Source organism: Coregonus clupeaformis, unplaced genomic scaffold (genome assembly GCF_020615455.1).
Source record: "Coregonus clupeaformis isolate EN_2021a unplaced genomic scaffold, ASM2061545v1 scaf1388, whole genome shotgun sequence".
NCBI lineage: Eukaryota > Metazoa > Chordata > Actinopteri > Salmoniformes > Salmonidae > Coregonus > Coregonus clupeaformis.
This window is the reverse complement of record NW_025534842.1, coordinates 1-127,500: the sequence shown is the minus strand read 5'-3', so window position 1 is coordinate 127,500 and position 127,500 is coordinate 1. Positions and strand designations below refer to the sequence as shown.

The window sequence follows — 127,500 nt, the reverse complement described above, 5'->3', positions numbered from 1 at the left end:
ATTATGGGGTGGTTTAGAGGGGGAACAAGCCCCATGTCCTAGAGAGAGGGAAACCCACAGTAGTCTGTCATAGCGCTTATTCATTGTTTTCATTGTGAATTATGCTACTGTGTGTGTAGGTAGCACTGCTATTAAAGCTAGAATCCTTCATTGAAACAATATCAAAGCGGTCACCCCTCTTCTGCTTTGGAAAAAGGTTGAGGGGTGGGCCTGAAGAAATTTAACCACATTCAAATTCATGGACAGAGCGACGGATGCAAGGATTGACCATACATGAAATCAACATGATAGTTTTAACCGTGTGTTGAGGTTATGCAGTGTGTGTTTACATTGTTTACAAACATTGGGGTAAATCAAGCTTCTATTTTGGGTTCTGATGGGGTGCGACAGTTGAACTAAGCTCATGAGGCATTTATAAGTTATATTCTTCAAGAATCAATGGGTATATATCATTAATTTATGAAACCAAAAATGGATGTAGCAACTAAGGATTCTATCTTTAAATACACTATGCTACTTATGATGACTGGAGTTCTATCTGCAGAACATTGCAATCTATGGCGCTAATGATGGTGGAGATAGTTAACCTGCACATTCTGTATAAAGACCGTACGGCACAATGAAACAAAACCAGAACCAGAACTGCCTCTCTTGTTATTCATGTATTCATTCTACTCTTTTTCAGGATTACCTGCCTTAGTGGTTGCCATCTCAATGGGATTCACGAAAGCAAAAGGCTATGGGACACCCCAATAGTATGTTTTATCTCACTTCTGTCTACCTATGTGTCACCTTGGTAGTTCTGATATTTTGGTAATGATTATAATTTCTAACGTGTGGTGTTTGCTAATGGTAATCACTCTCTATATCCCAAAATGTAATTGTTTCAATTTGTAAAACCTCATACTAATTATGTCAATGGTCATTTAAATCTGAAGAGTTTCATTTTCAGAAATGTTGGTAAATTAGCTTTTATTGTTTAAAGAACTTATGAAAGAGATTGGTGTGTTTCTTCACTATATAATCATGGCATGGGGTTGTTCAATGACACATGTATTTGTTTCAAATCTATCACTTAATGGTTTCATTTCAGAGAGACAAATAATAATGTTTTTTTTGCAAAACACTGTACTGTATATCTGCCTCCCTCTCAGAGAAATCAGTAGTACTGCTAGGTTTTACACAGCAAAAATAACAAATAACTACATTTATAATAAAGAACTGTACAAATGATACATTTGTGGCATCAGTATTAAAAAAATGTTAATATATATATATATATATATATATACACTACTAGTCCAAAGTTTGGACATACCTACTCATTCAAGGGTTGAGAGAATGCCAAGAGTGTGCAAAGGTGTCATCAAGGCAAAGGGTGGCTATTTGAAGAATCTCAAATATAAAATATATTTTGATTTGTTTAAGACTTTTTATTTTCATAGTTTTGATGTCTTCACTATTATTCTACAATGTAGAAAATAGTAAAAATAAAGAAAAACCCTTGAATGAGTAGATGTGTCCAAACTTTTGACTGGTACTGTATATATAGATATACAGTAATATGACATCTATATGTAAAACATTTACATTTTATATTTTAGTCATTTCAGATGCTCTTATCCAGAGCGACTTACAGGTAGTGCCTTCATCTTAAGATAGCTAGGTGAGACAACCACATATCACAGTCAAATATACAGGATACCAACATTCCATTCCAGCTAAACAATGAATATATAGCGTTTTGCAAAATAATTAAATTTTAATTCACATCTAAAATATATAAATAAAAAATCTGAGAGCAGTAATATTTTACACACACATGAAGGTACCCATAAGCAATCATTTCTGATGGAAAAACACACGTGGATATACTGTAGCGTTTTGGAAATAAACTCTTCATCTTCTTCAAACCCCTCAGTAAAACCTTCAGAATCCCTATTATCATGCTGTGTCCCCTTCAAATGTTGGTGTGAACTAAATCCAGTTGGAAAAAGCATACCTAGTCTCTTATGAGCAGTCCTGCAAGGCGACAGCCAACCAAATCTTTAACTTATATTAAGTCTCTTCTTGGGTTTCCTAACCCAGACTAGGGTGAACCCTACAAACCTGACAAAACCCCCAAGACAATCCCAGAGGGCATTTTAAAAGATTCTGACAATACCCCATTTGCTCCTAAGTTGTGTCCCAGCTGAATACTAGTACATAAACAATGTTTTAAAACTCTCTTTAGCATTTTATTCTCCAGTAAAACTTTCTGAAGTAGAACCACAGCATATGCTAGCTAGTACTCCATTCACACTGGAGGATAATACAACTGTATGCAGCTGTGCACCATTCATTTGATGTGATTCTGGGTGTTAATTTCTTTGTGGGAGTTGGTTCGCTAGCTGATATCTCCTCTTCTCCTCTCCTCTCCTCTCCTCTCCTCTCCTCTCCTCTCCTCTCCTCTCCTCTCCTCTCCCTCTCCTCTCCTCTCCTCTCCTCTCCTCTCTTCTCTCTACTCCTCCTCTCCTCTCCTCTCCTCCTCTCCTCTTTCTACAGCTGCTGGCTATCTCTAGAAGGTGGTCTCCTGTATGCCTTTGTTGGACCAGCAGCAGCAGTGGTTCTGGTATGTATTATAGTATTACAGTATTGCTGATTAAAGTACATATTATAGTATTACAGTACTGCTGATTAAAGTACATATTATATAGTATTACAGTACTGCTGATTAAAGTACACATTATAGTATTACAGTACTGCTGATTAAAGTACATATTATATAGTATTACAGTACTGCTGATTAACGTACATATTATAGTATTACAATACTGCTGATTAAAGTACATATTATGCTATTACAGTACTGCTGATTAAAGTATGTATTATAGTATTACAGTACTGCTGATTAAAGCACATATTATAGTATTACAGTCCTGCTGATTAAAATACATATTATAGTATTACAGTACCCCTGATTAAAGTATGTATTATAGTATTACAGTACTGCTGATTAAAGTACATATTATAGTATTACAGTACTGCTGATTAAAGTATGTATTATAGTATTACAGTACTGCTGATTAAAGTATGTATTATAGTATTACAGTACTGCTGATTAAAGTACATATTATAGTATTACAGTGCTTATCTACTCATTAAAAGGGAGAAGGCTTGCAGTATCACTGTATGTTTAGGTTAAGTACTATTCAAGGTTCAAGATGTCTTAATGATCCCATACAGAATATTGGTTTGCAGGCGAGATGAGCATGCATACTATCAAATATAAAACATAGACACTAACATAGGCTACTCATTCATTGCATTGTTGGTTATTCATCCATTTAGTACAACTGTGACTATTTGCTGAAAGAAACGTCAATTCTTAGTAATTATTACAATCACTGTCTACACTCTTAGAAAAACAAGGTGCTATCTGTAACCCAAAAGGGTTCTTCGACTGTCCCCATAGGATAACCCTTTAACCCTTTTGGGTTCCATTGAAAAAACCTTTCCGCAGAAGGTTCTACATTGAACTCAAAAGGGTTCTCCTATGGGGACAGCTGAAGAACCCTTTTGGAACCCTTTTTTCTGTTTTGGAACCCTTTTTTCTCTTTTGGAACCCTTTTTTCTAAGACTGTAGCCTCCTTCCAAAATCTTGCAGTTTTTTAATCAAAGCAGTAAGCACTGATTCAATTAAATTCAGAATACTTGATATATCCCACAAGGGGCAATTATTACAATACTGTTGGTACAGTGCTGGAGTTACTGTTTGTCTAAGGAGTTGCCTTTGCTTTAGAAAATAACAGAATCTGCTGTCAGACAGACAAAGCCTCCCTGAAGCCTCTTATGTTGGCTTGAGGGGAGCATAGAGGTCAGGTCTGTCGAGTTAGTAAATGTCAACGCCATGAGTAAGCCATGCAACCCTAGAGGTCACATGACAACACAGCAACAGCAGCAGGGACTGGAAATAGAGGAGAGGAAGAATGGAGGAAATAAATCATGTCTACGGTACACTAATGATGTCAATCACCTTTTTGTATTTCACAAGGATAATAACATCATATTGAGATACTGATGCAGCTAACTGTCCTGAAGTACACAAGTGTCTTTAGATATGACATTGTTCCCTCACCTTATTACAGGGCTGGGGTCCATTTCATTAGAAAAATTGGAGTTGGAATCCAAATTTCAGTTTACTTCCTGTATTGAAATGGAATTGACCCCAAACCTGCCTTGTTTCCCCTCAATGAAAATGTAAATGTCACCCTTCGGACCTTGACAGTGTCCTCTTAGTCTAATGGAGTTGGGTTGGTGAGAGCCAGGTTTGATTCCCACCAGTTACACCTATTTTCTCTATAAACAGGTGAACATGAGAGAGTGTACCTACAGTGGGGAAAAAAAGTATTTAGTCAGCCACCAATTGTGCAAGTTCTCCCACTTAAAAAGATGAGAGAGGCCTGTAATTTTCATCATAGGTACACGTCAACTATGACAGACAAATTCAGAAAAAGAAATCAAGAAAATCACATTGTAGGATTTTTAATGAATTTATTTGCAAATTATGGTGGAAAATAAGTATTTGGTCACCTACAAACAAGCAAGATTTCTGGCTCTCACAGACCTGTAACTTCTTCTTTAAGAGGCTCCTCTGTCCTCCACTCGTTACCTGTATTAATGGCACCTGTTTGAACTTGTTATCAGTATAAAAGACACCTGTCCACAACCTCAAACAGTCACACTCCAAACTCCACTATGGCCAAGACCAAAGAGCTGTCAAAGGACACCAGAAACAAAATTGTAGACCTGCACCAGGCTGGGAAGACTGAATCTGCAATAGGTAAGCAGCTTGGTTTGAAGAAATCAACTGTGGGAGCAATTATTAGGAAATGGAAGACATACAAGACCACTGATAATCTCCCTCAATCTGGGGCTCCACGCAAGATCTCACCCCGTGGGGTCAAAATGATCACAAGAACGGTGAGCAAAAATCCCAGAACCACACGGGGGGACCTAGTGAATGACCTGCAGAGAGCTGGGACCAAAGTAACAAAGCCTACCATCAGTAACACACTACGCCGCCAGGGACTCAAATCCTGCAGTGCCAGACGTGTCCCCCCTGCTTAAGTCAGTACATGTCCAGGCCCGTCTGAAGTTTGCTAGAGTGCATTTGGATGATCCAGAAGAGGATTGGGAGAATGTCATATGGTCAGATGAAACCAAAATATAACTTTTTGGTAAAAACTCAACTCGTCGTGTTTGGAGGACAAAGAATGCTGAGTTGCATCCAAAGAACACCATACCTACTGTGAAGCATGGGGGTGGAAAAATCATGCTTTGGGGCTGTTTTTTCTGCAAAGGGACCAGGACGACTGATCCGTGTAAAGGAAAGAATGAATGGGGCCATGTATCGTGAGATTTTGAGTGAAAACCTCCTTCCATCAGCAAGGGCATTGAAGATGAAACGTGGCTGGGTCTTTCAGCATGACAATGATCCCAAACACACCGCCCGGGCAACGAAGGAGTGGCTTCGTAAGAAGCATTTCAAGGTCCTGGAGTGGCCTAGCCAGTCTCCAGATCTCAACCCCATAGAAAATCTTTGGAGGGAGTTGAAAGTCTGTGTTGCCCAGCGACAGCCCCAAAACATCACTGCTCTAGAGGAGATCTGCATGGAGGAATGGGCCAAAATACCAGCAACAGTGTGTGAAAACCTTGTGAAGACTTACAGAAAACGTTTGACCTGTGTCATTGCCAACAAAGGGTATATAACAAAGTATTGAGAAACTTTTGTTATTGACCAAATACTTATTTTTCCACCATAATTTGCAAATAAATTCATTAAAAATCCTACAATGTGATTTTCTGGATTTTTTTTCTTATTTTGTCTGTCATAGTTGACGTGTACCTATGATGAAAATTACAGGCCTCTCTCATCTTTTTAAGTGGGAGAACTTGCACAATTGGTGGCTGACCAAATACTTTTTTCCCCCACTGTAACTAGTTAAATATTTTCAGTCATCTCTGGGATTCAAAACAGCGACCTTTCAGTTACTAGCCTAACGCTCTTAACTGCTAGGCTACCTGCCGCCCAATACGACTAGATATATTCAGGTTTCCCTCAGGTATATGACTAGATATATTCAGGTTTCCCTCAGGTATATGACTAGATATATTCAGGTTTCCCTCAGGTATATGACTAGATATATTCAGGTTTCCCTCAGGTATATGACTAGATATATTCAGGTTTCCCTCAGGTATATGACTAGATATATTCAGGTTTCCCTCAGGTATATGACTAGATATATTCAGGTTTCATTCAGGTATATTACAGTTTTTTTCAATTGCTTACACACAAAAATTAAAACTTTCCCACAATTAGCAAAACCTTACACTCAAGGAGCAAAACACCGGCCTAGATTTGCACAACTGTAAGCACATTGTCAGCTTCACACTTTTCGCAAAACATTACACACAGTGATTTGCAAAACACTAAACACACTTGTATGCATTTGACACAGAAATGTATCATGATGTCATTTCCTTGCAATTTCAAAGCAAAGGCTTTCAAATGAACACACCCATGAACCAATTAGTTAAACACAGCCACCAGGTGTGCACACACACTGGAGCTTAATTGTAGGTTTAAGCACTATAAAAAGGCAACAGGTAAGTTCACCTGTCTTTAAAAAAAATGGACGGTGTCAGAGGAAGAGGAAGAGGAAGAGGAAGAGGAAGAGGGAGAGGGAGAGGGAGAGGGAGAGGGAGAGGAAGAGGAAGAGGAAGAGGAAGACCTGGAGGAGGGGTAGGACATGCACAAAGAAGAAGACAACCAAATCTGTGTAACGAAATTCGTGCTACAATTGTGGACCATGTAATAAACCACGGACTAACACTGAGGGAGGCTGGACTGAGAGTACAGCCTAACCTAAGCAGGTACACGGTGGCATCAATAGTTCAGACATTTCGTCAAGAGCACAGGTGAGAAACGTATCTTCTGTCAACAGAAAATCCATAGCTTACTGCATGTACTATATCAACAGTTTGGTATCTATTCCTGTATCATTTTACAGTAAACTACATGTATTTTGTTTGGCCAACATAGGATTGAACGTCGAGAACACCAAGGAGGGAGGGGCCCCATATTTACACAGGAGCAAGCGAGAGACATCATAAACCTTGTTTTGGCCAATAATGCAATCGAGGAGTTCTTCTCAGCATGGCGGTGGAAGGTTTATGATCTCCGACCCTATGTCCAGATGGCCCTCATTCAAGCTATAGTGGAAGCATGTGATCAAATTGAAGCAGCATCCATACAAGAGTGGATTCGTCACTCCAAAAGATTCTTCCCACGTTGCCTTGCAAATGAAAATATAGCCTGTGATGTTGACGAGGCCCTGTGGCCAGATCCAGCTAGGCGGAGAGATGTTTAGGTTATTTTTATTTTTTATTCGGTACTGAACTGGATATGTAATTTATGTTACAGTATTATTGTAAGCTTATGGTACGTTCAGAAATACTGTATGAAAACTGGAAAATGTTTTGTTATGAATGTTTTGTTGAAATGTTCAGTATTGACTGACTTGAGTACATGAAAATAAAGAAATATTTTCATTAGTCTGCACAATTGTTGTCATGTGGTGTTGGTGAATTTATTTTGACACTTTCTCTGTGTAAATGCTGAAAGTGTTTTAGGTTGAGCACAGGAGTGTTTAACTGATTCAAACAGAATCAGACCATATGATGGTTGTGGTTCTCTGTAGCTCAACTGGTAGAGCACGGCGCTTGTAACGCCAGGGTAGTGGGTTCGATCCCCGGGACCACCCATACACAGAAAATGTATGCACGCATGACTGTAAGTCGCTTTGGATAAAAGCGTCTGCTAAATGGCTTATTATGGTTGGGTTTATGTTATGACAACAAAATAAGGTTTTTATAAGACATTGTATAGTTTTGACAAAAGTGTTCAATTTTGCAAATGATCTGAGGTGTTGTGCTACTTTGGTGTAGTGTTGTGCTAATTGTGTGAAGGGGTTTGAAAAACCGGGCCCTGTTTTTCAAAATTGTGCTTAAGCAATTGAAAAAAACTGTAATAGATATATAAAGGTATTCCTTCTCTATAAACAGGTCAACATGGTGATTGGCATCCTGGTGTTCAACAAGCTGGTCTCCAGAGACGGGATTCTGGAGAAGAAGCCGAAGCATCGAGCTGGGTAAGAAACCACCTACAGCAAAGAGAAGCTCTATTTTATTATATTTCTATGACCTGAAGTATGTCTGAAGCAGCTGGGTAAGAAACCACCTACTTACAAAATACATTGTGATACACGACAAAGACAGACAGTAACTGGTTATACTTACGTCTATGGACATTGAAGTGCTTGTTGTTTACCTGCAGGTTGGCTGGACTGTTGACTGTGTAGCTCTCTTAAGATCTGCAGCGGCCTACTTCTCTAGTCCTTTAGTTGACATAATAGTCTGACTCCTCCTCACTACACATTCACCCACACCTTCTGGATGTCTTCATTTTCCACATGGAGATAAGACCTCGTTCTTTACTCTGGCTGATGGGAGAACATCAACATAAAGAGGTCACATCTCTCTGGGGGAGACGACGTGTGTTTGTGTGTGTGTGTGTGTGTGTGTGTGTGTGTAGACGTGGCAGAATCAGTCCATGATGAAAATCCTTTAAAACGCCCACCGCCTACACACATCCCCAGATTGGCCCTGACTACTACTAACATGATACAGAGAGTTGGAATGTGTTCTTTTCTGTTGTCTTCTTGTTGGTTGGTACACCAGAATCCCTCTAAAAAAGCACCACGTAAAGACTGGTTTATACTTGGTCTAACAACATGCCTGTAGCCCACTAGAATGTGCCAACTGTCCACAGACAGTCCATAGACCAGCCTTATGTCATCTTGTAATGCGTTGTTAAAACCCTTTGGCCCTGCCTGACTACTACTTGTGTGATAGAGAAAGTTGGGATGCCATTCCTAGTGATGTTTTTTTTCTTCACAAACGTTATGTTATGTCGTCCTCTTGATGCGTGTTAATCCTAAAGCCCTCTACAACACCCACGCTAACACACGTCTGTCTGGCTAATACTATATGAAAAGTTGTGGGTGCTACTGTTTTTCCTTAAAAACACTGACAAATTGGCCCTGGTTACTACTAACATGATAGAGAACGTTGGGATGGTGTAGTGCTGCTTCTTCACTACTATCATCACTAGTGTCCACATCTTGTATGATAGAACAGTTGGAATGCTATGCTAGTCCTAGTGCTGCTTCTTCACTACTATCATCACTAGTGTCCACATCTTGTATGATAGAACAGTTGGAATGCTATGCTAGTCCTAGCGCTGCTTCTTCACTAACACTATTTCCTGTTGTTTTCTTGTTGTTTGTTGTCCCACAGACCGATGAACGAGCCCCATACAGGGTTAACTCTGAAATGTGCCAAATGTGGTGTGGTGTCCACAACTGCTCTCTCTGCAACTACAGCCAGCAATGCCATGTAAGTGCTGTCTTACAGTACATCGATACCTGGCAGGGGGAATTAATAAGATTAGCTGTGTGTGTGTGTGTGTGTGTGTGTGTGTGTATGACTCGTCTGATGGTCTGTGTGTCTGGACCAAGACCTTGGTAGCGCTACAGAGAATAAACAGGGCAGCATATGTGTCCTTGCATAGATAGCTGTATTCCTTCCTCAACTGAGACTGCTATGGTCTGATGGTCTGGAGAAATACCTTGTTAGACCTATAGTAGAGTATTGGGCAGTCAGACAGTAATGTTAGACCTATAGTAGAGTACTGGGCAGTCAGACAGTAATGTTAGACCTATAGTAGAGTACTGGGCAGTCAGACAGTAATGTTAGACCTATAGTAGAGTAATGGGCAGTCAGACAGTAATGTTAGACCTATAGTAGAGTACTGGGCAGTCAGACAGTAATGTTAGACCTATAGTAGAGTACTGGGCAGTCAGACAGTAATGTTAGACCTATAGTAGAGTACTGGGCAGTCAGACAGTAATGTTAGACCTATAGTAGAGTACTGGGCAGTCAGACAGTAATGTTAGACCTATAGTAGAGTAATGGGCAGTCAGACAGTAATGTTAGACCTATAGTAGAGTACTGGGCAGTCAGACAGTAATGTTAGACCTATAGTAGAGTATTGGGCAGTCAGACAGTAATGTTAGACCTATAGTAGAGTACTGGGCAGTCAGACAGTAATGTTAGACCCATAGTAGAGTACTGGGCAGTCAGACAGTAATGTTAGACCTATAGTAGAGTACTGGGCAGTCAGACAGTAATGTTAGACCTATAGTAGAGTACTGGGCAGTCAGACAGTAATGTCTTGTATGTCAGAGAGACAACAGAACACTAGCTGGTAACAGAGTATGTGTTCATAAACAGTAGATGGTGTTTCTGGTGCTTCTGTATGTCTTCCTAGACTGAGTTGCTGGCAATGTGAATCATTAGTCTGGCCAGGCAGTAATGTCTTCTATCAACAAGAGAGACCGCTGTAGTAGTCTGGCCAGGCAGTAATGTCTTCTATGATCTGATGTGTGTCAGGTGGTAATGCAGACACTTACCTTACCCTCTATCCCCTGTCTCCCTCCCTCTCCCTCCCCCTCCCTCCCTCCCTCTCCTGCCTCTCCCTCCCTCCTTCAGGGCCTCTCTGTGGAGTTCCTGTGTGGTTCTGCCTCTGCTGGCTCTGACCTGGATGTCTGCAGTGCTGGCCATGACAGACAAGCGCTCCATCCTATTTCAGATCCTCTTCTCTGTCTTCGACTCGTTGCAGGGCTTCGTCATCGTCATGGTGCACTGTATCCTGAGGAAAGAGGTAAGGAAGAGGGAGAGAGGAGGGAGAGAGGAGGGGAGAGAGGAGGGGAGAGAGGAGGGGAGGGGGATGGAGGAGGTAGATAGGAGGGAGAGGAGGGAGAGGAGGAGGTATTGGGGAAGTGAGGGAAGGAGAGGGGGAGGGAAGGAGGGAGAGGGAGGTATGGGTTAGGGAGAAGGGGATACTCTTTTAGTAGGATTCTGTTCATAGTGCACACCATAGAAAAATTATTTTCAAAAATACTTTCCAACAGGATATAAAAATTAAGGTTTCTTATTAGACCAATTCAGATAGAACCTCCCCATTTGATCTATTTTACGTTCGGTGCCAAATGAACATGCCCCAGGTCACACCCTGTGTCACTACGTTTTGTTGACCCTTATACATGTTTAATCCCTCTTATCTCGTGTTGCCCCACACACACTCACACTTCCTGTTTCCCGTTTGGCCCTAACTACAGTATTTATTAGGAGATGATTAGGAGATTAGTGATCTGGACCAGATTAACTCCAGATCACTTTCCTGTTAACTTGCCCCTCCCCTTTGGAAAGTAGCTGTAATTACTGTGAGCAAGGTCAAGGTTACAGCAGGAACAATAGAGCATGGTTTTTTCTTTACTCTCTAGAGTCATGGCCATAGCATGTCAGAAACTAAAATACACATTATATATCATGTTATACTAATGTGCTCTAATACTACTTATAATAATAATAATACTACTTCTATGGTGCCTCACTTTCCCCAGGTCCAAGATGCTTTCAGATGTCGTCTCAGAAACTGTCAGGACCCCAGAAACTGTCAAGACCCCCTCAATGCTGACAACACTGGAACTTTCCCCAACGGTCATGCTCAGATTATGGTAAGCAACACCAGTATAACCCTCAACCTAGTGGTGTCTGGTGGCATTTCCAATGGGGAGGACGGGCTCGTGGTAATGGATGGAACGGAATAAATGGAATGGTCTCAAACACATCAAACACCTGGTTTCCATGTGTTTGATACCATTCCATTCACTTCATTCCATCCATTATTATGAGCTGTCCTCCCCTCACCAGCCTCCTCTGCGCTCAACCAAAGCCTATACCTGCCTTTATATTTGAGACAAAGGAGCAAATCCACATTTTCACGAGTAAAATGTTTAATTGATGTCAATGAGACTACGTCTGAAATTGCACCCTATTCCCTATATAGTGCACTACTTTTGACCAGGTAATAGGGTGCCATTTGGGACATACACCAAGTGAAAATTCCACTTAAGTGGAGGTTAGGATTTGCCCCTAACAGCTGATTCACACTATAGGACTGAACTGAACCGTACTGTGCTGGCTCTGGCTAGGATACATTCTTTTCACATTGTCCTTTCCAGTATGTTTCCAGCAACTGTGGTGGATGCGTAACCAGGCCAGTGCAGTACGGCTCGGCAGGGATCGCCTTGGCTCAGCTCAGTGTGAAAAGGGTATAGTATTATATACCCTCAAGACAAGCCTTCATAGCAGGGTTGGGGTCCATTCCATTTCAGCCAATTAAGGAAGTAAACTGAAATTCCAATTCTGCTGGTTCGGCTGGATGAGGCATTGTTACCCATCGTTTTACAAATAGCTGCTTTAGTTCAACTGTAGTTACACACAGTGTACAGCCGCATGTGGCCCTCGCCCCTGTAATACATTACACACAGTGTACAGCCGCATGTGGCCCTGGCCCCTGTAATACATTACACACACACACACACGCACATGCACACACACATTAATAAATTAGATCCATTTTCCGTTTCCCTACTTCCTGTCACTTTCGTCAAGCGTCTTTTTCATTTACAGAGCCCCCTCTCCAGCCCCCCCCAACACACATAATAAAGCACCAGTTCTTTGAATGACCTTTGTAACGCCACACCAAATCTCTTGATCCAGCAGAACGCCAACTGCCAACGGCCTTCGCTCATCATATCTATCGTCTGATCTTCCCATCGTTTGCATTCTAATATCCTAATATCCTCCTACTCAGATTGAATTAATTTCCACCGTTGTAGAATGGTGTGTTGGCTGTCGGGGTGCCCCCGGTTCAATAGTATAATTTGCAGAGAACAAACAGTGATTGCTTCCCGACTGCTGTTTTAGTGCTATAAAATCCCTTTTACATGCGTATTGCCATATTGTTAGGAATGGAGCAGTGAAGAATAGGACCTTTAACTTGACAGTATCTGACCCAAACAGGGAAAGGCAATAGATAGATGCAATGAAACTACTCCTATATAATGATGACATGTTTAATCAGATATCAAAGGATAGGCAAAATATTTTTCTATTGACTTAATCTCAACAATGCATGTAGCTGGAGTTTCTCTAGGTTTCATTTATGATATCATATTGTAACAATCAACTTGGATCTCAAACCATGCTACAATATTAAAGTTCAAAGAAATACTATATATATATATATATGAAGGTGACTAAAACAAGACAGACTAAATGAATACAGTGAGAAACATCAACACATTGTCATAGAATGTGTATCATTTCACAAAACCAATTCAAATAGACCCAAAATAAAGTTCAGGAAGAAAAAAATCCCAAATAGAATCCTAACAGAAAATAGTCCCAAAGTCAATCAAAAAGTAAAAATTAGCAATCCCCCTTCAAAATGCAAAAATACAATTAATTCAAATAAAAATACAATCACCGGGATAGATCTCACCGGATGGTTGAGGGAGAGGGAAATCCGGCCTGGGGGAGATTTTCTCACAACAGCTAAATTTCATCCTCCAAGTAGGAGTAAAAATCAACAATAATAAACAAAAATAATTCCCTGGAGTTGTTAAATCTAAGTTGCTTAAAAGCACAGGTGGCCGGTGACACCTTAATTGGGGAGGACGGGCTCATAGTAATGGATGGAACGGGAGTTAATGGATTGGTATCCAACACATCAAACACATGGTTTCCATGTGTTTGATGCCATTCCATTTACTCCATTCCAGCCATTATTATGAGCTGTACTCCCCTCAGCAGCCTCCTGTGCTTAAAAAGTTTTCCACACAAATAGAACCTCAGCCAGGTACAAGCCAAACATTTCCCCAAACAGCTACTTTTTTCTTAAAGGGACATGCACCGTTAAAGGGATAGTCTACCAAAATGACAATGGCAGCCATCTTAGCTTTGCCAGTGCAAATAATGCAGTCAGAACTGGCAGATTCATAATATAACAGTCAGAACTGGCAAATTCATAATATAACAGTCAGAACTGGCAGATTCATAACATAGCAGTCAGAACTGGCAAATTCATAACATAACAGTCAGAACTGGCAGATTCATAACATAACAGTCAGAACTGGCAGATTCATAACATAACAGTTAGAACTGGCAGATTCATAATATAACAGTCAGAACTGGCAGATTCATAACATAACAGTCAGAACTGGCAGATTCATAACATAACAGTCAGAACTGGCAGATTCATAACATAACAGTCAGAACTGGCAGATTCATAACATAACAGTCAGAACTGGCAGATTCATAACATAACAGTCAGAACTGGCAGATTCATAACATAACAGTCAGAACTGGCAGATTCATAACATAACAGTCAGAACTGGCAGATTCATAACATAACAGTCAGAACTGGCAGATTCATAACATAACAATCAGAACTGGCAGATTCATAATATAACAGTCAGAACTGGCAGATTCATAATATAACAGTCAGAACTGGCAGATTCATAACATAACAGTCAGAACTGGCAGATTCATAACATAACAGTCAGAACTGGCAGATTCATAACATAACAGTCAGAACTGGCAGATTCATAACATAACAATCAGAACTGGCAGATTCATAACATAACAGTCAGAACTGGCAGATTCATAACATAACAGCATGAAAAGGAAAATACACATAAAGGTTTAACTTTGCTAGGTTTTTAAAACTTTAAACCAGACATGTGCATGTGTATGTGCCTGTCACTTCACATCTGTGGCAGCGTCACATTATATGACATATTCTGTTGTGTCAAAGCTGAAATATAAATCTGTCTGACCGTATTTTCACCACTTTTGTATTTTCTCCCCCAACAGACGGACTTTGAGAAAGACGTGGACATCGCCTGTCGATCAGGTAAACAACCAGATGGTGTCATATTAAATTAATGAGCTCCTGATTACTTTGCCTATTGAAATGAAAGCCCTAAAAAGGAGTTAGACACAGTATAAAATAATATCCCAGGTTGTGTAACAGCCCACTATCCACATTGGACGCCTGCTGGCTTAATGATCAAAACAGACCCATTTGATTTGCGAAGAGGATGCATCCCAAATGGCACACTATTCCCCTATACAATGCACTACTTTTTGACCAAAGCCCTATTGACCCTGGTCAAAGGTAGTGCACTATAAAGGAATAGGGGTGCCATTTGGGACGCAACAGAGGAGTGAGAAGAGGAGGCTTTAGTGAAAGAAGAGAATTTGTTAGGTGTCAGAAAGCCGGCTAGCTTTCTGTGTGGGATGAAACGCATTGCTTGGAATCAAAAGGAAGGGTAAGATAGAGTGGGAGAGTCGTGAATCTGAATAATAATGACAGCGCTTATCGTTTCCTTTGTGCCTGTTGTTCATTAACAAAATGGACGATGGGAAAGCGTTGCACTGTAGCCCTGGTTTCGTTGGTTTTGTTGATGACTCATGTTGAAAGTATTGCGTTTTTTAACGGTACGCTGTCTTTTCATGTAAACGTTGTGTTTTTAAGAGTATCCAATCAAAAACACATATTTTGACCAATGGCTAAAATAATATGTTAATGTCTCTATCATAATCTGTTCAAAATGTATTGGAGTTTTTACCCTTGTAGGATGGTCAGAATTAGGGTGACAAAATCAATGGTCATAAATCAGGAGAATATCATGGAGTCAGCTAGGCTGGATGCTGTGAGAGAATTAAGGCTCCCAGACAGGCTTACCATTGAACTCTACAGACAGGCTTACCATTGAACTCTACAGACAGGCTCACCATTGAACTCTACAGACAGGCTCACCATTGAACTCTACAGACAGGTTTACCATTGAACTCTACAGACAGGCTCACCATTGAACTCTACAGACAGGCTTACCATTGAACTCTACAGACAGGCTTACCATTGAACTCTACAGACAGGATTACCATTGAACTCTACAGACAGGCTTACCATTGAACTCTACAGACAGGCTTACCATTGAACTCTACAGACAGGCTTACCATTGAACTCTACAGACAGGATTACCATTGAACTCTACAGACAGGCTTACCATTGAACTCTACAGACAGGCTTACCATTGAACTCTACAGACAGGCTCACCATTGAACTCTACAGACAGGCTCACCATTGAACTCTACAGACAGGCTTACCATTGAACTCTACAGACAGGCTTACCATTGAACTCTACAGACAGGTTTACCATTGAACTCTACAGACAGGTTTACCATTGAACTCTACAGACAGGATTACCATTGAACTCTACAGACAGGATTACCGTTGAACTCTACAGACAGGCTTACCATTGAACTCTACAGACAGGCTTACCATTGAACTCTACAGACAGGATTACCATTGAACTCTACAGACAGGCTTACCATTGAACTCTACAGACAGGATTACCATTGAACTCTACAGACAGGATTACCGTTGAATTTGTCATCTTTCTTCTAAAATCCGGAGGACATAAAACAATATGGAGGTAAGATAGATATCGATTTTGAGACATGACATGTAGTATTTTCATATTTTACTATACGCTGTTCATATTAATGTGAAGTTACTGTTCTTTTTCGAAGACTTCTCACAAAAACAAGCATATCTCTGGGAAATGTCAGTGGAGCACTGAGCGAACCGCACGTTTTTTATTTTCAATGTTTTTTACATTTAATTCAGCTCGTGTCATGTTAACTTAGCTATTTGCGACCGGCGGAAACAACTTGGAAGACGACGACCACAAAATATAAAAATCCTCAAAAGTTTCATTGAGAAAGCTGCACCGCTCTGTCAACAGAGCTCGGTGCTTATTATCGGATGTATTAGGTTATTAAATCCGACTTGTTGGATATAATATTAATGATATGTTAGAGAAAGACCCCACTGAATAATTCAAAACAAGAAAAATCATATTTGTCTAGGTAAAATGTATTTTATAACATAAGGAAGTGAAATGTCATCTCCAAAGCGCGTTTTCTCCCACTCTGGGCCGAGTGGGTGGACACCCTAGGCCTAGAGTGTTCTGTCTTTTGATGTAAAAGTCTAGGCTGGTTTATTGCGATTCCGCCCTCTTATTGAAAACTTTTTACAAGGTAAACTGAACTTAATGATTTGCAATTTGGGCTCCTTTCACGCTGCCACACACTGCGACAACCTTTTTATATAAATGCGTGAAACTTGGTACTGTAGAAGCCCACGTCTAGTTCATAAATAATTCATTGCAGTAGACCTAGTCCTAGACTGAGCTGCCAGCCTGCAGACCTACTGCAGACACACTAGAAATGCATTACGTTTCTAGTCAACACAGTAAGTACGAGTTACTATAGGAAGGTGGGGTTTTCGGTCAATCAAAGCGAACACAGCGGTTGTCAGCTACCAGGCTTGGGCAAGTGGTCTTAGCATGTTGTTGTTACAGGGTATTGAGGTGGATGTGTTTGTTGTGTGAATGAGTCATGCAAATGATTGCAGTGGGTTATAAGTGATTTTACTGACAGTGAATGAACACGACAATACTAGCCGTCACAGACATTGTAGCAGCTGCATAGGTTTTGCTACGTAATACCCTGCCGTTGTTCCATGCAGACACACATGCTGTATAAAAGACGAAAAGTATGTTTATAAATTAGGCTAGATTAACGGTATGTTATGAAGCATACGTTACATATATAATATTTTTAACATGAAATGATTAGCTACATAGAGCATTATTAACACTTATTAACTGTAAAAGTCTAAGCTGTTGGGGGGAACATATGGAATTGTTTTAAGATGGTCATACCATGGATCATTTAGCTATTTGATTTGGAATTTAAGGACTCCTTTAGGGTTAAACAAATATATATATACAAAAATGATTTGATAAAATATTGAATTTGGCCTTTACTACTATAGCCCATAGAAACGCATTGAATAACACATTCATAAATGGCAAAAAAGACTAAATAAATCATAAGGAATAAGGTTTTGAAGTGTCTGTCCTATATCTAGGAGATGCACTATATATACAAAAGTATTTGGACACCCCTTCAAATTAGTGGATTCGGCTAGTTCAGCCACACCAGTTGCTGACAGGTGTATAAAATCGAGCAAACAGCCATGCAATCTCCATAGACAACATTGGCAGTAGAATGGCCTTACTGAAGAGCTCAGTGACTTTCAATATGGCACTGTCATAGGATGCCACCTTTCCAACAAGTCAGTTCGTAAAATTTCTGCCCTGCTAGAGCTGCCCCGGTCAACTGTAAGTGCTGTTATTGTGAAGTGGAAACGTCTAGGAGCAACAATGGCTCAGACGCGAAGTGGTAGGCCACACAAGGTCACAGAACGGGACCGCCGAGTGCTGAAGCGTGCAGCGCATAAAAAATATTCTGTCCTCGGTTGCAACACTCACTACCGAGTTCCAAACTGCCTCTGGAAACAATGTCAGCAGAAGAACTGTTCATCTGGAGCTTCATGAGCTCCATGGGTTTCCATGGCCGAGCAGCCTAAGATCACCATGCACAATGCCAAGCGTCGGCTAGAGCGCTGCGTCAATAGACTCTTAACAATAGAACCGCTGGTCCTCGACTGCAACATTCTAACAGTGTAATTAATATATTTAATATATGCTATCACAAAAAATAATCATTTGGTTGTGTTTATGAAGGCCTTGGGTGACATTAGAATACGATTTGTGTATTTTATTTGAAATAACACAGTAGCATTTTCATTAGTTAAATGAAACACCACGAAATTAAAGCGTTCAATCCATTTTATTCGAGGAGTGCCTTTGTTACAACTGTGAAACAGAAAGCATATACGTTGGAACATGGTAACAGTTAATTTTTATAAGGACAAAATAAAATAAAAAATACCCCAACCACCAAGACACATGGTCAAAAGACACGCAGTCAAATGAGGAAAACATCAGTAGCCTAAACATCATTATAAATAGTGAAACTCGGCACAAAAGCAATAAAGGCATTATAATGAATATGAGTGTAGATGTGACAGCAGTCAAAAATAGTCCATTCTTGTCAGCTCCTGCTTCTGTGCGTCTTCACACAACGGCATCAGTTGGATTTAATTTAGCTGTTATTCCTTGTCCTAACAGTTAACACAATTTTAGTACCTTTTCACTTGCTTGACACACTTTGACGTACCTTTGTCTGGTTGTAGTGTGCAATAGTCTCCAGTTTTCTCTTTATTGTGTCCAGTTGTCTTGTCATTCTCACTTTGTTCATGGTGCCGGCCAGACTTGTTTTCTTTGCAAGCAACTTGTTCACCAATGACAGTGAAGTGAAGAAATTGTCCATTGTGACATTTCTCCCCTTACCAACCTAAGGTTCAACAAGCCTTACCACCACATTCTCCCACACTGGCGTCTGCTGCCCAATGTGGATATTTTCCCAGATATTTTCAGCCTTTCAGCATATATAATTACACACGCTCTCACTGTGAAGCCTACCCCCCAGTAGGCCAGAGTAGACTGATACGACTGCTTTGATTTGGGTGAACTGATATAGGGTAAATACCATTTCAAGATTAGACCTATAATTAGAATGGATCAATACAATAGAATGTCCCACCCTGTTCTTCATTCACCATTGGTGATTACATAATTATGCATTGTTCGCTTGCCATTGCTCATCAATTCACCCACTCTCCCCCATTCTCCCCCTTTCTCCCCCTTTCTCCCCCATTCTCCCCATCATACTTTACTTTTATTTCATCTGTTGTTATAGTTTAGGTTCAGTTTGTCGGGGTGATTATCAGCTGGGCACTGGAGTGAAGCAGGCCCTACTGTTGTGAGAAGGAGGGGCAACGGGGGGAAAACCATTCAAAAAAATGACATGCCTTCTTAAAACTGGTTCTAATATTAAGATTGTAACAAGGACAGTGTGTGATATAGACTTCATTAGAAAAAAGTAAAGGACAGAGTGGCATGACTTAAAACATGGCAGAGTAATGCAACATTTTATGAATAATGAGCAGTCAAAATGACTGCTTTAGCAGATCTAGTGTTAAGGATTAAAGTAAAATCCAAATTATTTTATCTATCAGGAACACTATCTGGAATAACACCAGGAATATATACCAGGAAATATACCAACAATAATAACTTGCTGTGCCAAGAATATATACCAGGAATAATCCCTCGCCTGCCTGCCCATCCCTCATGCCATGGAGTCATACCACCTCCACCACCCTCTACCCCTACCCCCTACCCCTCGACCACCTCCACCACCCTCTACCCCTACCCCCCTACCCCTCGACCACCTCCACCACCCTCTACCCCTACCCCCTACCCCTCGACCACCTCCACCACCCTCTACCCCTACCCCCCTACCCCTCGACCACCTCCACCACCCTCTACCCCTACCCCCCTACCCCTCGACCACCTCCACCACCCTCTACCCCTACCCCCCTACCCCTCGACCACCTCCACCACCCTCTACCCCTACCCCCTACCCCTCGACCACCTCCACCACCCTCTACCCCTACCCCCTACCCTCGACCACCTCCACCACCCTCTACCCCTACCCCCCTACCCCTCGATCACCTCCACCATTCTCTACCCCTACCCCTCGACCACCTCCACCACCCTCTACCCCTACCCCACTACCCCTCGACCACCTCCACCACCCTCTACCCCTACCCCCCTTCCCCTCGTCCACCTCCATCACTACCCCTACCTCCCTACCACTCGACCCCCTCCACCACCCTCTACCCCTACCCCCCTACCACCTCCACCCCCTCCTTCCTTTCTCTCTCTGCACCACTGTTTATCTCCCTGTTCCACTCTGTGGTGATTCAGGCTGAAAACAAAAAGGAATTGTTAGGTTTTCTGTTTCTGGCTGTGCTGCGCTGCTCTGCTCTGCTCTGCTCTGCTCTGCTCTGCTCTGGGCTGGGCTGGGCTGGACACACACAGACACATACACACACACACACAAACACACACTGCTGACCTTGTTGTCTCCTTGCAGCCTGTTGGTTTTCGAACAGGCAATTCCCCTGTGGAGGATTCAGAAGGCGAAGATTAAAATGGCCCCAAAACACCTCTGTCCTGCATCCCAAATGGCACCCTATTACCTTCATAGCTCTACTGTTGACCAGGGCCCATAGGGACCAGGGCCAAAAGTAGCGCACTATGTAGGAATATGCTACCATTTGGGACGCAACTCATCAGCTCTGCAGCGCTGGAGAGAAGCACAGAGCGCGGCAGTACAGGCTGTTCTGTTCCTCCAAAAGGGTATTTCTGACTTCTGACAAGGCAGCTTTAGAACTAAAAGCTAGCCTCTCCTGGTTATGTGTCTGGAGTTTGGGGGGTTTTCCAAGGTGAACCAAACCTTAATAAGATAAAAAAGGTGTCGTAGGTATCAGGGATTTCGGGTCGGATTTGAGAAAGGTTCTCCTGACCTGCTGTTATTTGATGGTAAAGTCCTCCTCAGAGGTTTGTCGGCTTGTCTCGGCTTGTCAGCTCTGTACTTAGTTACGTCAGGAACATCTAATGCCCTATATTGGCTCCTTTGAAGTAGTGTCCCTGTGTCCTGTTTGAAGAGATCGGTAGCCAAGTTTTGTCTATTTCATCCCACCTGTGTGAGGAAATAGTCATTAAAGTGTAATACCAGACACATCTGGTTCATTGTTTCAAGTGTCCTGGCATTATAATTTCAATTATTTGTTTTGACACACATTCAGAAAAAGGAAATGCAACATTAGGTTCTGAAATCTGCAACAATGGTCTGAAATCGGAATTATTTAAAATAAGCATAAAATGAGAAATAAACAGATCATTAAAAACAGACTGACATTAGTTCTCGGTGTGGTGCATTCATTCCACTATCTCCTCTGTCTGTCAGTATGGTGCATTCATTCCACTATCTCCCGTCTGTCAGTATGGTGCATTCATTCCACTATCTCCCCTGTCTGTCAGTATGGTGCATTCATTCCACTATCTCCCCCGTCTGTCAGTATGGTGCATTCATTCCACTATCTCCCCCGTCTGTCAGTATGGTGCATTCATTCCACTATCTCCCCCGTCTGTCAGTATGGTGCATTCATTCCACTATCTCCCCTGTCTGTCAGTATGGTGCATTCATTCCACTATCTCCCCTGTCTGTCAGTATGGTGCATTCATTCCACTATCTCCCCTGTCTGTCAGTATGGTGCATTCATTCCACTATCTCCCCTGTCTCTCCTCTCCACAGCTCTCCACAAAGACATGGGCTCTTGCCGCGCGGCCACCATCACCGGCACCCTATCCCGCATCTCTCTGAACGACGAGGAGGATGAGAAGGGGCACGAGGGGCTCAACTACTCCACCTTACCCGGCAACATCATGTCCAAGGTGATGATCCAGCAGCCCGGCATGCACATGGGCCCCATGGGCGACATGGGAGAGGGCTGCTTGGGCGACAGCGTGTCCGACATGCGCCGCACCGTCTACCTATGCACCGATGATGCTCTTCGTCAGTCCGACCAGGATATGGGCGGGCACGGGCACGGCGGGATGGGCAGTGGCCACGACATGGGCAATATGGGCGGTATGGGCAGCGTGGGCGGGCATTCACCCCAAGGCCAGATGATGGAGACGGACTACATCGTGATGCCACGGGCTTCGGCGGCGGCCGGATCTGGGAACTGTAACACACTTCCCACTCTCCTGAAGGACGATAGCTCCACCAAGATGAACGTGGGCATGGGCATGGGCGATACGCTGCCCCACGAGAGAATGATGCAACACTACAAGATGGCACCGGACTTCAACATGAGCCCGACGGGGATGGGCGTGATGGGGGGCATGGAGCACATGAACATGGATCAGAACCTGCAGCAGCAGTACGGGTCAGGAGGAGGACAGGAACACATGCAGCAGAACCTTCCCTTTGAACCCCGCACTGCCGTCAAGAACTTCCTGGCTGAGATGGAAGAGACTGGAGGGCTGTCGAGGAGCGAGACGGGATCCACCATATCCATGAGCTCTTTAGAGGTAGGTTGGATTGGAGAAGACTGTTGAAGTGTTGGTTTAACCTTAGAGGTAGGCTGGAGTGGAGAAAACTGTTGAAGTGTTGGTTTAACCTTAGAGGTAGGCTGGAGTGGAGAAGACTGTTGAAGTGTTGGTTTAAGTAAATAAAGCCATTGTTTGTAGTAATGTTCAAATTAGAAATAGCTGCAGAAGTAAATACATAATTAATTTGCAGCTGTGTTCAAGTGAGAAGATTGTCACATTGTTGCCGTAAAGGAAAATGTGTTTATTTTGTCACGCTTAGAATGTTAATTAGTGTTCATTAATACTGAGTTATAATTGCTATAGTATTTAGAAGGTCATAACCCCCTCATTTTAACATACTGTATGTTGTCTAATTATCTGCAATATGTTTTTCTTGTCTTCAGAGAAGAAAATCGCGCTACCAAGACCTGGACTTTGAAGTAAGTAAACTTACTGGTTGGCAAAGTGCATGCTTCAGGCTTTCGTTGTTACACTGAGCATTCGTGTTTGCCCTACCCTTTAATTTACTATCGTTGTTACACTGAGCATTCGTGTTTGCCCTACCCTTTAATTTACTATCGTTGTTACACTGAGCATTCGTGTTTGCCCTACCCTTTAATTTACTACTACTTTTTTGTAGCACTTAAGCTTATTGGAGTAACATGGTCTTGACACAACACAGATGTATTGATGTGTGGCGTAGTTAAGGTAAAACAATCCTGTCAAACTAAAGCCGTACAAAGGTCAGCCAGCAAATCTCACCCACTCTCATTTGGTTCCTCCTCCATCGCTTACGTACATCCATTGGCTATGAGTTGATTTTAAAACTGTTATGCTTTATAAAGTGACATGCACATTTCACACCTGACTTTTGTGCTTTTCGATGGAAAATATTACATTGGCTGACAGCCCAAGACACAAAGGTCTCAAACCACTTTTGTGGGTTTATTCCATTTCTCCATCAAATTATTGTATTCTGACTTTTCTGTATAAATGTGAAAGGTAGATTTGATAATAAAATTGGCCATAAATGATATGTAATTACTCAACTGGCTTACATTATATGCAAAATCCTTAAAAGACATTGGCCCCTGTAATATGTCTTAGCCTTGCCATAATACCAGTGACAGATGAAATGCTATTCAGAAAGGTGTAGGGGGGTAGAGAGGAAAGCACATTGCATTATAATCTCCATCCTATTATTGGCTTTGATTTCCAAACCAAAACGAACCCCTTGCCATTGCAGAAAGTCATGCACACCAGGAAAAGACACATGGAGCTGTTCCAAGAACTGAATCAGAAATTTCAAACCCTGGATCGATTTCAAGACATACCAAATATGGGCAGCATGGTGAGTAATAATACCAGGAACAGGAACAGGAAATCAGCAGTAACAGGAAATGGTGAAGGGCAGGGGGAGATGATTGGTCAGCGGTCGGCTGTTGTAGACCAATTACAGAGCTGGAGAAAATCCAGATGGGGTGATTGGTCGAAGCTGGTGGTTGTCGACCGATTAGAGTACAAAGCAAGATAGATAGCCTTTTTTAGATGTCCATCCGCTCAGCAGCACCACGTACTGAGTCATTGAGCAAATGAACAGATCCGGTGACATGGCTCTATACCTAGCAGGCCTGCCAGCTGCTGGTGGTGAGGGGGGATGACTAGTCGCTAAACGAGAGACTCTGTCTGAGAGAGGGCAGGCATTATCTCATCACAGGCAGTCTGAAGACTCATTGGCTCTTTCTCAATTCATCTTTCCACAATTCCTTGTATCCCATCTCCTCGCCTCCTTCTCAACCATATTGAATGAGAAGGTCTAAGGTCCCTCCACTCGGACATGGATGCAAGGAATCGAGGAAAAGGATCCTGCTTTGGCGCTCTTTACCACCCCCCAGGTGAATTGGGGGTTGGAAAGGTTCAATCAGACTATATATCTTAGATGTGTTGAAAAGGAGCCCCTGTGAGAAGGCTTTCTGTCGTGGTATTCCATCTCAATTTGAGTACATCCATTCAAATGCAAGGAGCTGTATCAGTCCTGACATATCACCGGACATGGTCAGTTCTGAGTGAATGATTTCTGCATTGCTTTCTGCACTGTATCCTGGGAATAGTTTACAGACAGAAATTGGCCTGTTGACCAAAACACACTCAGGCCTATTGTTGTGTGAGAATAGAGTCAGCTCTGCGGCATGCAAGCAGGCAGGCAGTTAGCCCCTCGGCCTGCCATGTCATGTAATCCTCTCTCTCTTCTCTCACATTTCAATCAACCCCACTGCACAGCGTAATTCGCTGCTTGTTGCTTAGTAACCACCACAAGGACATTTATATAGAAAACGACTTCTTTTTTTTTCACTTACATTTTGTTTTTTTTTGGGGGGGGGAATAAATGTACTGCAGTGCTGGCTGGGCTGGCTGAATAGCTGGCAGGCTCCAGAGCTACAGACAACATTAGTAACCATTGTGTATTCCCTGACTGCATAGTAACAGCTCCGATAGCTCGCTGCGCTATTTGCCTCCCTACTAGTCTCTTTGTGAGTGTCAGTGAGAGTACATCCAGATTATGGGAACAGAACAGCACACAGTCAGACACAGTGGAAGCTCATCCTCTAGTCCCTCGTCACCGTTATTCAGCTACAAGGGAAAGCGCACTATTCATTTGAATTCTTCCATGATATAGCCTAACCACATTATTCACATTTGAGATACTTTTCATTACCTTTTGTTACTTACGCTTCTCATAGAACCATTACACCATTAATGTGCTCTACCAGAACATTAGTTGAGGTGATCAATGCATAGAGGCAGTACATCGTAATTCAAAGTCTCTGTATAATCCATTGTTTGGCTAAACTTTATAATAACTTTCTTGAATAATCCATTATAGCTTTCATATGAATGTTTATAAATGTTTTAAAGTGATGAAATACAAATGTATTTATAAAACAGTTTATTCATGCTTATTCATGGAAGTTATTATTAACCAATGTTACCCAATGTTTAAGAAAAAGAAGAACCGTGAACTGTGACTAGTGACAGTGAGGCATGCTCCCTTCTAAGTAATAACCCTCACATATCCCTGTGTATATATATATATCCCTGCCCCTTTCCTATATATAACATATAAAGTGCATAGGGTATAACATATAGTAACAGTGTATAGTGAACCATGTCTAGTGACTATAAGGCATGCTACCTCCTATGTCCTGCTATGACCCTGTCCATATCTGCTGCTAACCTGTCCCTGTCCTCCCAAGGACAAGGCCATGCCCAACAAGAACCCCTGGGAGAGCTACAACCCAGCCTGTGAGTACCAGAACTACAGCAGTATGAATGTACTAGACCCTGACACCAAGGACTCTCTGGAGATGACCGCAGCGGAGTGGGAGAAGTGTGTCAATCTCCCCTTAGACGTCCAGGAAGGAGACTTCCAGACAGAGGTCTGATCTGATCTGATCTAAACAAACCACGAAATAGGCCCCGATGGAGCACACTACTTTTGACCAGGTCCTATAGGCTTCTTTTTGACCAGTACCCATAGGGCTCTTTTGAACAGGACTCATAAGGCTCTGGTCAAAAGTAGTGCACTATATTAGGGAATAGGGTGACATTTTGGGTGCACTCCAGGAAGGAGACTTCCAGGAAGTAGAAACCAGGAAGAGGACAACCAGGAGAAGAACGATAACCAGGACATGGAGGAAAGGGGAAAGGATGTATTTTGCACTGAAAAAATGGACAGACTGTCCTAACAGCCTTGGCCTACTACATATCTGGATTATAAAGGAGTATGACAAGGACATGATGTGCCAATACGATTTACGAGGAAACGACAGCGGACAGGAGGAAAAAATAAAACAAAAAATACAACAAAAAACATCAGTGTTACTTTTTGTATTCTCACTAGTGTACTTAGTGCAGCAGGCCAGCCAGGTGGGTGTACAATATTTACCATCATGTGTTTCAGAGTACCCGTGGTAAGAAGAATTGGTTCAAAAAGGTGAAAATCTTTCTAGATGAATAAACCTCAAAAAGCTAAATGAAGACATAATACCATGTCGATCCCAGCTTCGTTGGGTCCAGTTTTATATTTCTCAAAACTGGACCCTGGAAGCACAATGTATATATTTATGCAGGTTTTTAAAAAGTTTATAACAAGTCTGTTTGGCCATTACTACACTTTTTACTTTATAATATAAAACATATATGAGCGAGAGTGGCAGGCAAAGAGGATTTTTCTGTCATATAAAAATGAATGTTTGTCAAAGCTACATTCTTCATTGCTTTAAATGCAATAAAGGTAATACTCACTTTTATATGAATAATATATTTCACAAACTTTAATACTGCAGAATCTTGCTTGAAGACTCTCGGCAAAAACTCTCATCTGCAGCCCTGTATAAAATATTTAAAAAACGAAAAATGTTGTATGGTGTAAATAAACTTTTGTCTACATATGTTTTACTTGTGCCAATTTATTTTAATGAGAAAAAAATGCCAACTTGATCAAGCGTTATAGCGTTATAAAATGTTAACATTTGAACAAGGAATGTAAATAAAAGAGGAAATATGTTCGTACTGCTTCAGAGAACGTGTCAAGTCTATCTGGTGGTCATGCCTTTGTCAGATGTATTGAGCTTTAAACCAACAGGTTCTCCTCAGAAGCCCCATTTATACATTTTAGTCATTTAGCAGATGCTCTTATCCAGCGCGACTTACAGTTAGTGAGTGCATACATTTTTCATACTGGCCCCCTGTGGCAAACGAACCCACAACCCTGGCGTTGCAAACGCCACGCTCTACCAACTGAGCTACACCTGGTGCTAACATGCGTCCTTTGTCCTGATATTTTCCACATTCTGATTGTGCCCACATTTTTAGACAGGTGTACACGATTAAAAGACCCATTGTGATCTTATTGTGATCAGATCTCCCTGACCACTTCCAGAGGTAGTCGGGGTGCATTGTCTCTGCATATCTTACAAGTGTAAACAGATCTAAAATAATTGACAATTGACTTATGGCATCAATATGTCTTAAAACAAATATCTGTGAAATAATTTACTAATCTGTTTACAATGCAGACACTGTGGATGGATCAGAGACCTTTTAATACCATGTGTAGACGCGACAAACTTTGATCAGATAGTGATTGTATCATATTTGATCAGATCACAAAACCTACATGCTAGTGCAAGGTGTAAACAAGGCTTATTACGATGTATTCCATCTGGTTCTGCCACCTTTGCTTTGCTTTTCACCTTGTATTAACAAACCCACATTATGGCTGACAGAACGAACACTACAGTTCATGTGAAATTAAACAGGTTAGGGTTACACTTTACACACACATTATTCAATCCGTATTTCGGAAGTTAAGCATTAAAGCGTGATTGGAATTTAAAGGCAATGTTCCCGCGTTAGCGGAGACTGCATTCACGGTGAAGGCTGCATATGACGACTCAATCGTAAATGACCTTTACATTTCTATCAAGTAATCTGTAACGCTTCAGCGATCCAGATTGAATAGAGTCCTAAGTTTCTCTGATACCTCTGTAATAGTACTGTATTACACTACTTACACTCATAGCAACATTGGATTAATGTTGTTAGCGTGTCAACGACATGAGTGAAGACATTATACTGTACATTGATATACAGTGGTGTAAGCCTATGGAAAGAACAGAACATTGATATAAGGTAATGGAGACCTATAGTTATTATTAGGAACAGTCAGAGAGATACTGAACAGAACATTGATATAAGGTAATGGAGACCTATAGTTGTTATTAGGAACAGTCAGAGAGATACTGAACAGAACATTGATATAAGGTAGTGGAGACCTATAGTTATTATTAGGAACAGTCAGAGAGATACTGAACAGAACATTACTATAAGGTAATGGAGACCTATAGTTATTATTAGGAACAGTCAGAGAGATACTGAACAGAACATTGATATAAGGTAATGGAGACCTATAGTTATTATTAGGAACAGTCAGAGAGATACTGAACAGAACATTGATATAAGGTAATGGAGACATATAGTTATTATTAGGAACAGTCAGAGAGATACTGAACAGAACATTGATATAAGGTAATGGAGACCTATAGTTATTAAAAGGAACAGTCAGAGAGATACTGAACAGAACATTGATATAAGGTAATGGAGACCTATAGTTATTATTAGGAACAGTCAGAGAGATACTGAACAGAACATTGATATAAGGTAATGGAGACCTATAGTTATTATTAGGAACAGTCAGAGAGATACTGAACAGAACATTGATATAAGGTAATGGAGACCTGTAGTTGTTATTAGGAACAGTCAGAGAGATACTGAACAGAACATTGATATAAGGTAATGGAGACCTATAGTTATTATTAGGAACAGTCAGAGAGATACTGAACAGAACATTGATATAAGGTAATGGAGACCTAAAGTTATTATTAGGAACAGTCAGAGAGATACTGAACAGAACATTGATATAAGGTAATGGAGACCTATAGTTATTATTAGGAACAGTCAGAGAGATACTGAACAGAACACTGATATAAGGTAATGGAGACCTATAGTTATTATTAGGAACAGTCAGAGAGATACTGATAAGAACATTGATATAAGGTAACAGAGACCTATAGTTATTATTAGGAACAGTCAGAGAGATACTGAACAGAACATTGATATAAGGTAATGGAGACCTATAGTTATTATGAGGAACAGTCAGAGAGATGCTGAACAGAACATTGATATAAGGTAATAGAGACCTATAGTTATTATGAGGAACAGTCAGAGAGATGCTGAACAGAACATTGATATAAGGTAATGGAGACCTATAGTTATTATGAGGAACAGTCAGAGAGATACAGAACAGAACATTGATATAAGGTAATGGAGACCTATAGTTATTACTAGGAACAGTCAGAGAGATACCGAACAGAACATTGATTTAAGGTAATGGAGACCTATAGTTATTATTAGGAACAGTCAGAGAGATACTGAACAGAACATTGATATAAGGTAATGGAGACCTATAGTTATTATGAGGAACAGTCAGAGAGATACTGAATCAACATTAATATAAGGTAATGGAGACCTATAGTTATTATTAGGAACAGTCAGAGAGATACTGAACAGAACATTGATATAAGGTAGTAGAGACCTATAGTTATTATTAGGAACAGTCAGAGAGATACTGAATAGAACATTGATATAAGGTAATGGAGACCTATAGTTATTATTAGGAACAGTCAGAGAGATACTGAACAGAACATTGATATAAGGTAGTAGAGACCTATAGTTATTATTAGGAACAGTCAGAGAGATACTGAATAGAACATTGATATAAGGTAATGGAGACCTATAGTTATTATTAGGAACAGTCAGAGAGATACTGAACAGAACATTGATATAAGGTAATGGAGACCTATAGTTATTATTAGGAACAGTCAGAGAGATACTGAACAGAACATTAATATAAGGTAATGGAGACCTATAGTTATTATTAGGAACAATCAGAGTGATACTGAACAGAACATTGATATAAGGTAATGGAGACCTATAGTTATTATTAGGAACAATCAGAGTGATACTGAACAGAACATTGATATAAGGTAATGGAGACCTATAGTTATTATTAGGAACAGTCAGAGAGATACTGAACAGAACATTGACATAAGGTAATGGAGACCTATAGTTATTATTAGGAACAGTCAGAGAGATACTGAACAGAACATTGATATAAGGTAATGGAGACCTATAGTTTATTACTGGGATCAGACAGAGAGATACTGAACAGAACATTGATATAAGGTAATGGAGACCTATAGTTTATTACTGGGATCAGACAGAGAGTTATAAACCATATATATACAGTACCAGTCAAAAGTTTGGACACACCTACTCATTCAAGGGTTTTGCTTTATTTTTACTATTTTCTATGAAATAACACATATGGAATCATGTAGTAAGAAAAAAGTGTTAAACAACTGAAAATATATTTAATGTTTGAGATTCTTCAAATAGCCACCCTTTGCCTTGATGACCGCTTTGCACACGCTTGTCATTCTCTCAACCAGCGTCACCTGGAATGCTTTTCCAACAGTCTTGAAGGAGTTCCCACATATGGTGAGCAATTGTTGGCTGCTTTTCCTTCACTCTGCCATCCGACTCATCCCAAACCATCTCAATTGGGTTGAGGTCGGGGGATTGTGGAGGCCAGGTTATCTGATGCAGCACTCCATCACTCTCCTTCTTGGTAAAATATCCCTTACACAGCCTGGAGGTGTGTTGGGTGATTGTCCTGTTGAAAAACAAATAATAGTCCCACTAAGCCCAAACCAGATGGGATGGAGTATCGCTGCAGAATGATGTGGTAGCCATGCTGGTTAAGTGTGCCTTGAATTCTAAATAAATCACAGACAGTGTCACCAGCAAAGCACCCCCACACCAAAACACCTCCTCCTCCATGCTTTACGGTGGGAACTACACATGCAGAGATCATCCGTTCACCCACACCGCATCTCACAAAGACACTGCGTTTGGAACCAAAAATCTCCAATTTGGACTCCAGACCAAAAGACAAATTTCCACCAGTCTAATGTCCATTGCTCGTGTTTCTTGGCCCAAGCAAGTCTCTTCTTCTTATTGGTGTCCTTTAGTAGTGGTTTCTTTGCAGCAATTCAACCATGAAGGCCTGATTCACACAGTCTCCTCTGAACAGTTGATGTTGAGATGTGTCTGTCACTTGAACTCTGTGAAGCATTTATTTGGGCTGCAATTTCTGAGGCTGGTAACTCTAATGAACTTATCCTCTGCAGCAGAGGTAACTCTGGGTCTTCCGTTCCTGTGGCGGTCCTCATGAGAGCCAGTTTCATTTTTTACATTACATTTTAGTCATTTAGCAGACGCTCTTATCCAGAGCGACTTACAGGAGCAATTAGGGTTAAGTGCCTTGCTCAAGGGCACATTTACGTCATTTAGCAGACGCTCTTATCCAGAGCGACTTACAAATTGGTGCATTCACCCTATAGCCAGTGGGAAAACCACTTTACACTTTTTTTTTTTTTGGGGGTAGAAGGATTACTTTATCCTATCCCAGGTATTCCTTAAAGAGGTGGGGTTTCAAATGTCTCCGGAAGGTGGTGAGTGACTCCGCTGTCCTGGCGTCGTGAGGGAGCTTGTTCCACCATTGGGGTGCCAGAGCAGCGAACAGTTTTGACTGGGCTGAGCGGGAACTATGCTTCCGCAGAGGAAGGGGAGCCAGCAGGCCAGAGGTGGATGAACGCAATGCCCTCGTTTGGGTGTAGGGACTGATCAGAGCCCGAAGGTACGGAGGTGCCGTTCCCCTCACTGCTCCATAGGCAAGCACCATGGTCTTGTAACGGATGCGAGCTTCAACTGACGTGAGAGAACTTGGGAAGGTTGAACACCAGACGGGCTGCTGCATTCTGGATGAGTTGTAGGGGTTTAATGGCACAGGCAGGGAGGCCAGCCAACAGCGAGTTGCAGTAATCCAGACGGGAGATGACAAGTGCCTGGATTAGGACCTGTGCCGCTTCCTGTGTAAGGCAGGGTCGTACTCTCCGAATGTTGTAGAGCATGAACCTGCAGGATCGGGTCACCGCCTTGATGTTAGCGGAGAACGACAGGGTGTTGTCCAGGGTCACGCCAAGGCTCTTCGCACTCTGGGAGGAGGACACAACGGAGTTGTCAACCGTGATGGCGAGATCATGGAACGGGCAGTCCTTCCCCGGGAGGAAGAGCAGCTCCGTCTTGCCAGGGTTCAGCTTGAGGTGGTGATCTGTCATCCATACTGATATGTCTGCCAGACATGCAGAGATGCGATTCGCCACCTGGTTATCAGAAGGGGGAAAGGAGAAGATTAGTTGTGTATCGTCAGCGTAGCAATGATAGGAGAGGCCATGTGAGGATATGACAGAGCCAAGTGACTTGGTGTATAGGGAGAATAGGAGAGGGCCTAGAACTGAGCCCTGGGGGACACCAGTGGTGAGAGCACGTGGTGCGGAGACAGCTTCTCGCCACGCCACTTGGTAGGAGCGACCGGTCAGGTAGGACGCAATCCAGGAGTGAGCCGCGCCGGAGATGCCCAGCTCGGAGAGGGTGGAGAGGAGGATCTGATGGTTCACAGTATCAAAGGCAGCAGACAGGTCTAGAAGGACAAGAGCAGAGGAGAGAGAGTTAGCTTTAGCAGTGCGGAGAGCCTCCGTGACACAGAGAAGAGCAGTCTCAGTTGAATGACCAGTCCTGAAACCTGACTGGTTTGGATCAAGAAGGTCATTCTGAGAGAGATAGCAAGAGAGTTGGCTAAAGACGGCACGCTCAATAGTTTTGGAAAGAAAAGAAAGAAGGGATACTGGTCTGTAGTTGTTGACATCAGTGGGATCGAGTGTTGGTTTTTTTGAGAAGGGGTGCAACTCTCGCTCTCTTGAAGACGGAAGGGACATGGCCAGCGGTCAAGGATGAGTTGATCAGCGAGGTGAGGTAGGGGAGAAGGTCACCGGAGATGGTCTGGAGAAGAGAGGAGGGGATGGGGTCAAGCGGGCAGGTTGTTGGGCGGCCTGCAGTCACAAGTCGCAGGATTTTATCTGGAGAGAGAGGGGAGAAAGAAGTCAAAGCATAGGGTAGGGCAGTGTGAGTAGGACCAGCAGTGTCATTAGACTTAACAAACGAGGATCGGATGTCGTCAACCTTCTTTTCAAAGTGGAAAGTTTCATCATAGCGCTTGATGGTTTTTGCGACTGCACTTGAAGAAACTTTCAAAGTTCTTGAAATGTTCCGTACTGACTGACCTTTGTGTCTTAAAGTAATGATGGACTGTCGTTTCTCTTTTCTTATTTGAGCTGTTCTTGCCATAATATGGACTTGGTCTTTTACCAAATAGGGCTATATTCTGTATACCCCCCTACCTTCTCACAACACAACTGATTGTCTCAAACACATTAAGAAGGAAATAAATTCCACAAATTAACTTTTAAGAAGGCACACCTGTTAATTGAAATGCATTCCAGGTGACTATCTCAGGAAGCTGGTTGAGAGAATGCCAAGAGTGTGCAAAGCTGTCATCAAGGCAAAGGGTGGATATTTGATGTATCTCAAATATAAAATATATTTTGATTTGTTTAATACTTTTTTGGTTACTACATGATTCCATATGTGTTACTTCATAGTTTTGATGTCTTCACTATTATTCTACAATGTAAAAAATAGTAAAAATTATACTTTATATCCAGTAATGGTTTTGATGAGGTGTTGAAAAATTGTGTATAGTTAGGGGTCAAATCAAATCAGTTATGTATAGTTTCTTTAGGAATCAATTTTGAAGTAGCAAATAAAAAATGACTAGCAGATTTTATTCTAAATACAGGAAGACAGGCAACGTAGGGCAGCTATGAATTGCAGTGCAGAAGTAGATGTCCCCATATGTTTTAAATGACTGGTCCCAGAGCTCTTCCTGATGGACTCTGTCCTCGCTGTCACTGTCCTCTGAAATAAATGTCAGAGGTTGTAGATTAGTAGTCACCGCTGCCCTCCTTTAATCTGTCACCTCACCTCTTATTCTCCCTGTGTGTCATTCTAGCAGCCTGCATCCCCCCTCTCTCTCTCTCTCTCTCTCTCTCTCTCGCTCTCTCTCTCTCTCTCTCTCTCTCTCTCTCTCTCTCTCTCTCTCTCTCTCTCTCCCTCTCCCTCTCCCTCTCTCTCTCTCTCTCACACCTCTTCAATACACTGTATGTGATTTCTGACTTTGGCAGCCGGCTAACTTTCACACTCTAATAGGTTTTATGTGCACTGTGCCTCCAGAAGGTTAACCAGATAAGATCAGGCAGATTTGGCTCAGGGACTGATGTGGAGACAGAGGGAAGGTTGTGTGTGTGTCTCTTTGTGTGTGTGGGGGATCTTGTTTGTTCTGTCTGGTGGGCCCAGTCTGGCCTAGCCTGCATTACAACAGCAGACACTGAAGGAGCTGAAAGAGCATCAGTGTTACCTCTCAGGGGAACAGCCATCCGCCCGCCAGCAGGAGAAGGAGACAGAGGAAGAAAAGGGGGAGGAGAAGGTGAGCCTACATCACTGAAAGCCTGCCAATCTGATGGAGAAAGGAGGAGGAAGAGGAGGAGGAGCGAGAGAAGGAGGAGGAGGAGGAGGGGGAGGAGGAGGAGGAGGAGGAAGAGGAGGAGGAGGAGGAGGAGGAAGGGAAGAGAGGAGGAGGGAGAGGAGGAGGGGGAGATGATGAGGGAGAGAATAGGAGGGAGAGATGAGGAGGAGGAGGAGGAGGAGGGGGAGAGGAGGAGGAGGAGGAGGAGGGAGAGGAGGAGGGGGAGATGATGAGGGAGAGATGAGGAGGGAGAGATGAGGAGGAGGAGGAGGAGGGAGAGGAGGAGGAGGAGGGAGAGGAGGGGGGGGAGATGATGAGGGGAGAGATGAGGAGGGAGAGATGAGGAGGAGGAGGAGGAGGGAGAGGAGGAGGGAGAGGAGGAGGGGGGAGAGGAGGAGGAGGAGGAGGGAGAGGAGGAGGGGGGAGATGATGAGGGAGAGATGAGGAGGAGGAGGAGGAGGAGGGAGATGAGGAGGGAGAGATAAGGAGGGGGAGGAGGAGGAGGAGGAGGAGGAGGAGGAGGGAGAGGGAGAAGAGGAGGAGGAGGAGGAGGAGGAGGAGGAGGGGGGAGTGGAGGTGAGCCATGCACCACTGAGAGTCTGCCCATTTGACGGAGAGAGGAGACTAGAGGGAAGGAGGACAGAAGAGTAAAGGAGAATTGATTCTCTACTCTCTCTCTCTCCCTCCTCTCTAGTTTCTTCACATGAGAGTATTGTATGCGTGGTAGCTGAATGTCATGACAGAGAGTATTGAGCCTGGGTTGATTTGACATAATTCCCATACATGTTTATATGTCTACACAGGGAAGCCACAGGGAAGCCCTTCTCTTCCCCCTGCATCGTATGAGAAACGTCTCTGTGGTAAATTTGTAAGGGCTGGCCGGCCAGTGAGATGCTCCCTCGTAATTGGCTGAAATTCAAGCCCAGGCTTTGCTGACTCATGTGTGGTTGGCTAGTTACTTAATTACCTACCTGGGGCCTAGTACACAGGATTATACAAGCAAAAGCAGTCTTGTGTTAAACTGACAATCTTTCTCAATTCCCCTTCCCCATTTAACCACATACACATGTACTGTAGGATCTTAATTTGATCACCCTGTTGCAGGAGAGCTTTCCACATTTAAAACGTGTAGTGATTTGACTGAGGTTTAAAAAGGCTTTTGAAGTTTGTAATTTCCACTTTGAAATTTCAGACTTGGTTTTCCCTTACGAAAAATGTATCAACCCCTACAAAAATGTCCATTCATTATAATCCACATTATAATTCACATTTACTGTTGCTGCAGGATTATTTTCCTACACCTGTATGTTGTGTAATATTGACGTTCGGTGGAGATTCACATCAGATTATATTTGACTTCTGATACTATGTATTAATAAGGAGACGGGACACCATAGCGTTAGCTTTATAAACGTCTTTAGTAAGATAAAACCAGATATAGTTACAGAGCATTATGGGAACTGTAGTACATCCTGCTACAATAAGTGAAAACTATTTGTAATACCTGTGTTGTCCTTTAAAGAAGATGGTCAAAATGAAGCCTTATAATAAGTCATACAGTGAGGGAAAAAAGTATTTGATCCCCTGCTGATTTTGTACATTTGCCCACTGACAAAGACATGATCAGTCTATAATTTTAATGGTAGGTTTATTTGAACAGTGAGAGACAGAATAACAACAAAAAAATCCAGAAGAACGAATGTCAAAAATGTTATGAATTGATTTGTATTTTAATGAGGGAAATAAGTATTTGACCCCTCTGCAAAACATGATTTAGTACTTGGTGGCAAAACCCTTGTTGGCAATCACAGAGGTCAGACGTTTCTTGTAGTTGGCCACCAGGTTTGCACACATCTCAGGAGGGATTTTGTTCCACTCCTCTTTGCAGATCTTCTCCAAGTCATTAAGGTTTCGAGGCTGACGTTTGGCAACTCGAACCTTCAGCTCCCTCCACAGATGTTCTATGGGATTAAGGTCTGGAGACTGGCTAGGCCACTCCAGGACCTTAATGTGCTTCTTCTTGAGCCACTCCTTTGTTGCCTTGGCCGTGTGTTTTGGGTCATTGTCATGCTGGAATACCCATCCACGACCCATTTTCAATGCCCTGGCTGAGGGAAGGAGGTTCTCACCCAAGATTTGATGGTACATAGCCCCGTCCATCGTCCCTTTGATGCGGTGAAGTTGTCCTGTCCCCTTAGCAGAAAAACACCCCCAAAGCATAATGTTTCCACCTCCATGTTTGATGGTGGAGATGGTGTTCTTGGGGTCATAGGCAGCATTCCTCCTCCTCCAAACACGGCGAGTTGAGTTGATGCCAAAGAGCTCGATTTTGGTCTCATCTGACCACAACACTTTCACCCAGTTCTCCTCTGAATCATTCAGATGTTCATTGGCAAACTTCAGACGGGCATGTATATGTGCTTTCTTGCGGGTGCTGCAGGATTTCAGTCCTTCACGGCATAGTGTGTTACCAATTGTTTTCTTGGTGACTATGGTCCCAGCTGCCTTGAGATCATTGACAAGATCATCCTGTGTAGTTCTGGGCTGATTCCTCACTGTTCTCATGATCATTGCAACTCCACGAGGATGAGATCTTGCATGGAGCCCCAGGCCGAGGGAGATTGACAGTTATTTTGTGTTTCTTCCATTTGCGAATAATCACACCAACTGTTGTCACCTTATCACCAAGCTGCTTGGCGATGGTCTTGTAGCCCATTCCAGCCTTGTGTAGGTCTATAATCTTGTCCCTGACATCCTTGGAGAGCTCTTTGGTCTTGGCCATGGTGGAGAGTTTGGAATCTGATTGATTGATTGCTTCTGTGGACAGGTGTCTTTTATACAGGTAACAAGCTGAGATTAGGCGCACTCCCTTTAAGAGTGTGCTCCTAATCTCAGCTCGTTACCTGTATAAAAGACACCTGGGAGCCAGAAATCTTTCTGATTGAGAGGGGGTCAAATACTTATTTCCCTCATTAAAATGCAAATCAATTTATAACATTTTTGACATGCGTTTTTCTGGATTTTTTGTTGTTGTTATTCTGTCTCTCACTGTTCAAATAAACCTACCATTAAAATTATAGACTGATCATTTCTTTGTCAGTGGGCAAACGTACAAAATCAGCAGGGGATCAAATACTTTTTTCCCTCACTGTATATCTCCTCCTGTGGCTGTACCTGACAGCGCTTCGACCTCCTCAGGCCCCACTGGAGAGGCTAAATTAAAGTCACCTCCCTTTGTCCCCCACCACAGTGATCTCCAGCAGCCGGCCTCCCATTTAAAAGGGTGATCCAAAGCTCACCCCACTGTCGTCGATATATACCCCGGTGTCCAAAGCCCTCAAAGCTTTTCTGCCCAGCCTACAAGTCCCCAACTTGTGATTGACAGGCATTAGTATGCATTAAAGTCCAGTGGGAGTTCTCTATGTAATGACCAGATCACAGGAAACGTGAAGTGTCTGTTCATTCTGCCCTACCTGGGCTTATTCTATGTCACTTGGTAGTCCACTCTTTTCAGTATCACCTGAGTTGGGTTCAATCTTTGAAATAACATTTTTTTAAAATGTCTTATTTCGGTGTTCAGAATAACCATGGTTTCACAATCCTTTTAGAAGGGATTGTACAGGTAGTGTACCGGTTGACATATTCATCATAATTATACACCTTTTCCGCCTAATTCAACAATCTGCCATGGCCACTGGACCAGTAGGTTTTCTTGGGAAGAGGATAAATTATTCAGAGTAGCTTCGATATTCTACTTTCTGTCAGATTGGGTGCTAGTAGAGACAACACTTTTTTTTACCAGAGTGGCATGTATTCTTCAAAGAAGCCTCAATGTCATGGGCTATTTTCTGTCAGAATGGGTGCCACTTCAGCCAATACTTTTTATCCTGAAATCAACAAGGACGTTTCACTGCACATTTGGATCCCAGATGAAACATGTTATTTAATACACTCCATTAATTCATCACTGTTCACTGGCCTAGTTTTATACCAGTCATCTGCTGCTGTTAAACACTCACACACGCGCACACACACACACACACACACACACACACACACACACACACACACACACACACACACACACACACACACACACATACACACACACACATACATACATACACAAACACACACACACACACACATACACACACATACACACACACACACACACACACACACACACACACACGCACCCACGCACGTGCGCACACACACACACAAACACCCACCCACCAATGCACGCACACATACATACACACGTACACATACACACACGCATGCAAGCACCCACGCACGCACTTGCACACACAAACGCATGCGTACGCACAAACACGTTTGTGTTCACAGACTGAAGTGAGCATCTGCTCAGTAAAATACCCATACATTCTACCAAACACTCCCCCTCCATCCCTCCTCTGTGTCCTCGTATGACCAGACCACTTCTATCTCTTCTCTAGACCCCCGTCCATCCCTCCTCTGTGTCCTCGTATGACCAGACCACTTCTATCTCTTCTCTAGACCCCCGTCCATCCCTCCTCTGTGTCCTCGTATGACCAGACCACTTCTATCTCTTCTCTAGACCCCCGTCCATCCAAAATAATAATACTGTCTCATCCTTTGCTTCTCAATACAGTATGTGCCATTGGGAGAAAGGTGGGTGACAGGAACCTAAACCTCCCCCTCCAAGCCTCCTCTGTGTCCTCATGTGACCAGAAACCTCTGCTTCCTTTCCCCTAAAGCCATAATCCATCAACGAATGTCATCCTTATAGTAAAGTCATCCTTATAATAATGTCATCCATCAACCTAATGTCATACATATAATTATGTCATCCATTAACTTAATGTCATCCTTATAATAATGTCATCCATCAACATAATGTCATCCTTATAATAATGTCATACATATAATTATGTCAACCATTAACATAATGTCATCCTTATAATAATGTCATCCTTATAATAATGTCATCCATCAACCTAATGTCATACATATAAATATGTCAGCCATTAACATAATGTCATCCTTATAATAATGTCATCCATCAACATAATGTCATCCTTATAAAAATGTCATATATATAATTATGTCATCCATTAACATAATGTCATCCTTATAATAATGTCATCCATCAACATAATGTCATACATATAATTATGTCATCCATGAACATATAATGTCATCCTTATAATAATGTCATCCATCAACATAATGTCATCCTTATAATGTCATCCATCAACATAATGTCATCCATATAATAATGTCATCCATCAACATAATGTCATCCATCAACATAATGTCATCCTTATAATAATGTCATCCTTATAATAATGTCATCCTTATAATAATGTCATCCTTATAATAATGTAATCCATCAACATAATGTCATCCATCAACATAATGTCATCCTTATAATAATGTCATCCATATAATAATGTCATCCTTATAATAATGTCATCCTTATAATAATGTCACCCATCAACATAATGTCATCCTTATAATAATGTTATCCATATACTAATGTCATCCTTATAATAATGTCATCCTTATAATAATGTAATCCATCAACATAATGTCATCCATATAATTATGTAATCCATCAACATAATTTCATCCATATAATAATGTCATCCATCAACATAATGTCATCCTTATAATAATGTTATCCTTATAATAATGTCATCCTTATAATAATGTCATCCATATAATAATGTCATCCATCAACCTAATGTCATCCTTATAATAATGTCATCCTTATAATAATGTCATCCATCAACCTAATGTCATCCTTATAATAATGTCATCCATATAATAATGTCATCCATCAACCTAATGTCATCCTTATAATAATGTCATCCATATAATAATGTCATCCATCAACCTAATGTCATCCTTATAATAATGTCATCCTTATAATAATGTCATCCATCAACCTAATGTCATCCTTATAATAATGTCATCCATCAACATAATGTCATCCTTATAATAATGTCATCCATCAACATAATGTCATCCATATAATAATGTCATCCATCAACCTAATATCATCCATATAATAATGTCATTCATCAACCTAATGTCATCCATCAACATAATGTCATCCATATAATAATGTCATCCATCAACCTAATGTCATCCTTATAATAATGTCATCCATCAACCTAATATCATCCATATAATAATGTCATCCATCAACATAATGTCATCCATATAATAATGTCATCCTTATTTTAATGTCATCCATATAATAATGTCATCCTTATTTTAAGGTCATCCATATAATAATGTCATCCATATTTTAAGGTCATCCATATAATAATGTCATCCATATTTTAATGTCATCCATATAATAATGTCCTTATTTGTCCTTATATTAATGTCATCAACCTCTCCTTTACTGCAAAAGTCCAATTTGACCCTCCAGCCCCGGCCAGCACTCCTGTAGACACCCCTGTAGATTTGAAAGGATTGGATAGGTATAATATATAATAGTTATATATATACAGTGGGGAAAAAAAGTATTTAGTCAGCCACCAATTGTGCAAGTTCTCCCACTTAAAAAGATGACAGAGGCCTGTAATTTCCATCATAGGTACACGTCAACTATGACAGACAAATTGAGATTTTTTTTCTCCAGAAAATCACATTGTAGAATTTTTTATGAATTTATTTGCAAATTATGGTGGAAAATAAGTATTTGGTAACCTACAAACAAGCAAGATTTCTGGCTCTCACAGACCTGTAACTTCTTCTTTAAGAGGCTCTTCTGTCCTCCACTCGTTACCTGTATTAATGGCACCTGTTTGACCTTGTTATCAGTATAAAAGACACCTGTCCACAACCTCAAACAGTCACACTCCAAACTCCACTATGGCCAACACCAAAGAGCTGTCAAAGGACACCAGAAACAAAATTGTAGACCTGCACCAGGCTGGGAAGACTGAATCTGCAATAGGTAAGCAGCTTGGTTTGAAGAAATCAACTGTGGGAGCAATTATTAGGAAATGGAAGACATACAAGACCACTGATAATCTCCCTCGATCTGGGGCTCCACGCAAGATCTCACCCCGTGGGGTCAAAATGATCACAAGAACGGTGAGCAAAAATCCCAGAACCACACGGGGGGACCTAGTGAATGACCTGCAGAGAGCTGGGACCAAAGTAACAAAGCCTACCATCAGTAACACTACGCCGCCAGGGACTCAAATTCTGCAGTGCCAGACGTGTCCCCCTGCTTAAGCCAGTACATGTCCAGGCACGTCTGAAGTTTGCTAGAGTGCATTTGGATGATCCAGAAGAGGATTGGGAGAATGTCATATGGTCAGATGAAACCAAAATATAACTTTTTGGTAAAAACTCAACTCGTTGTGTTTGGAGGACAAAGAATGCTGAGTTGCATCCAAAGAACACCATACCTACTGTGAAGCATGGGGGTGGAAACATCATGCTTTGGGGCTGTTTTTCTGCAAAGGGACCAGGACGACTGATCCGTGTAAAGGAAAGAATGAATGGGGCCATGTATCGTGAGATTTTGAGTGAAAACCTCCTTCCATCAGCAAGGGCATTGAAGATGAAACGTGGCTGGGTCTTTCAGCATGACAATGATCCCAAACACACCGCCCGGGCAACGAAGGAGTGGCTTCGTAAGAAGCATTTCAAGGTCCTGGAGTGGCCTAGCTAGTCTCCAGATCTCAACCCCATAGAAAATCTTTGGAGGGAGTTGAAAGTTCGTGTTGCCCAGCGACAGCCCCAAAACATCACTGCTCTAGAGGAGATCTGCATGGAGGAATGGGCCAAAATACCAGCAACAGTGTGTGAAAACCTTGTGAAGACTTACAGAAAACGTTTGACCTGTGTCATTGCCAACAAAGGGTATATAACAAAGTATTGAGAAACTTTTGTTCTTGACCAAATATTTATTTTCCACCATAATTTGCAAATAAATTCATAAAAAATCCTACAATGTGATTTTTTCTCATTTTGTCTGTCATAGTTGACGTGTACCTATGATGAAAATTACAGGCCTCTCTCATCTTTTTAAGTGGGAGAACTTGCACAATTGGTGGCTGACTTAATACTTTTTTCCCCCACTGTATATATTATAATTGTATATACAGTATTATATATTATATATTATTATATATTATTTTAAATATATAAATACAGTTATTCTATTATAATATAGTTCCGTAGGGCCTCACATTACAGAGTGTTGAAGTACTTCTACGGAATATGAATTATTTAATTAATTAAGCACAATGCTTGAACACATTTAATTGCTTCGAGACCATATACAGTAATTGATGTCTGGCTGAGAAACACTTAATTCTGTATTGGATGCATGAATTCTGTGATTCCATTCATTACAACGTACTAGACGCCATAAGACTCCTGAACAGCTAATCATGGCTACCCAAACTATTTGCATTCCCCCCCTCTTTTACGTTGCTGCCACTCTGTTTATTATCTATGCATAGTCACTTTAACTCTACCCACATGTACATATTACCTCAATTACCTTGACTAACCTTTGCCCCCGCACATTGGCTCTTTACCGGTACCCCCTGTATATAGCCTCCCTACTGTTATTTTACTGCTGCTCTTTAATGAGCAGCAGTATCTATTATTATACTTAACACTTATTTTATTTTATTAAAACTGCATTGTTGGTTAAGGGCTTGTAAGTAAGCATTTCACTGTAAGGTCTACACCTGTTGTATTCGGCACATGTGACAAATAAAATGTGATTTGATTTGATTTGATCCTTGCTTTCTCCATCCTTGTTTCCTTAATTCCTCTGAAATTTCATTGGAGGAGGAGGTCTCAGGTTCTCCTCCAATTTCCCTTTCAGAAGAATTTCAAGGACAGAGGAAGCAAGGATTTGACTGCTGGTAATGGTTCCCCACACACACACACGCATACACACACACACACACACAGGAATGGCAGAGAGAGCAAGCTGTGTTTAGGGAAGTGGTTTTCTATTTTTGTGACCTAAATCTCTCTAGCAATTATCACTGTCACCACTGCAACCATTAGGCCAACTCTCACCACAAACAGTATGTTGCAGACCTGGGTTCAAATACTATTTCAAATCAGTTAAAAAACGTTATCTATATTTGATTGAGCTTGATTGGCGAATGCCCCCTGTTGATACCAGTAAATGTACTCTTTGTGGGTGATCTCTATAGAACATGGCTCAAACCCCTTCCAATCCTACACCGTTCGTAGCTCTTTAAAGAACATGGCTCAAACCCCTTCCAATCCTACACCGTTCATAGCTCTTTAAAGAACATGGCTCAAACCCCTTCCAATCCTACACCGTTCATAGCTCTCTATAGAACATGGTTCAAACCCCTTCCAATCCTACACCGTTCGTAGATAATTTCCTCTGTCACTCTTCTGCCTGACTATAGAAGAGCAGTCTTCAGTTAATTCCAGACCATTAGTAGCATACTACTGATTTTCAGGGGAGCTTCAAAGAAACACATTACATTTCCAACCTTTCTAGTGACAGGCAGTAGCTACTGCAGGAAGCTTGGTGGGCGACCCTGTTCTAATGGATATGATTAAGGTATGGTGGTAATGCCAGGCATCTTGTGGTGGGCCACCTTTCTGCAGCTGAACAAAAATGATGATTCCAGGATGATTATTAAAATCAGTTTCAAGGCAAAGAGGTTGAATTGAGACATGTTGGTCAGTTATAATAACAAGCCTATGTCCTCCAAGTAGGCAGTGTTTTTGGCTCCTCTCTCTGTATGTGAACAAACTGATCATGACATTCTTCCATTTCATAATTGTGTTAAAATGATGTCCAGCTCTTCGGACAAACTATTGATAATTTATTCAAATGCCCATTTATATTGATTTGTGCATGGAAAAGTCCTCATCCTCCATTTTCTAATGCAGTTTGAGCAGAAAGCCCTGGAGTCAAATGCTCAAAGTATTTGAAAGATATTTAATAGTATTTGAACCAAGGTTTGATATCTTGCTGCTTTAGTCCTTCATCAACGATTCAATCAACTCATCTTTCTTTTGCTCATTGAACTAAAGAGCAAACGTCTTCTTAGATAGGAAGATGGAAATGAATACAACACTGTGGCATTGCGTGGTATTTCTGAATTGGCAATGTGCCTGAGAGGGTAGGCAGACTTCAGGCACTTAAACGTTGTTCTCACTTCCCACTATACTTGTTTCAACAGATACATCTAAAATTATTCTCCTAAAATGGCAGGGAGCTTAGCAACACTGTACTGCAGGCCCCACACTAACATACCACTTCGAATGCATCTAGGCTATTACATAAAAAATAAAAATATGTTTAGTCATTTAGCAGAAGCTCTTATCCAGAGCGACTTACAGTTAGTGCATTCATCTTAAAATAGCTAGGTGAGACAACCACATATCATAGTAAGTACACTTTTCCTCAGTAAAGTAGCTATCAGCAAGGTCAGAGCTAGTAAGGAATATAATACAAAGTCAAGTGTTAGTTATCTATGTATTGGGCTAGCATTATTATCAGTTATCTATGTATTGGGCTAGCATTGTGATTAGTTATCTATGTATTGGGCTAGCATTGTGATTAGTTATCTATGTATTGGCTAGTATTGTGATTAGTTATCTATGTATTGGGCTAGCATTATTATCAGTTATCTATGTATTGGGCTAGCATTGTGATTAGTTATCTATGTATTGGGCTAGCATTGTGATTAGTTATCTATGTATTGGCTAGTATTGTGATCAGTTATCTATGTATTGGGCTAGCATTGTGATTAGTTATCTATGTATTGGGCTAGCATTGTGATCAGTTATCTATGTATTGGGCTAGCATTGTGATCAGTTATCTATGTATTGGGCTAGCATTGTGATCAGTTATCTATGTATTGGCTAGCATTGTGATCAGTTATCTATGTATTGGCTAGTATTGTGATCAGTTATCTATGTATTGGGCTAGCATTGTGATCAGTTATCTATGTATTGGGCTAGCATTGTGATTAGTTATCTATGTATTGGGCTAGCATTGTGATCAGTTATCTATGTATTGGGCTAGTATTGTGATCAGTTATCTATGTGATCAGTTATCTATGTATTGGGCTAGCATTGTAAGGGGGTATGCTAGTGTGCACACTGAAACATACACTCAGCTACATAGTTTCTACATATCTAAAATGAGTGTCCAGCAAATACAGGCCTGTGTACTACATCCATGTTGAGTCCAGTAAACAGTATGTCCAACTATCTAGCTCTGGGAAAATATAGCTGTGGCATGTTGACCGGCTTGTTGACAGGGCCAAATAGTCTTCATTGGGGAACTGACTGTGGTAGACTGTGTCAGGTCCCAGCGGTTCTAGAGGGCAGAGAGGTTAACCAGGGGGTGTTTTACACAGCATCAACATAACCACACTGCTCCTGCTCTGCCTTGCCTGAATTCCCCCTCGTTGCCAGTGTTCAACTCTCCAGAGGCCTGCTGAAGGCTAGAGTAACACAGTGGAAATATAGTATGAACTAGAAGTCTGTCATCAGACAGCTAGGGGTCTCGGTGGAGGGACCCTACTGTAGTTCACTATGGCCTGGTGCCAGATCTGTTAGTGCTGACTGTAGGATTATTGGAAAGACAGCACTAACAGATCAAATCAAATCAACGTGTATTTGTCACATGCTTCGTAAAACAACAGGTAGACTAACAGTGAAATACTTACTTATGGGTCCCTTCCCAACAATGCAGAGTTAAAGATACAAATATATATATTTTTAAATAGAAATAGTGACACGAGGAATAAATACACAGTGAATAATGAATAACAATAATGAGTAGAAAATAACATGTCTATATACAGGGAGTACCAGTACAGAGTCGATGTGCAGAGGTAAGAGGTCATTGATGTACAGTCGTGGTCAAAAGTTTTGAGAATGACACAAGTATTGGTCTTCACAAAGTTTGCTGCTTCAGTTTTTTTTTAGATATTTTTGTCAGATGTTACTATGGTATACTGAAGTATAATTACAAGCATTCCATAAGTGTCAAAGGCTTTTATTGACAATTACATTACGTTTATGCAAAGAGTCAATATTTTCAGTGTTGACCCTTCTTTTTCAAGACCTCTGCAATCCGCCCTGGCATGCTGTCAATTAACTTCTGGGCCACATCCTGACTGATGGCAGCCCATTCTTGCATAATCAATGCTTGGAGTTTGTCAGAATTTGTGGGTTTTTGTTTGTCCACCCGCCTCTTGAGGATTGACCACAAGTTCTCAATGGGATTAAGGTCTGGGGAGTTTCCTGGCCATGGACCCAAAATCAATCAATCAATCAATCAATTTTATTTTATATAGCCCTTCTTACATCAGCTAATATCTCGAAGTGCTGTACAGAAACCCAGCCTAAAACCCCAAACAGCTAGTAATGCAGGTGTAGAAGCACGGTGGCTAGGAAAAACTCCCTAGAAAGGCAAAACCTAGGAAGAAACCTAGAGAGGAACCAGGCTATGAGGGGTGGCCAGTCCTCTTCTGGCTGTGCCGGTGGAGATTATAACAGAACCATGCCAAGATGTTCAAAAATGTTCATAAGTGACAAGCATGGTCAAATAATAATCAGGAATAAATCTCAGTTGGCTTTTCATAGCCGATCATTAGAGTTTAAAACAGCAGGTCTGGGACAGGTAGGGGTTCCATAACCGCAGGCAGAACAGTTTAAACTGGAATAGCAGCAAGGCCAGGCGGACTGGGGACAGCAAGGAGTCACCACGGCCGGTAGTCCCGACGTATGGTCCTAGGGCTCAGGTCTCTCAGTTGGCTTTTCATAGCCGATCATTTAGAGTTGAAAACAGCAGGTCTGGGACAGGTAGGGGTTTCGTAGCCGCAGGCAGAACAGTTGAAACTGGAATAGCAGCAAGGCCAGGCGGACTGGGGACAGCAAGGTGTCATCATGCCCGGTAGTCCTGACGTATGGTCCTAGGGCTCAGGTTCTCAGAGAGAAAGAGAGAACGAGAGAATTAGAGAGAGCATACTTAAATTCACACAGGACACTGGATAAGACAGGAGAAGTACTCCAGGTATAACCAACTAACCCCAGCCCCCCGACACATAAACTACTGCAGCATAAATACTGGAGGCTGAGACAGGAGCGGTCCGGAGACACTGTGGCCCCATCCGAAGAAACCCCGGACAGGGCCAAACAGGAAGGATATAACCCCACCCACTCCGCCAAAGCACAGCCCCCGCACCACTAGAGGGATATCCCCAACCACCAACTTACAATCCTGAGACAAGGCCGAGTATAGCCCACAGAGGTCTCACCACAGCACAAACCAAGGGGGAGGGCGCCAACCCAGACAGGAAGATCACGTCAGTAACTCAACCCACTCCAAGTGACGCACCCCCCAGGGACGGCATGAAAGAGCACCAGCAGGCCAGTGACTCAGCCCCTGCAACAGGGTTAGAGGCAGAGAACCCCAGTGGAGAGGGGAACCGGCCCGGCAGAGACAGCAAGGGCTGTTCGTTGCTCCAGCCTTTCCGTTCACCTTCACACTCCTGGGCCAGACTACACTCAATCATATGACCTACTGAAGAGATAAGTCTTCAGTAAAGACTTAAAGGTTGAGACCGAGTCTGCGTCTCTCACATGGGTAGGCAGACTGTTCCATAAAAATGGAGATCTATAGGAGAAAGCCCTGCCTCCCGCTGTTTGCTTAGAAATTCTAGGGACAATTAGGAGGCCTGCGTCTTGTGACCGTAGCGTACGTATTGGTATGTACGGCAGGACCAACTCGGAAAGATTGTCGATGTTTTGTTCCCCGAGTCACTTAGTTATCACTTTTGCCTTATGGCAAGGTGCTCCATCATGCTGGAAAAGGCATTGTTCGTCACCAAACTGTTCTTGGATGGTTGGGAGAAGATGCTCTCGGAGGATGTGTTGGTACCATTCTTTATTCAAGGCTGTGTTCTTAGGCAAAATTGTGAGTGAGCCCACTCCCTTGGCTGAGAAGCAACCCCACACATGAATGGTCTCAGGATGCTTTACTGTTGGCATGACACAGGACTGATGGTAGCGCTCACCTTGTCTTCTCCGGACAAGCTTCTTCCGGATGCCCCAAACAATCGGAAAGGGGATTCATCAGAGAAAACGACTTTACCCCAGTCCTCAGCAGTCCAATCCCTGTACCTTTTGCAGAATATCAGTCTGTCCCTGATGTTTTCCCTGGAGAGAAGTGGCTTCCTCGCTGCCCTTCTTGACACCAGGCCATCCTCCAAAAGTCTTCGCCTAACTGTGCGTGCAGATGCACTCACACCTGCCTGCTGCCATTCCTGAGCAAGCTCTGCACTGGTGGTGCCCCGATCCCGCAGCTGAATCAACTTTAGGAGACGGTCCTGGTGCTTGCTGGACTGTCTTGGGCGCCCTGAAGCCTTCTTCACAACAATTGAACCTCTCTCCTTGAAGTTCTTGTTGATCCGATAAATGGTTGATTTAGGTGCAATCTTACTAGCAGCAATATCCTTGACTGTGAAGCCCTTTTTGTGCAAAGCAATGATGACTGCACGTGTTTCCTTGCAGGTAACCATGGTTAACAGAGGAAGAACAATGAGTTCAAGCACCACCTTCCTTTTAAAGCTTCCAGTCTGTTATTCTAACTCAATCAGCATGACAGAGTGATCTCCAGCCTTGTCCTCGTCAACACTCTCACCTGTGTTAACGAGAGAATCACTGACATGATGTCAGCTGGTCCTTTTGTGGCAGGGCTGAAATGCAGTAGAAATGTTTTTGGGGGATTAAGTTCATTTTCATGGCAAAGAGGGACTTTCCAATTAATTGCAATTCATCTGATCACTCTTCATAACATTCTGGAGTATATGCAAATTGCCATCATAAAAACTGAGGCAGCAGACTTTGTGAAAATTAATATTTGTGACATTCTCAAAACTTTTGACCACGACTGTAGATATGCACATATAGGTAGGGATAAAGTTACTAGGCAACAGGATAATAGACTGAGCTGTAGCAGTAGCGTATGTGGTTAGTGTGAAAGTGTGTGTGTGTGTGTGTGTGTGTGTGAGTGTGTGTGTGTGTGTGAGTGTGTGTGTGTGAGTGTGTGTGTGTGTGTGTGTGAGTGTGTGTGTGAGTGTGTGTGTGAGAGAGTGTGTGTGTGTGTGTATGTATGTAGCGTGTGTGTAATGCGTGTTGGGGTGTCAGTGTAAGTATGTGTGAGTGTGTGGGTAGAGTCCAGTGTCAGTGAAAAAGAGTCTGGAACCAGGCTACAAGACAACACAAACAGATCTGGGACCTGGCTTCAAGACAACACAAAAATATTTGAGACCAGGCTACAAGACAACACAAAAAGATCTGAGATCAGGCTACAAGACAACACAAACAGATCTGGGACCAGGCTATAAGACAACACACATATCTGGGACCAGGCTACAAGACAACAAAAACAGATCTGGGACCAGGCTAGTAGGTCAATCAAGCATCATTCACAGAAACTGTCACAGGGTCTACGTTCCAATATTCACACTAGCACACTCCTTAGAATGCATTCCAGGGAAGACTGGAACAGTGCCAGTGGAAGGGAAGACTAGAACAGTGCCAGTGGAAGGGAAGACTGGAACAGTGCCAGTGTAAGGGAAGACTAGAACAGTGCCAGTGGAAGGGAAGACTGGAACAGTGCCAGTGGAAGGGAAGACTGGAACAATGCCAGTGGAAGGGAAGACTGGAACAGTGCCAGTGGAAGGGAGCTGTGGAGTACATTATATTCTATCCATTTTCAAATGCAACAATTCCACCACATCCATTTAGACATTCCTTTCTGTCTCATTGTGTCATTTCCTCCCATGAATAAATTATGTTAATGTACCTCCCAACAAGACATCACTAACACAGTATAATATACATTATGTACCATACATCTCCCAACAAGACATCACGAACACAGTATAATATACATTATGTACCATACATCTCCCAACAAGACATCACTAACACAGTATAATATACATTATGTACCATACATCTCCCAACAAGACATCACGAACACAGTATAATATACATTATGTACCATACATCTCCCAACAAGACATCACTAACACAGTATAATATACATTATGTACCATACATCTCCCAACAAGACATCACTAACACAGTATAATATACATTGTGTACGGTCAAGAAAACGTTTTATTCTCTGTAGAAAAACGTATGAAATAATGATTGAAACGGAAAGACGTTTACAAGACACCGTATACAGTACATCTTGTCAGAGCAATTGAGAATGGCAACCTATCAATTTACAACATTTTGTAAATGGCTCAGACGTTAATGTCATAATGCTTGTAGCTTTATGATTCTTTTCATGTGATATACAATAGCCTTAGACAACTAGTTTGGCTTTTGAAAGATGGGACAAAAGCTGACCCAAAAAGGCATGATGGACAATGTGATATAAGCTAATGTGAAACCAATAGCCCTCCAGCAACGTTGTGAGAGATTAGCTGTTCATCCATCCACAGTACATGTAACAGTCCATCTTTTTTCAGGTCATTGAAGTTAGAGTCCATTGCTGTGTAGAACACTAGCGATCTCTCCCTTCATCAGTTCATCAAACAATAAGGATGTTATACAATGAAGGCCAAGATGTCAAACCAAAGTTCTCGAGTTGATTTAACTGGGAGAACCACTAACCCCATGCTGGTCTCTCAAAGGAACAACACAAATTGACCTCTTTTTAAGTGCAGTGATCCCAGCCAGCCTGTTTGTGAGTACTGCAAGCTCTGGGGTCTGTAGAAACCATGAATACATTTTTTTTAAAGCATTGCCTAAAGGTCCCTCTGGTCAGGATGTCTGTTGTAGAAGATGGACTTTGACTGCCTCTCAGAGTGGGAAAGGTATTCTTCACTCTCTGTCCATCCCAAAGGACCACAACAATAGAATGGAAAACCAGACAAACAGGAATAAACAAACGTGACCTGTGCAGAACATTGCATTATTAAGTCACTTTCTAAGTGTGTTCTAAAACAGAAACAGAACCCTGACTGTGCATATATAGATTTATATTCCAGACATTGCTCATTCTGATTTCTTTAGTTTCATTATGTGTGTGTATTGTTTTGTATTGTTCAGTATTACTGCACTGTTGGAGCTAGAAACATAAGCATTTCGCGGCACCTGCGATAACATCTGCAAATATATGTGTATGGACCAATAAACTGTGATTTGATTTGAGCTGTATATTGTGTTTTCACTTCACACCACCTTTGACCCATATCACAAATGAATGATGACCTTTAGGGTCTTATGAAAAACCTTTCAAAATGGCTGTGGTAGGAATCAGCTCATTGTTCCATAACTCGAACAAAACCACACAATATTCCAGGATGACCATAGAATAGTATAGTACAGCAGGACATGTAGTTATTTATTGGACTGCCTGTGTAAACACAGCCATAGTGCTAGTTATTTCTTCTCTGGATCCTTCCCATCTGTTGTGTGTGTTTTTCATGTTCTCACCTGGAACAGATGCAGTGCATTCTTGGACCAACCTACCAACCAGATATCAGATAATTGGGCTGCTTCAGAGAATGAAGAGTGTGTATCTGTGTACAGGGGATAGTGGAGACTTAAGGTCTTTCTTAACACCAGCCTTTTTTTCTATAGTATGTAGCCCCAGGAATCACCACTGTGCTGATCCTTCATATTTTATATCTGTGTACACGCATTAGTACTAGAAGCCATTGATTAAGCTTCACCATGGTGATGACTAGAAGGTAAATAAATACTACAGCCTGCGATGAGTCAGCACTTTTTAATATCAACTGTACTAAAGCCGGCTACATGCCATCTTGTAGGTTAATAATGACCACTGTGACAGATTAAATCGATGCACTGGTATCTAGTACAGTGATGAAAAGTGCATGGTACACAAAATAAGATAGGCCAGCCTCTTTATTAACAGTTTTAAAGAGGACACAATAAATACCACTAATGTCTAGTCCTTGAGGAAAAATGGCTATGCCAACGCCAACCACAACTTGAAGGTCCAAAGCAATCCCCGAATTAACGTTAGAAAGTGATAGATTAACAATGTAAATACAGCAATAATACATTCAGAATTAATATTTTATTCCAAATTCATAAAGTAAATTGACATCGTGATCAGTAGTCAAGTGATATTATGCTCAGTTCATTTTAAGATAACTTTACAGCAAATCAACGCAATAACAGTTAGTCAAGTTAAGCCCAACCAAACATGACCAAAACCAGGGATAAGAGAATATATATTTTAACCCCGCAATGTGCATTATCCATATGGTATGAAATACATGCCCATATTTGTTGCTGTAAGTTAACATGCTGAATGTGCCAAGTAAGTGATCTTAAAAATAATACATTTGTTATAGGCTAAACATTTATCGAGCCATATATTACATAAATGCACATGACTACAAAAATGTGATGAATTAGAATAAATAAGAAACATAAAGTGAGCCTGGAATGTTTCCCCAACAACATATTCTCTTTATATTATCCAGAACTTCCAGTACCACAGGATAAAGCTTGTTTAATAATCCACCATTTTGTTATCAACCATGGATCTTTCTTAGGGTTGCAAAATGTTGGTAACTTTCCCAAAATTCCCTGTTTTTATTCCTGATTGGAAGATTCACAGAATAGTGAGGGAATAAGCAGGAAATCCGTAATCCTCCCATTTTGAAAAATATACCCGAATTTTGCAACTTTAAATCTTTCTTTTTGGAAACATAAAAACATGGAATTGGTGCAGATGACGTTTGAAACAACAGGCAAATCCCCATAGTAATACAAATAGGGTTCCATCCCAAATGGCACACTAATCCCTATATAGTGCACTACTTTTGACCAGGGTCCAATAGGGCTTTGGTCAAAAGAAGTGCACTATATACAAAATAGGTGCCATTTGGGACGCAGGCAGGGTTCACATACTGCTCTGAACAAAGACACCTGACTGAACAAAGAACTAAAAAGTTGCCCTAATACTAAAAAAGCAAGCTCACAATCACTCTCTCCCGTTATAATAAATCAGTACCAACACAACGTTGTGTGATATTAAGCAATCTCAGGCAGAAAACAGAAAACAAAAGTTCCAATTAAATTCATAGTTTCAAAGTTTTACTGCATTGTATGAACAATCCACTTGCCAAATTCTTATGTTATACCAAACCAGTTCTAACAGAAACCATCATACAAGCATCCATTTTAAGATCAATCCGGTTTAAATGTCTCCTGGTCCATGCAGGTAGCAGACCTGGGTCATATTCATTAGGGCACACCGTTTAAAATAATTTTGAATACTTAAACTGTATTTGATTAAGCTTGCAATTTGCAGGTGAACCCACAGAAAAGTCCCGAACGTGCAAACCCCGCCCACACGGCACTCCCAGGCAGGCTAAAGCAAAAGTATTTAAAATATTTCAAATAGTATTTGATTGAACCCAGGTCTGGCAGGATGTGGTATTGTCAGTGGACATATTCGTCTTCACTCATGTCAGAGTCGTCTGCCTCCACCTCTCCTTCGATCACTGATTTCTTCCCCTTACAACATGACACTACCAGGCCGATGAGGAAAACCTATAGGTGGAAAACATGGAAAGTTACAAATCAATCAATCAAACACCACCAGGCCAATGACGAGAACCTACAGGTGGAAAACATGGAAATAAGTCATAGGCCGTCTCCCAATACCCATACTAGCGTACTATATAAATAGTATGCGAAAAAAATAAGTTTTATAGTATGTGAAATTGTGAAAATAATACTCTGAATGTGTCATCTAATGCGCGATTGCACCGACTCCCGCCATTCATTCATTTTGGTACAGCCCGTCAATTTATCTGATTATCAGCTGTTGAAAAAGACGAGTCAATTCTACTAGATCAAACGCCGAAATGAGCATGCAGTTTAAGTATGTAGGACGCTAGTACGGGAGTCATCTTTAAATGTCCAATCAATTTAATAAATCAATCAATGAATCAATTGCAGCTCTAATTCTAGCAGCCTCAGCAGTACTCAGTAAATATGACCTGCCTTTACACTAGAAATTACACTTACAGTCACACCATCAGTTATATTTTGGCAAGAACATTGTCAACCAAATCTTTGAGTTTCCAACATACCCCAATAAACACCCAGTTACCAAAGTAGTAGATGGTACTGAAGAACCAGAACTTGTGGAGGAAAAGGTACGATCTTGTCACCGTGCATTCGTCTGAAAAGAGAAGACAAAAAAACAGAAAGAAAATGAATGAGTCTTTGCTAACATTAGCATTAGCATTAGCCTGACATCAGGAGATACATGTACAACTCTAACCTTAGTTCTCTAAACTTAATTTACACTTAACGTTTTGTGCGTTTGGAATGACAAATGTATATTAAATTACTCAAACATATATTTATATGTATATTTGTATGTTTCAACAGCACAACATGGCCAGCCTTGGGAGTTCACTGAAGTCACTATGGCTGCGTTTACACAGGCAGCCAAATTCTGATATTTCTTTCAATAATTGGTCTTTTGACCAATCAGATCAGGTCTTTTGACAATGATTGCGCAAACAATCAGAATTGGCCTGCCTGTGTAAACGCAGCCATTATGTCTTTAAATGTTAAAGGATCTTATTCTGGGAGCAATTAACGCCATTATAGTAAATGGTAGCGACCCATCGCCGCCGCCATTACAAGGTAGCCTCAAGAGACTGCCTCCTACATAAATTACAGGCACTGCAGCATCTGTTTGAATCATGATGATAATGTAACAGTTAATGGGATGTAAGTAGGAGCCATTATAAACCAAATGCACTAAAAAGACCAGTCAGACCAAAAGACAAAAAAAAAGATCAGAAATTGACATCCTAATGGTTGTCATTGAGATTGCTATTCTAAAATGTAATGTAAATGTAATGGTTGTAGGGTTCAGACTACCTTCTTATGATTTAGAAAGCAAAGTAACACCAAAAGGAAAGTAAGACCAGAAACCGGTGTGAATCTAACATCCTAATGCATTTATTTTAGACTACCTTCTTATGTATGAGTCAGTGTGTGAGGGGTTGGAGCACTGGCAAAGTAACAACCAACTAACAACCCTGTGTCCACGAGCGATATTCTCAATCCAAGGCGAGGCAGATAGAACAGGTTTAAGTACGTTTCACATCAAGTGTTACTGCGAGGTTAAGATGAAGCAGAGTGATTGGACCCTGTAAATTGATTTCTGGGGGGGGGCATTAATATATTTCAATATCTTTGCTTTTAATCAATGTTAATATTCTAGTTATGAGTTTACTTAAAATGAAAGAGTTCCTCACTACAGTATGTAGCAATGTATTCCATGAAGTGGGAATATGGAGGTATTCACATGTAGGTTTTGGTTTTCATGTTGAAGAAACATTGATGTAAGAACCAATAGGGTGGGTTGGAATGGGTTCGTATCAGTTTCAACGGTCAATGAACCTTAATAAGAAACGCAGAGTGGCAGTGTATGTACGATTAAGTGTGACAAAGCAATCACTTGCATGCAGTCTTATTACCCAAGCAGAGCACTTGCTGTGCAACTGTGTAAACTAACGATGGCCCTGTCCTCACTTAAGGCTACAATCTGGGATCTGAAAATCTGTTCAATGGTCATTCCAATTCTTGATATGTACCCATTGATTCTTAAAAAAATAAAACGTAGGAATTCCCCTTGCATTTGCGAGGGTTACATTTCCCTAGCCCCATCCCTCAGCTGTATACCAAAACAAGTGGCAGGGCTACAGGGGGGCGGCAGGTAGCTTAGTGGTTAAGAGCGTAGTGCCAGTAACCGAAAGGTCGCTGGTTCTAATCCCGAGCGACTAGGTGAAAAATCTGTCGATGTGCCCTTGAGCAAGGCACTTAACCCTAATTGCTCCTGTAAGTCGCTCTGGATAAGAGCGTCTGCTAAATGACTAAAATGTAAATGTGAATGGCTACCCTTTTTTTGTTTTTCAAATCCCAGAATGGAACTTTAAGTGCCCCTGTCCTGACTTCTGTGCCTTAGAGGGGCTGTTAACGCCGTAGAGGAACCCAGCCTCGGGCTAACTGTGTCACGGTAACTGAAAAAGACAACAACTCTTCTGGTAAAGTAGAAAGCTATGTCACTGTCACTGTGGATAGGGCTGAACCTTGGATAACCTCCCAGGTGAAGTCACAGTTGACAGAATCTTAGCCATAAACACAACTCATATGTCATAATGTACTGCAGACCTATACGTAATACATGGTGTTTTTATGTCATACAGTACCAGTCAAAGTTTGGAAACACCTACTCATTCAAGGGTTTTTCTTTATTTTTAAAATATTCTACATTGTAAAACAATAGTGAAGACATCAACACTATGAAATAACTCATATGGAATCATGTAGTAACCAAGAAAGTGTTAAACAAATCAAAATATATTTTAAATTTGAGATTCTTCAAATAGCCACCCTTTGCCTTGATGACAGCTTTGCACACTCTTGGCATTCTCTCAACCGGCTTCATGAGGTAGTCACCTGGAATGCATTTCAATTAACAGGTGTGCCTTCTTAAAAGTTAATTTGTGGAATTTCTTTCCTTCTTAATGCATTTTTAATTTCTTAATTAATTTAACCTTGATTTAACTAGGCAAGTCAGTTAAGAACAAATTCTTATTTACAATGACGGCCTACACTGGCCAAACCCGGACGATGCTGGGCCAATTGTGCGCTGCCCTATGGGACTCCCAATCACGGCCGGTTGTGATACAGCCTGGAATCGAACCAGGGGTCTGTAGTGACGCCTCAAGCACTGAGATGCAGTGCCTTAGTCCACTGCGCCACTCAGGAGCCCATCTGTTGTGTTGTGACAAGGTAGGGGGGGTATACAGAAGATAGCCCTATTTGGTAAAAGACCAAGTCCATATTATGGCAAGAACAGCTGAAATAAGCAAATAGAAACAACAGTTCTTCATTACTTTAAGACATGAAGGTCAGTCAATATGGAACATTTCAAGAACTTTGCAAGTTTATTCAAGTGCAGTCGCAAAAACCATTGAGTGCTATGATGAAATTGGCTCTCATGAGGACCGCCACAGGAATAGAAGACCCAGAGTTACCTCTGCTGCAGAGGATAAGTTAATTAGAGATACCAGCCTCAGAAATTGCAGCCCAAATAAATGCTTCACAGAGTTCAAGTAACAGACACATCTCAACATCAACTATTCAGAGGAGACTGTGTGAATCAGGCCTTCATGGTCGAATTGCTGCAAAGAAACCACTACTAAAGGACACCAACAACAAGAAGATACTTGCTTGGTCCAAGAAACATGGACATTAGACCGGTGGAAATTTGTCCTTTGGTCTCCACATTTTTGGTTCCAACCGTCGTGGCTTTGTGAGACACGGTGTGGGTGAACGGATGATCTCCGCATGTGTATTTCCCACCGTAAAGCATGGAGGAGGAGGTGTTATGGTGTAGGGGTGCTTTGCTGGTGACACTGTCTGTGATTTATTTAGAAATCAAGGCACACTTAACCAGCATGGCTACCACAGCATTCTGCAGTGATATGCCATCCCATCTGGTTTGGGCTTAGTGGGACTATCATTAGTTCTTCAACAGGACAATGACCCAACACTCCAGGCTGAGTAAGGGCTATTTTACCAAGAAGGAGCGTGATGGAGTGCTGCATCAGATGACCTGGCCTCCACAATGCCCCGAACTCAAACCAATTGTGATGGTTTGGGATGAGTTGGACCACAGAGTGAAGGAAAAGCAGCCAACAAGTGCTCAGCATATGTGGGAACTGCTTCAAGACTGTTGGAAAAGCATTCCAGGTGAAGCCGGTTGAGAGAGTGCCAAGAGTGTGCAAAAAAGCTGTCATCAAGGCAAAGGATGGCTACTTTGAAGAATCGCAATGTAAAATATTTGTTTAACACTTTTTGTAGAAAATAGTAAAAATAAAGAAAAAACCCTGGAATGAGTAGGTGTGTCCAAACATTTGACTGGTACTGTATGTACCGCAGGCTTGTATCTTAGCAACAACACATCTCATATTTCCATTTACATTTTAGTCATTTAGCAGACGCTCTAATCCAGAGCGATTTACATGAGCAATTAGGGTTAAGTGCCTTGCTCAAGGGCACATCGACAGATTTTTCACCTAGTCGGCTCGGGGATTAGAACCAGCGACCTTTAGGTTACTGGCACAACGCTCTTAACCACTAAGCTACCTGCCGCCCTCATATGTACTGCAGGCTTGTATCTTAGCAACAACACATCTCATATGTACTGCAGGCTTGCATCTTAGCAACAGCACATCTCATATGTTCTGCAGGCTTGTATCTTAGCAACAACACATCTCATATGTACTGTAGGTATCTACCTAATATAGGATGTTTTAGTCACAGTTGACAGAATCTTAGCAACAAACACAGTTAATGTACTGTAGGCTTAGATATATATCTAAATAATATGTTTAAAGACAGAGGTGAGGGACTGGATGGGCATGCCAGCAACTGCTGCTGTTTTCTTTAGAATTGAAAAAAATAAAATAATTACTGAACTGTAAGGAAGAAAATCAAAATTTTAGCCAAAACGATAGAGAAACAGTTTGACCATGAACTATCATATACAGTGTTGCACTAGAATCTGGCTAGGAGATTTAAGGTGACTTCAAAGCGTGTGCTAAGGAAAGAAATCCAAGTTGTCACAGAAATCCTTTCTAAGGCACACCCCAAACCAACCATGCAAACCATCTTAGACTGTCCCTACAGCTATAAATAAGGTTGTTATGTGTGTGTGTGTGTGCAGACAAGGAGAATCCTGGGTAATAGCTAAGCCGCTCTCCAGTCACCACAGTGCAACAAAAAAGAAAGACAAGAAAAAAGCCCATTTGAAAAGAAGTGGGTAAACTGTGTAATTGACTTGTCTGCAGGGCTGGAGGGCTGAGGTGTCCATGACAGGCTGAGGGTGTGTCTCAAATGGCACTCTATTCACTAGAGAGTGGCCAGTCAGTTGCTCTATTCAGCTCTAAATGGAGAGGAGGAGGAGGAGGAGGAAGAGGGGGAGGAAAGAGGAGATTGGCGGTCGACTGCCCTTAGGCTTTGGAGGCTTCCTATTCTGTCAGAGTTTGGTGAATCCCCAGTCTTACCCGTTGAGCCGTTCCCAGGAAGGGAAAGGAAGGGAGTTTACATGGATAAGAAGGAAATCAAAGGAGTTGTGATGTAATAAATAAATAGGAGCTGTACGGACAGATACTGCTGGGCAGAGGAATGGGTAGAACTAAAGAACGAGTCCAAACAATGTGATTGGACACAGGCTTTACCAGTGATTTAACCCAAAACAAAATCTGGAGAGAAAGTGTTGAGGTCCATTCTAAAGCTGGAGATGCAATATAGCAATGAGATATTTAGCTAAATATGGTGCAATATTTTTTGTGCTCAGTCCCTGACATAAAATAAAGAAAATACAATTAAGAAACCAGTGCTTGGAGCCTACTAAAGATGGCTTAGCCTGCATTGTAACAGTTAGCTACGTGTGAAGTCTTGTATTGTAGCAGTTAGCTATGTGTGAAGTCTTGTATTGTAACAGTTAGCTACGTGTGAAGTCTTGTATTGTAGGTAGCAGTTAGCTAGGTGTGAAGTCTTGTATTGTAGAAGTTAGCTACGTGTGAAGTATTGTATTGATGCAGTTAGCTACGTGTGAAGTCTTGTATTGTAGCAGTTAGTTACGTGTGAAGTATTGTATTGTAGCAGTTAGATATGTGAAGTATTGTATTGTAGCAGTTAGCTAAGTGTGAAGTATTGTATTGTAGCAGTTAGCTACGTGTGAAGTATTGTATTGTAGCAGTTAGCTACGTGTGAAGTATTGTATTGCAGCAGTTAGCTACGTGTGAAGTATTGTATTGTAGCAGTTAGCTACGTGTGAAGTCTTGTATTGTAGCAGTTAGCTACGTGTGAAGTATTGTATTGTAGCAGTTAGCTACGTGTGAAGTCTTGTATTGTTGCAGTTAGCTACGTGTGAAGTCTTGTATTGTAGCAGTTAGCTACGTGTGAAGTATTGTATTGTAGAAGTTAGCTACGTGTGAAGTCTTGTATTGTTGCAGTTAGATACGTTTGAGGTCTTGTATTGTAGCAGTTAGCTACGTGTGAAGTATTGTATTGTAGCAGTTAGCTACGTGTGAAGTCTTGTATTGTAGCAGTTAGCTACGTGTGAAGTCTTGTATTGTAGCAGTTAGCTACGTGTGAAGTATTGTATTGTAGCAGTTAGCTACGTGTGAAGTCTTGTATTGTTGCAGTTAGCTACGTGTGAAGTCTTGTATTGTAGCAGTTAGCTACGTGTGAAGTATTGTATTGTAGAAGTTAGTTACGTGTGAAGTATTGTATTGTAGCAGTTAGCTACGTGTGATGTCTTGTATTGTAGCAGTTAGCTACATGTTAAGTCTTGTATTGTAGCAGGTAGCTATGTGTGAAGTCTTGTATTGTAGCAGTTAGCTATGTGTGAAGTCTTGTAATGTAGCAGTTAGCTACGCGTGAAGTCTTGTATTGTAGCAGTTAGCTATGTGTGAAGTCTTGTATTGTAGCAGTTAGCTATGTGTGAAGTCTTGTATTGTAGCAGTTAGCTAAATGTGAAGTCTTGTATTCTAGCAGTTAGCTAAATGTGAAATATTGTATTGCAGCAGTTAGCTAGGTGTGAAGTATTGTACTTTAGCAGTTAGCTACGTGTAAAGTATTGTATTGTAGCAGTTAGCTACGTGTAAAAGTATTGTATTGTAGCAGTTAGCTACGTGTAAAAGTATTGTATTGTAGCAGTTAGCTACGTGTAAAGTATTGTACTTTAGCAGTTAGCTACGTGTAAAGTATTGTATTGTAGCAGTTAGCTACGTGTGAAGGATTGTATTGTAGCAGTTAGCTATGTGTAAAGTATTGTACTTTAGCAGTTAGCTACGTGTAAAGTATTGTATTTTAGCAGTTAGCTACGTGTAAAGTATTGTATTGTAGCAGTTAGCTACGTGTGAAGTCTTGTATTGTAGCAGTTAGCTACGTTTGAAGTATTGTATTGTAGGAGTTAGCTACGTGTTACGTATTGTATTGTAGCAGCTAGCTACGTATGAAGTCTTGTATTGTAGCAGTTAGCTACGTGTGAAGTATTGTATTGTAGCAGTTAGTTACGTGTGAAGTATTGTATTGCAGCAGTTAGCTACGTGTGAAGTATTGTATTGTAACAGTTAGCTACATGTGAAGTATTGTATTGTAGCAGTTAGCTATGTGTGAAGTCTTGTAATGTAGCAGTTAGCTATGTGTGAAGTCTTGTATTGTAGCAGTTAGCTAAATGTGAAGTCTTGTATTCTAGCAGTTAGCTAAATGTGAAATATTGTATTGCAGCAGTTAGCTAGGTGTGAAGTATTGTACTTTAGCAGTTAGCTACGTGTAAAGTATTGTATTGTAGCAGTTAGCTACGTGTAAAAGTATTGTATTGTATCAGTTAGCTACGTGTAAAGTATTGTACACTTTAGCAGTTAGCTACGTGTAAAGTATTGTATTGTAGCAGTTAGCTACGTGTAAAGTATTGTATTGTAGCAGTTAGCTATGTGTAACGTATTGTACTTTAGCAGTTAGCTACGTGTGAAGTATTGTATTGTAGCAGTTAGCTACGTGTGAAGTCTTGTATTGTAGCAGTTAGCTACGTGCGTGAAGTCTTGTATTGTAGCAGTTAGCTACGTGTGAAGTATTGTATTGTAGAAGTTAGCTACGTGTGAAGTCTTGTATTGTAGCAGTTAGCTACGTTTGAAGTCTTGTATTGTAGGAGTTAGCTACGTGTTAAGTCTTGTATTGTAGCAGTTAGCTACGTATGAAGTCTTGTATTGTAGCAGTTAGCTATGTGTGAAGTATTGTATTGTAGCAGTTAGTTACGTGTGAAGTATTGTATTGTAGCAGTTAGCTACGTGTGAAGTATTGTATTGTAACAGTTAGCTACGTCTGAAGTCTTGTATTGTAGCAGTTAGCTATGTGTGAAGTCTTGTAATGTAGCAGTTAGCTATGTGTGAAGTCTTGTATTGTAGCAGTTAGCTAAATGTGAAGTCTTGTATTCTAGCAGTTAGCTAAATGTGAAATATTGTATTGCAGCAGTTAGCTAGGTGTGAAGTATTGTACTTTAGCAGTTAGCTACGTGTAAAGTATTGTATTGTAGCAGTTAGCTACGTGTAAAAGTATTGTATTGTAGCAGTTAGCTACGTGTAAAGTATTGTACTTTAGCAGTTAGCTACGTGTAAAGTATTGTATTGTAGCAGTTAGCTACGTGTAAAGTATTGTATTGTAGCAGTTAGCTATGTGTAAAGTATTGTACTTTAGCAGTTAGCTACGTGTGAAGGATTGTATTGTAGCAGTTAGTATTGGTGTGTCTCCTTGGATATGATTTATTGGGTAAATAGCAAGTGCTGTTATCTGGACCGTAAACACATCGTCATCCCTGTGTGTGTGTGTGTGTGTGTGTGTGTGTGTGTGTGTGTGTGTGTGTGTGTGTGTGTGTGTGTGTGTGTGTGTGTGTAGACAGCCAAACACTGGAGGGAATTATAATGGTCAACCTTTGAAAGTGAAGCTCACTTTACTTAATCAGTTTGATTCTCACACTTCCCATTGATCATGGAAGCTTGTCACTTATGTAACTGGCCCAATTATTTTTGTGTGGTGATAATACAGCCTATTTACCTGAGGGAGGCCATCTACCACCACGGATATGTGATATGCTTTCCTATAGCAATATCCATAAAGAAATACTGTGCATTCATCTTCTTGACTTTAGTCAACAATTGATAATGTTATTATTATTCAACCATTTAAAAAACAGTCAGAAAATGTGTCAATCAATTAACCTAGCAAGGACAATAATTATTTAAGCGAGAAAACTACCTAATCTCTCTATATACATAATAATCTCTGCTCTCTAGCTATAAAACATGTCCTTCACCATCAGAGAGGCCCTAGATTTCCCCACTGACGTTGGTAGAGACAGTCAGGATGACCCCACTGACGTTGGTAGAGACAGTCAGGATGACCCCACTGACGTTGGTAGAGACAGTCAGGATGACCCCACTGACGTTGGTAGAGACAGTCAGGATGACCCCACCGACGTTGGTAGAGACAGTCAGGATGACCCCACTGACGTTGGTAGAGACAGTCAGGATGACCCCCACTGACGTTGGTAGAGACAGTCAGGATGACATGGAGATGGAGAGTGTTGTCTGGCTATGTTGGCTGTGTTCTAGTTGTAATCTGTATATATTTATATTATATTGTATGTTGTAAATTATGTGTTTGAAGGGATCCCTTGTGAAAGAGACCTTGGTAAAATAAGTAGAAGACGTGTTGTGTTGTCTGGCTATGGTAGAGATAGGAGACGTGTTGTGTTGTCTGGCTATGGTAGAGAGATAGGAGATGTGTTGTGTTGTCTGGCTATGGTAGAGATAGGAGATGTGTTGTGTTGTCTGGCTATGGTAGAGATAGGAGACGTGTTGTGTTGTCTGGCTATGGTAGAGAGATAGGAGACATGTTGTGTTGTCTGGCTATGGTAGAGATAGGAGATGTGTTGTGTTGGCTGGCTATGGTAGAGATAGGAGATGTGTTGTGTTGGCTGGCTATGGTAGAGATAGGAGACGTGTTGTGTTGTCTGGCTATGGTAGAGAGATAGGAGACATGTTGTGTTGTCTGGCTATGGTAGAGATAGGAGATGTGTTGTGTTGTCTGGCTATGGTAGAGATAGGAGACGTGTTGTGTTGTCTGGCTATGGTAGAGAGATAGGAGACATGTTGTGTTGTCTGGCTATGGTAGAGATAGGGAGATGTGTTGTGTTGGCTGGCTATGGTAGAGATAGGAGATGTGTTGTTTGTCTGGCTATGGTAGAGATAGGAGACGTGTTGTGTTGTCTGGCTATAGTAGAGAGATAGGAGACATGTTGTGTTGTCTGGCTATGGTAGAGATAGGAGATGTGTTGTGTTGTCTGGCTATGGTAGAGATAGGAGACGTGTTGTGTTGTCTGGCTATGGTAGAGAGATAGGAGACATGTTGTGTTGTCTGGCTATGGTAGAGATAGGCGATGTGTTGTGTTGTCTGGCTATGGTAGAGATAGGATACGTGTTGTGTTGTCTGGCTATGGTAGAGATAGGAGATGTGTTGTGTTGTCTGGCTATGGTAGAGAGATATGAGATGTGTTGTGTTGTCTGGCTATGGTAGAGATAGGAGATGTGTTGTGTTGTCTGGCTATGGTAGAGATAGGAGACGTGTTGTGTTGTCTGGCTATGGTAGAGAGATAGGAGATGTGTTGTGTTGGCTGGCTATGGTAGAGATAGGAGATGTGTTGTGTTGGCTGGCTATGGTAGAGATAGGGAGATGTGTTGTGTTGTCTGGCTATGGTAGAGATAGGAGATGTGTTGTGTTGTCTGGCTATGGTAGAGAGATAGGAGACGTGTTGTGTTGTCTGGCTATGGTAGAGAGATAGGAGATGTGTTGTGTTGTCTGGCTATGGTAGAGATAGGAGATGTGTTGTGTTGGCTGGCTATGGTAGAGATAGGAGATGTGTTGTGTTGGCTGGCTATGGTAGAGATAGGAGATGTGTTGTGTTGTCTGGCTATGGTAGAGATAGGAGATGTGTTGTGTTGTCTGGCTATGGTAGAGAGATAGGAGACGTGTTGTGTTGTCTGGCTATGGTAGAGAGATAGGAGATGTGTTGTGTTGTCTGGCTATGGTAGAGATATGAGATGTGTTGTGTTGGCTGGCTATGGTAGAGATAGGAGATGTGTTGTGTTGTCTGGCTATGGTAGAGATAGGAGATGTGTTGTGTTGGCTGGCTATGGTAGAGAGATAGGAGATGTGTTGTGTTGTCTGGCTATGGTAGAGAGATAGGAGATGTGTTGTGTTGTCTGGCTATGGTAGAGATAGGAGACGTGTTGTGTTGTCTGGCTATGGTAGAGATAGGAGACGTGTTGTGTTGTCTGGCTATGGTAGAGAGATAGGAGACGTGTTGTGTTGTCTGGCTATGGTAGAGATAGGAGATGTGTTGTGTTGGCTGGCTATGGTAGAGATAGGAGATGTGTTGTGTTGTCTGGCTATGGTAGAGAGATAGGAGATGTGTTGTGTTGTCTGGCTATGGTAGAGATAGGAGACGTGTTGTGTTGTCTGGCTATGGTAGAGATAGGAGATGTGTTGTGTTGTCTGGCTATGGTAGAGAGATAGGAGACGTGTTGTGTTGTCTGGCTATGGTAGAGAGATAGGATATGTGTTGTGTTGTCTGGCTATGGTAGAGAGAAAGGAGATGTGTTGTGTTGTCTGGCTATGGTAGAGATAGGGAGACATGTTGTATTGTCTGGCTATGGTAGAGATAGAGACGTGTTGTGTTGTCTGGCTATGGTAGAGATAGGAGATGTGTTGTGTTGTCTGGCTATGGTAGAGATAGGAGACGTGTTGTGTTGTCTGGCTATGGTAGAGAGATAGGAGACGTGTTGTGTTGTCTGGCTATGGTAGAGATAGGAGATGTGTTGTGTTGTCTGGCTTGGTAGAGATAGGAGATGTGTTGTGTTGGCTGGCTATGGTAGAGATAGGAGATGTGTTGTGTTGGCTGGCTATGGTAGAGATATGAGATGTGTTGTGTTGTCTGGCTATGGTAGAGATATGAGATGTGTTGTGTTGTCTGGCTATGGTAGAGATAGGAGATGTGTTGTGTTGGCTGGCTATGGTAGAGAGATATGAGATGTGTTGTGTTGTCTGGCTATGGTAGAGATAGGAGATGTGTTGTGTTGGCTGGCTATGGTAGAGATAGGAGATGTGTTGTGTTGTCTGGCTATGGTAGAGATAGGAGACGTGTTGTGTTGTCTGGCTATGGTAGAGATAGGAGACGTGTTGTGTTGTCTGGCTATGGTAGAGAGATAGGAGATGTGTTGTGTTGTCTGGCTATGGTAGAGATAGGAGATGTGTTGTGTTGTCTGGCTATGGTAGAGATAGGAGATGTGTTGTGTTGTCTGGCTATGGTAGAGATAGGAGATGTGTTGTGTTGTCTGGCTATGGTAGAGAGATAGGACACGTGTTGTGTTGGCTGGCTATGGTAGAGAGATAGGATACGTGTTGTGTTGTCTGGCTATGGTAGAGATAGGATACGTGTTGTGTTGTCTGGCTATGGTAGAGATAGGATACGTGTTGTGTTGTCTGGCTATGGTAGAGATAGGAGATGTGTTGTGTTGTCTGGCTATGGTAGAGATAGGAGATGTGTTGTGTTGGCTGGCTATGGTAGAGATAGGAGATGTGTTGTGTTGTCTGGCTATGGTAGAGAGATAGGACACGTGTTGTGTTGGCTGGCTATGGTAGAGAGATAGGATACGTGTTGTGTTGTCTGGCTATGGTAGAGATAGGATACGTGTTGTGTTGTCTGGCTATGGTAGAGATAGGATACGTGTTGTGTTGTCTGGCTATGGTAGAGATAGGAGATGTGTTGTGTTGTCTGGCTATGGTAGAGATAGGAGACGTGTTGTGTTGGCTGGCTATGGTAGAGAGATAGGATACGTGTTGTGTTGTCTGGCTATGGTAGAGATAGGAGATGTGTTGTGTTGTCTGGCTATGGTAGAGATAGGAGACGTGTTGTGTTGTCTGGCTATGGTAGAGAGATAGGATATGTGTTGTGTTGGCTGGCTATGGTAGAGATAGGAGATGTGTTGTGTTGTCTGGCTATGGTAGAGAGATAGGATACGTGTTGTGTTGTCTGGCTATGGTAGAGATAGGAGACGTGTTGTGTTGTCTGGCTATGGTAGAGAGATAGGATACGTGTTGTGTTGTCTGGCTATGGTAGAGATAGGAGACGTGTTGTGTTGTCTGGCTATGGTAGAGATAGGAGACGTGTTGTGTTGGCTGGCTAAGTTATGGAGCCATCTGGGGTATTGTGACCTGGCCCTGCTGAGCTGTCACACTGTTACGTCATACTGCTGCTTCACACTGATCTAGGATCAGGTCCCCCTCTTTATTCATTATGATTTAAAGACTAAACTGATCCCAGATCAGCACTCCTCCTCTCAGACACTTTGTGAATAAGGGCCCAGGCATGCTGAGCTGCTCCTATCTCAATGATCTCAGACCAGGCATGGAGTCCTGGTAGTGGCTGGGTACTGACAGTCTGACAGACACTGGGCTGACTCCATCGGGTTATGGTTTCAACCAAAACGTCCCCTATTATTGTTTCTAATTAGGGATATGACAAATGGAAAACATTTCTTAACGTTTAAACTACAACCCTTTTCTGCCATTTTTCCAACTGTTAACGACCTATTAATCAAGTAGACTCCCAAATCATTGATTCCTCGACACCTTGCACGTCGACTCCCATTTCTGAGAGTCAAGATTCGATTCCGCTAGGAATCTACTCCTAAGATACAGTATTTTTTGAACGGAGGAGACTGATTAGTTGCCGTACTTCCGAGAACCCAAACACTCACATCTTTCATAACGAGCTAGCGAGGGAGAAGGGAGGGGCACAGTATAGGCAGGTCAGCCACCAGACAGACAGTCAGAACCATGTACTAGGCCTATCTATCAGTATAGGCAGGTTGGCCACCAGGTAGACAGTCAGAACCATGTACTAGGCCTATCTATCAGTATAGGCAGGTCAGCCACCAGACAGACAGTCAGAACCATGTACTAGGCCTATCTATCAGTATAGGCAGGTCAGCCACCAGACAGACAGTCAGAACCATGTACTAGGCCTATCTATCAGTATAGGCAGGTCAGCCACCAGACAGACAGTCAGAACCATGTACTAGGCCTATCTATCAGTATAGGCAGGTCATCCACCAGACAGACAGTCAGAACCATGTACTAGGCCTATCTATCAGTATAGGCAGGTCAGCCACCAGACAGACAGTCAGAACCATGTACTAGGCCTATCTATCAGTATAGGCAGGTTGGCCACCAGGCAGACAGTCAGAACCATGTACTAGGCCTATCTATCAGTATAGGCAGGTTGGCCACCAGACAGACAGTCAGAACCATGTACTAGGCCTATCTATCAGTATAGGCAGGTCATCCACCAGACAGACAGTCAGAACCATGTACTAGGCCTATCTATCAGTATAGGCAGGTTGGCCACCAGACAGACAGTCAGAACCATGTACTAGGCCTATCTATCAGTATAGGCAGGTTGGCCACCAGACAGACAGTCAGAACCATGTACTAGGCCTATCTATCAGTATAGGCAGGTCAGCCACCAGACAGACAGTCAGAACCATGTACTAGGCCTATCTATCAGTATAGGCAGGTCAGCCACCAGACAGACAGTCAGAACCATGTACTAGGCCTATCTATCAGTATAGGCAGGTTGGCCACCAGGTAGACAGTCAGAACCATGTACTAGGCCTATCTATCAGTATAGGCAGGTCAGCCACCAGACAGACAGTCAGAACCATGTACTAGGCCTATCTATCAGTATAGGCAGGTCAGCCACCAGACAGACAGTCAGAACCATGTACTAGGCCTATCTATCAGTATAGGCAGGTTGGCCACCAGGTAGACAGTCAGAACCATGTACTAGGCCTATCTATCAGTATAGGCAGGTCAGCCACCAGACAGACAGTCAGAACCATGTACTAGGCCTATCTATCAGTATAGGCAGGTTGGCCACCAGACAGACAGTCAGAACCGTGCACTCGGTCTATCTATCAGTATAGGCAGGTTGGCCACCAGACAGACAGTCAGAACCAGGTACTAGGCCTAGCTATCGACAATCAAAAGCTGTTGAGAGCCATCCGAAACACGACCCTGCCAAGCCGCACTGCTTCTTGCTTAACCCGGAAGCCAGCTGCACCAATGTGTCGGAGGAAACACCGTACAACTATCCGCCACAAGGAGTCGCTAGAGCGCAATGGGACAAGGACATCCCGGCCGGCCAAACCCTCCCCTAACCCGGACGACGCTGGGCCAATTGTGCTCCGCTTCATGGGTCTCCCGGTCGCGGCCGGCTGCGGCACAGCCTGAGATGGATCCCGGGTCTGTAGTGACGCCTCTAGCACTGCGTTGCTGTGCCTTAGACCGCTGCGCCACTCAGGAGGCCCAATACAGGCATTTCTAATGTCAGTATACACTGAGGGACTAACTTAGACGATAGGAACGCACCCCGGCCACCCTGTCTCTCCCTTCTCCTTCCCCCTCTGTGTCCTGCACCACCTTCCCCCTCTGTGTCCTGCACCACCTTCCCCCCTCTGTGTCCTGCACCACCTTCCCCCTCTGTGTCCTGCACCACCTTCCCCCTCTGTGTCCTGCACCACCTTCCCCCTCTCTGACCTGCACCACCTTCCCCCTCTGTGTCCTGCACCACCTTCCCCCTCTCTGTGTCCTGCACCACCTTCCCCCTCTGTGTCCTGCACCACCTTCCCCCTCTGTGTCCTGCACCACCTTCCCCCTCTGTGTCCTGCACCACTTTCCCCTCTGTGTCCTGCACCACCTTCCCCTCTGTGTCCTGCACCACCTTCCCCCCTCTGTGTCCTGCACCACCTTCCCCCCTCTGTGTCCTGCACCACCTTCCCCCCTCTGTGTCCTGCACCACCTTCCCCCCTCTGTGTCCTGCACCACCTTCCCCCCTCTGTGTCCTGCACCACCTTCCCTCTCTTTGTCCTGCACCACCTTCCCCCTCTGTGTCCTGCACCACCTTCCCTCTCTCCTCCCTCTTTCATATATCCCCCCTCCTCTTCCCCCTCTTACTCCTCTCTTTCTCCACAACCACCTCTTCCCCTGGTTATTCCTCCACCACCATTTCGGCCATCTGCAGCTCCCCAGCTGCCCTGCTGAATTACAGGGCTCAGAGTCTCCGCCTCCACAGATGGCTCTCTACAGCGGTCTGCCTAAACAAATGACTGTGTAACACCCCTGACCCACTTCCCCTTGAAATACACCTCTACTGTGTGTGTGTGTAGAGAGCACTGTTACCATTCCTAGACTAGAGGAGGAACACGGGCCACTTGTGAGCATCAGGTAATTCAACCTTCAGTAAAGACGCAGAGGTGAGGGGAGTGTGTGTGTGTGTGTGTGTGTGTGAGGGGAGGTGAGAGAGGGGGAGAGTGAGCGCTGGCTGGCTTCTCTTACATGATGCATTACGTATGGTAGCTTTCATTCAAACACATAAACACACACAGCCAAGTACATCTACATTGGACCACAGTCTTTCCCACAGTACTAACAAGGACACTATTTCAGGCATTCATGTTTTTTTCCATTTTATTTCTTCCTATTTGAATTATTCTCTCCTCCATCAAAAAGTACTCTAGTCCTGGACATCTTACAGTACTCTGGTCCTGGACATCTTTCAGTACTCTACTCTCCTTCCGTTTCTGAAAGTATGTGAAGACAACAAAGAGAGCCTCTCTCCAGTCTCCTGAACTCTCACACACACTCTCTCTCTTTCTCTCTCTCTGCTTTTATAGCAACAGAAAGGTTCAACAACAACAACAAAATTGACCACGGAAGTGCTCTACTAATCTGGACCCTGAAAATGTTTGTGAAAATTGTGCGTGAGTGAAGCTTTCTGAGAAATCTCCAATGGTCATACCAAATGTGATGTTATAAATAAAAAGGGCCAGGAAGGAAGGAAAGTGATGTTTAATTAAATAATTGAAAGAAAGTGCAACATGTCTGGTCTGTTCAAGTCAAATAAGGAAGAGAGAGAGAGCGGGTGTGTGTGTGTATGTGAGCCTTTCTCACCAGTCAGTTGTAATGAATAATTAGAACTTCTCAATTCTTAGACTGATATGTGTTCAAAGGGTGAAATCTATTCCTTGAAGTACACTCCCCAGCAGACCTGGGATCACCTCAAATACTATTAGAAATCTTTCAAATAATAGTAGCGTTTGCTTTAGCCGGCCTGGAATGCCAGATGGGTGGGATTTGTATATTTGCAACTATTCTATTGGTTCCATTGCGCCAGGCAAGCTCAATCAAGCCCAGATAAAGTATCTGGAATGATTTCAAATAGTATTTTAACCCAGGTCTGATGAAAACCGCTCCACTCCAAGAGTAATTAGTGTGTGAATGGTGAGATGTATTCCATGAAGTATCCTCCCCAGTCTACCTCACCAGAACTCTGCTAGAGAAATGTCAGAGTCAGTCAGTCTGCACATCCCATCTCCATGGACTCACAACCAGACGGTGTGTTAATTGAATTATTATTTAATCCTCTACTCGGTTTTAATACTGTGTGAGGTAATTATAAAGCATTACACTGCATGCCAGGGTGTTTGTGTGTGTCAGGGCGGGATTTGGGGAGCAAGTGCAGCTGAACTCAATCAACTGAGCCAGACCAGAAGAGAGTAACCCTCCAGTCTGGATTGGGAGACAGACTGCTTCAATGAGCACATCCTCTTCTGCTCCATAGAAAATACTTCAGGGGAAGGCTTTTGAAGAACACATTAGGGCCTGTATTCACAAAGCTTCTCAGAGTAGGAGTGATGTTGTAGGATCAGGTCCCCCCCCCTGCTTTTATACAGGTACTATGAACTGTTATAAATGAGGTTCTAGAATCTAAGGCTTTTATACAGGTACTATGAACTGTCATAAATGAGGTTCCAGAATCTAAGGCTTTTATACAGGTACAATGAACTGTCATAAATGAGGTTCTAGAATCTAAGGCTTTTATACAGGTACTATGAACTGTTATAAATGAGGTTCTAGAATCTAAGGCTTTTATACAGGTACTATGAACTGTTATAAATGAGGTTCTAGAATCTAAGGCTTTTATACAGGTACTATGAACTGTCATAAATGAGGTTCTAGAATCTAATGCTTTTATACAGGTACTATGAACTGTCATAAATGAGGTTCTAGAATCTAAGGTTTTTATACAGGTACAATGAACTGTCATAAATGAGGTTCTCGAATCTAAGTATTTTATACAGGTACAATGAACTGTCATAAATGAGATTCTCGAATCTAAGGCTTTTATACAGGTACAATGAACTGTTATAAATGAGGTTCTAGAATCTAAGGCTTTTATACAGGTACTATGAACTGTCATAAATGAGGTTCTCGAATCTAAGGCTTTTATACAGGTACAATGAACTGTCATAAATGAGGTTCTCGAATCTAAGGCTTTTATACGGGTACTACGAACTGTCATAAATGAGGTTCTCGAATCAAGGCTTTTATACAGGTACAATGAACTGTTATAAATGAGGTTCTAGAATCTAAGGCTTTTATACAGGTACTATGAACTGTCATAAATGAGGTTCTAGAATCTAAGGCTTTTATACAGGTACAATGAACTGTCATAAATGAGGTTCTCGAATCTAAGGCTTTTATACAGGTACAATGAACTGTCATAAATGAGGTTCTCGAATCTAATGCTTTTATACAGGTACAATGAACTGTCAAAAATGAGGTTCTAGAATCTAATGCTTTTATACAGGTACTATGAACTGTCATAAATGAGGTTCTAGAATCTAAGGCTTTTATACAGGTACTATGAACTTTTATAAATGGGGTTCTAGAATCTAAGGCTTTGATACAGGTACTAATAACTGTCATAAATGCATATCACATGTAATTTACTACCCTACTGAATGTGTGAAGAAGAAGACAGTGCTATACATTACACTAGGCTATACACTGCACTAGTCTATACACTGCTCTAAGCTATACACTGCACTAGTCTATACACTGCACTAGTCTATACACTGCTCTAAGCTATACACTGCACTAGTCTATACACTGCACTAGGCTATACACTGCACTAGTCTATACACTGCACTAGGCTATACACTGCACTAGTCTATACACTGCACTAGTCTATACACTGCACTAGTCTATACACTGCACTAGGCTATACACTGCACTAAGCTATACACTGCACTAGGCTATACACTGCACTAGTCTATACACTGCACTAGGCTATACACTGCACTAAGCTATACACTGCACTAGGCTATACACTGCACTAGTCTATACACTGCACTAGGCTATACACTGCACTAGGCTATACACTGCACTAGTCTATACACTGCACTAGTCTATACACTGCACTAGTCTATACACTGCACTAGTCTATACACTGCACTAGTCTATACACTGCACTAGGCTATACACTGCACTAAGCTATACACTGCACTAGGCTATACACTGCACTAGTCTATACACTGCACTAGTCTATACACTGCACTAGGCTATACACTGCACTAAGCTATACACTGCACTAGGCTATACACTGCACTAGTCTATACACTGCACTAGGCTATACACTGCACTAGGCTATACACTGCACTAGTCTATACACTGCACTAGTCTATACACTGCACTAGTCTATACACTGCACTAGGCTATACACTGCACTAGGCTATACACTGCACTAGTCTATACACTGCACTAAGCTATACACTGCACTAGGCTATACACTGCACTAGTCTATACACTGCACTAGGCTATACACTGCACTAGGCTATACACTGCACTAGTCTATACACTGCACTAGTCTATACACTGCACTAGTCTATACACTGCACTAGTCTATACACTGCACTAGTCTATACACTGCACTAGTCTATACACTGCACTAGGCTATAAACTGCACTAGGCTATACACTGCACTAGGCTATACACTGCACTAGTCTATACACTGCACTAGGCTATACATTGCCGTTTAGTAAAAGAAAACAACCTAGGCATTAAGTCTGATGAGAATTATAATGATGCACAAACGTGTGTTTTTCCTATCACATCCATAGGACATCAATTGACACTGGACTCTAGCAATATAACATAAATCAATTAAATCTAAGGGGGATTTAAAAACACTGATTCAAATCGATGAATAGATCAAATAAATCAGACTATCCTATTACATATGGGAGTTTTAGTTACCATAATCCTAATAGGTTAGCAGTGAAATTGAATTCTGGGTGTGAGAACAGACCTGGGTTCAAATACTATTTGAAATCTGTCAATTACTTTGAGCAATTGCTTTAGCCTGCCTGGAGTTCCAGATTAGCAGTTTTGAGACATTTCTAATGGTTCCGTTGCAAGAGGCAAGATCAATCAAGCACAGATTTGGTATTTGACAAGATTTCAAATAGTATTTGAACCTGGGTCTAGCCTAAGAGCGAGGGGGTTTGAGGTGCTTGGCCGTAATTACATGTGAAAGATATTACTCCCTCATCCTCACCTGTCTCTCCACTTCTCATCTTTATAGCCTCAATATGTTACAGACCTTTAACTGACTCCCTGATCCTCACCTGTCCCTCCACTAGCCTCATTATGTTACAGACCTTTAACTGACTCCCTGATCCTCACCTGGCCCTCCACTAGCCTCAATATGTTACAGACCTTTAACTGACTCCCTGATACTCACCTGGCCCTCCACTAGCCTCAATACAGTGGCTTGCGAAAATATTCACCCCCCTTGGCATTTTTCCTATTTTGTTGCCATACAACCTGGAATGAAAGTGGATTTTTGGGGGGGTTTATATCATTTGATTTACACAACATGCCTACCACTTTGAAGACGCAACATATTTTTTTCTTGTGAAACAGAACATTTGAGCGTGCATAACTATTCACCCCCCAAAAGTCAATACTTTGTAGAACCACCTTTTGCAGCAATCACAGCTGGAAGTCTCTTGGGGTATGTCTGTATAAGCTTGGCACATCTAGCCACAGGGATTTTTGCCCATTCTTCAAGGCAAAACGGCTCCAGCTCCTTCAAGTTGGTTGGGTTCTGCTGGTGTACAGCAATCTTTAAGTCATACCACAGATTCTCTATTGGATTAAGGTCTGAGGTTTGACTAGGCCACTCCAAGACATTTAAATGTTTCCCCTTAAACCACTTGAGTGTTGCTTTAGCAGTATGCTTAGGGTCATTGTCCTGCTGGAAGGTGAACCTCCGTCCCAGTCTCAAATCTCTGGAAGACTGAAACAGGTTTCTCTCAAGAATTTCCCTGTATTTAGCGCCATCAATCATTCCTTAAATTCTGACCAGTTTTCCAGTCCCTGCCGATGAAAAACATCGGTCCCAGTCTCCGGTCCCAGCTTTGATGCACCTGTACTGTCTCCGCCTTCTAGATGATAGCGGGGTGAACAGGCAGTGGCTCGGGTGGTTGATCTCCTTGATGATCTTTTTGGCCTTCCTGTGACATCGGGTGCTGTAGGTGTCTTGGAGGGCGGGTAGTTTGCCCCCAGTAATGCGTTCGGCAGACCGCACCACCCTCTGGAGAGCCCCTGCGATTGCGGGCGGTGCAGTTGCCGTACCAGGCGGTGATACAGCCCGACAGGTTGCTCTCAATTTACTATCTGAGGGAATGACATTCTGTTCAGGGAACTGAGCAGGAAAGACCACTTGACTTAATAAATGGAGATTGTTGCTTGTCCAACTGCCATTTGGGGATAAAGCTCTGGGCTCTGATGGGAGAAAGGAAAGCTTAGCAGGATGAAGACCACAGACAGATAGAAGCCTAGCTGTGGTCTGAGGGATTCACACTGCTGTAGTCTACAGGCTCACAAAGACACATGAGTAGATCTAACAGAGAAGCATCTTTATAAAGGCAGATCTGATGTTTTCATGTCGGCCATTGATAAGTCTAGCTAAATCCTGTTGATGTGTGAACAGTTTTCTGAGTCCCAAATGGCACTCCTATTCCCTATTTAATGCACTACTTTTGACCAGGGCCCTATGGACTCTGGTCAAAAGTAATGCATTAAATAGGCAATAGGGTTCCATTTGGGATGCTGCCAGTGTGTCCACTGTATTGTCCAGATTAGTGTTCTTCTCTTATGGAGGCTCTGAGAATTGACTATGCTCTCTGGATGACCTCTCCTAGTGATCTCTAGACAATGACACCAAAGAAATAGAATTACTAGAACGGACATTCCCAGTCAAGTCAATATCTGTGATGGGTGGACCGGCGACCATATTGAGTGCACCCATGAGTGTATTGTCTAATTGCTATCGTCTGAGGGTTTTTTCCTGTTCTAGTAATTCTATGTCTATGAAGGAACCAATGGCATGGGTCAGTGTAGAGTTTTTTAAATAAAACATTTTGTAATGGCAGCCAGAGCCTGATCACTCCTGTTAATTTTATAAATATTTGTAATCATTAGGTGTTTTAAGTGTTGTTGTTTTTTAATGGAATTGTTTCCATTGACATTGTTTTTTTAATGAATTTACATTTTGACGATAATCCGGTCATTTTGATGATCCAAATCAGTTAGCTGGTTAAACTAGCTAGCGAGCAGGCTATCTACATCAGTTAGCTAGTTAAACTAGCTAGCGAGCAGGCTATCGACATCAGTTAGCTAGTTAAACTAGCTAGCGAGCAGGCTTTCTACAGGACTGTTTGTTTGGATTTCCATGACAACGGCTTGAGGGGGAGCGAAGAGAGAGGACTGCAATGGCTCATAGAAGCGGCAACTGAAGTGTGATAAGCTATTCTGACCTTGAACATTGTGTGCTGCGCTTCCAGCGCCTTAGTGGCTGCTTTTGAGTAGCATCACCCAAGTGGGTGCTACACGGTGTTAGTGGAGAGGAGTGGCTTTCTAGCTAATCTTCTGCAAAGCCGGAGGACGGAGAACGTGCGAGGTCGGTTGCTAAGGCTGCGGACCTCACCGTCTCTCTGACGCCGACTGACTGGCTTCCTCCGAGACCATCAACGCTTCTTCTGCTCTTGATACCATCTGAACTGCTTCAACTTCCAGAGAAACAATCCATCCTTCAGCTCCCATCCTGACTGAACTCTTTTAAAATAGTTTTTTCTGATATGTTGTACGCTCATGGATTTCAGTTTGTATTGACCGCTATATGAGTGTAATAAAAACTTGAACTTGAAAGAAAAACATTATATTCTGGCCCTTAGTATCTTAAGAGCATGGTGCTGGAAATATCAGGGTTATAGGTTTGATTCCCACATGGGCCACTGAATATATGAGTAACTGTCATTATCAACAGTTATGTAAGTGACTTAATTAGTAGGGAGTGGGTTGTCATTGTTTGCAAGAGCCAACAGTCAAAAGCTCAAAGTTAATCTTTAAAATGCATTTTTTAAATTCCTGTAGCAATGTAGACGTCAAGCAAAACACATGACTCCTCCTAATCATCATTTAATTACTCCATTGTTAAGGTCTCCGGATGTATCAATCTGTATTCATAAGCAAACAGACAAGCCTGGGAATAACAGTACTCTGTTTTGACAGGATAGAGGCATATAGGCAAGATGACACGATGGCCTCCTTTCTCTAAGAACAAAGAGAAGGGAGTCTTGACTGACACATTCTATTGTCATACAATTCAAAAGACAATCCTCTTGATACTGACACAATTATAATTGATTTGTTGGGAAGAGTGATGCAGGGAAGGAGGGATGCTCATAACGCGCTGTAGATTGGCCAGGCCCACCCGACTTCTTTGAGGCAGCAACAGATATATATATAAAAAAACATGTTACTGCAAAAACAACAGGCATCAGGCTCCTCAAGCAAAGCACAGTCAATGCAGCATTGTTTTATCCTGTTTTCTTTTCCTCCTTGTTTTCTCCTGTTTTCCTTGTCTCCTTGTTTTCTCCTGTTTTCTTTTCCTCCTTGTTTTCTCCTGTTTTATTTGTCTCCTTGTTACTCCTGTTTTCTTTGTCTCATTGTTTTCTCCTGTTTTCTTTGTCTCCTTATTTTCTCCTGTTTTCTTTTCTCCTTGTTTTCTGTGTCTCCTTGTTTTCTCCTGTTTTCTGTGTCTCCTTGTTTTCTCCTGTTTTCTTTTCCTCCTTGTTTTCTCCTGTTTTCTTTTCCTCCTTGTTTTCTCCTGTTTTCTTTTCCTCCTTGTTTTCACCTGTTTTCTTTGTCTCCTTGTATTCTCCTGTTTTCTTTGTCTCCTTGTATTCTCCTGTTTTCTTTTCTCCTTGTTTTCTCCTGTTTTCTGTGACTCCTTGTTTTCTCCTGTGTTCTTTTCCTCCTTGTTTTCTCCTGTTGTCTTTTCCTCCTTGTTTTCTCCTGTTTTCTTTTCCTTGTTTTCTCCTGTTTTCTTTTCCTCCTTGCTTTCTCCTGTTTTCTTTTCTTCCTTGTTTTCTTTGACTCCTTGTTTTCTCCTGTTTTCTGTATCTCCTTGTTTTCTCCTGTTTTCTGTATCTCCTTGTTTTCTCCTGTTTTCTTTTCCTCCTTGTTTTCTCCTGTTTTCTTTGTCTCCTTGTTTTCTCCTGTTTTCTTTGTCTCCTTGTTTTCTCCTGTGTTCTTTTCCTCCTTGTTTTCTCCTGTGTTCTTTTCCTCCTTGTTTTCACCTGTTTTCTTTGTCTCCTTGTATTCTCCTGTTTTCTTTGTCTCCTTGTTTTCTCCTGTTTTCTTTTCCTCCTTGCTTTCTCCTGTTTTCTTTTCCTCCTTGTTTTCTTTGACTCCTTGTATTCTCCTGTGTTCTTTTTCTCATTGTTTTCTCCTGTTGTCTTTTCCTCCTTGTTTTCTCCTGTTGTCTTTTCCTCCTTGTTTTCTCCTGTTGTCTTTTCCTCCTTGTTTTCTCCTGTTGTCTTTTCCTCCTTGTTTTCTCCTGTTTTCTTTTCCTCCTTGTTTTCTCCTGTTTTCTTTGGCTCCTTGTTTTCTCCTGTTTTCTTTTCGTCCTTGTTTTCTCCTGTTTTCTTTGACTCCTTGTTTTCTCCTGTTTTCTTTGACTCCTTGTTTTCTCCTGTTGTCTTTTCCTCATTGTTTTCTCCTGTTTTCTTTTCCTCCTTGTTTTCTCCTGTGTTCTTTTCCTCCTTGTTTTCTCCTGTTGTCTTTTCCTCCTTGTTTTCTCATGCTGCTTGCTCTTCTGAAAGAGCACTTTTCTTACAAAGTTATGATATACCGGTAACTGCCAAAATAAAGGAAACACCAACAATAAGTGTCTTAATAGGGCGTTGGCTCACCATGAGCCAGAATAGCTTCAATGCACCTTGGCATAGATTGTAGAAGTGTCTGGAACTCTATTGGAGGGATGTGACACCATTATTAAACGAGAACTTCTATCATTTGGTGTTTTGTTGATAGTGGTGGAAATTGCTGTCTCAGGCGCCACTCCAGAATCACCCATAAGTGTTGAGATGCGTTGACTGAGACGGCCATGGCATATGGTTTACATCATTGTCATGCTCATCAAACCATTCAGTGACGGGGGCATTGTCATCCTATGGGGGCATAGCCATGATAGCTACAATATTGGCCAAAATAACAGCCTGCCCAGCATTTTTACACATGACCCTAAGCATGATGGGATGTTAATTGCATAATTGCTTAATTAACTCAGGAACCGCACCTGTGTGGAAGCACCTGCTTTCAATACACTTTGTATCCCTCATTTACTCAAGTGTTTCCTTTATTTTGGCAGTTACCTGTAGATAACATAACAAGCTATCTTATCTGAGGCAGCAACAGATAGCTTGTTGTTATGCTGTCTATCTTATCTGAGGCAGCAACAGATAGCTTGTTGTTATGCTGTCTATCTTATCTGAGGCAGCAACAGATAGCTTGTTGTTATGCTGTCTATCTTATCTGAGGCAGCAACAGATAGCTTGTTGTTATGCTGTCTATCGGTTGCTGCCTCAGAGAAGATAGCTTGTTGTTATGTTGTCTATCTGTTGCTGCCTCAGAGAAGATAGCTTGTTGTTATGCTGTCTATCGGTTGCTGCCTCAGAGAAGATAGCTTGTTGTTATGTTGTCTATCTGTTGCTGCCTCAGAGAAGATAGCTTGTTGTTATGTTGTCTATCTTCTCTGAGGCAGCAACAGATAGCTTGTTGTTATGTTGTCTATCTTATCTGAGGCAGCAACAGATAGCTTGTTGTTATGCTGTCTATCTTATCTGAGGCAGCAACAGATAGCTTGTTGTTATGCTGTCTATCTTCTCTGAGGCAGCAACAGATAGCTTGTTGTTATGTTGTCTATCTTATCTGAGGCAGCAACAGATAGATAACATAACAACAAGTTATCTTTTTCTTGGTACCTCTTGCCTATAGAACAAGTCAAACTGTTTCATGATAGTTATAATAGATGTGAACTTTATATATTTACTGTCTGTCATATACAGTGCATTCGGAAAATATTCAGACCCCTTCCCTTTTTCCACATTTTGTTACGTTACAGCCTTATTCTAAAATTGATTTTAAAAAAATGTTTCCCTCAATCTACACACAATACCCCATAATGACAAAGCGAAAACAGGTTTTTAGATTTCTTTTGCAAATTTATTAAAAATAAAGTATTCCAACCCTTTGCAATGCGACTCGAAATTGAGCTCAGGTGCATCCTGTTTCCATTGATCATCCTTGATGTTTCTACAACTTGATTGGAGTCCACCTGTGGTAAATTCAATTGATTGGACATGATTTGGAAAGGCACATACCAGTCTACATAAGGTCCCACTTTTGACAGTGCATGTCAGAGCAAAAACCAAGCCATGAGGTCAAAGGAATTGTCCGTAGAGCTCTGAGACAGGATTGTGTCGAGGCCCAGATCTGGGGAAGAGTACCAAAAAATGTCTGCAGCATTGAAGATCCCCAAGAACACAGTGGCCTCCATCATTCTTAAATGGAAGAAGTTTGGAACCACCAAGACTCTTCCTAGAGCTGGCCGCCCGGCCAAACTGAGCAATCGGGGAGAAGGGCCTTGGTCAGGGAGGTGACGAAGAACCTGATGGTCACTCTGACAGAGCTCCAGAGTTCCTCTGTGGAGATGGGAGAACCTTCCAGAAAGATAACCATCTCTGCAGCAATCCTCCATTTAGGCCTTTATGGTAGAGTGGCCAGACGGAAGCCACTTCTCAGTAAAAGGCATATGACAGCCTGCTTGGAGTTTGCCAAAAGCCAGGCACCTAAAGGACTCTCAGACCATGAGAAACGAGATTCTCTGGCCTGATGAAACCAAGATTGAACTGTTTGGCCTGAATGCCATGCGTCACGTCTGGAGGAAACCTGGCACCATCCCTACGGTGAAGCATGGTGGTGGCAGCATCATGCTGTGGGAAGGTTTTTGAGCGGCAGGGACTGGGAGACTAGTCAGGATCGAGGGAAGATGAACGGAGCAAAGTACAGAGAGATCCTTGATGAAAACCTGCTCCAGAGCGCTCAGGACCTCAGACTGGAGCGACGGTTCACCAGGACTTGAACCCGATCTAACATCTCTGGAGAGACCTGAAAATAGCTGTGCAGCGCTGCTCCCCATCCAACCTGACAGAGCTTGAGAGGATCTGCAAAGAAGAATGGGAGAAACTCCCCAAATACAGGTGTGCCAAGCTTGTAGCGTCATACCCAAGAAGACTCGAGGCTATAATCGCTGCCAAAGGTGCTTCAACAAAATACTGAGTCTGAATACTTATGTAAATGTGATATTTCCGTTTTTTTTTTTATACATTAGCAAAACTTTCTAAAAACGTATTTTTGCTTTGTCATTATGGGGTATTGTGTGTAGATTGATGAGGAAAATTCAATCAATTTTAGAATAAGGCTGTAACGGAACAAAATGTGGAAAAAGTCAAGGGGTCTGAATACTTTCCGAAAAAGTCAAGGGGTCTGAATACTGTCAACCTCCTTTAGGTCTTTTTATTGTTTATTCTGCCGTTACAATCAAGCCGGCTCTCCAACCCTGTTCCTGGCGAGCTACCCTCCTGAAGGTTTTAACTCCAACCCTGTTCCTGGACAGCTACCGTCCTGTAGGTTTTAACTCCAACCCTGTTCCTGGACAGCTACCGTCCTGTAGGTTTTAACTCCAACCCTGTTCCTGGACAGCTACCGTCCTGTAGGTTTTAACTCCAACCCTGTTCCTGGACAGCTACCGTCCTGTAGGTTTTAACTCCAACCCTGTTCCTGGAGAGCTACCCTCCTGTAGGTTTTAACTCCAACCCCATTCCTGCAGAACTAACCTCCTGTAGGTTTTCACTACAACCTTGTTGATGGTTTTATTAAGGATAATGTTTATTTTAAAATCATCTTATTTCATTATGTCATATATTTTATATAAATTACCAAAATTCTGGTAGTTTACTGGTAAACTTTGAAAGTTTCCAGTAATATACCCTCCCTTTGCAACCCTAGGATACGTCTTTGATTGACATCAGCATGGTCCTAAATTCAGTAAATAATCAATGTACCTCAATGCCTAACAATTTCCACAAGTTTAGCCATTTCTAAGGTCTAACCAGAGTAAATCCATTTTGGACAAACAACCTGAATGACAACTTAGCCCTCGCCTGCCCCATCTGACATGTTTAAATCCAAAAAGTGTTAAGGGACTTTCTCAATCCAAAATAAATGGTCTCAACCCAATAGCAGCAGGGCCAAATTCTCCATCCCTAATAATATCAGTTAACTGGCCTCTCCCTCCTCCTCCCCAGCCCCAGCACTACCATCTCTCCCCACCGCCCGAGGCTTTTCATCTAAACCTGGTGCCACTCAGAAGTCTGATTGCACTATTCCAAATAGCACCTAATCCGATTCCTAACAAAGATTAAAAAGCAGAAGAGGTGGGGGGGAGATGGTGAGGAGGTAAGGAGACACAGACAGACAGACAGACAGACAGACATACAGACAGACAGGCAGACAGACAGGCAGACAGAGACAGACAGAGAGAGACCGGAGAGAGACACACTTTTCAAAATAGCTTAATGTCTTTTTGTGAAATCCTCAGTGGCATTAGACCATTAGTGCAATTTCAGACCAGCCTAAGAAACGTTAGTCTCTATTATATGCTGAGTGAGTGAGTAATAGCCCTGGTAATGACCTTAGAGGAGATAATGGAGAAGCTTGGCACTCAGCACCTGCTCACCAACATGTTAGAAACCATTACACCACTGAGGACCACTGGCCAATCAGTCACAAGTTTGACCTCTAACCCTGCCCCCACCTGCACCTACTGCCTGTCTGTCAATCTGACATTGCCATGGCAGCAGCAGGCATAACATAACAGTTAAGTAGAATGTTCGTTTTTATGTTATACAGTGCCTTGCAAAAGTATTCATCCCCCTTGGCGTTTTTCCTATTTTGTTGCATTACAACCTGTAATTTAAATGGATTTCTATTTGGATTAATGTAATGGACATACACACCAAATTGGTGAAGTGAAATGAAAAAAATACGTTGTTTCCAAAAATTCTAAAAAATAAAGAATGGAAAAGTGTTGTGTGCAAATGTATTCACCCCCTTTGCTATGAAGCCCCTAAATAAGATCTGGTGCAACCAATTACCTTCAGAAGTCACATAATTAGTTAAATAAAGTCCACCTGTGTGCAAGCTAAGTGTCACATGATCTGTCACATGATCTCAGTATATTTACACCTGTTCTGAAAGGCCCCAGAGTCTGCAACACCACTATGCAAACGGCACCACCAAGCAAATGGCACCATGAAGACCAAGGAGCTCTCCAAACAGGTCAGGGACAAAGTTGTGGAAAAGTACAGATCAGGGTTGGGTTCAAAAAAAAATATCAGAAACTTTGAACATCCCACGGAGCACCATTAAATCAATTATTAAAAAATGGAACGAATATGGCACCACAACAAACCTGCCAAGAGAGGGCCGCCCACCAAAACTCACGGACCAGGCAAGGAGTGTATTAATCAGAGAGGCAACAAAGAGACCAAAGATAACTCTGAAGGAGCTGCAAAGCTCCACAGCGGAGATTGGAGTATCTGTCCATAGGACCACTTTAAGCCGTACACTCCACAGAGCTGGGCTTTACGGAAGAGTGGCCAGAAAAAAGCCAATGCTTAAAGAAAAAATAAGCAAACACTTTTGGTGTTCGCCAAAAGGCATGTGGGAGACTCCCCAAACATAGGGAAGAAGGTACTCTGGTCAGATGAGACTAGAAATGAGCTATTTGGCCATCAAGGAAAACGCTATGTCTGGCGCAAACCCAACACCTCTCATCACCCCGAGAACACCATCCCCACAGTGAAGCATGGTGGTGGCAGCATCATGCCGTGGGGGTGTTTTTCTTCGGCAAGGACTGGGAAACTGGTCAGAATTGATGGATGGCACTAAATACAGGGAATGGACTGCTGAGGACTGGGGTAAAGTCATTTTCTCTGATGAATCCCCTTTCCGATTGTTTGGGGCATCCGGAAAACACCTTGTCCGGAGAAGACAAGGTGAGCGCTACCATCAGTCCTGTGTCATGCCAACAGTAAAGCATCCTGAGACCATTCATGTGTGGGGTTGCTTCTCAGCCAAGGGAGTGGGCTCACTCACAATTTTGCCTAAGAACACAGCCATGAATAAAGAATGGTACCAACACATCCTCCGAGAGCAACTTCTCCCAACCATCCAAGAACAGTTTGGTGACGAACAATGCCTTTTCCAGCATGATGGAGCACCTTCTATAAGGCAAAAGTGATAACTAAGTGGCTCGGGGAACAAAACATCAACATTTTGGGTCCACGGCCAGGAAACTCCCCAGACCTTTATCCCATTGCGAACTTGTGATCAATCCTCAAGAGGCGGGTGGACAAACAAAAACCCACAAATTCTGACAAACTCCAAGCATTGATTATGCAAGAATGGGCTGCCATCAGTCAGGATGTGGCCCAGAAGTTAATTGACAGCATGCCAGGGCGGATTGCAGAGGTCTTGAAAAAGAAGGGTCAACACTGAAAATATTGACCCTTTGCATAAACTTAATGTAATTGTCAAGAAAAGCCTTTGACCCTTATGGAATGCTCGTAATTATACTTCAGTATACCATAGTAACATCTGACAAAAATATCTAAAAACACTGAAGCAGCAAAGTTTGTGAAGACCACGACTGTAGTTATGCAAGCTCAAGTTTTCTGTTTTTTTGTCTTATTTCTTGTTTGTTTCACAATAAAAAATATTTTGCATCTTCAAAGTGGTAGGCATGTTGTGTAAATCAAATGATATAAACCCCCAAAAAAACCATTTTAATCCCAGGTTGTAAGGCAAGAAAATACGAAAAATGCCAAGGGGGGTGAATACTTTCGCAAGCCACTGTAGCAGGTTTTTATGTTAAAGTACGCTTCGACTGTATATGCTGGCAGAATTTCCAGTTGGAAAATTAAATAGTTAATCTGGTTTCTTGTATCAGAGATAAATGACGAAGTAATATTGAGTTACAGTGCATTCGGAAAGTATTCAGACCCCTTCCCTTTTGTTACGTTAGACTTATTATAAAATTGATTAAATTACTTTTTTTTTACTCAACCTACACACAATAACCCATAATGACAAAGCAACAACAGGTTTTTAGAAATGTTTGCGCATTTATTAAAAATAAAAAAACGGAAAAATCATATTTACATAAGTATTCAGACCCTTTGCTATGCGAATAGAAATTGAGCTCAGGTGCATCATGTTTCCATTGATCATCCTTGAGATGTTTCTACAACTTGATTGGAGTCCACCTGTGGTAAATAAAATTGATTGGACATGATTTGTATGCACTCACTAACTATAAGTCGCTATGGATAAGAGCGTCTGCTAAATGACTAAAATGTAAAATGTGTAAAGGCACACACCTGTCTATATAAGGTCCCACAGTTGACAGTGAATGTCAGCAAAAACAAGCCATGAGGTCGAAATAATTGTCCGTAGAGCTCCAAGAGAGGATTATGTCGAGGCACAGATCTGGGGAAGGGTGCCAAAACATTTCTGCAGCATTGAAGGTCCCCAAGAACACAGTGGCCTCCATCATTCTTAAATGGGAGAAGTTTGGAACCACCAAGACTCTTCCTAGAGCTGGCCGCCTGGCCAAACTGAGCAATCGGGGGAGAAGGGCCTTGGTCAGGGAGGTGACCAAGAACCCGATGGTCACTCTGACAGAGCTCCAAAATTCCTCTGTGGAGATGGGAGAACTTTCCAGAAGGACAACCATCTCTGCAGCACTCCACCAATCAGGCCTTTATGGTAGAGTGGCCAGACGGAAGCCACTCCTCAGTAAAAGGCACATGACAGCCCGCTTGGAGTTTGCCAAAGGGCACCTAAAGGACTCTCAGACCATGAGAAACAAGATTCTCTGGTCTGATGAAACCAAGATTGATCTGTTTGGCCTGAATGCCAAGCATCACATCTGGAGGAAATCTGGCACCATCCCTACGGTGAAGCATGGTGGTGGCAGCATCATGCTGTGGGAATGTGTTTGAGTGGCAGGGACTGGGAGACTAGTCAGGATCGAGGGAAAGATGAACGGAGCAAAGTACAGAGAGAACTTTGATGAAAATCTGCTCCAGAGCGCTCAGGACCTCAGACTGGGGCGAAGGTTCACCTTCCAACAGGACAACGACCCTAAGCACACAGCCAAGGCAACGTGGCTTCGGGATAAGTCTCTGAATGTCCTTGAGTGGCCCAGCCAGAGCCTGGACTTGAAACCGATCAAACATCTCTGGCGAGACCTCAAAATAGCTGTGCAGCGACGCTCCCCATCCAACCTGACAGAGCTTGAGAGGATCTGCAGAGAAGAATGGGAGAAACTCCCCAAATACAGGTGTACCAAGCCTGTAGCGTCATACCCAAGAAGACTCGAGGCTGTAATCGCTGCCAAAGGTGCTTCAACAAAGTACTGAGTAAAGGGTCTGAATACTATAATGCAGCTCAAAAACATTTCCACAGCATGATGCTGCCACCACCATGCTTCACCGTAGGGATGGTGCCAGGTTTCCTCCAGGCATGGCATTCAGTTCTTTATTTTTAATACATTTGCAAAAATGTCTAAAAACCAGTTTTTACTTTGTCATTATGGGGTATTGTGTGTATATTGACAAGGAAAAAATACAATTTCATCAATTTTAGTATAAGGGTGTAACGTAACAAAATGTGAAAAAAGTGTCAAGGGTTCTGAATACCTTCCGAATACACTGTATTGTTACAAAAGGATCACAAGTTCAAAGGCCATTACAGATGTAGGATCTTAATTTGAGCCAGTTTGCAGGAAATGTGAATTGTTATGTGGATTATAATTAATGGACATTTTGAGGGGTTGATACATTTTTCGTAAGGGATCAAGTCAAATAAAAAATGGAAATTACATTTAAACCTCAAATACGCTACAAGTTTAACATTTCCTGCAACAGGGTGATTAAATAAAATTAATTGTACATGACAAAATCATATTTACAGTCGTCCATATGTCACAAATCATATTTACAGTCGTCCATATGTCAAAAATCATATTTACAGTCATCCATATGTCACAAATCATATTTACAGTCGCCCATATGTCACAAATCATATTTACAGTTGTCAATATGTCACAAATCATATTTAGAGTTGTCCATATGTCACAAATCATAAATTGATGACATGAACATAAGGTAAATTATGACAGTACATTCTGTTTTAAAGCATGCCATCTCAGTCCAGGATCAACCTCTTATGTTAACATGGCCCCCTAGGGCCCTGAGTCACTTCTCTTCTCTGGGTTATGGCTTGTATAAAACACATGCTACCTTCTCTCCTGTCCCTGCTCTAACAGAGATTAGTATTTTCTGTATGGCACAAGGAAATATGTTCACTTAGAAGACACTTTTCTTCAGTGACCTACAGAACTGTCAAATAAGGATAGTGACACATATTGAGTATATGTGGCCCATGCAGGAAGCGAACCCACAACCCTGGTGTTGCTAGCTAAGCACCATGCTCTAACCCACAACCCTGATGTTGCTAGTTAAGCCCCATGCTCTAACCCACAACCCTGGTGTTGCTAGCTAAGCACCATGCTCTAACCCACAACCCTGGTGTTGCTAGTTAAGCACCATGCTCTAACCCACAACCCTGGTGTTGCTAGTTAAGCCCCATGCTCTAACCCACAACCCTGATGTTGCTAGTTAAGCCCCATGCTCTAACCCACAACCCTGGTGTTGCTAGCTAAGCACCATGCTCTAACCCACAACCCTGGTGTTGCTAGTTAAGCACCATGCTCTAACCCACAACCCTGGTGTTGCTAGTTAAGCCCCATGCTCTAACCCACAACACTGGTGTTGCTAGTTAAGCCCCATGCTCTAACCCACAACCCTGGTGTTACTAGTTAAGCCCCATGCTCTAACCCACAACCCTGGTGTTGCTAGTTAAGCACCATGCTCTACCCACAACCCTGGTGTTGCTAGCTAGACCTCATGCTCTAACCCTGGTGTTGCTAGTTAAGCACCATGCTCTAACCCTGGTGTTGCTAATTAAGCACCATGCTCTAACATTGGTGTTGCTAGTTAAGCACCATGCTCTAACCCTGGTGTTGCTAGCTAAGCACCATGCTCTAACCCTGGTGTTGCTAGCTAAGCACCATGCTCTAACCCTGGTGATGCTATCTAAGCACCATGCTCTAACCCTGGTGTTGCTATCTAAGCACCATGCTCTAACCCTGGTGTTGCTATCTAAGCACTGTGCTCTAACCCTGGTGTTGCTATCTAAGCACCATGCTCTAACCCTGGTGTTGCTATCTAAGCCCCATGCTCTAAGCCTGGTGTTGCTAGCTAAGCCCCATGCTCTAATCCTGGTGTTGCTATCTTAGCACCATGCTCTAACCCTGGTGTTGCTACAGTGAGGAAAAAAAGTATTTGATCCCCTGCTGATTTTGTACGTTTGCCCACTGACAAAGACATGATCAGTCTATACTTTTAATGGTAGGTTTATTTGAACAGTAAGAGACAGAATAACAACAAAATAATCCAGAAAAACGCATGTCAAAAATGTTATAAATTGATTTGCATTTTAATGAGGGAAATAAGTATTTGACCCCTCTGCAAAACATGACTTAGTACTTGGTGGCAAAACCCTTGTTGGCAATCACAGAGGTCAGACGTTTCTTGTAGTTGGCCACCAGGTTTGCACACATCTCAAGAGGGATTTTGTCCCACTCCTCTTTGCAGATCTTCTCCAAGTCATTAAGGTTTCGAGCCTGACATTTGGCAACTCGAACCTTCAGCTCCCCTCCACAGATTTTCTATGGGATTAAGGTCTGGAGACTGGCTAGGCCACTCCAGGACCTTAATGTGCTTCTTCTTGAGCCACTCCTTTGTTGCTTTGGCCGTGTGTTTTGGGTCATTGTCATGCTGGAATACCCATCCACGACCCATTTTCAATGCCCTGGCTGAGGTAAGGAGGTTCTCACCCAAGATTTGCTGGTACATGGCGCCGTCCATCGTAAATAAATAAAAATAAAATAAATTGGTCATTTAGCAGACGCTCTTATCCAGAGCGACTTACAGGAGCAATTAGGGTTAAGTGCCTTGCTCAAGGGCACATCGACAGATTTTTCACCTAGTCGGCTTGGGGATTAGAACCAGCGACCTTTCGGTTACTGGTACAACGCTCTTAACCACTAAGCTACCTGCCGCCCTTTGATGCGGTGAAGTTGTCCTGTCCCCTTAGCAGAAAAACACCCCCAAAGCATAATGTTTCCACCTCCATGTTTGACGGTGGGGATGGTGTTCTTGGGGTCATAGGCAGCATTCCTCCTCCTCCAAACACGGCGAGTTGAGTTGATGCCGAAGAGCTCGATTTTGGTCTCATCTGACCACAACACTTTCACCCAGTTCTCCTCTGAATCATTCAGATGTTCATTGGCAAACTTCAGACGGGCCTGTATATGTGCTTTCTTGAGCAGGGTGACCTTGCGGGTGCAGCAGGATTTCAGTCCTTCACGGCGTAGTGTGTTACCAATTGTTTTCTTGGTGACTATGGACCCAGCTACCTTGAGATCATTGACAAGATCCTCCCGTGTAGTTCTGGACTGATTCCTCACCATTCTCATGATCATTGCAACTCCACGAGGTGAGATCATGCATGGAGCCCCAGGCCGAGGGAGATTGACAGTTATTTTGTGTTTCTTCCATTTGCGAATAATTGCACCAACTGTTGTCACCTTCTCACCAAGCTGCTTGGCGATGGTCTTGTAGCCCATTCCAGCCTTGTGTAGGTCTACAATCTTGTCGCTGACATCCTTGGAGAGCTCTTTGGTCTTGGCCATGGTGGAGAGTTTGGAATCTGATTGATTGATTGCTTCTGTGGACAGGTGTCTTTTATACAGGTAACAAACTGAGATTAGGAGTACTCCCTTTAAGAGTGTGCTCCTAATCTCAGTTTGTTACCTGTATAAAAGACACCTGGGAGCCAGAAATCTTTCTGATTGAGAGGGGATCAAATACTTATTTCCCTCATTAAAATGCAAATCAATTTATAACATTTTTGACATGCGTTTTTCTGGATTTTTATGTTGTTATTCTGTCTCTCACTTTTCAAATAAACCTACCATTAAAATTATAGACTGATAATTTCTTTGTCAGTGGGCAAACGTACAAAATCAGAAGGGGATCAAATACTTTTTTCCCTCACTGTATCTAAGCACCATGCTCTAACCCTGGTGTTGCTATATAAGCCCCATGCTCTAACCCTGGTGTTGCTAGCTAAGCCCCATGTTCTAAGCCTGGTGTTGCTAGCTAAGCCCCATGCTCTAACCCTGGTGTTGCTATCTAAGCCCCATGCTCTAACCCTGGTGTTGCTATAAAATAAAAAATAATATGCCATTTAGCAGACGCTTTTATCCAAAGCGACTTACAGTGATGCGTGCATACATTTTTTGTGTATGGGTGGTCCCGGGGATCGAACCCACTACCCTGGCGTTACAAGCGCCGTACTCTACCAGCTGAGCTATCTAAGCACCATGCTCTAACCCTGGTGTTGCTATCTAAGCACCATGCTCTAACCCTGGTGTTGCTATCTAAGCACCATGTTCGAACCCTGGTGTTGCTATATAAGCTCCATGCTCTAACCCTGGTGTTGCTATCTAAGCACCATGCTCTAACCCTGGTGTTGCTATCTAAGCACCATGCTCTAACCCTGGTGTTGCTATCTAAGCCCCATGCTCTAACCCTGGTGTTGCTATCTAAGCTCCATGCTCTAACCCTGGTGTTGCTATCTAAGCACCAGGCTCTAACCCTGGTGTTGCTATCTAAGCACCATGCTCTAACCCTGGTGTTGCTATCTAAGCACCATGCTCTAACCCCTGGTGTTGCTATCTAAGCACCATGCTCTAACCCTGGTGTTGCTATCCAAGCACCATGCTCTAACCCTGGTGTTGCTATCTAAGCACCATGCTCTAACCCTGGTGTTGCTATCTAAGCACCATGCTCTAACCCCGGTGTTGCTATCTAAGCACCATGCTCTAACCCTGGTGTTGCTATCTAAGCACCATGCTCTAACCCTGGTGTTGCTATCTAAGCACCATGCTCTAACTAGCACACTGAGCCATCAGAACCACATAGGAAATTCAGGTACAACAGTCAGTCGACCCCAATCTCACTAAGGGAGAAGAGAGCAGAAAGCCTTTTCATTTTTGATTTGCAGCTGAATGCATTGAAACACCCACTGTTCCACCATGGGATACTTGCTGGGTGGTAGCCATGGTAACCCACTTGATCTTGCAGAACGCATAGGCAGTAGGCCTCGTGTCTCGCTGCAGTGAGCGAGATATATGATAATATTATCCACTACTGTAAAACTGGAGAAACATAGAGAGAGAGAGAGAGAGAGAGAGAGAGAGAGAGAGAGAGAGAGAGAGAAGCATTATTCTTCGCTGAGGGGGGTCCTCTGTAGCTAAAACTTATTTAAATTAACTTCTCAAAGTGTGATGAAGTCCCACTTCTCTCTCTGTTCAGAAGGGCAAGTAACACGTAATACTAAAATAAAAAACACCACACATTTTTACATGAGTGGAAAGACAAGTGAAGATACTGTCACAAAGTAATTCAGGCTATTAATTAACTTCTCAAAGAAGTTCCACTTCTCTCTCAGTTCAGAATGCAAGTAACACGTAATACTAGGAGTGTGGCTATTCTCCAGTCCTGAGGAACTACTTTCAAGAGAGAGAAGTATCAAACATTCCCGAGTGGCGCAGCGGTCTAAGGCACTGCATCTCAGTGCTTGAGGCGTCACTACAGACCCCCTGGTTAGATTCCAGGCTGTATCACAACCGGCCGTGATTGGGAGTACCATAGGGCAACGCACAATTGGCCCAGCGTCGTCCGGGTTTGGCCGGTGTAGGCCGTCATTGTAAAAAATAATTTGTTCTTAACTGACTTGCCTAGTTCAATAAAGGTTAATAATAAATTCATTGTTGTTTGATCAAGGTTTTCAAAACTAATGAGTGGAACGTAATGAATTGATAATGAAAGCAAATTGACATGGACACATCTGAGACATAATACTGGATGTGGAAGCTGAATTCTAGTTGACATCTTGCCTCTGCATCACTTTGTCAAGGAGACCTATTGGTCTCACAAAGGAAACACATGTTCACGGAAGAGACAACATTAAGCTGTGATTTAAATCCTCTCTTCCTCACCCTAAAGACACATTGAGGCTCTTCAAGGCTTGGATTGATCTGTGCCCCCCACACTACACTACACTCTACAGAGCAAAGGGCTGGTACTGACAGGGAGAGGGGGTGTGTGTTCAAATCTCTCCCCATCCCAATGACAACTCTGGCCTACTCTTTGAAGTGTGGCAACACCATGTCAGTTTCTGGTGGGCGGTCCCTCCCAGTCCCATGTGTTGTCTCAGCTGGATACTTCCTAGTCCGTTGTGCTAACGGCTGTTATGCGAGACGGCCAAAAGAGGCCCAGGCTGGTACTGTAATACCTTTTTCACACTACAGCGCCAACCCAAACCGTACTGTGCTGGCTCGGAGTGTATCTTTTCACATTGTCCTTTCCATCACGGTTCAAACCACTATGGTGGATGAATAATCAGGGCAGCACAGTACAGCTGCACTTGGCTCGGTAGTGTTAAAAGCATATAGGCTGGTCGGAGGAGCCGGCACAAGTTCTGTTGGATAAAAGCCTGGCAGTGTCTCAATAACTTGACATTGGAGATGTTCCCTGGTGAACAGCTAGTGGGCAATGGATGTGGGCATACAGGGAAGTCAGCCAAGGGATAACCAGATCCATAAATATACATGCATATATACTGCTTCCATAGACATAATTATATGGCTCTGAGGATAACAGGAGAAATACAATTAGGAGCTCCATATCCTCTTTTTTTGGGCATGCCTTTCGATTCACTTTCCAAACATGTGTGTAATGGTATTCTGAACATCTACAGGTCATGAGCCCTCACATTCTGATGATACAGTAATATGGGCTGTATCTTTATGGTGCATCATTGGTGTGTTCATACAGAGTACATCAACATACTGTTCTGCTCTACCATGAGGATGTCCCTGAGCTGCCTAGGTCTAGTGGTGGAAGGATACAGTGGTGGAAGGATACAGTGGTGGAAGGATACAGTGGTGGAAGGATACAGTGGTGGAGGGATACAGTGGTGGAAGGATACAGTGCCCACACACTGCCCGCCCTAAGCATGCTGACCTTGGGAAAACACAGTTAATGAACTGTGGCCTGCTGAACGCAGCGCTGCCGTAGACATACTATAACGGTGGGAGTAGGGGTGGTCTATACCTGCTGTGCAGTCCAATGAGCTGCTAACTCACTGTGGGACCATCATGCAGGGACACAGTGAGGGGCCTCAGTACCTCATGAAGACTCTGGATCAGAAATCACCGCAAGTTAGCTTTAAAAAAAACTACTAAACTTTTATTTAGCCAAACATTTATTTTACCCGGTTGTTCTATTGAGATCAATATACCTCAAAGACCTGGCTATCCCCTCAGCCACTGGCTTTCGCTATCCTCTCAACAACTACAGGCAAACTATCCCCTCAGCCACTGGCTTTCACAACCCCCTCAGCCACTGGCTTTCACTATCCCCTCAGCCACTGGCTTTCACTATCCCCTCAGTCACTGGCTTTCACTGTCCTCTCAACCACTGGCTTTCACTATCCTCTCAACCACTGGCTTTCACTATCCCCTCAACCACTGGCTTTCACTATCCCATCAACCACTGTCTTTCACTATCCTCTCAACCACTGGCTTTCACTGTCCCCTCAACCACTGGCTTTCACTATCCTCTCAACCACTGTCTTTCACTGTCCCTTCAACCACTGGCTTTCACTGTCCCCTCAACCACTGGCTTTTACTGTCCCCTCAACCACTGGCTTTCACTGTCCCCTCAACCACTGGCTTTCACTATCCGCTCAACCACTGGCTTTCACTATCCTGTCAACAACTACAGGCAAACTATCCCCTCAGCTACTGGCTTTCACTATCCTCTCAACCACTGGCTTTAACTATCCCCTCAGCCACTGGCTTTCACTGTCCTTTCAACCACTGGCTTTCACTATCCCCTCAACCACTGGCTTTCACTATCCTCTCAACCACTGGCTTTCACTATCCTCTCAACCACTGGCTTTCAATATCCCCTCAACCACTGGCTTTCATTGTCCTCTCAACCACTGGCTTTCACTATCCCCTCAACCACTGGCTTTCACTATCCCCTCAACCACTGGCTTTCACTGTCCCCTCAACCACTGGCTTTCACTATCCCCTCAACCACTGGCTTTCACTATCCCCTCAACCACTGGCTTTCACTATCCTCTCAACCACTGGCTTTCACTATCCTCTCAACCACTGGCTTTCAATATCCCCTCAGCCACTGGCTTTCAATATCCCCTCAGCCACTGGCTTTTACTATCCCCTCAACCACTGGTTTTCACTATCCTCTCAACAACTACAGGCAAACTATCCCCTCAGCCACTGGCTTTCACTATCCCCTCAGCCACTGGCTTTCATTGTCCTCTCAACCACTGGCTTTCACTATCCCCTCAACCACTGGCTTTCACTGTCCCCTCAACCACTGGCTTTCACTATCCCCTCAACCACTGGCTTTCACTGTCCCCTCAACCACTGGCTTTCACTATCCCCTCAACCACTGGCTTTCACTGTCCCCTCAACCACTGTCTTTCACTGTCCCCTCAACCACTGTCTTTCACTATCCTCTCAACCACTGGCTTTCACTATCCCCTCAGCCACTGGCTTTCATTGTCCTCTCAACCACTGGCTTTCACTATCCCCTCAACCACTGGCTTTCACTGTCCCCTCAACCACTGGCTTTCACTATCCCCTCAACCACTGGCTTTCACTGTCCCCTCAACCACTGGCTTTCACTATCCCCTCAACCACTGGCTTTCACTGTCCCCTCAACCACTGGCTTTCACTATCCCCTCAACCACTGGCTTTCACTGTCCCCTCAACCACTGGCTTTCACTATCCCCTCAACCACTGGCTTTCACTGTCCCCTCAACCACTGTCTTTCACTGTCCCCTCAACCACTGTCTTTCACTATCCTCTCAACCACTGGCTTTCACTATCCCCTCAGCCACTGGCTTTCATTGTCCTCTCAACCACTGGCTTTCACTATCCCCTCAACCACTGGCTTTCACTGTCCCCTCAACCACTGGCTTTCACTATCCCCTCAACCACTGGCTTTCACTGTCCCCTCAACCACTGGCTTTCACTTTCCCCTCAACCACTGGCTTTCACTATCCCCTCAACCACTGGCTTTCACTGTCCCCTCAACCACTGGCTTTCACTATCCCCTCAACCACTGGCTTTCACTGTCCCCTCAACCACTGTCTTTCACTGTCCCCTCAACCACTGTCTTTCACTATCCTCTCAACCACTGGCTTTCACTGTCCCCTCAACCACTGGCTTTCACTATCCCCTCAACCACTGGCTTTCACTGTCCCCTCAACCACTGGCTTTCACTATCCCCTCAACCACTGGCTTTCACTGTCCCCTCAACCACTGGCTTTCACTGTCCCCTCAACCACTGGCTTTCACTATCCTCTCAACCACTGGCTTTCACTATCCCCTCAACCACTGTCTTTCACTATTCCCTCAACCACTGGCTTTCACTATCCCCTCAGCCACAAGCTTTCACTGTCCTCTCACCCACAGAGCGTCAAATTAGCATTGAATACATAAACATGAGTTTGACATTGGTTACGGAACAGTTTGCTAGCTTTCAGTAGTGGCAATGTCTATAGCTTCATAGTGACGCACTAAAATATCCCATAGTTTTAGGAGCACTACAGTACATAAACTGATGTGGAGCCATCCAGCTGCTGCTGAGGAGTGCTATACAACACTAATAGATTGCATTGTGTTGCTATGGTCTCTTTTTGTCTCCATATTTTGTGTGTGTGTGTGTAGCTTTATCCAGATACTGCTGGTGGGTGGCGAGGGAGGGAGGGTTACAGAGAGTGACCACAGATGGGAAAAGGCCAAACCCACACAAACAGATTGGGAGGCTGTGATATCTGGCAAGCGGAGGGTGAAAAATAGCGTCGGTTTAAACCGTGAAGTCAACTGGAGATGGATTGATTTGTGGTAACCCCGCAGAGCAACTTCTGTGCAGCAGATTGATGCTTCATTGTGAGAGACAGGAAGCCCAAACTGGATCCAAAATTCACATGATACTGTATTCACTAACAAGTCAAACTGGGTCCAAGATTCAAATACTGTTTTCCTCACTAACAAGGGAGATACATGTTCTGTGCTGCCTCCGTGGCCAATACTTTCTCTCTCTCTCTCTCTCTCTCTCTCTCTCTCTCTCTCTCTCTCTCTCTCTCTCTCTCTCTCTCTCTCTCTCTCTCTCTCTCTCTCTCTCTCTCTCTCTCTCTCTCTCTCTCTCTCTCTCTCTCTCTCTCTCAATAAGGAGAATGGTACAGTTGAAAATGCTTTTCATTCGTTGGTAATGATTCAACGGTGCTGAAGTGGTTGATAAACAGGAAACTTCAACCAATTAAACTGATCAACTCCTTTATGTAGCCTTTACTTAAATCATGACACAACTGTTTCTTGTGCTGAGAGAAGAACTGTCTTCGATACATCATGAAAGCTTGGCTGCCTCTCTCTTTGGTTCACTGACATAAAGACAGTAACTACATATTCCCAGCTCAGTTTAATTATAATTCCAGAGCTACATATGAGTGCCCTCCTCTGGATGTGTTGGGCCAAAAGTACAACCCAAGTCACCCAAGCATTACATTCCTCGCTCCCCTATAAAGCCTTACTATAGGCCTTCTGTGACTCTGTGAAATTCCCAAACTGCAAACCTTCTGTCAAATTACGTAACTACATGATGGGCTCCCGAGTGGCGCAGCGATCTAAGGCACTGCATCTCAGTGCTTGAGGCGTCACTACAGACCCCCTGGTTCGATTCCAGGCTGTATCACAACCGGCCGTGATTGGGAGTCCCATAGGGCGGCGCACAATTGGCCCCAGCGTCGTCCGGGTTTGGCCTGTGTAGGCCGTCATTGTAAATAAGAATTTGTTCTTAACTGACTTGCCTAGTTAAATAAAGGTAAAATAAAAATAAATGTAAAACGTCTGTTGTTTGAGAAATCGTAGACTAATCCGTAATGTAGTGATATGAATAAGTGCTCAGAATACAATACTTATCTGTTATGTAACACAGAGCTCTCAGAAAGTATTCACACCCCTTGACTTATTAAACATTTTGTTGTGTTACAGCCGGAATTTAAAATGGATTAAATATAAACATCTACACACAATACCCCATAATGACAGGTGAAAACATGTTTTTAGAAATGTTTGCAAATTTATTGAAAATGAAATACAGAAATATCTCATTTACATTTCAGTCAATTAGCAGACACTCTTATCCAGAGTGACTTACAGTTAGTGAGTGTATACATTTTTCATACTGGCCCCACGTGGGAATCGAACCCACAACCCTGGCGTTGCAAGCGCCATGCTCTACCAACTGAGCTACATAAGTATTCACAGCCCTGAGTCAATACATGTTAGAATCACCTTTGGCAGCGATTACAACTGTGAGTCTTTCTGGGTAAGTCTCTAAGAGCTTTGAACACCTGGATTGTACAATATTTGCACACTTGAAGAATTTTACTTTTTAAAATTCTTCAAGCTCTGTCAAATTGGTTGTTGATCATAACTAAACAGCCATTTTCAAGTCTTGCTATAGATTTTCAAGCTGATTTAAGTCAAAACTGTAACTAGGCCACTCAGGAACATTCAATGTTGTCTTGGTAAGCAACTCCAATGTATATTGGGCCTTGTGTTTCAGGGTATTGTCCTGCTGAAAGATTAATTTGTCTCCCAGTGTCTGGTGGAAAACAGACTGAACCAGGTTTTCCTCTAGGATTTTGCCTGTGCTTAGCTCTATTCCGTTTATTTTTATCCTAAAAAAAACTCCCTAGTCCTTGCCGATGACAAGCATACCCATAACCTGATGCAGCCACCACCATGCTTGAAAATATGAAGAGTGGTACTCAGTGTTGTGTTGGATTTGCCCCAAACATAACGCTTTATATTCAGGACATAAAGTTGATTTCTTTGCCACATTTTTTGCAGTTTTACTTTAGTCCCTTATTGCAAACAAGATGCATGATTCTGTAAAGGCTTCCTTCTTTTCACTCTGTCATTTAGGTTAGTATTGTGGAGTAACTACAATGTTGTTGATCCACCCTCAGTTTTCTCCATTGAACTCTGTAACTGTTTTAAAGTCACCATTGGCCTCATGGTGAAATCCCTGAGCCGTTTCCTTCCTCTCAGGCAACTGGGTTAGGAAGGACGCCTGTGTCTTTGTAGTGACTGGATTTATTATTTGACTTTTGACTCTTGAACATATTTAGGCTTGCCATAACAAAGGGGTTGAATACCTATTGACTCAAGACATTTCAGCTTTTCATTTGTAATTAATTTGTAGAAATGTCTAAAAACATAATTTGACATTATGGAGTATTGTGTGTAGGCCAGTGACACAACATCTCAATGTAAACTAGATTGACCTCAATGACACAAACACACACACACACACACACACCTTGTAGTTAATTACTCCGCTTTTGGCCTTTGACTTTTAACATTCTAACTACTTGTTTTTTTTCATTATGCACAAGCTAATATATCAGTGGTCGCAAAAATAACAACAACAGCCGACCGGTATGTTTGTTGGTGGTTGGTTTTACATTGACTAGACACAGTAAATGTATCTCTTCCAAACTGCTGGTAAACTAATACAGTGATATGGTCTATACACACTAGGAGTTGAAAAATGCAGAGGGTGGGTTGCACCAACATGTATTAGATAGGCCTGTATTAGATAGGCCTGTATTAGATAGGCCTGTATTAGATAGGCCTGTATTAGATGGGCCTGTATTAGATGGGCCTGTATTAGATGGGCCTGTATTAGATGGGCCTGTATTAGATGGGCAACATTTACAACATCTAGATTAGCTCTAATCTACAATCATTGTAATTTCATTTGATCCAACCCACCCAGTGTGGGTCAATGATAGCCATGACTTCAACTCCACTAGACCACTGTATCCCAGCCCTCACCCTGTGAGCCACCTGCACCAGCCCAGAGCTTCTTCTTGCCTTTCAGCCTCTCTGTTGGGGGTTGATTTTGTATTGATGATACACTAATACAGTGATATGGTCTACACATGCATTTTAGATTTTGAGTGAAGAGGCGTCTGACAGCGATAGACATTAGAACTCCAACCTCTCTAAAGAACTGTATCCCCATATCTCTCCCTCTGAGCCACCTTCGCCCCTGAGCACTTCCTTTCAAACATGGAAAACATATTTCCCTCTTCCAGTCAAAGTGCAACGCACCCCCCCCCACCCAGCAACACACTCACATTTCAGTCCACTCCTTTCCTCATTAGATTTCAACACCTTCCTCTCCATGGTAACCCCTGCCTGACAATGTTCTTGGTGAATGTCTATATACTCCTCTTGCCCTCTCAACCTCTCCCTCTCAGAGGCTGCCTCCCAAATGGCAGCATTTCCCCTATATCCCTCAAACTCAACAAACTCAACGACCTCCAAGCCAGTTCCACTGAGTTTTTTCACTTGTTCCCCCTCTAATCAGGGACTGGTTTAGACCTGGGACACCAGGTGGGTGCAATTAATTATCAGGTAGAACAGAAAACCAGCAGGCTCCGGACCTCAGAGTTGAATCCCACTGCCCTATAGTATATAGTGCACTACCTTTGGCCATGGCTTATAGGGCTCTCTGTTAAACATTTGGGACACATACCCTATCTAAGACAGGCTCCGCTCTGCCTCGAGCATTAGGTAGGATGAATAAATGATTGCGATCCTGCTCACTGGAATAGGAATATTCACGTTTGTGTCTGCATGGCTTTACTGTAGTGAGTGCTGAGGAGGCTAGGAGGCCATGTAATCCATCAGTAAATGCTTGTCCTTGATATGAATCCATCCTGGTTGAATAATGAATGATACAGATTACCGAAGAAGGTCTTGTGTACCACTGTTGGGCATGAGGATAACTCTCCTCTACACCGCCATCTCTTTTCCCCCGCTGGAAACTCCTTGTCTGTGTCCAAAATGGCAGCCGAGTCCCTATTTAGTGCAATAGTTTTGACCAAGGCCCATGGTCAAAAGTAGTGAACTAAATAGGGAATAGTGTGCCATTTGGGACGTATGCCTTTTGTGAGAGATTAAACATTGATCATATTATGTAATATGTTTATTATATATTACATTCTTCCTTCTTAATTCTGGGTCTCCTTTCCTCTGGTGGACTGGTAGGTCTCTATGTATGGAAAAAATATAGCATCTTGCTGTACTGCTAGAGATGGCAGTCTTCGTGTGTGTGTGTGTGTGTGTGTGTGTGTGTCAGTGTACGTGGTGTGTGTATGTATGCGTGTGTGTAGATGGCAGTCTTACCTTGAGGTGCATTGGCATCGCAGTTCTTGGTAGTCCCAGTGGTATTACTCCCTAGTGGCATCGGGCTCTGATCAAAAACAAACAAACAAACAAAACACACACACAAAAAGAGGCATGTTTCTCTTCTCCATAGCAAACAAAGTATCCAGTACTGTTTGTTTGCTATAATATGAAGGATGTGCACTTAAACTAACTGAGCGTACACAGTTTTCCATTAAACTCAAAAGCAATCCAGGAAATAAAACATGTATGTATGGTAATCATACTGGTATGTGTGTTCCACCAAGGTGTGTAGCTAATGTAGCTAAGGCAGCTAATATAGCTAATGCAGCAAATGCATCAAATGTAGCTAATGTAGCTAATGTAGTGAATGCAGCTAGGCAGCTAATGCAGCTAATGTAGCGAATGCTCCGAATGTAGCTAATGCAATGACTGTTTGTTATCATATTTTGGTGTACTGCCATTTACATTTAAAAGCACATGTTTATCCTTCAACCAACCATGAACCAAAGCCAAGTTTAATTCCATGACAATTGGCCAATACCCTAGACAATACAACAACAACAACAGGACATAATCATTATGAAGGAGAAACAAAGAACAAGCCAATAGAGATTCAAATCAAATCAAAAGGAATGGCAGCTGTTTACCAGACTGAAATACATTTCACTGTCAGTACTGTACATTATATCCACCAATTTAGAAGGATATAACCAAACCTCACTCCTTCAGGAGGATTCAGGACGACGTAACCCTCACTCCTTCAGGAGGATGTAACCCTCACTCCTTCAGGAGGATGTAACACTCACTCCTTCAGGAGGATGTAACCCTCACTCCTCACTCCTTCAGGAGGATTCAGGACGATGTAACCCTCACTCCTTCAGGAGGATGTAACCCTCACTCCTCACTCCTTCAGGAGGATGTAACCCTCACTCCTTCAGGAGGATGTAACATTAACTCCTTCAGGAGGATTCAGGAGGATGTAACCCTCACTCCTCACTCCTTCAGGAGGATGTAACCCTCACTCATTAAGGAGGATGTAACCCTCACTCCTTCAGGAGGATGTAACCCTCACTCATTAAGGAGGATGTAACCCTCACTCCTTCAGGAGGATGTAACCCTCACTCCTCACTCCTTCAGGAGGATGTAACCCTCACTCCTTCAGGAGGATTCAGGTGGATGTAACCATCACTCCTTCAGGAGGATGTAACCCTCACTCATTAAGGAGGATGTAACCCTCACTCCTTCAGGAGGATGTAACCCTCACTCATTAAGGAGGATGTAACCCTCACTCCTCACTCCTTCAGGAGGATGTAACCCTCACTCCTTCAGGAGGATGTAACATTAACTCCTTCAGGAGGATTCAGGACGACGTAACCCTCACTCCTTCAGGAGGATGTAACCCTCACTCCTTCAGGAGGATGTAACACTCACTCCTTCAGGAGGATGTAACCCTCACTCCTCACTCCTTCAGGAGGATTCAGGACGATGTAACCCTCACTCCTTCAGGAGGATGTAACCCTCACTCCTCACTCCTTCAGGAGGATGTAACCCTCACTCCTTCAGGAGGATGTAACATTAACTCCTTCAGGAGGATTCAGGAGGATGTAACCCTCACTCCTCACTCCTTCAGGAGGATGTAACCCTCACTCATTAAGGAGGATGTAACCCTCACTCCTTCAGGAGGATGTAACCCTCACTCATTAAGGAGGATGTAACCCTCACTCCTTCAGGAGGATGTAACCCTCACTCCTCACTCCTTCAGGAGGATGTAACCCTCACTCCTTCAGGAGGATTCAGGTGGATGTAACCATCACTCCTTCAGGAGGATGTAACCCTCACTCATTAAGGAGGATGTAACCCTCACTCCTTCAGGAGGATGTAACCCTCACTCATTAAGGAGGATGTAACCCTCACTCCTCACTCCTTCAGGAGGATGTAACCCTCACTCCTTCAGGAGGATGTAACATTAACTCCTTCAGGAGGATTCAGGAGGATGTAACCCTCACTCCTCACTCCTTCAGGAGGATGTAACCCTCACTCATTAAGGAGGATGTAACCCTCACTCCTTCAGGAGGATGTAACCCTCACTCCTCACTCCTTCAGGAGGATGTAACCCTCACTCCTTCAGGAGGATGTAACATTAACTCCTTCAGGAGGATTCAGGTGGATGTAACCATCACTCCTTCAGGAGGATGTAACCCTCACTCCTTCAGAGTTTGTTAGGTTTAATCCACCCAAATTGACACTGAAACCTAAATGGAAGAATGTTAGGGCAGGGCTTAAGTTATAAATCCCCTGGTTTCCTACTACAATGGTTTAGAAGGAGTCGCTGGTATTAATGCCAGAGAGATGATGAATGAGGCTGGGTATAGGGGTGAACTGTAGTGGTGTGTGTGAGTGATGTGGATTTATGCTCATTAAAATATATTTGCTCAGTTCTAACCTTATTAAAGACTTGTTTTTTTACACAAGATTTAACCCCGCCCCCACACACACACACACACACCACACCCCCACACACCCACCCACCCCCTCCACACACACACACACACACACACACACCCACCCAGCCTGTGGTCACCTGCAGCAGGTAGTTCTGACTCCCGTACATGACGTACTGCGGGGCCAGGCTGTAGATCATGAAGCTGGTGTGAAGGACAATCAGCAGTAGAATCATGCAGAGGAAGAGGAGGGCCTGGGGACGGGTTCTCTTGGGTCTGATCTTGTACAGCTGACAGACAACACATTACAGTTAGATTAGTATGTCTGCTGTCAGACAACACATTACAGTTAGATTAGTATGTCTGCTGTCAGTTAGATTAGTATGTCTGCTGTCAGACAACACATTACAGTTAGATTAGTATGTCTGCTGTCAGACAACACATTACAGTTAGATTAGTATGTCTGCTGTCAGCATTCAGTTAGATTAGTATGTCTGCTGTCAGCACAACACATTACAGTTAGATTAGTATGTCTGCTGTCAGCACAACACATTACAGTTAGATTAGTATGTCTGCTGTCAGACAACACATTACAGTTAGATTAGTATGTCTGCTGTCAGTTAGATTAGTATGTCTGCTGTCAGACAACACATTACAGTTAGATTAGTATGTCTGCTGTCAGACAACACATTACAGTTAGATTAGTATGTCTGCTGTCAGTTAGATTAGTATGTCTGCTGTCAGACAACACATTACAGTTAGATTAGTATGTCTGCTGTCAGACAACACATTACAGTTAGATTAGTATGTCTGCTGTCAGACAACACATTACAGATAGATTAGTATGTCTGCTGTCAGTTACATTAGTATGTCTGCTGTCAGTTAGATTAGTATGTCTGCTGACAGTTAGATTAGTATGTCTGCTGTCAGTTAGATTAGTATGTCTGCTGTCAGTTAGATTAGTATGTCTGCTGTCAGTTAGATTAGTATGTCTGCTGTCAGTTAGATTAGTATGTCTGCTGACAGTTAGATTAGTATGTCTGCTGTCAGTTAGATTAGTATGTCTGCTGTCAGTTAGATTAGTATGTCTGCTGTCAGTTAGATTAGTATGTCTGCTGTCAGTTAGATTAGTATGTCTGCTGACAGTTAGATGTCTGCTGTCAGTTAGATTAGTATGTCTGCTGTCAGTTAGATGCGTATATCTGCTGTCAGTTAGATGAGTATACAGTTGAAGTTGGAAGTTTACAGACACTTTAGCCAAATACATTTAAACTCAGTTTTTCACAATTCCTGACATTTAATCCTAGTAAAAATTCCCTGTCTTAGGTCAGTTAGGATCACCACTTTATTTTAAGAAGGTGAAATGTCAGAATAATAGTAGAGAGAACTATTTATTTCAGCTTTTATTTATTTCATCACATTCCCATTGAGTCAGAAGTTTACATACACTCAATTAGTATTTGGTAGCATTGCCTTTAAATTGTTTAACTTGGGTCAAACGTTTTGGGTAGCCTTCCACAAGCTTCCCACAATAAGTTGAGTGAATTTTGGCCCACTCCTCCTGACAGAGCTGGTGTAAGGTTTGAAGGCCTCCTTGCTCGCACACACTTTTTCAGTTCTGCCCACAAATGTTCTATAGGATTGAGGTCAGGGCTTTGTGATTGCCACTCCAATACCTTGACTTTGTTGTCCTTAAGCCATTTTGCCACAACTTTGGAAGTATGCTTGGGGTCATTGTCCATTTGGAAGACCCATTTGTGACCAAGCTTTAACTTCCTAACTGATGTCTTGAGATGTTGCTTCAATATATCCACATAATTTTCCTTCCTCATGATGCCATCTATTTTGTGAAGTGCACCAGTCCCTCCTGCAGCAAAGCACCCCTACAGCATGATGCTGCCACCCCCGTGCGTCACGGTTGGGATGGTGTTCTTCGGCTTGCAAGCCTCACCCCCTTTTTCCTCCAAACATAACGATGGTCATTATGGCCAAACAGTTCTATTTTTGTTCCATCAGACCAGAGGACATTTCTCCAAAAAGTACGATCTTTGTCCCCATGTGCAGTTGCAAACCGTAGTCTGGATTTTTTATGGCGGTTTTGGAGCAGTGGCTTCTTCCTTGCTGAGCGGCCTTTCAGGTTATGTCGATATAGGACTCATTTTACTGTGAATATAGATACTTTTGTACCTGTTTTCTCCAGCATCTTCACAAGGTCCTTTGCTGTTGTTCTGGGATTGATTTGCACTTTTCACACCAAAGTACGTTAATCTCTAGGAGACAGAACGTGTCTCCTTCCTGAGCAGTATGACGGCTGTGTGGTCCCATGGTGTTCATACTTGCGTACTATTGTTTGTACAGATGAACGTGGTACCTTCAGGCGTTTGGAAATTGCTCTCAAGGATGAACCAGACTTGTAGAGGTCTACAATTTCTTTTCTGAGGTCTTGGCTGATGTTTTTTAATTTTCCCATGATGTCAAGCAAAGAGACACTGAATTTGAAGGTAGGCCTTGAAATACATCAACATGTACACCTCCAATTGACTCAAATTATGTCAATTAACCTATCAGAAGCTTCTAAAGCCATGACATCATTTTCTGGAATTTTCAAAGCTGTTTAAAGGCACAGTCAACTTAGTGTATGTAAACTTCTGACCCACTGGAATTGTCATACAGTGAATTATAAGTGAAATAATCTGTCTGTAAACAATTGTTGGAAACATTACTTGTGTCATGCACAAAGTAGATGTCCTAACTGACTTGCCAAAACTATAGTTTGTTAAAAAGAAATGTGTGGAGTGGTTGAAAAACGAGTTTTAATGACTCCAACCTAAGTGTATGTAAACTTCCGACTTCAACTGTATCTGCTGTCAGTTAGATTAGTATATCTGCTGTCAGTTAGATTAGTATGTCTGCTGTCAGCGAACACATTACAGTTAGATTAGTATGTCTGCTGTCAGTTAGATTAATATGTCTACTGTCAGTTAGATTAGTATGTCTGCTGTCAGTTAGATTAGTATGTCTGCTGTCAGCGAACACATTACAGTTAGATTAGTATGTCTGCTGTCAGTTAGATTAATATGTCTACTGTCAGTTAGATTAGTATGTCTGCTGTCAGTTAGATTAGTATGTCTGCTGTCAGATTAGTATATCTGCTGTCAGTTAGATTAGTATTTCTGCTGTCAGTTAGATTAGTATGTCTGCTGACAGTTAGATTAGTATGTCTGCTGTCAGTTAGATTAGTATATCCGCTGTCAGTTAGATTAGTATATCTGCTGTCAGTTAGATGAGTATGTCTGCTGTCAGTTAGATGAGTATATCTGCTGTCAGTTAGATTAGTATGTCTGCTGTCAGTTAGATTAGTATGTCTGCTGTCAGTTAGATTAGTATGTCTGCTGACAGTTAGATTAGTATGTCTGCTGTCAGTTAGATTAGTATGTCTGCTGTCTGTTAGATTAGTATATCTGCTGTCAGTTAGATGAGTATGTCTGCTGTCAGTTAGATTAGTATATCTGCTGTCAGTTAGATTAGTATGTCTGCCAGCTAGTTAAAAACAATACAGAATGTCTCCTAGGAAGTTATAGAGACAGGAACCATGCAGTTATAGATAGTATGTCTGAAAGATAATCGTGGAAAAAGACAGAAAGCAGGTTAATCTACCCCACATAGGATGTAGCAATGAGATTATATAAAATCTATTATGTGAAAGGGCGAGTGTGTGTGTGTGCGGGGAGCTGTCCTGTCCTTACCCGTATCCAGAAGAACCAGATGCCCATGTTCCTGATGCCGGCCATGGAGGTGAACACAAAGTACATGGTGATCACAGTGATCAGGACATAATCCAACGGGAACACCTGGCAGAAATCAAGTCAAAGGTTAGAGAGCGAGAGAGCGAGAGAACGAGAGAGCGAGAGAGTAAGAGACAGACAGACAGACAGAGAGAGCGAGAGAGAGAGAGACACAGACAGACAGAGAGAGAGAGCGAGAGAGAGAGAGACACAGACAGACAGAGAGAGAGAGAGAGACAGAGACAGAGACAGAGATAGAGACAGAGATAGAGAGAGTGTGATAGCTCCCAACTCATTCCTTTTCAACAGGGCATCATCACAGTATCCTGAGGGAAACCAACCACACTCATCGGTGTATAAACACACACATAGTGATAGTTGTGTTGAGATGGGGCAATTAGCAGCAGTAGTCTGCTGTAATGTAACACTCTGTCCTGGCAGTAGTCTGCTGTAATGTAACACTCTGTCCTGGCAGTAGTCTGCTGTAATGTAACACTCTGTCCTGGCAGTAGTCTGCTGTAATGTAACACTCTGTCCTGGCAGTAGTCTGCTGTACTGTAACACTCTGTCCTGGCAGTAGTCTGCTGTACTGTAACACTCTGTCCTGGCAGTAGTCTGCTGTAATGTAACACTCTGTCCTGGCAGTAGTCTGCTGTAATGTAACACTCTGTCCTGGCAGTAGTCTGCTGTAATGTAACACTCTGTCCTGGCAGTAGTCTGCTGTAATGTAACACACTGTCCTGGCAGTAGTCTGCTGTAATGTAACACTCTGTCCTGGCAGTAGTCTGCTGTAATGTAACACTCTGTCCTGGCAGTAGTCTGCTGTAATGTAACACTCTGTCCTGGCAGTAGTCTGCTGTCCTGTAACACTCTGTCCTGGCAGTAGTCTGCTGTAATGTAACACTATGTCCTGGCAGTAGTCTGCTGTAATGTAACACACTGTCCTGGCAGTAGTCTGCTGTCCTGTAACACTCTGTCCTGGCAGTAGTCTGCTGTAATGTAACACTCTGTCCTGGCAGTAGTCTGCTGTACTATAACACTCTGTCCTGGCTGTAGTCTGCTGTACTGTAACACTCTGTCCTGGCAGTAGTCTGCTGTAATGTAACACTCTGTCCTGGCAGTAGTCTGCTGTAATGTAACACACTGTCCTGGCAGTAGTCTGCTGTAATGTAACACTCTGTCCTGGCAGTAGTCTGCTGTAATGTAACACACTGTCCTGGCAGTAGTCTGCTGTAATGTAACACTCTGTCCTGCCAGTAGTCTGCTGTAATGTAACACTCTGTCCTGGCAGTAGTCTGCTGTAATGTAACACTCTGTCCTGGCAGTAGTCTGCTGTACTATAACACTCTGTCCTGGCAGTAGTCTGCTGTCCTGTAACACTCTGTCCTGGCAGTAGTCTGCTGTAATGTAACACTCTGTCCTGGCAGTAGTCTGCTGTAATGTAACACACTGTCCTGGCAGTAGTCTGCTGTAATGTAACACTCTGTCCTGGCAGTAGTCTGCTGTCCTGTAACACTCTGTCCTGGCAGTAGTCTGCTGTAATGTAACACTCTGTCCTGGCAGTAGTCTGCTGTAATGTAACACACTGTCCTGGCAGTAGTCTGCTGTAATGTAACACTCTGTCCTGGCAGTAGTCTGCTGTCCTGTAACACTCTGTCCTGGCAGTAGTCTGCTGTAATGTAACACTCTGTCCTGGCAGTAGTATGTTGTACTGTAACACATTGTCCTGGCCCATTAATCCTCAAAAGTGTAGCCAAGACAATGGAGAGTGTTGAAATACGAGGTGTGTGTGTGTACAGTGGCTTGCGAAAGTATTCACCCCCCTTGGCATTTTTCCTATTTTGTTGCCTTACAACCTGGAAATAAAATGGATTTTGGGGGGGTTTGTATAATTTCATTTACACAGCATGCCTACAACTTTGAAGACGCAAAATATTTTTTATTGTGAAACAAACAAGAAGTATGACAAAAAAACTGAAAACTTCAGCGTGCATAACTATTCACCCCCCCCCAATGTCAATATTTTGTAGAGCCATCTTTTGCAGCAATTACAGCTGCAAGTCTCTTGGGGTATGTCTCTATAAGCTTGGCACATCTAGCCACTGGGATTTTTGCCCATTCTTCAAGGCAAAACTGCTCCAGCTCCTTCAAGTTGGATGGGTTCCGCTGGTGTACAGCAATCTTTAAGTCATACCACAGATTCTCAATTGGATTGAGGTCCGGGCTTTGACTAGGCCATTCCAATAAATTTAAATGTTTCCCCTTAAACCACTCAAGTGTTGCTTTAGCAGTATGCTTAGGGTCATTGTCCTGCTGACAGGTTTCCCTCAAGAATGTCCCTGTATTTAGCGTCATCCATCATGCCTTCAATTCTGACCAGTTTCCCAGTCCCTGCCGATGAAATACATCCCCACAGCATGATGCTGCCACCACCATGCTTCACTATGGGGATGGTGTTCTCGGGGTGATGAGAGGAGTTGTGTTTGCGCCAGACATAGAGTTTTCCTTGATTTTCAAAAAGCTCAATTTTAGTCTCATCTGACCAGAGTACCTTCTTCCATATGTTTGGGGAGTCTCCCACATGCCTTTTGGCGAACACCAAACAAGTTTGCTTTTTTTTCTTTTCTTTAAGCAATGGCTTTTTTCTGGCCACTCTTTCGTAAAGCCCAGCTCTGTGGAGTGTACGGCTTAAAGTGGTCCTATGGACAGATACTCCAATCTCCGCTGTGGAGCTTTGCAGCTCCTTCAGGGTTATCTTTGGTCTCTTTGTTGCCTCTCTGATTAATGCCCTCCTTGCCTGGGCCGTGATTTTGGCGGGCGGCCCTCTCTTGGCAGGTTTGTTGTGGTGCCATATTCTTTAAATGTTTTAATAATGGATTAAATGGTGCTCCGTGGGATGTTCAAAGTTTCAGATATTTTTTTATAACCTAACCCTGATCTATACTTCTCCACAACTTTGTCCCTGACCTGTTTGGAGAGCTCCTTGGTCTCCTGAGTGGCGCAGTGGTCTAAGGCACTGCATCGCAGTGCTAACTGTGCCACTAGAGATCCTGGTTCGAATCCAGGCTCTGTCGCAGCCGGCCGCGACCGGGAGACTCATGGGCGGCGCACAATTGGCCCAGCGTCGTCCAGGGTAGGGGAGGGAATGGCCGGCAGGGATGTAGCTCAGTTGATAGAGCATGGCGTTTGCAACGCCAGGGTTGTGGGTTCGATTCCCACGGGGGGCCAGTATAAAAAAAATATATGTATTCACTAACTGTAAGTCGCTCTGGATAAGAGCGTCTGCTAAATGACTAAAATGTCAAATTAAAAAATGTTCATGGTGCCGCTTGCTTGGTGGTGCCCCTTGCTTAGTGGTGTTGCAGACTCTGGGGCCTTTCAAAACAGGTGTATATATACTGAGATCATGTGACACTTAGATTGCACACAGGTGGACTTTATTTAACTAATTATGTGACTTCTGAAGGTAATTTGTTGCACCAGATCTTATTTAGGGGCTTCATAGCAAAGGGGGTGAATACATATGTACGCACCAAGCTATTTTTTCATTTCACTTCACCAATTTTGATTATTTTGTGTATGTCCATTACATGAAATCCAAATAAAAATCAATTTAAATTACAGGTTGTAATGCAACAAAAAATGAAAAACGCCAAGGGGGATGAATACTTTTGCAAGGCACTGTATGTGTGTGTGTGCACGCAAATTGGAGCACGGGAGGGTCAGAGAATGAGTCCAAATCAAAGTATGCGAAACGGAGCACAGAGGGCACTTTTCGAATGCGTACTCTGTTTGTACATATTTTGAAGCATCCACCGATGCAAGCTTCAACGGAAAGTATGCACAGAAATAGGATGCAACCACGTAGAAAATGACGCAAAATTTATTGAAATCAATGGTGGCCATTATTTGAGCTGGAGCGAGAGAAAATACACTCCGACTTTGGAATTAAATGTTGCCTATTCACATCTCATATGTTGCCTGACTACAATATTCAATCTTTATACGTTAATAAATACATGCTGCGTTAATTTTAGCATGTTCACCTGACTACAAAACCCACTGTGTGTAGGTCGCAAGCCTGTAGTAAGTTAATAGGGCTAACTGGCTAGCTACTAGTACTGTTTGCTAGCCAGATAGCCACGAAGAATAGTTAGCTAGCTAGCTACTCACAAATAATTGACATCTACCTTGCATAACATTAGTTTTAGGTCATTTTTGCCTGTAAACTATCTGGGTTAGCTACATTATTACGATTCACATATAGCTAGCTGATAGTTATGAAGTAAAACGTTTGCTGTGTTTATATCTTGTTTTTGTCTCTTGCCATTGTCCCGGCTGGAATAAGGTTCAGTGAATGGGTAGCTAGCTACAGTGGGAAAAAATGTATTTAGTCAGCCACCAATTGTGCAAGTTCTCCCACTTAAAAAAGATGAGAGAGGCCTGTAATTTTCATCATAGGTACACGTCAACTATGACAGACAATTGAGGAAAAAGATCCAGAAAATCACATTGTAGGATTTTTAATGAATTTATTTGCAAATTATGGTGGAAAATAAATATTTGGTCACCTACAAACAAACAAGATTTCTGGCTCATCTCAACCTCTAACTTCACTTCTTTAAGAGGCTCCTCTATCCCTCCACTTTCGTTACCTGTATTAATGGCACCTGTTTGAACTTGTTATCAGTATAAAGACACCTGTCCACAACCTCAAACATCACACTCCAAACTCCACTTGGCCAAACCAAATAGTGTCAAAGACACCAGAAACAAAATTGTAGACCTGCACCAGGCTGGAAGACTGAATCTGCAACTGAGTAAGCAGCTTGGTTTGAAGAAATCAACTGTAGGAGCAATTATTAGGAAATGGAAGATACAAGACCACTGATAATCTCCCTCATCTGGGGCTCCACGCAAGATCTCACCCGTGGGTCAAAATGATCACAAGAACGGTGAGCAAAAATCCCGAACCACACAGGGGAACCTAGTGAATGACCTGCAGAGAGCTGGGACCAAAGTAGCAAAGCCTACCATCAGTAACACACTAAACGCCGCCAGGGGACTAAAATCCTGCAGTGCCAGGCGTGTCCCCCTCTTAAGCCAGTACATGTCCAGACCCATCTGAAGTTTGCTAGAGTGCATTTTGGATGATCCAGAAGAGGGTTGGGGGGGAAATGTCATATCCAATTAACTTTTTGGTAAAAACTCAACTCAGTCGTGTTTGGAGGACAAAGAATGCTGAGTTCATCCAAAAACACCATACTACTGTGAAGCTTGTAGGGGTGGTAACATCATGCTTTGGGGCTGTTTTTCTGCAAATGGACCAGGACTACTATCCGTGTAAAGGAAAAGGAAATGAATGGGCCATTTGTGTAAAACCTCCTTCCATCATGCAAGGGCATTGAAGATGAAACGTGTCTGGGTCTTTCAGCATACAATATCCCAAACACACTGCCAGCTAACGAAGGAGTGTTTAAGTAAGCTGTTTCCAAGATCCTGGTTGGCCTAGCCAGTCTCCAATCTCTCAACCCCATAGAAAATCTTTGGAGGAGTTGAAAGTCTGTGTTGCCCAGCACACATAAAAACATCACTGCTCTGAGAGGAGATCTGCATGGAGGAATGGGCCAAAAATACCACAACAGTGTGTGAAAACCTTGTGAAGACTTACAGAACCCACGTTTACCTGTGTCATTGCCAACAAAGGGTATATAACAAAGTATTGAGAAACTTTTGTTATTACCAAATACTTATTTTCCCCATAATTTGCAAATAAATTCATTAATCCTACAATGTGATTTTCTGATTTTTTCTCATTTGTCTGTCATAGTTGACGTGTACCTATGATAAATTCAGCCTCTCTCATCTTTTTACAGTGGGAAACTTGCTACATTGGTGGCTACTAAATACTTTTTTTCCCCACTGTAAGTCCATAGTAAGTCAATAGAGCTAGCTAGCCACGAAAGAATTGGTAGCTAGCTACCCACGGAAAATGTACATCTACCTTGCATTCCATTCATTTTAGGTCATTTTTGCCTGTTTAACTAGATTATTCCGATTCACATATAGCTAGCTGATAGTTGTGAAGTAAAACGCGTTTGCTTTGTGTATATCTTGTTTGGTCTCTATTGTTGCGATTATCCTGGCTGGAAGAAGGTTCAGTGGAATGGGGAGATGCTGCGTGAGGTAATACGTAGGGGAGTGCTTCTCAAATGTAATGTTTATGCGTTCTCCACATCTCGCCCTCACAAGAACGTACTCAAGAGAACGTCCTCGGAGAATGCACTCGGAGCATGAAAGTATGGAGCACGGTAGTATGCATATTGAGAAACACTGTAGGTGTGTGTGTATGTGTCTAGGTGTGTTGTGTGTGTGTGTGTGTGTGTGTCTAGGTGTGTGTGCGTTCGCTTCAGTGGGTCCAAAAAAACAAAAACAAAAAACAAAAACTTTGTGGGGGGGAAAACTCTTTGAAAGTCACGTTGACTGAAAATTACCATCCAGAGAGTTGCTTTGGCTGCGTCACTGTGGAGGAAATGTTAATGCCTGGCACTTTGGCAGCTTTACGGTCATAACTCCTACTGGACTTGACATGCATTTTAAACTATATTAGTAAAATACACAGTGACCTTTAGAATTTCCATCATCATATCCTCCTACAAGCAAATCAGGGGCTGGATGAGTCTCAAATAGCAGCCTATGTCCTATATATATATTGAACAACTTTTTCTCTCTCTTTCTCTCTCCCTCTATCCACTCAAAAAGTAGTGCACTATATAGGGATTAGGAACCCAGGGTTTTGGTCATTCACATCACAGAGAAGCCATTATGAATAAGCTATGGGTCTAGGGGGAATAATATATTTTAATTAAAGTATCCTACTCTAATTGCAGGAAATCAATCCAGGACTTCTCTCTGACTGTATCCCAAATGGCACCCAATATTCCCTATGTGAGTCAATCGTTTTACCATGTCCCATTGGGATCTTGTCAAAAAAGTAATGCACTATATTAATGGGAATTACCATTTGAACCCATCCTCTCTCTAATACTTCTTGATCTAATTAGCTGATTTAGAACAATACGTAGGGAGAGGCTCTGAACTATTACATACCAAGCACCCCTACCAATCCACTTAAATCAAATTAAAATCAAATACATGATTAAATACCCAATTAAAACTATACCCCCTTCGATTCCACCACTTAAATAAATAAATCTAAAGTAATTTAAAATTGCCTGGAACATGCATTACTAATAATGTGTTATTATGTAAAAAGATGCTGGTTGACCTCCTGTACCTGTACTGTTTTAGTAATATAATTAATTATTCTAGATAATATGATCTTACAAATTATATTCCCCTGAGACCCTACAAATATTTATCCCCCCTAACATTATTATCCTACTGAGGCCCACCACATTATCCCCCCGGCATACATTATCCCACAGAGGCCACGGCATGACATTATCCCACTGAGGCCAGCGGCATGAAATTACCTCTCTCTTAACATTTCCCCTGGGGCCAACGGCATGAACATTATCCTACTGAGGCCCACTTGGCATGTAACATTATCCCACTGAGACCACGGCATGTAACATTATCCCACTTTAAGGAGAGGGGTTCCAATATACTCTCTCACAGGGTGTGCGCGCCACACACACACACACACACACACACACACACACACACACACGCACACACACTTTACATGTTTTGTCATTTAGCAGACGCTCTTATTCAGGACTTCCAGTAAGATGCATTCATCTACGCACACACACACGCACCAAACAGTACTCACAGGCTGTAGAGTCAGTAGGAGTTCATTCAGAGGGTTTAGTCAAGTTGGTGCCAAACACCATGAAGCCAGAACTGATGCCGAGCGGAGTGAAGAGCTTTGTCCAAACTCGAGTAAAAATAACAGAACAGAGCAGAGCAGAGCAGAGCAGAACTGAAACAAAGCAGAATAGAGGTAGAGCAGAGCAGATAGATAGTTTAGTCTTCCAAGTTTGTGTTCACGGCGTTACATTCCCCAGACCAAACCATTTTGACATTAGTTTAACAGCAGCGTTACTATAACAGACACAAACCATTTTACTTTACTTCAACTATGCATCTAAACCCATATTAACTTTTATCAACATAATTCCACTGCAACTTCAATTACACCTCAGACCTACTTCATGGCTACACTAACTACAATTACCCTCCAAACACTACAACTTCACTGGCTACACTAACTACAATCACCCTGTCAGACCCTGCAACTTCACTGCTACCCCTAACTACAATCACCCTGTCAGACCCTACAACTTCCTGGCTACACCTAACTACAATCATCCTGTCAGACCCTGCAACTTCACTGTCTACACCTAACTACAATTACTAGAGCTACTGTCTGTGTGACTCATGGAGTCTTAGTAACAACCCACTGTCTGTGACATGAGCTGTCCCTATCTATACTAACTGTTACTATGTACCCAAACATAATACTGTAATGTGTTGTACTAAATAAGAGTACTCTCATTACATTGTTATTGCAGGTTAGGTGTACAGTAGTCTACTTACTTTGAAATAACAGAGCAACAGCAAACAGCAGAGCAACCAGGATAAGAAAATTCCCAGCAGAATCTGAGGGAGGACGGGGGGGAGATGAGAAAGGGAGAGAGGGGAGGGGACGAGGGAGGGGGGAGAAAGGGGGGGGGGGAGACGGGAGAGATGAGAAAGAGAGAGAAAAAGAGACAGAAAGAGAGAGAAAAACAAAAGAGATGTTATGTTGTTGGAAGGCATCAGCACAAGGGAAGTGTTAGGTATTAATATCCTTCATGCCGTAGACCCCATGCAGAGGGGAAGGAAACGTGTCCCATGGGCCTTAAGACTTTAACCTATGGGGTCATGTCATTAGTCAAAGCATGGCCATATGGACTGGCTGGGCACAGAGTGCAGTCTGCCGCTTCTGCTGCCAAAGGTGACATGGAGGCAGGGGGAGGTGAAACAGAGGCCCAGACCAGTGTCTGTCTGTCTGCTCGTCTGCCAGCGCTCCTCCTGCCCTCAAGTCACCAGGGGAAATATACAGGCAAACACAGCTTGGACACACATATGCCAGATACAGACACCCCACAACACACACACAAACATGATCACCTTGCTGAGCCCAATCATGTCTGACAGTCTTTGTCTCCCTTCAGAATATGCTGTCTCTCTGAGAACAACGTAGTATCTCTGTAATGACCACGGCCGTGTCCCCCATTGCACCCTAATCCCTATGTAGTGCACTACTTTTGACCACTGCCCATAGGGAACAGGGTGCCATTTAGGATGCGGCCATCCCTTACGCTTTGAACACAGCGACTGCGTCATTGGCGTTTTTGGTACACCAGAAGTACATTCATTTCCAGTGGAACGCTGCGTTTGCCTTCCAGCATTGGAAATGGTCCCAGCTGCCCCTTGAGATCATTGACAAGATCCTCCCGTGTAGTTCTGGGCTGATTCCTCACCGTTCTCATGATCATTGCAACTCCACCGAGGTAAGATCTTGCATGGAGCCCCAGGCCAAGGGAGATCTATGTTGTTATACCATACAGTGTGTGTGTGGCAGGGGTTGTGCTGCAGTACAGTGTGTTTTCATTAGGAGTATCTCAGGTGCCATGTATTCATCTTCAAACAGTCCCTAAACCCCCACCACCGGGCCTTTGGCCCGAGCACAGAGGAGCAGACTAAACCTCACCACAAGGCCTTTGGTCCGGCACAGAGGAGCAGACTAAACCCCACCACAAGGCCTTTGGTCCGGCACAGTGGAGCAGACTAAACCTCACCACAAGGCCTTTGGTCCGGCACAGAGGAGCAGACTAAACCTCACCACAAGGCCTTTGGCCCGGCATAGAGGAGCAGACTAAACCTCACCACAAGGCCTTTGGCCCGGCATAGAGGAGCAGACTAAACCTCACCACAAGGCCTTTGGTCCGGCACAGTGGAGCAGACTAAACCTCACCACAAGGCCTTTGGCCCGGCACAGAGGAGCAGACTAAACCTCACCACAAGGCCTTTGGTCCGGCACAGTGGAGCAGACTAAACCTCACCACAAGGCCTTTGGTCCGGCACAGAGGAGCAGACTAAACCTCACCACAAGGCCTTTGGTCCGGCACAGTGGAGCAGACTAAACCTCACCACAAGGCCTTTGGTCCGGCACAGAGGAGCAGACTAAACCTCACCACAAGGCCCCTTTGGCCCGGCACAGTGGAGCAGACTAAACCCCACCAAAGGCCTTTGGCCCGGCACAGTGGAGCAACACTAATTCTACAAGCTGAGCTGTATTATAGTGTCCACCATCTATTCTCACAGCAGCCTCTGAAACACAGTTATAGGCTGTCATTGTGTTCATCTTTACATAGTGTTCTATTGGCATCTCCAGGGAATGTTAGCTGCCAGGCAACACAATGTTAGTTACAGGAAGGTCGGCCAAAGAATTAGATTCTTTAAGTAGGTTTATAAAGAAAATGTATGTAAAGATAGTTTATTGTTTTTAGTTTATAGTGTAAGTTTATACATTTGTAACAAACAGTGATTGTTATTTTGGTTCCTGCCAAATAGCGAGCTTGTGTTACTGAATAGTGTAGGCATAAAAGCTGAATTCTGTGCCAAGGAACAGAGACATCTCCGGTATTTAGACTGAGGCTGGATTGAGGCTATATATTTGAGCATGGACTTGGGCTATCTATTAAACGTTAATGATCACTGCAACAGCCTCACACAGGCAGATACAGCAGACTGCCTGGAGCAGTGGTTACTGCTCTCCATTCACCTCTACAGACAGCCAGCCAGCCAGCCAGCCAGCCAGCCAGCCAGACAGCAAGACAGCAAGACAGATAGACAGACAGACAGACACCCAGCCAGCCAGCCAGCCAGCAAGACAGACAGACATACAGACACCCAGCCAGACAGACAGCCAGCCAGCCAGCCAGCCAGCCAGCCAGCCAGCCAGCCAGCAAGACAGACAGACATACAGACACCCAGCCAGACAGACAGACAGACAGACTGGTCCATTTAGCTGTCTGTCTTTATTGTTCTCATCTCATAATGGGACATTCTGATACACCAAGATGGGAGGGGCAAGGGATCACCCACCAACATCATACATACATGTATGTTGGCCAGACGTGTGGGTGTGAAGGTAAATGTTACTGTCTGAGGTGCAGTTACATGGTTATCAGCTAAGCTAATTTAGTCATTAGTAACCAATTAGTCAATTAGGCCTCATCAAAGTCTCTCGAGGCTCATTAGGGAAGCAGATGACAGTAAATACATTCAAAATGTAATACAATAACATCAATCAAGATTAAATCATCATATTGAGTTCACTAGGGTCACTCACAAACACGCCTGTCTGTCAATCAAAAGTATTTATAAAGCCATTTTAACACCAATACTAGTTACGTAATGCTTTATAATGGCCTAGAACCCACAAGGAGCAAGCAACAGCAGCCTGACAGACCAACCGACGGACAGAAAGGTTGCAGGAAAGTACCGCTGTGATCGACACACAGCCAGACACTAACGCATTAGAGCCACCACAGCAGAAGCGTGTGCAGGGCTCTACACTGACCTTTTTAACAAGGAGCACATGTGCACCTAAGTTGAAAAATGTAAGCGCTCACAAATATATTTAGGAGCACATATGGAAGTAAAATGGTCGCACTGTAGAGCCCTGGTGTGTGAGCGAAACAGAGAAACACCGGTAGGTAGCAATGCTCTCGAGGGATCGCTGCCTGGCGTTTGGTGCTCCCAAAGAGCAAGAAGTAGCAGTCAGAGAGAGACAGACAGTAAAACAGACATACAGGTTGCAAGAAAAGGTCCTTGATCCCATTCCAGTCAGATTTCACCATTTACATTTACATTTTAGTCATTTAGCAGACGCTCTTAACCAGAGCGACTTACAGTTAGTGAGTGCATACATTTTTTATACTGGCCCCCCGTGGGAAACGAACCCACAACCCTGGCGTTGCAAGCGCCATGCTCTACCAACTAAGCTACAGTTAGATCAGGCATTGAAGTGATCTAACATGTCTGGTGTCATATGATCTACCACGTCTGGTGTCATATGATCTAACATGTCTGGTGTCATATTATCTAACTTGTCTGGTGTCATATGATCTAACATGTCTGGTGTCATATGATCTAACATGTCTGGTGTCATATGATCTAACATGTCTGGTGTCATAATCTAACATGTCTGGTGTCATATTATCTAACATGTCTGGTGTCATATTATCTAACATGTCTGGTGTCATTATCTAACTTGTCTGGTGTCATATGATCTAACATGTCTGGTGTCATATTATCTAACATGTCTGGTGTCATATTATCTACCATGTCTGGTGTCATATGATCTACCATGTCTGGTGTCATATGATCTAACATGTCTGGTGTCATATGATCTAACATGTCTGGTGTCATATGATCTAACATGTCTGGTGTCATATTATCTACCATGTCTGGTGTCATATGATCTAACATGTCTGGTGTCATATTATCTAACTTGTCTGGTGTCATATGATCTAACATGTCTGGTGTCATATGATCTAACATGTCTGGTGTCATATTATCTAACATGTCTGGTGTCATATTATCTAACTCGTCTGGTGTCATATGATCTAACATGTCTGGTGTCATATTATCTAACATGTCTGGTGTCACTATGATCAAACATGTCTGGTGTCATATTATCTAACATGTATGGTGTCATATTATCTAACATGTCTGGGTGTCATATGATCTAACATGTCTGGTGTCATATTATCTAACATGTCTGGTGTCATATTATCTAACATGTCTGGTGTCATATTATCTAACATGTCTGGTGTCATATTATCTACCATGTCTGGTGTCATATTATCTAACATGTCTGGTGTCATACTATCTAACATGTCTGGTGTCATATGATCTAACATGTCTGGTGTCATATGATCTAACATGTCTGGTGTCATATTATCTACCATGTCTGGTGTCATATTATCTAACATGTTTGGTGTCATATTATCTAACATGTCTGGTGTCATATTATCTAACATGTCTGGTGTCATATTATCTAACATGTCTGGTGTCATATTATCTACCATGTCTGGTGTCATATTATCTAACATGTCTGGTGTCATATGATCTAACATGTCTGGTGTCATATTATCTACCATGTCTGGTGTCATATTATCTACCATGTCTGGTGTCATATTATCTAACATGTCTGGTGTCATATGATCTAACATGTCTGGTGTCATATTATCTAACATGTCTGGTGTCCATATTATCTAACATGTCTGGTGTCATATTATCTAACATGTCTGATGTGTCATATTATCTAACATGTCTGGTGTCATATTATCTACCATGGTCTGGTGTCATATGATCTAACATGTCTGGTGTCATATTATCTAACATGTCTGGTGTCACTATTATCTAACATGTCTGGTGTCATATTATCTAACATGTCTGGTGTCATATGATCTAACATGTCTGGTGTCATATTATCTAACATGTCTGGTGTCATATGATCTAACATGTCTGGTGTCATATTATCTACCATGTCTGGTGTCATATGATCTAACATGTCTGGTGTCATATTATCTAACGATGTCTGGTGTCATATTATCTAACATGTCTGGTGTCATATTATCTAACATGTCTGGTGTCATATTATCTAACATGTCTGGTGTCATATTATCTAACATGTCTGGTGTCATATTATCTAACATGTCTGGTGTCATATTATCTAACATGTCTGGTGTCATATTATCTAACATGTCTGGTGTCAGTATGATCTACCATGTCTGGTGTCATATTATCTAACATGTCTGGTGTCATATTATCTAACATGTCTGGTGTCATATTATCTAACATGTCTGGTGTGCATATTATCTAACATGTCTGGTGTCATATTATCTAACATGTCTGGTGTCATATGATCTAACATGTCTGGTGTCATATTATCTAACATGTCTGGTGTCATATTATCTAACATGTCTGGTGTCATATTATCTAACATGTCTGGTGTCATATTATCTAACATGTCTGGTGTCATATTATCTAACATGTCTGGTGTCATATTATCTAACATGTCTGGTGTCATATTATCTACCATGTCTGGTGTCATATGATCTAACATGTCTGGTGTCATATTCAAATCGATCAAATCAAATCAAATTTTATTGGTCACATGTGCAGGCTAGCAAGTGCAGACATTACAGTGAAATGCTTACTTGCAGCCCTTAACCAACAGTGCGTTTATTTTAAACAAAAAAGTAGAGAATAAAACAACAACAAAAAAAAAAAGTGTTGAGAAAAACAAAAAAGAGAGCAGAAGTAAAATAAAGTGACAGTAGGAAGGCTATATATACAGGGAGTAGCAGTGCAGAGTCAATGTGCGGGGGCACGGACTAGTTAATTTAGTTGAGGTAATATGTACATGTGGGTAGAGTTAAAGTGACTATGCATAAATGTAACAAGTAGCAGCAGCGTAAAAAGGATGGGGTGGGGGCCCAGTGCAAATAGTCGGTAGCCATGATTAGCTGTTCAGGAGTCTTATGGCTTGTGGGTAGAAGCTGTTGAGAAGTCTTTTGGACCTGGGCTGCACTCGGTACCGCTTGCCGTGCGGTAGCAGAGACACAGTCTATGACTAGAGGTAGCTGGAGTCTTTGACAATTTAGGGCTTCTCTGACACCGCCTGGTATAGGGGTCTTGGATGGCAGGGAGCTTTGCTGATGATGTACTGGGCCGTACGCACTACCCTCTGTAGTGCCTTGCGGTCAGAGGCCAAGCAGTTGCCATACCAGGCGGTGATGCAACCAGTCAGAATGCTCTCGATGGTGCAGCTGTAGAATTTTTTTGAGGATCTGAGACCCATGCCAAATCTTTTTAGTCTCCTGAGGGGAGAATAGGCTTTGTGCGTGCCCTCTTCCACACTGTCTTGGTGTGCGACCATGATAGTTCGTTGGTGATGTGACACCAAAACCCAGAAGCTCTCCAACCTGTTCCACTACAGCCCCGTCGATGAGAATGGGGGCGTGCTCAGTCTCTTTTTTTTTCCTGTAGATCCACAATCATCTCCTTTGTCTTAGTCACGTTGGGGGAGGGGTTGTTGTCCTGGCACCACACGGCCAGATCTCTACCTCACTCCTATAGGCTGTCTCATCGTTTATCGGTGATCAGGCCTACCACTGTTGTGTCGTCGGCAAACTTAATGATGGTGTTGGAGTGGTGCCTGGCCATGCAGTCATGGGTGAACAGAGAGTACAGGAGGGGACTGAGCACGCACCTGAGGTCCCCCGTGTTGAGGATCAGTGTGGCAGATGTGTTGTTACTACCCTTACCACCTGGGGCGGCCCGTCAGGAAGTCAGGATCCAGTTGCAGAGGGAGGTGTTTAGTCCCAGGATCCTTAGCTTAGTGATGAGCTTAGAGGGCACTATGGTGTTGAATGCTGAGCTGTAGTCAATGAATAGCATTCTCACGTAGGTGTTCCTCTTGTCCAGGTGGGAAAAGGGCAGTGTGGAGTGCGATTGAGATTGCATCATCTGTGGATCTGTTGGGGCGGTATACAAATTGGAGTGGGTCTAGGGTTTCTGGGTTATTATCTACTTGTTGTGATATGACTAACATGACCAGTCTTATTATCTAACATGTCTGGTGTCATATGATCTAACATGTCTGGTGTCATATTATCTAACATGTCTGGTGTCATATTATCTACCATGTCTGGGTGTCATTGATCCTAACATGTCTGGTGTCATATTCCTCTAACATGTCTGGTGTCATATTATCTAACATGTCTGTTGGTCATGTTATCTAACATGTCTGGTGTCATATTATCTAACATGTCTGGTAAGTCATATGATCTAACATGTCTGGTGTCATATGATCTAACATGTCTGGTGTCATATTATCTACCATGTCTGGTGTCATATGATCTAACTATGTCTGTTCATAGGTTATCTAACATGTCTGGTGTCATATTATCTAACATGTCTGGTGTCATATTATCTAACATGTCTGGTGTCATATTATCTAACATGTCTGTGTCTGTCTGGTTCATTGATCTAACATGTCTGGTGTCATATTATCTAACATGTCTGGTGTCATATTATCTACCATGTCTGGTGTCATATGATCTAACATGTCTGGTGTCATATTATCTAACATGTCTGGTGTCACCTTATCTAACATGTCTGGTGTCATATTATCCTAACATGTCTGGTGTCATGTTATCTAACATGTCTGGTGTCATATGATCTAACATCTCTGTGTCATATGATCGAACATGTCTGGTGTCATATGATCTAACATGTCTGGTGTCATATGCTCTAACATGTCTGGTGTCATATGATCCTAACACATGTCTGGTGAAGCAACTACACAGCCAATCAGACACTAACACATGACAGCAGCAGAAACAGAGAACCACCAGAAGACTCCAGTAGGTAGCTCTGCTCTGGAGCACCCCACTCCCTGTTGCTTTGCTCATCATTCCCAGCTGGTTGCCTGAGCATACAGTAGATATATCTCCCATCTCATTACTGTGTAGATGTGAGTCTTGGGAGTGTCATTAGGACTGGACCCCCTCGGTTAAAGATACACTGTTACAGAAGCTAGCCGGCTGCTTTAACATTTCATTAGAGCTTAATGAATCCCCATAGATAGCATATGGATGGCTTTCTTTCATTTGGACAGATGTACATCCCAGCAAACATGTATTTTAGTCCCCATATTTCTTGAGAAATAGATGTTCGATAGTGACACTTCTTAAAAATACATAAAGATTTACCAACTTGCTCCTCATTTTCTCCAAAATGTTTGCAGACAGAACTACTCACTATGGCCATAGTGGAGAGGGGTGCAAATCCCATTACCCGGTGTTATCTGTAGGGGTGTGGGTTAAGGCACATTCCTTCTACAAGTCGTTTACTGTGTGTCTTTTCAGTAATGACATCAAAAGGAAGTGGGATAGCATTGTTTTGAAAAAATATGTTTAAACGAAACCAAGCGAATAATTAGATCAAGCATTGTTAAACCTAATAATAGAAACAACTCAAGATGTTCTAAAGGTGAAATAATAGGGTCCAAAAGAAATCTCAAAATCATTAGCTTCTTATATTTCCAACATGAAGTTGAGGAGCCAGGGTTTGGGACACCACCTCTCTATAGAAATCGGTGTATAAACAAAGGCAGTTGTATTATATTCATGTAACTGTATCTTTGTTATTGCCTCTGGATTGAATTAGACCATATCATCAGTAATGTAAATACATGTCCTAAGTGTGGAGACAAATGCTTTTTTTTTTTTTTTTTTTTAAATAGTTTTTAGGGGTGGTACTGCAATCTGCACCCACTTCTGTAGAAATCACATATAGGGAATAGGGCACCGATTTGGGATGTACACTAGATGATGTGTTAACTCATAATCAGTGTGTCCCTTCTAATTCCTGTATGGAACAGATGACATGATGAACCGGTCAACTGGGACTCTTGTCACAAAGTGTACGAAAACCTTTCCTAGCAGGTAAAGAGAGATGACAGTGATTCTTCAATATCTCTTTCATCTCCAACGTCACACCGTATTGGAACCGGTTGAAACGGTCAAATCCATTTAAGTTCTCAAAGTGAAAAGTTAACGGAAATTAAATGACAGACCGGCTTCTGGTTAGATGGGGACCTGAGTGTGTGTGTGTGTGTGTGTGTGTGTGTGTGTGTGTGTGTGTGTGTGTGTGTGTCTGTGTGTGTCTGTATGTCTCTACCTTAGTGGTCTGAGAGCAGATCCAACCTTGGTGCAGCAGTGACTCTCTGCTATCTCCAGATGTCTGCCCCGCCTCTGGAGCACCCAAAGGACCAGGATGAAAACAAGACTGTAAAGGTTCTGTTGTTCCATAAAAGAGGTATTAAGGTAAGCCTTGTCCGTGCCAGAACGGACCATTCTTTATTCCCATCCCTACAATGTTATCACCTCGCAGCTTGTCTTGGATTTATTTTATTATTTTTATTGTCATATAAACCAATTTTTAAACTGAGAGAGATGCTGCTTCTAAACAGGGCAAGGAGACCGTACTGTCTAAACAGGGCAGGTGACCGTAAGCTGCTTCTAAACAGGCACCATGACCGTGCTGCTTCTGGGAAACACAAGTGTGACCGACTGCTGCTTCTGAACAGGGCAAAGTGACCGTGCTTGCTTCGGTAACAGGGCAGTGACCGTGCTGCTTCTAAACAGGGCAAGGTGACCGTGCTGCTTCTAAACAGGGCAGGTGACCTGCTGCCTAAACAGCGCAAAACAGGGCAAGGTGACCGTGCTGCTTCTGTAAGCAAAGGTGACCGTGCTACTTCTAAACAGGGCATGGCACCGTGCTGCTTCTAAACAAGGGCAAGTGTGACCTGATGCTCCAAAAAAACCTAAACAGGGCAAGGTGACCGGGGACAATAGTTTGGTTAAAACAGTACAAATACGACCTACGCATTTGGATCAAGAAGGCGACAAGTATAGAGACAAAGTAGAGAACAATTCAGCGCATCGGACACAAGGCATATGTGACGGGCTCCTAACCATCACCGGTATACAAAAAGAAAGCCAGCCACATCGCGGTCACCAACGCCCGCCCCTACGGGTGAGCTAAACACCTTTTAAGCTAACGATTTGGAGAACAATGACCCTGACTGCCAAAGAGGAGGTCCCCGATGACAACGTGGGCTACACAGGACGTATGTAAGTCGTTTGATAGCATCCCTTGCTGCCCTCAGAGCATGTGCAGACCAGCTGGCTGTTGTGTTCTCCTGACATTTTCAAATTCTCTCCTCGCTCAGGCCGCTATACTCACCTGCTTCAAGATGTCCACTATCATCCTGTGATGCCCAAGAAAGGGCGGTAACTCAACTGAATGACTACGGACCAGTAGCACTCACTTCCCGTCATCATAAAGTCAGAAGGAGCATATCACCTCTTCCCTCCCGACACACTCGAACCCTCTCTCAGTCGCCTTTACTAGCCTGACAGATTCACCGGACGATGCAATATGTCATTGTACTGCACACCTGTTCTCCCACACCCCCTCAAAGGTCACTTACCTCTATCCCCCTAGGGACATTCCCCCAACACCCCTCAACAGTCACTTCCCTGCTATCCCCCCTAGGGACATTCCCCCCTCACACCCCCTCACGTCACTTCCCTGCTATCCCCCTAGGGACATTCCCCCAACACCCCTCAACAGTCACTTCCTGCTATCCCCCTAGGGACATTCCCCCCTCACACCCCCTCAAAGCAGTCACTTCCCTGCTATCCCCTAGGGACATTCCCCCAACACCCCCTCAACAGTCCCACTTCCCTGCCATCCCCTAGGGACATTTCCCCCCACACCCCCTCAACTGGTCACTTCCCTGCTATCCCCCTAGGGACATTCCCCCACACCCCCTCAACGGTCACTTCCCTGCTATCCCAGCACCCCACCCCCTCAACGGTCACATGCCTGCCACTGTCCCCTAGGGACATTCCCCCCAACACCCCCTCAGCAGCCACTTCCTACTATCCCTGACATTCCCCCCACACCCCTCATGGTCACT

The 127,500-nt window shown here is 42.7% G+C and overlaps 2 protein-coding genes across 2 annotated transcripts in view; one reads left to right on the top strand and one right to left on the bottom strand.

Annotated features, from left to right (window-relative positions):
* Positions 1–27,575, top strand: part of LOC123486969 (adhesion G protein-coupled receptor B3-like) — a 31,464-nt gene extending 3,889 nt beyond the window's left edge. Inside the window, exons 2-13 of the mRNA XM_045218128.1 lie at positions 686–755; positions 2,545–2,611; positions 8,107–8,192; positions 9,400–9,498; positions 10,654–10,825; positions 11,568–11,681; positions 12,189–12,278; positions 14,887–14,926; positions 22,219–23,000; positions 23,405–23,440; positions 24,247–24,351; positions 26,255–27,575. Of these exons, the coding sequence (XP_045074063.1) occupies positions 686–755; positions 2,545–2,611; positions 8,107–8,192; positions 9,400–9,498; positions 10,654–10,825; positions 11,568–11,681; positions 12,189–12,278; positions 14,887–14,926; positions 22,219–23,000; positions 23,405–23,440; positions 24,247–24,351; positions 26,255–26,443 (1,850 nt within the window). The 3' untranslated portion in view covers positions 26,444–27,575. The remainder of the gene's footprint in view (positions 1–685; positions 756–2,544; positions 2,612–8,106; positions 8,193–9,399; positions 9,499–10,653; positions 10,826–11,567; positions 11,682–12,188; positions 12,279–14,886; positions 14,927–22,218; positions 23,001–23,404; positions 23,441–24,246; positions 24,352–26,254) is intronic.
* A 25,309-nt stretch (positions 27,576–52,884) lies between these two features.
* Positions 52,885–115,746, bottom strand: LOC123486968 (lysosomal cobalamin transport escort protein LMBD1-like). The gene is made up of 6 exons (XM_045218127.1): positions 115,717–115,746; positions 107,880–107,984; positions 104,259–104,423; positions 101,690–101,756; positions 55,251–55,342; positions 52,885–54,705 (listed from the first exon to the last, which is right to left on the bottom strand). The coding sequence occupies exons 2-6, from the start codon at positions 107,943–107,945 to the stop codon at positions 54,595–54,597; spliced, it is 501 nt and encodes a 166-aa protein (XP_045074062.1). The 5' UTR covers positions 107,946–107,984; positions 115,717–115,746; the 3' UTR covers positions 52,885–54,594.
* Between the last annotated feature and the right edge of the window lie 11,754 nt (positions 115,747–127,500).

Bases quoted from the DNA above. Each gene is read 5' to 3' on its own strand.
- LOC123486968 (XM_045218127.1), bottom strand. From the start codon at position 107,945: ATGTACTTTGTGTTCACCTCCATGGCCGGCATCAGGAACATGGGCATC. The intron at 101,757-104,258 runs GTGGGTGTGTGT...GTTTTTGATCAG, and splicing joins TGCAGGTGACCACAGGCTGG to AGCCCGATGCCACTAGGGAG. The intron at 55,343-101,689 runs GTAAGACTGCCA...TTCTCTTTTCAG, and splicing joins CGATGCCAATGCACCTCAAG to ACGAATGCACGGTGACAAGA.